At 55.8% G+C, this 139,411-nt stretch overlaps 5 protein-coding genes across 8 annotated transcripts in view; 3 read left to right on the top strand and 2 right to left on the bottom strand.

Annotated features, from left to right (window-relative positions):
- The first annotated feature begins 2,464 nt into the window (after positions 1-2,464).
- On the top strand, positions 2,465-46,183 carry SSU72 (SSU72 homolog, RNA polymerase II CTD phosphatase). 2 transcript variants are annotated; one of them, XM_029065624.2, is made up of 5 exons: positions 2,465-2,626; positions 16,817-16,960; positions 41,681-41,820; positions 44,726-44,844; positions 45,539-46,183. In XM_029065624.2, exons 1-5 carry the CDS (start codon positions 2,547-2,549, stop codon positions 45,638-45,640), a joined length of 585 nt encoding a protein of 194 aa, XP_028921457.1. In that variant the 5' UTR covers positions 2,465-2,546; the 3' UTR covers positions 45,641-46,183. The 2 variants fall into 2 exon arrangements, with proteins under 2 accessions (XP_028921457.1, XP_028921458.1); XM_029065625.1 differs by lacking the exon at positions 2,465-2,626 and adding an exon at positions 5,772-5,830.
- A 2,139-nt stretch (positions 46,184-48,322) lies between these two features.
- On the top strand, positions 48,323-54,850 carry TMEM240 (transmembrane protein 240). Of its 2 annotated transcripts, XR_003759947.2 has the most exons (5): positions 48,323-48,430; positions 49,277-49,383; positions 52,443-52,651; positions 53,376-53,537; positions 54,091-54,176. XR_003759947.2 is itself a non-coding variant. In XM_029066736.2 (4 exons), the coding sequence occupies exons 1-4, from the start codon at positions 48,374-48,376 to the stop codon at positions 54,249-54,251; spliced, it is 534 nt and encodes a 177-aa protein (XP_028922569.1). In that variant the 5' UTR covers positions 48,323-48,373; the 3' UTR covers positions 54,252-54,850. The 2 variants fall into 2 exon arrangements, 1 of the variants encoding a protein (XP_028922569.1); XM_029066736.2 differs by lacking the exon at positions 53,376-53,537 and having other exon boundaries at positions 54,091-54,850.
- A 3,363-nt stretch (positions 54,851-58,213) lies between these two features.
- ATAD3A (ATPase family AAA domain containing 3A) lies at positions 58,214-106,779 on the bottom strand. The gene is made up of 16 exons (XM_029065629.2): positions 106,516-106,779; positions 101,454-101,530; positions 100,993-101,094; positions 98,925-98,984; positions 96,372-96,441; positions 94,920-95,085; positions 93,914-93,983; positions 79,139-79,294; positions 78,949-79,005; positions 78,087-78,212; positions 76,388-76,512; positions 74,167-74,218; positions 73,198-73,268; positions 66,651-66,818; positions 65,908-66,016; positions 58,214-60,075 (listed from the first exon to the last, which is right to left on the bottom strand). The coding sequence occupies exons 1-16, from the start codon at positions 106,721-106,723 to the stop codon at positions 59,896-59,898; spliced, it is 1,797 nt and encodes a 598-aa protein (XP_028921462.1). The 5' UTR covers positions 106,724-106,779; the 3' UTR covers positions 58,214-59,895.
- Positions 106,780-107,073: 294 nt separating this feature from the next.
- Positions 107,074-119,642, top strand: LOC114812010 (collagen alpha-1(I) chain-like). 2 transcript variants are annotated; one of them, XM_039912041.1, is made up of 5 exons: positions 107,074-107,132; positions 110,351-110,487; positions 114,207-115,074; positions 117,269-117,445; positions 118,502-119,642. In XM_039912041.1, coding segments are annotated over exons 2-5 (1,050 nt in total). In that variant the 5' UTR covers positions 107,074-107,132; positions 110,351-110,483; the 3' UTR covers positions 118,503-119,642. The 2 variants fall into 2 exon arrangements, with proteins under 2 accessions (XP_039767975.1, XP_039767976.1); XM_039912042.1 differs by lacking the exon at positions 107,074-107,132 and adding an exon at positions 109,631-110,162.
- Positions 119,643-120,749: 1,107 nt separating this feature from the next.
- Positions 120,750-139,411, bottom strand: part of VWA1 (von Willebrand factor A domain containing 1) — an 18,892-nt gene continuing 230 nt past the window's right edge. Inside the window, exons 2-7 of the mRNA XM_029064509.2 lie at positions 138,543-138,781; positions 135,936-136,505; positions 126,389-126,667; positions 124,555-124,827; positions 124,002-124,271; positions 120,750-121,807 (exon numbers count right to left, since the gene is read on the bottom strand). Of these exons, the coding sequence (XP_028920342.1) occupies positions 121,776-121,807; positions 124,002-124,271; positions 124,555-124,827; positions 126,389-126,667; positions 135,936-136,505; positions 138,543-138,765 (1,647 nt within the window). The 5' untranslated portion in view covers positions 138,766-138,781 and the 3' untranslated portion in view covers positions 120,750-121,775. The remainder of the gene's footprint in view (positions 121,808-124,001; positions 124,272-124,554; positions 124,828-126,388; positions 126,668-135,935; positions 136,506-138,542; positions 138,782-139,411) is intronic.

The following is a 139,411-nucleotide window of genomic DNA, read 5'->3' as shown; positions in this document are numbered from 1 at the left end:
GAGGCCTTCCCAGACTGAGCTTCCCCTTTTCCTTCTGCTCCCTCTGCTGCTAAGTCCCCTTTTCCCCTGCTTTCCCTCTGCTCCTCCCCCTCCCTTCCCCTCCCCTCAGCACTGTGCTCGTCCGCTCATTTATATATATTTTCATTACCCTATTTATTTTGTTAATGAGATGTACATCCCCTTGATTCTATTTATTGCTATTGTTTTAATGAGATGTACATCCCCTTGATTCTATTTATTGCTATTGTTTTTGTCTCTCTGTCCCCCCGATTAGACTGTAAGCCTGTCAATGGGCAGGGATTGCCTCTATCTGTTGCCGAATTGTACATTCCAAGCGCTTAGTACAGTGCTCTGCACATAGTAAGTGCTCAATAAATACGAATGAATGAATGAATGAATGAATGAATGAATGAATGAATGAATGAATGAATGAATGAGGTCAGAAGGAGGCTGATGCAGTAATCCAGTAGGGATAAGATGAGTGACTGTACTAATGGGGCAATAATAATGGTATTTTGTTAAGTGCTTACTATGTGCCAAGCACTGTTCTAAGCACCAGGGTAGATATGAAGTAATCTGATTGTACCACAGTCTTAATCTCCATTTTACAGATGAGGTCACCAAGGCCCAGGGAAGTGAAATGACTTGCCCAAAGTCATAGAGCTGACAAGTGGCGGGGCCAGGACTAGAACCCACAACCTCTGACTCCCAAGCCCGGGCTCTTGTCACTAAACCTCATTCCCTTGAGAGCAGCAGTCAGCGCTTAGAACAGTGCTTCGCACATAGTAAGCGCTTAATAATAATAATAATGTTGGTATTTGTTAAGCACTTACTGTGTGCAGAGCACTGTTCTTAAGTGCTGGGGTAGATACAGGGTGATGAGGATGTCCCACGTGAGGCTCACAGTCTTCGTCCCCATTTTACAGATGAGGGAACTGAGGCACTGAGAAGTGAAGTGACTTGCCCAAAGTCACTTTGCATCACTTTGTGATGGTGGAGCTGGGATTAGAAGCAGCGTGGCTCAGTGGCTCAGGCTTGGGAGTCGGAGGTCATGGGCTCGAAACCCAGCTCTGCCACTTGTCAGCTGTGTGACTGTGGGCACTTCTCTGTGCCTCAGTTCCCTCATCTGTAAAATGGGGATTAATAATAATAATAATAATAATAATAATAATGTTGGTATTTGTTAAGCGCTTACTATGTGCAGAGCACTGTTCTAAGTGCTGGGGTAGACACAGGGTAATCAGGTTGTCCTATGTGAGGCTCACAGTTAATCCCCATTTTACAGATGAGGTAACTGAGGCACAGAGAAGTGAAGTGACTTGTCCACAGTCACACAGCTGCCAAATGGCAGAGCCGGCATTCGAGCTCATGGCCTCTGACTCCCAAGCACGGGCTCTTTCCATTGAGCCATGTTGCTTCGCTAGTCTTAATCTCTAGATTAAGACTGTGAACTTTATGAGGAACAACCTGATTCCCCTGTACCTTCCCCAGCGCTTAGAACAGTGCTCTGCACATAGTCAGCGCTTAACAAATACCAACACGATTATTATTAGAACCCATGACCCCTGACTCCTAAACCCGTGTTCTTTCCACTTAGCCACGGTGCTTAACCAAGGCCACCATCATGATGTCAACTCCATTACCCTATTTATTTTGTTAATGAAATGTACATCGCCTTGATTCTATTTAGTTGCCATTGTTTTTACGAGATGTTCTTCCTCTTGACTCTATTTATTGCCATTGTTCTCGTCTGTCCGTCTCCCCCGATTAGACCGTAAACCCGTCAAACAGCAGGGACCGTCTCTATCTGTTGCCGACTTGTTCATTCCAAGCGCTTAGTACAGTGCTCTGCACATAGTAAGCGCTCAATAAATACTATTGAATGAATGAATGAACTTTAGTGTACTTCCCAAACACAGCTGGGTGACTGTGGGCAAGTCACTTCTCTGGGCCTCAGTTCCCTCATCTGTAAAATGGGGATGAAGACTGGGAGCCTCACGGGGGACCACCTCATTCCCCTGTATCTCCCCCAGCGCTTAGAACAGTGCCCTGCACCTAGTGAGCACTTAACAAATACTAACATTATTATTAATCAAGGCAGTGCTCTCCTCAGAGCAGGCGCCCCGTAAATCCTGCCTGACTGTCCTACAGATGGCCCCTCCCCCCGCCCAATTGTGACCTCATCTCCCTGGGATTATCCCACGGGATTATCCCCGAGCCGTCGGCCATCGAGAAAGGGGGAAGAGGGATTCGAACTCGCCCCTCAGGAGGGGTTGGGGCGCGACCGGAAGTTGGCGACGGCCGCCAAGGGAGGGAAGGCCGAAGGCCCCGGATGGAGCCGGGCCGTGTCCCGTCGTCCTCCGGGCGCTGAGAGGCCAAGGGGGGAGGGGGCGTGCGTGGGCACGTAGGCGACGTCGCCGTGCGCGTCCCCGCCCCCTGGCGTCGGGTTGCGTCAGTCTGGTCCGGGGGGCCGCCGCCGCCGCCATTTTGGTGGCGCGGAGGGTCGGCCGCGGGACTGGACGTCCGGCCTCGGGGCCGCCGCCGCCATGCCCTCGTCGCCGCTGCGGGTGGCCGTCGTCTGCTCGAGCAACCAGAACCGGAGCATGGAGGCGCACAACATCCTCAGGTAGCGCGGGGGTGGGCGGGGGAGGGAGGGAGGGAGGGAGGGAGGGAGGGAGGGCCCGGCTGGGGCCCAGGACCGGCTCCACCATCGGGCCTCGCCGTCCTTCCTCCCGCTCGTCGGGGCCCGGTACCCACCGGGGCCGCCCACACGTCTGCGGAAAGCTCTGTGTGTGTGTGTGTGTGTGTGTGTGTGTGTGTGTGTGTGTGTGTGTGCGCGCGCGCGGGGGGCGGCCCTCGGCCTCCTCCTCCGGACCCAAACCTTCCCCACCCGAACATGGCCGCGCTGGACATTTCCAGCTGCTTCTGGGCACACACCCGGAAACGGAGATCGGGGACAACCCGGGCCTGCCCAACCCTCCCCATCCTACGGGGCCGGAGCAGCTTTTTCCCCCCCGCCACCGGCGCTGCAGCCCTGATCATCCCACGGCCTCGCCCCTCTCAATCCCCATTAATCGATCGATCGATCGCCTTGATTAAGGGCGTGCCGCCGGCCCGGCACTGTCCGAAGCGCTTGGGAGACGACAGTAAACCAGAAGCGGACACATCGCCTGCCCACCCCGAGCTTACGGTCTAGAAAAACACGCATTGGCATTTATGGAGCGCTTACTGTGTGCCGAGCACTGTACTAAGCGCTTCGGAGAGTGTACTAGAACAGTAAGCAGACATATTGCCCGCCCACGACGAGCTTACGGTCTAGAAAAACATTCATTGGCATTTAAAGGGCGCTTACTGTGTGCCGAGCACTGTACTGAGCGCTTCGGAGAGTGTAGTAGAACAGTAAGCGGACATATTGCCTGCCCACGACGAGTTTACGGTCTAGAAAAACATTCATTGGCATTTAAAGGGCGCTTACTGTGTGCCGAGCACTGTACTAAGCGCTTCGGAGACTGTAGTAGAACAGTAAGCGGACATATTGCCTGCCCACGACGAGCTTACGGTCCAGAAAAACACTCAGTGGCATTTAAAGAGCGCTTACTGTGTGCCGAGCACTGTACTAAGCGCTTCGGAGAGTGTAGTAGACTAATAATGTTGGTATTTGTTAAGCGCTCACTATGTGCAGAGCACTGTTCTAAGCGCGGGGGGAGATACAGGGTAATCAGGTTGTCCCACGTGAGGCTCACAGTCTTAATCCCCATTTTATAGATGAGGGAACTGAGGCACAGAGAAGTTAAGTGACTTGCCCACAGTCACACAGCTGACAAGTGGCAGAGTCGGGATTCGAACCCATGAACTCTGACTCCCAAGCCCGGACTCTTTCCACTGAGTCACGCTGCTAATAAGCAGGCACATTGCCCACAACGAGCTTACTGTCTAGAGGAAAAATAGTCATTGGCATTTGTGGAGCGCTTATTGTGTGTCGAGCACTGTACTAAGCGCTTGGGAGAGTGTAGTAGAACAATAAGCAGGCACATCGCCTGCCCATAACGAGCTTACGGTCTAGAAAAACAGCACTCCTTGGCATTTATGGAGCGCTTACTGTGTGCAGAGCACTGTACTAGGCGCTTTGGAGACTACAGTAGATCAATGAGTAGGCACATTGCCCGCCCACAACGAGCTTGCTGTCTAGAGGAAAAACAGCACTCATTGGCATTTATGGAGCGCTTACTGTGTGTCAAGCACTGTACTAAGCTCTCGGAAGAGGACAGAAGATAAACAGGCTTATTCCTTGTCCACAATGAGCTTACAGTCTAGGGGAAAAACAGCACTCATTGGCATTTATGGAGCACTTACTGTGTGCTGAACACTGTACTAAGCCCTTGGGAGTGTATAGAAGAACAATAAACAGGCACATTCCCTGTTCACCACGAGCGTACAGTCTAGGGGAAAAATAGCCTTCAATCAGTCCCAATTATGGAGCGCTTACTGTGTGCCGAGCACTGTACTAAGTGCTTGGGAGAGTACAGAAGAACAATAAACAGGCACATTCCCTGCTCACAACGAGCATACAGTCTAGGGGAAAAACAGCCCTCAACCAGTCGCATTTGTGGAGCGCTTACTGTGTGCTGAGCACTGTACTAAGCGCTTGGAAGAGTACATACTAGAACCCATTCTGTGCCTGCAGCGAACTTTCAGTCCGAAGCCAAAATAGAGAATTCGTGACATTTGTATTCTTAGGGTTTCCCCCTTCACCCCTTAGAAATTTACCAATACTTTGGGGATTAGCCTCAAGAAAGCATTTCTGTCCACCGACCATCCAAGTCAGGCCAGGCCCTCCCTTCCCGAGCCGTGTATCTCTAAAAACGCTCTGCCAGTTAAAAAAAAAAAACCTTTTCCCCATAGTTTTGTTGTTTTTCAGTAATTAAAAGTTTTTAGCAGCCCCTAATGATTGTTTTCAGTTTGAGGATGTAGATTACCCAGGCTGGGCATTCCCCGGATAAGGCTGGGGAGTCAGTGAGCCTCTGCGTAATTAGCAAACTCAGTAGGGGAAGGCTTGGGGATTAGACATCAAACACACCACAAGGTAAGGTAAGCTAAAGAAGGAAGGGCAGGCCGAGAGCCGCCACCTGGTATTTTGGGAGGAATTTTACAATCCTCAGCACACACAAATCGGAGCAGTGTTGCTTCAAAAACACCGTGGCCTACAAGTCTGGTGGGAGGGTGGGAGTTTGGACCCAAAAGTCCTGATAGATTAAGAAAGAAAATAATAGGGGGGTTAGCCATCCGTGTTAAGTGTATCCTCTTTGCTTTTTGGTGCAGTTGTGATGCACGGCCATTTAAGAGGAGGGGAAAACTTGTTTCCCTTTTGTGTTCCTGTCACATGTCACCTTTGGGCCTATTAGGTAACTAGGCCACCTGCCCTTCCGGAACTGGGGCATTTTAGCATATCATCTGAGTGTGCTTTGTGAAGTCAACAGAGACGATCCTCGGCCTCCCTCCCTCCCAACCCCCCTCCACTGCTAGTCCTCAGTGCCACGCGTTCCTTTTTAACAGTCTGTGTGGGGGAGGGGAGTAACTGAGGCCGCCCACATTTGCTAAGAACAAGGTTCGTCTTTATAACTGGGCCCATGCCTCCCTGGATTATTTCTCACAAGCATCCTGTAGAATGCATTTCCCTGAACTGTTTGCCTCGCTTCCATTTTTGCCTTCTGTTCTGGAAGACTTGGAATTTTACCAGGCCTGGAAGCGCATCTGATTTATGGAGTCAGACTTTTCCAAACATGTGAATGACGCTCGAATGCCGTGATGGGTCACAAGTCACAATTGACAGGTAGATGCCATTTTGGAGACTAAGGATTGCAGCCGAAAAGCAGCGTGGCTTAATGGAAAGAGCCCAGGCCTGGGAGTCAGAGGACCTGGGTTCTAATTCTGGCTCCGCCACTTGTCTGCCATGTGATCCTGGGCAAGTCGCTTAACTTTTTTGGGCCTCAGTTATCTCATTTGTAAAATGGGGATTAAGACTGTGGGAGGGGGACTGAGTCCAACCTGATTAACTTTATCTACCCTGGTGATTAGTATAGTGCTGGCACATAAGAAGTGATCTCTTGACTTGGTTTCTGAAAGCAGATCCATCCTTCGAGTGGATCTTGGTATCTGGGGCTTTGTAGAACCAAAAGGACGGAAGTGGAATTAATTCAGACAATCCTGCTTTCCAGAAGCCATCTATAAATATAGTGGCTCATTTGTGGCTAGTTTTAGAAGGTAATAGTTTCTGGTCCCAGCAACTAAAATGGAAAATATTGAGGCTCCAAATAACATTTTGAGACATAAGCTTACAACCCTTCTGCCTTGGTACACTGACTTTAAGCAGCTGCACATTTTACAAATGTTTTTAGATAAAGGGGTCCTCTTAGATCAAAGCTACCAATTCATTTTTGGGTAAAAGGGAACTTCTACTTCATAGGCAGTTTGTTGGGTTTTTTTTAATGGTGACATGTAATGCTTGCAATTAAAATTACATCCCATGCTGTTTATCTCTTGGGCCCTTTACAAGCCCGAAGACTAAAGCCTGGGTTTGAAAGGTTGTCATCGTGCTCCCGTCCCTAGGTAGTGGAGTGGAGGTAAATTGGGTTTAGAAAGCTGTACTCTGGCTGCATTTTATAGCGCAGAGACCTCTTGATGTCTTATTCTGCTCCATTAAAATTTAAGAGAAGAGCCTTGATAAGCAACAGTTCTTCCAATGATATTGACCACCTCCAGTGCACACCAGATGTGGTCAGGGCTGAAAGCTAATCTCATTGGTCTCTTGGCTGAAAAGTTTCCATTTCTACTCAATGGATTCTGACCACCAAGTTCAGATTCACTTCAGTTTCTGGAGGGGTAGATTCGGTGGGTGAGAAAGGAAGATGGTTCCTGAGATAGAACCTTGGGGGCCTTAGGGAATTGTGGCTCCCCCGAGAAGTCCGTTCATTATGTCCTGCCTCTCCCTGCCTTGAGAGCGGAGTGGAAGGAATGACTCTGTAATTTTAACGACCGGAACGGACTTCTCTCCGGGTGTCTCCGACAAACCATTTTAGTGCTTCTGCGGGTTTTCTTCCATTGGTGACTACGTGGCCGGCACTGCTACGAGACCAGATGAACCATGAGAGGGGCCGTGGAGGAGCTTCCCTTCGGCGGTGATGGTCGAGCCCGGGAGGGACCGGGAGCCGGGGGGAGGTTATTGATTCTAGTGACCATGGCTCGGGTGGCACCCCTTGCACTCTTGCCCCGTGACTTCTCTTCCCGGGCAGTGCCCGAGAAAGGGTTTTACTTGCAGGACTTGTTGGGCCGGGGTGACCAGGGCTGTATCCGGCCGGAGGCGGTCTTCACTGTCCACGTTAGCCGGCTGTTTTTCGGGACGGGGCCCGCAGAACGCCTCCAGGGGGGCGGTCCTTCGGCGGGAAACCTTAGCCACTGGAGGCACGGCCCCCAGTGGGCAGAACCACGACTAGAACCCAAGTCCCGGTTCCCCGCCCCGGGCTCCTCCCGTTGGACCAAGCCGCAGGACACAGACCAGACCGGAGGGCCTGCTGCCATTCCACGACCAGGGTGAGCCCTCACCCCGAATTTCCGCACCGGGTGGCTGGGGGCCCTTCCCTAGGAAGGACGGGCCAGATCCGGAGAAGGTTTGAGTAGGGAAACCCTGACGGTCGGGGGGAAGGGGGCAGCTTCTGTTGGAGGATGGACTGGGAAGGATGCTACAGGTGAAACAGGCGACGGAGGCCGGGACGGCCTGCAGACCGCAAGCCCCACTGCGCCTCTGTAGTGTAGAACAAGTGGGTGCCCAAAGTCCCTTGCCACAGCTCTGCTTATATCTACACTCTTCCCACCTGTCGTGTCCGTGAGGTTTCTCTTCCTGAACCTGGATGGGGTCCCCGTTGTCTGGTCCGTCCAGTCCCGGGTTACCATTGCCACACTTAAATGACTCCAAGCTCATTGTGGATGGGGACCGTGTCTCCCAGACTATGTTGCATTGTACTCTCCCCAGCCCTCATTACAGTGCTCTGCACAAAGTAAGCACTCAAATACTACCGAATGAGAAAACGTACCCTGTGTTTGCTCCCCAAGGGTCCGCTACTACTTCTGCTAGAAGTATGTATTCTTCTGGGACGGTCACATTTCCAGTTTGCCACCTTAGACTCCCCGCGAGGGCATTTTGGCAACTGAGGCAGCAAATGTAGAATTTGTCCGCATGGGTTGTTTTTCACTGAGTTTTATATTTTCCCCTCATCTGACCTACCTGGTGAGGGGGGACGAGTCTGGGACATCCCAGCCCTCTCTTGAAGCAGTGCTCAACTCAAGCCCGCCCCTCCGGGAAGGCCCAAGACACCCCAGAAGCACCTGTGTGATCACCACAGAGCTGTTCACATGGTTTAAACAGCAGAAAGTTATTTTCGATATTCCGATTTTGCCGCTTACCCAGACCGCTCGGCCCCAGTGGCTCCCCCGATGTCGATTCTTCGTAGCAGCCCTTGGCGTATGTAGTGAGGATGGCGTGAGGTGTCTCCCCAAAAGGAACCAAAACCCAGGAGATCCAGTTGAGAAGCAAGTCCCCCGGCCCCAGGATGGGAGTGGCAGGAATGAAACGTATGCTTTCCTCAACCATCGGAGCATCTTTTCCTTTTCTCATAATGGTATTTAAGCGCTTACTTTATGTCAAGCACTGTTTTAAGCGCTGGGGCAGATACAAGCCAATCAGGTTGCACACAGTCCATGTCCCACGTGGGGATCACACTCTTAATCCCTATTTTACAGATGAGATAGCTGAGGCCCAGGGAAGTGAAGCAACTTGCCCGAGGCCACACAGCAGACAGGTGGCAGAGCTGAGACTAGAACTCAGGACTTCCAGACTCCCAGGCCCATGCTGTATCTTCTAGGCCATGCTGTTTCTCCGCCCCCTTGTCTGGGTGGAGGTGGGCATCGCCTCCGAGATCCTGGCCCGGCCGCCATTGGCTGACGTCCTGGGGTCCGAGTTCTTTGCTTGAGGGAAAGCTTCATCCCTGACATTTTTGGGCCCCCAGGCAAATTATCGCCATGGTCTTCTAACTGGCATGGTGTCATTTCCCAGTGGCACTCGGTTGCCCTGGGCAAATCACAGCAGGGCAGGCGGCTCCACCTCCCGAGCTGATTTCAAACCCACCGCTGAAGAGCCGGCGTCTCCTTGACAAGCGCCCCGCTCCTGCTTGAGTTACCTTTAAGGACCTATTTTTTGGTAGGAGGAGAAATGGAGTAGTCGGGGCCTGGCAACGTGGGGCTGAGGGGCTGTGACCGGATGGACCCTTCTGGGTTCTGAAGGCGGGGAGCGTGAGCAGTGGGGGCTGGCAAGACATAGCCCAAAAGCTAAGTATAAGAGAATAATCACGTGGGTCTTTGTTTTCAAGGCCCTGCCTATTTTCGAAGGGTTTATGACAGGCCGAACTGCTTAACTCCCTGAACGGTGACAGGTGAATGACAGCGCTAGTGTCATCTCTTGTCACCTGACTTTGTCATCCACGTAAGAGAGGCCCGCTACTAACAATTGGCTTTTCTAAGTGGAGCTGGCCGGCGAAGCCCCATCGGTATCGGGGGTTGAAAGAACCTCCCCCTTAAATTGTGAAAGGAGGGAGGGGTTCATGATTCTGTCTTCTCCTGTGGCTTCTGGACAGGGTGACTGGTTTCATTGGGCTTGCCCAGAGCACCGCTCGGTTCGACGGGCAAATGCCACTCCTCCCAGGACAAGCCAGTGAAGACTGTACAGGGAATGGGGGTCGGTTCATGCTGCTGTTACAGCCCTGCAGTCGTGGAGGCTGGAGCCCCCCAAGGGGGCGGGGGAGGCTCTGGGTGTAGCTGGGGAACTAAAGGAGAAAAGGGGTGACCCGTCCCTGGTCAAGAAGCTCCCAACCCCCAGGGCTGCCCTTCTCCCCTTCCCCCCAGTGAGGGCCCAATCAAGCCCCCCTGGAGCAAGGCGAGACCTCGGTTGCCCCATGGCCCCCAGGCAGCTGGGTGGCGGTGCTTTTGCCCCGGAGGTGCCCGCGGCTGAATGCAGGCGGTGGCGGACCCTCCACTCCCGGCACCCTGACTGAATGCCGGGGCGGCTGTGGTCGGCACTGCAGCCGGATCGGTTGTCCAGCGGGCGCTCGGCTTTCCGGCCCGGGACAGAGAGACAGAGGGGAAGTGCCTAGAGACAGCCCCGGGGCACAGAACGCAGACATCCCGCCTGCTGGGATTTGGGGAGGGCATTGCACCGTCCCTCCCGGCAAAATGCTCATACCAGTGGCGTGGGGACACTGACCCTTGTTGTCCACACTAGTGGCAGGAGATGGTCCCTGGCATGGTATGGATCTGTGGGCACTCTGTGGCCCCAATCCACCAAGCTCCGAATACCAGCACTGATCACTCCGGTTAGGGCGGTGGCCACTTGGCAGCATGGCATCATTCCAGCTGCCCAAGAAGGCACCGGCAGGACAGAACCGGTCACCCAAGGTTTGGAGGAGCCTGGCGGATAGGGCCAGAGGGGGCGAGTCAGCCTGCTGGCAAAGTTGGCTGAGGCAGAGTCCCCATCCTGCCCATCGCAGAGAGGGTGGTTCTAATACCCAGCCATTCTGCCCTCTCCTCCCTTCCCTGGTTTCCAGGGTCCCATAGTGACCCCTGCCAGCCTCCCTGTGACTGGCTGCTGCTCAATGTCCCTTTCCGCCCAATGTCCCCGTGTGACCTCCCCGCAGGCCGGGTTGGACGAGCAGCTTTTTCTAAAAGCATTCAGAGGTGGGTGGGCTCGTGGACCCAGAGGCCAACAGCGCCAGGCACGGTGCCCCACGTGTAGCAGCCACTCGAAGGACATAGAGGACAGTTAAGTGGAGGGACTGGGTTCTGGGTTCTCCGGGGACCTCCTCCTTTCCCCTTTGGGCCTCGACCGAGCACAGGAGCTGGCACCCAGTCTGCTGGCGGCCTGCCTGGGCAGACCGGGTGGATGAGGCTGGAAATTGTGCCTCCACTCGGGGCCCCTTCCACCTGTGGGCCAAACCACATCTCTTCTCTGGCCCTCCCACCTTCCCAGCTGTGGAGGAGAGGCCTCTGTTCCCCTGCAGACGTCCCCACCAGACTTCAGAGCTGCCGGGCAGAGCTCAACGTTGGGAACTTGGCACCCACCTTGCCACTGTTAGGCTTCAGTCCTCTTCCCACCCCTAAAGATTGGCAGTTAGGCAACCTGAGGAGTCCAAGCAATCTGGTCTCGTTTCAGTCAAAGGGCAACGGCAAAGTAGCCCAGGGCCACAAGTGCCGGCACCAGCTCCCTTAGCCGGCAGGGCCGGCCACTTCTGGTTCACTCCCGGCATCGGCACCCTTGTCCTGGCCGCCGGTCCTAACGGTGATGATAATGACAGTTATTGGTAAGTACTTATTGTGTGCCAAGCACTGGAAAAGATGTAAGATAATCACATAAGGAGCCTATGCTATTTGGTATTCCGGATGAGGGAGTACAGATTCTTAATTCCCATTTTACAGATGAGGGAGCCGATGCACGGAGAAATTAAGCCGACAGCCCACGGGCACTCGGCGAACATCGACGACTGAGCCGGGGCCGGAGCCCTTCCAGTCCTGAGATCGGGGTTCGAATTCCCGTTGTGGTTCTGCAGGGCGGGCGAGGAGCCACTGACGGAGATGGGCAATCTGAGCGGACCGCTGCATCCCCTCCCAGGCGCCGGCTGGGAAGAGGAAGAGCAGTCCCGGGCAGCGGGGTGGTCAGGTGGACCCGCTGGTCGGGAGAGGACGTGCTCCCCCTGGGGAGAGCCGGCCCGGCAGCCTCTGTGGCTCTCGGATCCGATCGCTCAGTCAGTGGTATTTATTGAACGCTTTACTACTGTGTACAGTGCACTGTACTTAGTGTTTGGGAAAGTACAATTCAACAGTGTTGGTGGTCTTGGTCCCTGCTTACAATGAGCTTATAGTCTGGGGGGGATACAGATATAAGTACACGGAATGTACATAAGGGCTGTGTGGCTGAGAGAGGATGAATAAAAGGGTGAATTTAAGTGCAAGGGTGACACAGGAGTGGGAAATGAGGGAATGAAGGAAACCTCTTGGAGGAGATGTGCCTTCCATAAAGCTCCCAAGGTGGGAAGAGTGATCATCTGTTGGATATGAAGAGGGAGGGCGATCCAGGCCGGGAAGGGGAAGTTTCAACAGCACCTGGTTGATCTAGGACAGTGTCAGCTTCTTGCCTCGGCCAGTGAGCTAATATAGGGCACGTTTTCTCAATCGGTGGGCCTTACTGAGCGCTTACTGTGTGCAGAGCACTGGAGAACTCGGGAGAGTACAAGACGGCAGAGTTGGGAGACCCTGCCCTCAAATAGGTTGTGGTCAATTAAGTGTAGCAACAGTGGCCGGGATGGGACAGACTGAACAAGAGGGACCTGGTCTAGGTCATGGGTTTGAATCCAGGCTCCGCCACTTGTCTGCAGTGGGACTTGGACAAGTCCCTTCACTTCTCTGGGCCTCCGTGACCTCATCTGTAAAACGGAGTTTGAGACTGTGAGCCGCAAGTGGGACAAGGAGTGCGTCCAGCCCGATTTGCTTGTATCCACCCCAGCGCTCAGTACAATGCCCGGCACACAGTAAGCGCTTAACAGATCCCCCAATTATTATTATTAGGTCCAAGAAGAGAAATCTCACAGACCTGACAGGTAGGGAGGGTGTATATGGCCTGGCCAGAGACCCAGCACTCTTGCTCCTCTCCAGAGCTGGGAGGAATCAGCTGGACTGGGTGGGGAGAGCAATCAATCAGGCAGTCAGCGATCTTTATTGAATGCTTACCATGCACAAACCACTGTTCTGAGAGCCTGGGAAAGTAGAATACCGTGGTGTCAGTAGACCAGTTCCCTGCCCACCACGAACTTTACAGTCTAGCGGGGTCAGCAGATGGCACCCTCATAGGAAAAGAGGACATGGAGAGGGCCGGCCGGAGTGGCAAGGTCAAACCAAACCCAGGCCCCTCCCGTCAGTAATGTCAACCCTATTTATTGAGCGCTTACCACTGCCCCCGACAGACATTTCCTCCACCACCTTTTTCTCTCTCCCAAACCAGCAGCCGGTGGGGCAAAACAGGAGAGGCGGTGGGTTGCGGGCCGTGCCGGGAGGAGCCCCAAACCCCAGAGGAACTTCGACCGATATTCAGCCTCCCACAGCCAAGGGGTCAGGATGTCCAGGGGCGACTCACGGCCCCTCCTTTCCCGGGCCGTGGGCCTCTGGGGCTGTCTGCCAGCTGGGCTTTCCCCGGGAGGTGGAGCGGCGGTTTCCTCAGTGGGGCTCCGGTGGGGTGGTCGTAGGCCCCCGACCACTTAGTACAGTGCGTAATGCCCAGTGGGCGCTTGGTAAGTACCTCCAAAACTTCAAGGAAGTGGGAATGGTGGTTTTTAAGGAAGCAACGTGGCCTAGTGGAAAGATCCTGGGTCTGGGAGTCAGAGGATCTGGGTTCTAATCTCAGTTCTTTCTCTTGCTGTGTGACCTCGGGCAAGTCACTTGACTTCTCTGTGCCTCAGTTACCTCATCTGTAAAAATGGGGATTGACTGTGAGCCCCATATGGGACAGCCTGATTTCCTTGAGTCTACCCTAGCACTTAGAACAGTGCTTGGCATGTAGTAAGCGCTTAACAAATACCATTATTAGTATTATTCTCTGTGTCTGTTTCCTCATCTGTTCAGACGGGATTCAATACTTGTTATAAGCTGTGAGCCCCATGTGGGACCTGACTATATTATATCTACCTCAGCGCTTAGGTCAATGCTTGACACATAGTAAGTGCTTAACAAATGCCACAATTGTTATTTTAGGTCACCCCCTCCTCCAGGAGCTCAGCAGGGTGTTTGGAGAAGGCCTCACCATGCCGTGCCCTTGGCTTTCTGAGGCGGGAGATGTGAGTGGCCCCGGTTGATGCCACGACCCAGCTGTCTCCCGCTCATCCTTGCCTCTCACAGCCTCTGAAGGCGGGGCTCCCCTGGCTTTTCCAGCCAACCTTGGGGATCTGGGGCCCACAGAAGGCAGGATCCTCGGGGGTTTTCCACAGGCCTCATGGTCGGACCGGCGATCCGCTCAACCCAGGGCTCTGTCGTGGACCATGGCCCCGGGAGACCGGGAGGCAGAAGGTGCTGGTTGCTCTCTTGGACGCCCGCCCTCCTGATCGGGGCTCGACTAGTCGACTACTCCCCCACTTCAGGCCCGCCCTTCGGTTCCCTCACTTTATCCAAACCTGTCTGGCACTTCCTGGTATCTCTTTGGCTGGCACAACTTCCTCTTACTGGGGCAAAGCCCACAAGTCTGCATGCCTACCCACCTCCACCCTGCCGCTGGGTGCGGAAGTGTTTGCTTTGGCTTGCTTTGAATCTGCCTCCCTGGATCTTTGGTGGAGGGAAGACTCCCTGGTCCTAGCGTTTGCCCAGTGTGCCAGCGGCACTCTTCATCTTTCCAGAGCCAAGAGCCCAAACCTAAGCTCTTTGAGGGCAGGTGTCATGTCCTCGATCTCCACAGTCTGTTTCTCCCCCAACCTCCCACCCCCCTTCTCTTGTATCCAGCAGGCAGTTGTGAGTGGTGAGAAGCAGCCCAGTGTAATGGATAGAGTACAGGTCAGGGAGTCAGACGGTCACGGGTCCTAAGGTCCTAATCCCGGCTCTGCCACTTGTCTGCTGTGTGACCTTGGGCAAGTCACTTCACTTCTCTGGGCCTCAGTTCCCTCATCTGTAAAATGGGGATTGAGACGGTGAGCCCCACAAGGGACAGGGACTGTGTCCAACTCGATTTGCTTGTTTGCACCCCAGTGCTTAGTACAATGCCTGGCACATAGTAAGCGCTTAACAAATACCATGATTATTATTATTCTGATTTTTCAGCCCATCCTCAAATGGAAGCTGCTCTACGGCCCCTCCCTTCAGGGTTTCCACACTTGTACCTTCTCCAGTTCTGGTTCATTCTGTGGTAGCAGCTGTCAGCATCCCGTGCAGAATTTTGGGGTGAAGGCGCACCCTGGTTGTGGACTGGCGAGATGCCCTCTGTCCTAATCCCTGTGCCTTGCAGTTGGTTCAGTGGAAGGAGCCCGGAGTGGGGAACCGGAAGGCCCGGGTTCTAGTCCCGGTCCTGCTGACTGGGGCACCGTGGCCGAGGTTTCCCGCCAAAGAACCACCCCAGGCGTCGTGCCAGATGGACATTGAAGATAGCGGCGACTCCCGTGGCAGCCAGTGCCTGCCGGTTTGCAGTTCCCTGCCGCAGTCCTGGCATCGCCCTGCCTATACGTGGGGGTCGTTAACTGGGCGGCGTGGCCGGAAGCAGCATTAAATGGTTTCTCCAGGCAGCTGGGCCCAGGGTTGCACGAGGGAAAATGTTTTCCTTTCCCTCAGAGTTTTCCCGTGGCTCCAAGGCTTCGGTAATATTCTTGCTAGCCTCCAGTCAGCTTTGCCTGGAAGGCTTAGACCCTTTCTCCATGGAGGCAGAAGCTAGGTGGGGGTCCTGAGGTGGGGGTGTTGGGGGAGTGCATCCACCCTGTGCCCAGCTTCTGCTGCCACAACACAAACACAGGAGGCTCTAGTCAATCCAGTGGGGGGTGGAGGGCTGACCAGAAATCCCTAGGCTTGGCAGGGGCTGGTCTGCGGGAGTGCTCAGCTTCCGGTTCTGGGAGGGGTCTCCAACCACAGGCAGCAAAACACTGACCTCTTCACGCACTGAAAAAGGAAGCCCTTCTGCGTCACAGCAGTGTCGTCCACTTCCCCTTTCCCAGTGTGGCCACATCTGTAGCCCCCATCCTCCCGCCTGGCAGAACTCCCCTAGGTGCCATCCTCCCGAGCAGGGAGGACAAGCCTAGAGGGAGTGACCACCCCTCTCTTTTTTTTATTTTAATTTTTTGGGGTGGTGTTATGTGCCAGACACTGTACTAAGCCCTAGGATAGATACAAATTAGTCAGATAGGACACAGCGCGGGGTCCCCTGTGGGGATCCCAGTCTTAATCCCCAATTTGCAGATGAGGGAACTGAGGTCCAGAGAAGTGACTTGCCCTAGGATAGATACAAATTAGTCAGATAGGACACAGTGCGGGTCCCCTGTGGGGATCCCAGTCTTAATCCCCAATTTGCAGATGAGGGAACTGAGGTCCAGAGAAGTGACTTGCCCAGGGTCACATAGCAGACAAGTGGCGGAGCCAGGGTTAGAACCAAGGTCCCCCTCGGCCCCTGCTCCAGGACGGTTAATGGGAGAAGTCGTCTCCGGGCATCGGGAGTTCAGTCTATCAACAAGGCCAATGGCCGCCGTGGGCTTTGGAGCAGCGAGGGAGGGGTCGGACCCTGGAACATGAAGAGTTTGGGGGAGAAAGAGGGGATGTCTGTCCGTTTCCTGCTCTGGACCCCGTTCTCCAAGTTCCCTCGGCTTCGTCCAGTCAAGAACTGGCACCATTCTCCAGCACCGCCTTCTTCCTTCCGTCGCTGGGGGGTGATGGGGACGACGGGGTGGTCTGGTGTCCGGAGAGCGGGGGATCGACCTGAGTATGTCCGCTGGCTACCTCAAAGCGGAAGGAAAGCCCCCCACTTAACCCCTTACCTCGTCCTGATGGGATTGTGGGGCCGCACCTTCTTCTGTCACCCCTTCCCGGCGGTGCCCAGGTGGGAAGGGAAGAGGCACTTTCCTTTGACCGGGCGGGTTGGGCCGGGTGCTCGGACAGCCGGACGAGGAGGGTCCTGGGCCCCTGGCGTAGCCCCTGAGACGCGTGGCTTTGGAAATCTCTCCGCCGCAGCAATTAAGAGCTTCCTCCTCTTTGTGTCTTTCAGCAAACGAGGATTCAGCGTCCGATCCTTCGGCACGGGGACGCACGTGAAACTCCCGGGACCAGCGCCAGACAAGCCGAATGTTTACGATTTCAAAACCACATACGATCAGATGTACAATGATCTGCTTAGGAAAGACAAAGAACTGTATCCCAGGGGAATGTCCTGTAAACCCCCCTCTGGTCGTCTCTGGAAGGTGTAATTTGTTCCTTAGCATCTGGAACCTGCAGGAGCCCGGCCTTAGCCTTCCGGGCAGGCCGGACCCGTGCGGGCGGGGGGGCTGGGGGGGGGGCGGGGTCAGGGGGCGGGGGGAGCTGGTCTCACGCTCAGTCTGGAAATCGCTCCCAAGTCAGGGTGCATGTGGTCCAGCCCGCCCGCCCCTCTCTGAGATGAGCCTGTTTCCCTTCTCCAAGCTGGCCGTCCGTCACTGCGCATAAGCCGTGAGTGGTGACTGTCCCGGTGTGGGGGGTGGCTTTCGGGGGATTTTCCCGGGGTGTTGGGGGGATGAGGGAGGGCCTTTCCCCGGGAACAGATGTGCGAGGGATTACAGGCCCAAGGCCGTGGGAAGTCGTAATTGCCGTAGCCCGGCAGGCAGTGCCTGGGATACCGCTTGCCTTTCCGCCGGCCACCGCTCTGACAGAGCCCTCGGGGGAGTAGGACGGCGAGGGGGCTGGCCAGGGTGACTTTGGTGCCCACTCCGGGACGCTCCGGACGGCCAGCTGGAGAAGGCCAAGGCCACCTCCATGCTTGATTGGTCCGGAGCAGACGTGCCGGGGACGGCCTTGCCCTCCAGAGGAGCGGAGGCAGGTTGGGCTGGGCGTGGTGAGTGTGGGAAGTCGGGGGGTTTTTTTTACCCCCTTTCCTCTGCCCCCTCCCACCCCCAACAATTGAAGAGCAGGAAAACTGAGTATCAGTGTCGTACCGGGCCCGTGGTCCGGCTCGTGCCACCCGAGACTGTTGTCGTGCCTTCTGTGGTTTGGATGACTTATGTATGGTTGAAGGACAGCGTCCAGACATTTGGAAAAGTAACAGATTCTAGCTGAAAGCAATCCATTTGCACAAATATAAGGTTTTTCCTTTCTCGACGTCTATTTGCCGTCTTTAAGCGAATTTGAAACATTTTCCATTTTTGTGTCTCGATGCCTTAGGCTGCCGCAGGCCTGGCCCGGGAACACTAGCCCCCACAGGTTTTGCTCCGTCCCCTGGGTGAGGGCTCGGTCTTCCCCAAGCAGCGAGGGATGATCGGGGCCCGCTCGCCTCCGTCCCTGGGGCACCATCTCCGCCGCTGCCTGATCTCCGCCGTTCTAGGGTCTCTAGGACAGCACTCGTGGCTGCCCATCCGAGTCCTGTGACCCCACCCCCTATCTCTGGGGGCAGTTTATATGGTCAGCGGTGGCCTCACTATCGCCCTCGCCCACTGCCCTCAGCTCCGTGTTCTGGCGAAGCTAGAGAATCGTGTCCCACCTTCCCCGCTCATCTTCGGGGAGTCCTCCACCACATGCCCTTGGGTTCCCTTTCTCCACCGATCCCGGCCCCTCCTGCCAGATCCCCCGCCTTGCCAGTCTTTTCTTTTAAGCTCACACCGCAGGGAGTTGGACCTTATCCTGGGCCTCGCTCTTAGACGTGGAGAGAAACCATTGGAATTTCCTGCCTCGCCCCAGCAGCATATTCCTCGTGGTAAATGACCGGGGAGCCCCAGCCACTGTATTGGCTTGGGTCGGGTCAAGTGCTGGTCTTCCAACCTTTCAGTGGCCCAGTAACTCAAAACGACTTGTTGAATGAGTTCCTCTTAAAGTCGCGGGCACCTCCAGGGTGGGGAAGTCGAGCCTCCTACGTCAGAGAAGGGTCCAGGCGGGCTGCTTTTGGAGGATAAAGGGGAGGGTCATCCACTCGCACCCCCCCCCCCCATTCTGGACAGTGTCCCGAGAGGTTACATGGGGATGGAGTGTGGGTGCCTGCGGGGCATTGAGGGGTGGGAAGGCATTGGGTCGAGTCGGCAGGACTAGGCCATTGGCAACCCTGACCCTTCGGGACCGTGCTGACTGTGGGGGTGGAAAGAGTTCCCCCCCGACCCCTGCCCTCCCCAAGATTCAAACAGTAGCCCCGTCACCAGCTTGCGGGTTCACTGCTCCTCCCGGGCTTGGCCAGCGGAGTCTAGAGGTGGAAGGACCTGTGAGCAGTGGGAAGGGGTGGCAGAGCTGGGGGAGGATGGGGTGCCCAGACCGCTCTTGACGCGTAAATCTCTTTGGGGTCTGGGATGGCCTTACCCCCTCCCCCCCCAAAGTGCTCCCTGTGGCCGGCCGAGGGACCGACACCCACCCGCTCTTCTCCGCCAAGAACCCGTTGCCGATGCTGGTGGGGCGTGGCCGTGGCTCACGGGCTGCTGAGGTGGCGTGGGGGGGAGCAGCGCAGTGGAAGGGGAGCGGCGTAGGCGTGTTAAGGTGCGTGACAACCTTCTGACTCTCCGTTCCGGCGGGGCGGCGCTGGGGGGAGGCAGGGATCGGGGGTCTCTGCGGCTGCAGGACGGATCCCCCTCTCCGGGTTTCCATGCCCCCGCGGATCCCATTCGAGCCGGAGGTCCGCAGATGGTTTGGGTGGGACCACGGCGGGGGAGCCTTCAAAGGGGGTCAGGAGAGAGGAGCGACGGGTGGGTTCGGAGAAGGGGGAGAAAAGGGCCGCGATCTCTGTAACACCTGCCTAAGCGGTCGAGAGGGTTCACGGCGGGAAATGCAGCCGTGAACAACAGTCGGGCCTTACTGGCCGTTCCTGTTCACGGAGGAGATAGGGGCAGGGAATCCAGCAAGTTAGCTTTAAAACCCCCCCGGGCCGTAAGACACCGTGATTTTGCACTTTGCTGTCATTTGTTATTTTTTTCCTCATAACATCCCTTTCGTGGAATTGACAGGTATATCCATCCCCCATTTGGCAGAAGGGGAAACGGGCCTAAAGTGGTCATGTAACTTGTCCAGGCCACCCCGGCAGGCAAGTGGCAGAGCCAGGACTCCCAGACCGGTACCGTGGCCATTGAATCATGAGGGATTGATCTGTTGACTCCCAAACAGGACTTTGGCCACTGAGTCATGAGGGATTGGTCCGGCGACTCCCAGATGGGGACTGTGGCCGCCACATCACGACTGATAGATCTGGGGACTCCCAGATCAGGACTGTGGCCACTACGCCTTGAGCGATCGATCCAGTGACTCCTAGATCGGGACTGTGGCCACTGCTTCATGAGCGATTGATCCGGGGACTCCCAGGTCAGGACTGTGGTCGTTGTGTCAGGAGCGATGGAGTTGGGAAAGGAACGGCTGAGTCCTAATCCCGACTGGGGGAACGATAGTTCTAAATCAGCAGGAATTTACCCCTAAACCTAGGAAAGATCCCAATTGCATCCTTCATCTGCCCCGACCCCAAATGCTTTTGCGGGGGGAGAAAAAAACCTTAAAAATTGGATCTTTCTAGCAGCTCCAGAATTGAATAGGTCAGCGCTCTCCAAGTTTCTCACTTCAGGGAGCACCGACATGGGGCGCGGCTAGGGAGCCGGGAGGTCTGCCGGCTGGAGGAGAACACAGCTGAGGCAGTTCCAGCCCCCGCAGCCAAGAAGAACCACTGAAAGCAGGGAGGTGAGAACGACTCGTCAACGTCACCTTTCCAAATTGACGTTGGAGGACTGACCCTTGGGTGGCACATTTCTGACTGAGGTAGAAGATTAAGACTCCCGAAGGTTGAATGGAGAGCCCGGGCCCAGGCAGGTAGCCCACCATAAGAGAGTGGAGTGGATTTTCGATTCAAAATGGCCTCCCCCGGGGAGGGTGTCGGAGCTCAGCAGCACAGGGTGTTTGTTGCGCGGTCACGTGACTCCTTTGCCCCCAAACTAGCAAGTTGCACTGAGGACAGATGTCTCCCATTTACTGGGCTTAGCTATGGTGAGTCTCAAGATCCGTTCCCCTCACCTTGTCCCTGGGACCAGATCAGCCCCTTTGATGCTTTCCAGAGACAGAATTTCGCAAGGGAGAGCCTGACCCTAACACAGAGTTGTACTTAAGCAGGAAAGCTTGGGTTGCATGAATAGATCGGTGAGATTAAGGTGGTTGCCTGAACGCCGTCAGAGGCTCTGGGATCTGCTGTCTGTGACATGGCCTTCTGGCTGGTTCCCTCTGGCCCGGATGGCGCCCCGAGGGACCCTGTGGGGAAGGAAGAATGTCATTCATGGCTCAGGGTTGGCTTTATTGGAAACACCCGAGTGAAAATCCGCAAAGGGCAACAGGCTCTCGTGGGGTGGAGCCGCTTTGAGAGAAGGGCAGGCCCCCCAGGCCGGAAGACAGAGTGAGTGCCACAGTGGGGAGCCTGGGACCGAGGCTGTGGGGTCTATGGCTCTACACGAAGGGGCATCCTTACCCTGGGCCGGAGTGTGCCTGGGGGGCCGTCACCTCTGGGAAGCAAAGGAGAGCAGAGGTCAAGGCCCAGGTTCTCACCGCTGAATCCCGACGGATTTGTGGCCATGAGAAGCCAGTGTGCTCTTGACAAGGGTGGGCAGGTCAGTCAGGTGTCCTCCCTTCTCTGTGGGTGGTCCCTTAGAGCCACAGGTTTTCACTCAAATGGTAGACAGCGTGAACAGGGTCCATCTCAGTTGAGGGGATGCCAACCAAGCTAGGTCCTCTAATAAACCAATGCGGCTCTTCCGTTTTCAGACACCGTTCCTGGCTCTCATGCCGCCTGCTCAGCCTTACACCGACCTCCATCTGAAACAGGACTAAAGTCCCCTTCCTCTTCCCCTGACCACTCAAGGGGAAATCTAGCCTGGGACCCCTTAGCTCCTGCCCCAGGGGAAGGAAGGGCACAGTTTTGCTCAAGGGCATGCGAGTGATGTCCCTCTATTTCCTGTGATCACTCTATGGGCCAAGAGTGGCTTGTGGGGAGTAAGTGTCTCTCCACTCCTAAGGAGTGCGGGGTGCCCCTTCTGACCCCAGCCCCAGGCTGTGTAGGGTGAGGGAAAAACCAGACTATAAGCTCCTTGTGAACAACTCTGTTGTATTATTCTTTCCCATGTGCTCAGTACAGTGCTCAGCACACAGCCCTCAGTAGATCCCATTGATTGATTGCCTATGCTAGCAGATTCAGAGAAGGGGGGGCAAAGTGGGGAAATCCAATCTAGACCTTCCCAACCCAACCTCACAATCCACTGAAGCACATGGAAGGAGTTTACGGATAATCCCAACTGTCCCAAAACCATCAGAAAAGGTCACAGGTGAATTGAGGCCATCACTAGCGAGGGAGACATGTGGATACCCTTTCTGATGCAGTTGAGAGGATGGATTTCAGATGATGGGGTTTGAGTGCTTATTTTGTGCCGCACGCTGTACATACTGCTTGGGAGAGTAAAACGAATAGGGTTTGTAGACACTTCCTGCCTTCAGAGAGCTTGCAGGCTGGTGCGGGGGACAGGCGTGTTTTGTTTCCTTTGTTTCTCTTTGTTTGGTGTATTTGTTAAAGCACCTACTATGTGCTAGGCACTGTACTAAGATACAAGTTACTCAGGTTAGATACAAGTTACTCAGTTAATCCTTTCTCACGAGGTGCTCAGACTCTTAAACCCCATTTTACAGATGAGATAACTGAGGCCCAGAGAAGTTAAGTGACTTGACCACAGTCACCCTCACACAGCAGACAAATAAGGGATATGTACATAAGTCCTCTGGGACTGGGGTTGGAGGAGCTGGGGGATGTCAAAGTGTTTAAGGGTGATTTAGGACCATGGTGGAGAGAGAATCGAAGGGGTGCAGACCCAAAGTGATGCAGAAAGGGTGAAGAGGTGAGGAATCAATCAGTGGTGTTGATTGAGCACTTAACTGTGTGCAGAGCACTGTACTAAGCACGTGGGACAGTACTATATAATGTTGGTAGTTAGGTTCCTTGTCCACAAGGAGGGTCCGTGGCTGGAGGGGGAAATAGCGGGTCAGTCAGGGAAGACCTCCCAGAGGAGGTGTGATGTAAGTAAGGCTACCCTCGGAGTCACTTGGCTAGACCAGAAATTTGCCGTATGGCCATGGACTGTTTTGCTCATGTAAAAAACTTGAGAAATGGGGAAATTTCAACCACCCTTCTCTCAGACGGGGCCGTGCCCCCGGTCAGTCTCGCGACCTGTCGGTGATCACTGATCGATCGATTGGTCCCGTGTTGGGCCGGGTGGCCCGAGGCAGCAGATCCTAACCGGGGAGGAGCCGAGATGAGGTGCCTGGTGTTCGGCCTGCTGCCCTCTGACACCCCAAGTTCCGGCTCCGTGGGGCCCGGGGATGCTCGACCATTTCCACAGGAGTCTTAAAGCGGGTTTGGGGGACCCTGGATGGTGCTGGGGTGCAGGGCTCTTGCTCCTGCTCCTATAGCAGATGCTTCCCCCACTTTTGCTCATGGGCATTGCTCTCATCCTGTCTTTCCCGTGGCTTCTCACCCTCGCGCAGGAAGCGATTCCTTCCATTTCAGTTCCCGCTCTAGCCAGTCTGTGCCCCAGCACAGGTCATGTGACCATCCTTTTCCTGAGGTCATACAGTTTCTTCCTCTCTTTTTTTTCTTTTAATGATATTAATCACCTACTATGTACCAGGCACTGTACTGAGCGCTGGGGTAAGCGTAAGGTCATCAGGTTGGACGCATTCCACGTCCCAAAGGGGCTCCCAGTCTTAGTCCCCATTTTATAAATGAAGTAAGCGAGACCCAGAGAACTTAAGACTGTAAGCTCACCGTGGGCAGGGAATGTGTTTTCCAACTCTGTCGTGTTCTCACAAGTGCATAGAACAGTGCCCTGCACAGAGTAAGCACTCGATAAATTAGCGTCGATTGATTAAGTGACTTACCCAAGGTTGCACAGCAGAAAAGTGGTAGAAGCAGAAAAGTGGTAGAATTGGAATTAGAACAGTCTTCTGACTTCTAGGCCGGTGCTCCTTCACCAAGGCCACACCGCTTCTTTCTCAGGCACCGAGCGCAGAGGGTTTTGTGGGTAAGTCGGAGGTGAGAACTGGGAGCAGCCTGCACAGGAAGGCAGAGTCCAGGAAATCCAAGCCCCCTGTTGGATCTCCTGGCTTTGCTGTTGCCGTCTGCCCCCCATTCATTCATTCACTCAATAGTATTTATTGAGCGCTTACTATATGCAGAACACTGTACTAAGCGCTTGGAATGTGCAATTTGGCAACAGATTGAGACAATCCCTGCCCAATGACGGGTTCACAGTCTAATCGGGGGAGACAGACGGACAGAAACAAGACAACTTAATCACGATAAATAGAATCAAGGGGATGTACGCCTCATTAACAAAATAAATAGGGTAATAATCACCACCCCCAGACTGGGGAGCAGAGGGAGGAAAATGTTCCTTGAGATATCACTTCATTGGGAGAGCTGGGCACCAACGAGAAAATCAATCATTGGAATTTATTGAGTGCTGACTTTTGCCAAGCACTTGGGAGAGTGCAATCAATCGTATTTATTGAGCACTTAGTTTATTAGGCACTGTACTAAGCACCTGGGAGAGTATAACGTAACCCAGTTGGTAGACAGACGTGTTCCCTGCCCTGAAGGAGCTCTTGCTATCTAGAGGGGGAGATAGTACAATAAATTTGCCAGTAGGGGGAAGCAGCAGAGTAAGACTAACCTATCTCAAAAACCTCAAATGTCTAATCTGTATTTGGACCACAGTATTTTATGGCGTATAGACTTTGACCTTGAGCGACACAGAATTTTACAGACCGGAGTCTCCTAATTGGACCACCTAGCCAGGTAGGGGATGGTCTTTTTTCTACTCGATTCTCAGGTGGGAAAACCGAGGCACCGGCTCCTTTATAAATGGGAGTCTTTTTTTATTTTCGGGGGTCCACTGCCGGTAGATCGGCCTCCCTCCCCCAAGCCCTGTACCACGGGCACCTGAGATTTATTTAGGGTCCAAGCAATGTGAATCCGAAGAGCGGGTTTTGTCTCGGCCAGGCTCTGCTCGTCTCTCCTGAAAGTAGACGGTGAGACGCTTCGTTGAAATGCCTCTCCGGAGTGTCGGTGTGGACGGGACTCAAAGTTGCCAGCGTTCTGAGCGTAACCGCCACTCTAGAGCTTGCTAGTATGCGCTAGGGGACCCTTCGTCATCTCGGGGAGGGAGGCACTGTGGGGACGGGGGGCGGGACCCTGCATCATCTCTAGGGCTGTGGGGGTGAGGCGCCGTTTCCTCTATGGGGGTTGGGGGTGGAGCCCTGCATCGTCTTGGTGGCTTTTGTTGGGGCCGGGGGGGACACCCACATAGTGTCATGGAGGGAGGTGCTCTGGGGGTATCCTGTATTGTCTCGGAGAGGGTGGCATCATGGGAGTGGGACTCTATCTTGTCTCGGGGAGGGAGGTTCCCTGGGGGTGGGGTCCTGCATTGTCTTGGGGAGGGAGGCTTTCTGGGGGGGGGACCCTCATAATCTCTGGGGGTGGGGTCCTGCACTGTCTCAGGGAAGAGGGCGCTCTGGGTCTACCCTGTATTGTTGGGGAGTAGCGCCCTGCATCGTCTTGGAGGGAGGCACTCTGGGGGGACCCCGTCATCTCTGAGGGGGGAGCCCTGCATCATCGCAGGGAGGGAAGTGCTCTGGGGGTGCTCTGTATCTCTAGGGATGGGGGGTGAGGCCCTGCATTGTCTTAGGGAGGATGGCACTCGGGGGGGGGGCTCTGTATTTCTGGGGTGGGGGGGTAGGACCCTGCACCATCTCGGGGAGGGAAGCATTCTGGGGGGATCCACTTCATCTCAGTGCGGGGGAGAGGGGCCTGCAACATCTTGGGATGGGAGGCATTCTGGTCAGGAGGCCCACGTCGTCTTTGGGGGTAGGGGAATGGGGCCCTACATCATCTTGGGGAGGGAGACGCTCTTCGGGGGGGACCCGGTGTCATTTCTGGGGGTGGAGACCTGCATTGTCTGGGGGAGGGGCCCACATTGTCTCTGGGTTTAGGGGATGGGGGCCCTGCATCATCTTGGAGGGAGATGCTTGGTGGGTGATGCCCCATACCATCTCAGGAAGAGAGGAGCTGTAGGGTAAACAGTTTTACTCCTTTCGATTTCCAGTTGATTTCCAGCTTGGCTCCCGACTGACTTTTAAAATCTTCCGAAGGGGGGAAAAACGATCTTGTTTAGGGGGTTTCCCAGACTTTGTCAGAAGCAAGGGGCAGGCAGTGTAAAGCTGAAAGGTCCAGTAGCCAGCCACGGGGGGAGCCTGGAGGGAAAGCAGATTTTCCCGGGTATCTGACATGAAGGGGAAACCCGAACTTCCTTTCCGGGCAGCCCCAAGAGCAGGCCAGGGCGGAGTGACGGGTTGCCAGCCAGTCGCTTTCCGGTGGTCGGCAGAGCCGGACCGTGGCTGACTTGTTCGCCTCACCCACCATCCTAGGGCTTAGGGGTCTCTGCCGGCCCTTAGTCAACTGCCTGTTGTCTGTCGAGTTTCAGTGAGTGAATTTCCTCAGCCAACAGACTATTAAGGCTGTTGTAGAGTGCTCACCGGATGAAGGATATGGGTCTGGAGCTCATGCGTATTGTCAGCATTGGCTGTTTAAAATTCATGCTGCTGTTTTAAAAAGAAACGAGGGGGACGAGGCAGTAGATCGGTTTTCGCCCAAACGGTCTGCCAGACTGACGAATGGCCAGCCATTATTTTATCTTTTTTCTTTCCTTCCCCAAGGATAGCCCGGCCGACAGCTGAGGCAAATTCTGTATTCCTGTGAAACCGTGGCCTTTTGATAAGGTTTGCAGCGGGTGTAGATAAAAGGCAGCCCTGTTTTGGCAAGGAAGCCGGCCTGGGGAACGGACTGCCACAGTGCCAAGGGCCACCCGGGCTCTTGTGACCTTGACTATGACTCAGACCTTGAGCTGGGCCTAAAAAGGCCCAGAAACCTTAGGGTTTGGCCGAGAGATCCACCCTCACCCGCCTCTTTGGGGTTGGAGAGCTGAGGTTTGAGGCAGTAGTTTGAGCTGTTGAGACCAGCAGCTGGATGGGGCGAGGGTATTAAACTGGCCTATTTGGCGTCTGGGCAGAGTGAATGAGTTGAGCACTGAGTCCCCTGAGTCCCAACAAAACCAAGTGCTTCCTTGGGGCAAGTCGCTGGCCCCCCATTCCTCGTTCCCGGAACGGAGCTGTCCCTGGAATGCAGCGGCAGTCTCCTAGAACCTTGCCCCCCACCATTTTCACGGCCACTTTCCAGATCCCTGGATTTTTCTTCCTTTTTTTTGTAAACAGTAGAGAGAAAAGGATGTCCCGTGGCTGGCACCCACCTGGTCCTAGCGGGGCGAGAGGTCAGCTTACACTGCTGAGACCACAATTGGGTGGGAGAGCGGGGAGCTAGACAGGCTCGGCCCTCTGGGCTGGTGTTGCCCACTGTCCCTTCGGAGGCTCCCCGGGGTTGGAGCCTGCCCGTTTGAGTGCCCTCTGCCCTGTGGCCCTCCGTCCGGTGGGTCCACCTGGTCCCCAGGAGAAGAAGGTGCCTGATCCGAACAGTCTTCAATGCCAAAGCTTAGTGCGACCGGTGCCAGGGAGTTGCCACCATTGCAACCACCGCTCATCAAGGACTGGGGGCTGCTGCATCTGGGGTGGGCAGGGCCATGGCTAAGACGGGAGCTGTGCAGTTGGGCGTTGTGGTATTCGGAGCAGTTGGAAAGGGAGTGCAGCTACACTGGGCATGGGTCTCCGACTGCGGTACCATTAGCCGTGGAAGGGTCCCTGCCTGCAGCGGTGTTGAAATTCAGAAAGTCTTTTCCCCTGTCAATCCCAGCCCCCTCGCTGTGGGTGAACCAGCCGGAGGTTCTCAGCTGTCTTGCCGCTGCTTCGCCTCCAACTTACAGGGTTCGCCCAGTGCCCTTGGGCCTCAGCTTTGGGAATGACTGCCCTCTGCTGAGAATTGTTGGCCAGAGTTGCTCTCCTCAAGCTGGGCCTCCTCTCTCGTGGCGATCTGCTCTCTGGACTCTCCTCTAGAAAGGCAGAGGTCATTTCCGGACTCCTCCAGGGAGGCAACCTTAGTTTAGGGTCTACCTGCTTCACTCCCAGATATCCCTACCCCTGCAACAACCAGTCCACGGGGTTTCTCGAGGGTTTGCTGTGTGCAGAGCACTGTGCCAGGCACCACACCATCATCGTGGGCGGCCCACCGCCACCCTCGGCACCCACCGCGGTGCTGTTTAGGGGCTAGTGGACAGGCGGTCTTCCCTCTGGGAGGTCCTGTGGCGTGGATACCCCCTTAGTTAAGAGAAGCAGGCCATTATCTGACATCGATGACGGGCCAGGGATCCCAAGGATCTACCCCGTGTGGCAGTTTGGCATGGGTTTAAGCCGTGGGAGCTTGAAGTTGACTGGGGAGAGCTCAGAGCGGACAAGATGCTTCCAGAGTCAGTAGGATTTTGCAACCAGACCGGGAGCCCCCCTCTCCACCCAAGAGGGGAGGTCAGTAGAGTTGGACGTGCTGACTTTTGCAGGTTCTGCTGAGGGACGGGGACTTCATTCACTGTGTCTTCTCCCGGGTGGATTCGCCATCCAGAGCAGGAAGTTGAGGTCCGGATTAGCTGTGACGGCCGGGTTTCCAGAACAGGATGCGGTGCCAGCGGGTCTGGGCCCCGGAAACCAGATGTAGCCAAGGTAATGTCCCACCGGGTCTCTTCCCTCTGTGACTCGGAGGCCCGGGCCCAGCCGGAAGGCTTAGCCGTCCGGTGGCTTACGGCGTCCGGTGCTCCCGGAAACCTACTCCCACCTGGGCCCGGACCGTGACAGCAGAGAAATCAGTCAGTCGGTAGTATTTATTGAGCGTTAACTGTGTGCAGAGCACTGTACTAAGTGCTTGGGAGAGCACAGTGTAACATACACATTCCTGCCCATAACAAGCTTACGGTCTATAAGACTGTAGGGACCCCAGAACTCGGCCCCTCTCAGAGCAGGGACCGTGCAGCCCTGTTAGTGGTGCTTTATTAAGCAGATTCCCATCTTGGAATTCAGGCCTCTCGATGACACTCTTATCAAGCGGAGAGAGGTTTTCCTCAGTGTTGGGGGCCAGAGTCTTTGCGGAGTAGCTAGCTGATTGGGTTTTGGGTATCCAGCCACCTGTGGCCACTCTAAAGAGAACCAGGTGCCAAGGAAGGATGAAAGAGACTTAGGAAGCAACCTCCCTCCAGTGGTGGCCCCTTCGTCCCGCCCGAGACCGTCCAGGGCACACCCCGCAGCCGGGTGTAAAGAGCCGCCGGCGTCCGGCTACGATCACGTGAGAAACGAGAGGTGCATGGTAGCAGCCGCAGCGGGACTATCTGCCAGGGGAAGGGGCGGGGGGCAGGGCCTCCAGGAGGGGAACGGAGGGGACAGTGAAATGGGACTAACTCCTCTGGCCACTTTTAAGCAGTTCAATTCGCCCACATTCAAGTGAATCTGAAAAGGAGCCCAGGGGGCCTAGTCCTCAGAGAGCTAGGGCTCGGGAACCCCGTTCCCCTCCATCTGTGTGCCCCACGTCGGGGGCGGGGAGGGGGCCCTCTCTCACCTCGAAACCAGCAGCTCCTGCTGGCTTAGCCAGGGATTCCACCAGCAGCTGCTGTGAATGGTCCTGCCATGGGGCTACCTAGCCCAGTGCTTCTAGAGACCTCGGGTGGTCCGGGACTCTATCAGGCAAACCCGGGGGCTGGAACTCAAGGTCCGGCAGGGGGTCGGGAGGTCTGGGTTGGGGGAATCCAGGGGTGAGGGAAAATCTAGGGGCAGAGACTCCGGGTCCAACCCGGACTCCTCCAATGGGCCAGTATAGGGGGCAGCAGAGTCATCGGGTGCGAAGGAGATGGCCAAAAGCGGCAAGGGAGCCCATCCCGACTGCAGCTACAGCAGCCCCCGGGCCCGGGGTCGGTGGATGGGGATGCCTCCCGCGATACCCGAGGCTGCTGCCGCCACGTTCGGGCTCCGCCCTGGGTCGGGGAGCTGAGGAATTCCCATCCGCGATCGTCTGAGCCGGGGGGCCGGGACCGGGCCGGCGGCCCCCGCCCCTCGACGGGACACCCGCCCTCAGATCCCTCAGACGCCCGGGAGGTGAGTGCCACCTGGAGTTCCTTTCCTCTACCACCCCACGGATCACCCTGCATGGTGGCGTTGCCCGTCCCTCCGGCCGGGCAGCGGGCAGGAGCGTAGGGGGAGGGCGCCGGGCCTAGAGGAGGGGAGCCGGCTTTCCCACCCGTCCCCACGTGTGCCTCCCGGGCAGGCCTCGGATAAGTCGTCAACCTCTTGGGGGTCTCATTTTCTCCACCTGCCAAACGGAAGGTGATGAGCTGGAGTCCGGGCTTTATGTTCGGCCTCCGATCAGAACCACCCGAGTAGTAATAAGCAGTAGAAGTGTTGACTGTGTGCAGAGCACTGTACCAAGGCCTGGGAGAGAATACGTGGGGAGAAGTGGACCAGACGGGTAACAGGACTGTCCCACTCGGTTACCGTGACCAAAGGGACCACGTGCCGTGATCGTGGCTCACGATGGAGCTGCCTGACTAAAATGCCTTGCTCATTCCCTCTTGGGGTTTGCAACTGAAGCCTATCTGCGAGGGTCAGTTTGGGGTTGTTATCAGTCGATGAACGGTATTTATCGAGCACTTTACGTATGCAGAGTACTGTACTAAGCTCTTGGGAGTGTACAATATAGCAATAGGTGGACCTGTTCTCCACCCACACTGGGCTTACAGTCTGGAGGGTTGTACTGCCTGAAGATGGGGCTGGGATTCGGAGCTGGGCGGTTCCTTAGTCATTCTGCCTTTGCTCTGTCTGTAGCCCCGTCGTTCACCGGGGACTTTGACCCACTGCAGTGGTCACACCAGCGTGGGGAGGGGCAGTGGAATTTGGCGTCGGTCCCGGGGAGCAGGGTAGGAGCTGTTCACACCCCAACAGTTCCGGAGCCAGGTCAGACCATTTGAGGTCCCAGAACTCAAGCCCGCCTGGGCCACCCAGGGAGCTGGGGATGGGGAGAGGTGGTTATGTGGGCACGCAGGGAGGTGGACCCGTGCGCTGGGGGGATTCTTGGCTCCCTCCAGCCCCCCGACGGGTTTGCCTCGGAAGAATGCGGCCTGGGCCCCAGCGGGGCCCTCAGGCAGGCATTGACCCAGCAGCCAGGGTCTTCCTTTCTTACGGGGGACCTCTTAGGCTGCTGGGAACCCAGCTCCAACCCGCCTCCCCACTGCCCCCTTGGCCCACCCCCGACCAGCCTCAACTTGTTGCTGCAGATGCCGGCGGGGGAGGGTTGCTTTGGGGACTCACAGCCCAAGCCTGCTTGGGCCCCGGAGGAGGCCGGGGGGTGGGGTGGGGGGCAGAATCTTATAATCCACAGGCAGGAGCCCCAGCCTTCCTCCCCCAGGACCTTTAGTGCTCGGACTCTCCAATGGCCGTTCACGCGGCTGCTCCTCGGCTCACCCTCTCCGTCCCTCCCCTTGTCTCCCCAGCCCGACTCTCAGCTGTGGAAAGACTGGAGGATTGATCTGCGGGCCAGCGCTGCCACTGTAGCGGGCATCCAGTCAGTCATACTTATTGAGCGCTTACTGTGGGCAGGTCACTGTACTTAGTGCTTGGGAGAGTATGCTATAACAATATAACAGACATTCCAGGCTCCTGCTTGCCCAGAGTGCAGGAAGTGGAGCGAAGCAGGCTGGATGCCCCTTCGGTGAGGTCTCTGTGCCCTGGCCCGGGGACTGTGGGTCTGCAGGGCTGGCTCGGGGTTGGTCAGATGACCGGTCTGAGGCGTCCACAGTGCTCACCCCTGCTGACTCCGGGCCTTCTGATTCGGGAGGTCTTGGCGGGCTACCAGAGAACCAGTTGTGTAACAGGACTGTCCCACTAGGTTACCATGACCGAAGGGACCACGCGCTGTGATCGTGGCTCACGACGAAACTGCTTGACTAAAGCGCCCTGTTCATCCCTCATGGTGGAGTGCCCCAGCCCAACATCATCTGGTAGATGTATCCCTTTGCAGCAGTGGCTTGTGCATTTAGTAGCTAAAGAAATCCAGATTCCCAGATGTTACCCAAACTCCTCCAATTCATTCCCAATCCATCAAAGAATCCTGCCTGCGGAGCAGATTCCTCTTTTAGAGGATAATCAATCAGTTGTATTTATTGAGTGTTTACTGTGTGCAGAGCACTGTTCTAAGCGCTCGATAATATAATTTGCGGGAACAAGTGCTTTCTCCAAGGAAGTTGCTCTTGTGATGATGGAAACTGTACTGACTCCTCTGCCTTTGGTTATCATATGCAGGAATCTTTCGCTTGAGAGATCCTTGTGGTGATGCCGAAACGCATGGACCATCTCCTTGAGTAGTTACAGAGATGACCACATTGTCCACTCCGGACTGATGCGGGCTCAGTGCGGGAATCTTGCCATTGTTTTGCAGCTGGCAGTGTGCGCCCAGTGGTCCCCCGGGAAGCTCTCCGCCCTGCTGTGGAATCAGAGCTGCATGTGAAGCTGGGCGGACCCTGGGTGGCAGGAGGAGCCTGAAAGGACCCAAATCTGGACCTTCCTCACCTGTTAGTTCTTTGACACCTGCTGGCCTTTTAATGCATCCACTTCCTCTTACCTTTTCCCAACCAGCCATGCCAGGACTTGTTAGAGGCCCTGCAGGGCACGAGCTGTTGGAAAACTCAGGGCAGGCCCAGCAGTCTCCCATATTTCCCCTGAGCCAACCCCAAGCCCCAGGTAGGAACGTCTCGTTGGGGGTCTTTCCTTAAGGGTGGGAGTCCCCTTTAGGGAGTGTCCCCTGGGGCTATCACATACTCAAGATTGAGCCTGGGACAGCACGCCTCTCCGGGAGGGGCTCCCGGGCCCCACTCGGACGTCTACCCACGTCCAGGGGTTCCCATCGCATTCCAGTGGCTGGAGCGACACTTGCTCGATCCGAACCACATGGTGGGAGCATGCTGGGACTCTTGTCTGGGGTCGGGACAGGAGTCGCCGTTTTGTCCAGGCCTGAAGCCTCAGGCGATGCTGACCGTGTGCCCTCTCAGCACCCCCCATCTGGACGTCCTACAGCGACGCGCTTGTGAGTTCCTGGTGAGGTTCGGGGGATGAGATTCTGACCCGGTGCTTTTCCATTGGTCCTCGTTCCTGGTTGGCAGTTGTATCCAGGGGATGGAGAAAGGGGTAAGTTTCAGGCCCAGGGCCTCTCCAGATCTATGGGAAGGGGCCGGGGGGAGGGGAAGGAAGTCTGGGCAGCCTCAGGGCTACTGGGTGCCTCAAACCTCGAGCATGGCCAACCGCAGCAGGCTGGACTTCTTCTCCATTAGTGGTCACGGCCACCCTGTGCTCAGCAGGCCCTGGCCCCTGGGCTAGAGGGGGCAGTGGCAAGGGCCACACATTGCTAGTGAGAGTAGGACTCTAAGGTCACCTGTAGACCCGCCCCAGTGCTTTATAACGTAAATCCCCATGTAAAACCGGTGCAGGCCAGCTCATTGGCTAAAATCGGCTGTGGCTGGACATGAGGGTCGGAGGTTTTCGCTAGTGGATCCCATCCTTCTCTCCTAGCAGCTGCAGGGAGGGAGGGAGGGTTGGCTTAGTTCCCTAACCAGTAGGTAAGCGGCTGTCGCCGCCATCAGCTCCCCGGGATGGACAGTAATAGGTGGCCTGGCTTCTGGCCAGGTCAGCATTCGCTGACCAATAACGGCCGAGGCCTTGGAGGGAAGGTGGAGATCAGGGTTGGGCTACCACCATGGCCTGGCAGATTTCTTGTCACCTGCCTTCATTTCTCCCCACTTCCCTAGCCCCCGACTCACCCGTCCCCGTCTTACCATGACCTTGCCCTTCCTGTTCCACTTTTGCAGTTCTTTTGGTAGTCCTCACTCATGAAAGGGGGGCACGAGGAGGGCCATCGTCCCCATGGCTACTTGAGCTGGACGCCCAGGCTCACTCATCGCAGGACTCTGACAGTGTCGGGAGACTTTTCCAGCGGGGCCCCAAAAGACCCAAGATGGTGGCTTTCCAGCCCGTCTGTCAGCTCTTTGACATCTGTCCCTCCCCAGCCCTCCTGAAGCTCTGTCCCCACTTTTGCCCCTGCCTTCACCAAGGACAAGCCACATCCATATTGTTAGCCTGATCTCGGTGGTCAGAGGAGGGATTCCATCACATGGGACGGGGGCAGAGACCCTCTCTCCTGGCCCGTAGGCACACGTGATCCAGGCATGGGCAAGGGCTGGGTGGGACGGGGCAGGGCCCAGGGGGCATCTAGTAGGGTCCCAAAGCACGGTCCCTGCCCCAGGCTGGGACCTTCTCTTTCCTATCAACACAGCAAGAGGTTCTGTCCTTTCGGTGCTGGTGCTGGTTTGGGCCTGGGCCTCCTTCCTTTCAGTCTGTGACATTACAATTATGTATTGTAAATTATATGAACGCATACGCCTTCTAGACTTGAAGCTTGCTGTGGGCATGGATCGTGTCTGCCGACTCGTACGCTCCCAAGGGCTTAGAAATACAGTGCTCTGCACGCAGTCAGCACTGACTAAATAACCATTGATGATGCGGGCGCCATGCTGTCTCTGCCCCACTGGGTTCAGGCACCTGGGCCCTGAACCTTCCCGGGATCTGGCTGCTTCCTGGCTAGGCCTCTCTGCGGGTGCTCCCTGGGCAGCCCCCAGCAGGTCTGAGAAGCCCTGGTCTCCTGCTCATGTTCTTTCCCGCCGCAGTTCTGGGAGCAGGGAGACGGCCCTTCCCTTCTCTTCCACGGGAGTAGCCTTTTCCCGGCCGCCTGGCCGGGCCGCAGCTGCCCCGTTTTTAAACTGTCTCTGTGGTCCCGGCTGGTGGTTGTGTCCAGCGGCTACTTCCCCAACCTGCTGTTCTTCTTTCCAGCCTGCAGTGGCTCTGGGACGGCGGGATCCTGGGCCCTCTGCACACCCCCTCGCCGGCTGTGGGTGAAAAGCTCTCAGGAATGGCTGTGAGCTCCCACGGCTTTGGCCTGCAGCCCTTTCGGAATCGGCCAGGCCTCGTCAGGTCAGCTCTCTAAGACCTTCCGGCTTCAGGCTGGTGGGGGCAGATCCCGCTTGCCGCTTCAGACTGGCAGGTGGCGGGGGGCAGCTTTCTGCCACTCTAAATTTCAAACTCCTGCTGCTGATGCATTCGTTATCCTTAAAATAGATTTTGGACGCATCTCGCTGCATTAAGTTGCTTTCTTTTGCCAAGCAGAGGGATTTTTTAAGCACCCTCATGCAAATGGTATGTTGTTTTTTTTTTTCCCCATGTGGATCAGACCGTAACCACGGATTCCTCTCTCAGCCTCAACCCAGAAGAACGTGCTGGCAGCCAGGTGGAAGATTTCCTGCTCCTTAATTCTTCTGTGGCCTCTTTTTCCCCGGGCTGTTGTGACCAAAGGCGCGTGTCACAGCTAGGATAAAGCACGGGCCTGGCAGTCAGTGGTCGTGGGCTCTAATCCCGGCTCTGCCACTTGTCTGCTGGGCAAGTCACTTCACTTCTCCATGCCTCAGTTACCTCATCTGTAAAATGGGGATTGAGACTGGGAGTCCCACATGGGACAGGGACTGTGTCCAACCTGATTTGCATATATCCACCCCCAGTGCTCAGTACAGTGGCTGGCACATAAGCAGCGCTTAACGAATACCATAATCATTAATATTATCGTGATTATTATTATTAGATGACCCTGGCTGGTTTTCCCAATCTGTCCGGCCCGTTGTGGCAGGAGAGTAAAGTGAGGCCTCTGCTCGCTGCATCTGACCCAGGTCCTGGTCAGAGATCGCTCCAGTTTGAGCCCTGGCTCTCTTCATAAGCGGGGGCCGAGGGAGACTCAAGACCTCTCAGGGGCACCTTTCAATCAACAGGATTGATTGAGCGCCTACTATGTGAAGAGCACTGCATTTGGGGGAGTATGGTATATTTGGGCAATGCGGTCCCCGCCCTCAAGGAGCTTACAATCTAGCGGGGAGCGTACTCCAGCTGCCAGCACTCTGGTGGTCAGAATACCCTGGGCCCAGACTGTAGAAAGCACCCTGCACTTCCCCTGTGTTGGACATTACCCCTTGGTGCGTGATTTCCTGATTTTTAAGACGAGGTGTATATCCCAGGCAAGTTCTAGGAGGAAGTGGTTATGCCAACCTTGACCGAGTTACTGGAGGCCCGCAAGGAGAGCTGGGGAGAGGGCGCAACAGGGGATCGAGGCCTTCGTGGCTCTGGGTCCCGGGGACCAGGAGGAGAACACCCTAATGGGTTTTGCACAGAGCCACGCTCGCCTGCGTAACCAGCCAGGACTGGAGGAGGGGGAAGGTGGGCCCATCTGGCCCGGGCTCGGTGACCGGAAATTGGGTCACCTTAAGCAGGAGGTGAGGGATGGGGAGAGCAAGGGAAAGACTGAGGGTGTTGAAGAGGGTGACTGACCCTTTATCGGCTCCACTGCCGGCCACCCCTCTCCCCCCCTTCCAGCCCGGGGCTGGGAGGTCAAGCTAGACCAACCCCGACCACCCGGCTGAACCAAAAATGGCCCTTTGGGACCAAGGAGAGCTGCCACCACTGTTTTAAAAAAAAGCCCTCCTCCTCAGTGGCCGTCGCAGCCACTGTCCTCACTGTTGCGGCCAAGGGCCCCAGGGGAAAGGAGAACCCACGATGGGCTCCCACGTTAAGCCCTTTGAGGTGGCTGGCGCTTTACGACCGACCACCCATTGGAGAGTGGGCCGCTTTCCCCGGGCTGGGCCAGCGGGCTTCTGTAGGGTCTCCGGGAACTTGTGTTTTGGGGTTTCTCCTCCAGCATGGGGCTGCCCTGGGCGATGAGGCAAATCAGTAGCCTGTTAGGTCTTCTTGTGGTCCGGGACCGGGCGACCTATCTGCTGCCCTCAGAGTGGCCCTGAGGGTTTGGAAACCCACCTGAGAAAGTTCCCAGGGCCGGGCCTTGGGTCTTTTACTGAGCTGTGCGGCTGTCCAGGGCGGGGGCTGGGGGCTGGGAGTGGGGAGGAGGAGCCCTGTGGGGAGAGAGCACGTCTTCTGCACTGGCCTAGCGAATGTCCCAAGAGTCCCCTAATGCCTCTCTGAGAGATCAGTGCCTGAGGGTCAGAACATGGATTCTTCCTCGGGGAAGCCCCCCTCGTGGGCCATTTCAAGGAGGACAGAAGTGAACCCAGGAGGATGCCGCTCCATTTTCTCAGGGGACCGAACTGGGCGGTCCCTAGCCGGAGGGTGGAGAAAAGGCCACATTCCTGAACGACGAGCCAGCCAACCTCCCCCGGGGGGTTTGAGATGGGTTTGGCCTCAGCAGCTGGGGAGTCTCTGTGGCCGGTGGCTTCGACACCCCCTGCTGCCCACAGTCTGCCCCGTGCCGCTCATCACGCCCCTGACAAGGCCCAGGGACCGAGGACCAACGCAGGAGACACTCTTTGCCTCTCCCCGTTGGCACCTCTCTCCTCGGGTTTGCTGAGGGAAGCAGACACTGAGGGGTTTGTTTTCCCGTGACTTCATCCCTGACTCTCTTCTCGTGCCCAAAGGGCCCTGGGTTTACAATCCCAGATACAGGCAGCTATGGGGCCGCTGAGGGCATTTGGACGGATTTGAGCCATGAAGTATATTTTTTTCATGGTATCCGTTAAGCGCTTATTCTGGGCCAAGCACTGTTCTGAGTTCTGGGGTAGATGTTAGGTCAGAAGTAGTCCCTATCCCACCTGGGGCTCACAGTCTAAGTTGGTGGGGAGAACGAGTATTGAATCCCCATTTCGCAGTCGAGGAAACAGGCCAGAGAAGTCAGGTGATCCGCCCAGCGTCACATAGCAGACAAGTAGCGGAACCAGGATTAGAACCCAGGTCATCTGGCTCTCGGGTCGGTGCTTTATCCAGTAGGCCACAATGCTTCCCGCAACTGGGGCACCCCCGGGCACAACCGTCGAGCTTTGGTTCTGCAACTCATTGCAGTGGCCTCCAAGCTCTCACCTCAGCCTGCTGGGAATGTGTCTGTTATATTGTTGTACTCTCCCAAGTGCTTAGTACAGTGCTCTGCATACAGTAAGTGCTCAATAAATGAATGAATAAATGAGTGCTTATAGTGATTTTTTTATGGTATTTACACGCTCACTGTGTGTCAAGCACTGTTCTAAACTCTGGGATAAATGCAAGTTAGATCAGACACTGTTCCTGTCCCACATGGGGCTCTCGGCCTAAGGAGGAGGGGAGAACAGGTATTGAGCCCCCATTTTGCAGTTGAGGAAACTGAGGCACAGAGAAGCCAAGTGACTTGCCTAAGGTCACACAGCAAACACAAGCAGGGCGTCGTGGATGGAGCATGGGAGTGAGAGTGAGATGTGGTCGTGGGCTCTAATCCTGGCTCTGCCACTTGTCTGCCGTGTGACCTCGGGCAAGCTACTTCACTTCTCTGTGCCTCAGTTACCTCATCTGTAAAATGGGGATTGAGACTGTGAACTCCACATGGGACAGGCACCGTATCCAACTCGATTTGCTTGTGTCCATCCCAGTGCTTAATACAGTGCCTGGCACATAGCACTCGACGAATACCATCGTGATTATTATTATTATTTAGTGGCGGAGCTGGGATTAAAACCCAGGTCCTTCGGCTCCCAAGCCCCCGCTCTAACCACTAGTCCACGCTGCCTCTGGGGCACCCCTGGGCAAGACTGCTGGGCTTTGGTTCTCCAGGTTTCCACAGCTCCTCCCGGCCACCCCTGAACTCTCACCCCAGCCTGGTTACGATGGTGTGGCTCGGCTGAAAGGGGCTTGCTGGCGCAACATCTGGTTAGCGCCGGTGGTGTTTCTCCCAGGGTAAACCTGACCCACTTTGGCTCTGCCCAGGACTCACGGGAAGCGGCCAGCGTGCCGCCCCGCCAAACAGCCGCTCGGCCTGTAGGGAACGAGAAAGCCTCGTCACCGTAACCGTCATTCTGAAGTCGCTGCTGCCTGACGGGCTCCTCTGTGGGCTGGGTCTAGGAAACCTAGGCGTCCTCGGGCCCCTCACCGGATCTCGTTTTGATAATCTGTCTTCCCAAGCTCCTGGGAGTCTGAAGCAGCGTAGCCCAGGGATAAAGAACACAGTCCGGGAGTCAGGATACTCAAGATCTGATCGTGGCTCGGCCACTTGCCTGCTGGGTGTGACTTTGGGCAAGTCATTTAACCTCTCTGCACCTCAGTTTCCTCGTCTGGAAAATGGGGATGCAATACCCCTTCTCTTTTCCGATTAGACTACGAACCCCGTGGGGGGACAGGAACTGTGTGCGATCTGATTGTACCGTATCTACCCCAGCATGGTTACCCTTACTATATCCTCATTAGAACGCAAGCTCCCTCAGGGCAGGGACTACTACTCTTTCCTCGGCCCGGAAGCCCGGAGCGTCTGTCGGCGCTACCGACCGACCGAGTCAGTCCAGCCACTGGGGAGCTGAAGCGCATATCCATCTGGGACGGAGCGCTCATCCGGTAACGGTGGCCGAGGCCCGGCACCTCGACATCCCCGCCGCCCCCTCTCTCCAGCCCCATCCTAGCACTGCCCACTCTCTCTATTCCGGAGAGCTCTGTTAAACGGGGGAGGCAACCATCTGTCTTGGATGGTTCAACTGTTTTCCGCCCTAGACGCAGGACTGTGGACCGGGCTGCGTCTGACGGTAGTCCCTCCGGCCCAGGCTTCCGTCTTGGATCGGGGGCGCTGGGACCCTCGGAGGGGCCGAGGGACGGTGGCCCTTCTGCCTTCCACTCCTCGCCCCCTTTGTGGTTCAGATTTCACGGCCTCTCCCTGCCCTGGGACGGACCCAGCCGCACCCAGATGGAGTCTGTTCAATCCATGACATTTATTGAGCACTTACTGAGTGCTGGGGAGAGCGCAGCGGAAGCGGTAGACACATTCCCTGACTTCACAGAGCTTACAGCAGAGCTACACGGAGAGGCAGCGTGGCCTAGTGGATAGAGCACAGGCCCGGGAGTCAGAAGGACCTGGGTTCTAATCCCAACTCTGCCACGTATCTGCTCTGTGACCCTGGGCAAGTCACTTCACTGGGCTTCAGTTACCTCATCTGGAAAATGGGGCTTAAGGCCATGAGCCCGATGTGGGACAGGGACTGTATCCAACCCGATTAACGGGTATTTACTATGCCGTAGTAAGCCCTTAACAAATACGTTTATTATTGTTATAGCCTAGAGTCAGGGAAGATGTGAAGGTATATTTAGACTGGAAAATGGATATGTATGAGAGTGCTGTGGGGCTGAGGGGGGAGTGAATAACAAGTGTTTGGAGGGTACAAATCCAAGTGCAAGATGACAGACGGGAGAGAGGGTGGGGGAAGTGAGGCCTTAGTTGGGGGAACGCCTCTTGAAAGAGATGTGATTTTAATAAGACTTTGAAGGTGACTGTGGTGGTGTGAAGGGGGAGGGAGCTCCGGGCCGGATGAAAGGTGTGGGCGAGGGGTCATTGGCTATGTTCAGTGAGCAGGCTGGCATTAGAGGAGCGAAGGGTATAAGCTGCATCGTAGTAGGAAATCTGCGTGAGATGAGGCCGTGAGCTCATTATGGGGAGGATATGTGTCTGTTTATTGTTGTATTATCCTCTCCCAAGAGCTTAGTACGGTGTTCTGCACAGAGTAAGGGCTCAATACGATTGAATAAGGCAGGAGGGAGAAAGCTGACTGAGTTTGATCTGGCTCCCGGGGCTCTGGGCACTTCAGTGGCACCCCCAGCTCATTTCCCCACTTCTCTGCCTCAACCAAGATCTTGGCAGGAGCCATTGCTGCCGCCGCTGCCACCACCCCCTGAATTCTCCGTCCCATCCCTTTGCTCGGCAACACCTTTTTCAAATCCGCGCGGACACCCCCACCACCCCCGTAGTGGGTCCGACTTGGCCTCACCCTGAAGTTGGTTCTGTGGGATGTCGGCCGGATGCCGCCGCTCCAGGCAGGGCATGGGTTTGGGCCGCGGGTGGATCCCGGGTGATGGGGACGCCACCCGAGCACCCGGGCTCCAATTCCGGCCTTGCTCAGAAATTCTAGAGAAACCAGGTCCGCCGTTTACCGGTTGAGCGGTTGTGGAGATTTGGGGTGGCTCTGGGACAACTTACCATGAATTTTACCCGAGGGGTGCGCTGGGAAGAGCTGTGAAGGGAGATCCTCATCCTCCCAGGGCGTGGATACCCTAGGTCAGGCTCTCTCGGGGCGAGGAGGACCAAAAACCCTGGGCCCACAAGAATATCGACCTGGGCCGTGAATGGCACTGGCCACAGGCACTTCTGCAGTGTGGCTAGCCGGGCCATCTTGTGCTTGGCAAAGGGCACTGCCTCTCTGAGGTGCAATATTGGTCCAAACATCCCTTCTCACTGCCAGGCGCCCGGAGTCCTGGCACCAAGCAGACCCCGTTCCCACGTGGCCTGTCTGGGCCTTCACAGGCATGAGGTTGCGAGCCCGTTGTTGGGCAGGGATTGTCTCTATCTGTTGCCGAATTGTACATTTCAAGCGCTTAGTACAGTCCTCTGCACACAGTGAGCGCTCAATAAATACGATCGAATGAATGATATGGTACCAGATCATAGCTTTCATTTATGTATTATAAATCATCTATATTCATGTGTGTCCCCCACCCTCTGAACTGTCAGCTCACTGTGGGTAGGGAATGTTTCTTCCAACTCTGCTATACTGCACTCTCCCAAGCACTCAGTACGGTGGTCTGCACGCAGTTAAGCGCTCGATAACTACGACCGATTGATGGATTAAAGTGCCAGAAAGGTTGAGCAGTGGTGCCAGGGACTCGCCGGTTGGTGAGAAATTGGGGTCAGGCGGGGGAGTCGGAGGACCACCACCCTCATTCCCCTGGTTTCCTCCTTGGCCTAACAAGCCCGTCCACGTAAGGGCTTCCCTCCTACCGGAAACCCCCATTTTCCCTTCAGAGTTCCTTAACTCCAGGCGCTCAGCTACACACAGAACGGGATCCTGCACATGCTGGACCGAAATAAAAGAATCAAGCCCCGGCCAGAAAGGTTCCAGAACTGCAAGGACCTGTTCGATCTCATCCTCACGTGTGAAGAGCGAGTGTACGACCAGGTCGTCGAAGGTACGTACCGAGATCGGGGGGCGCCGCAGGCGACGGCAGGGGCCGGGAGCCGTGGGTGGAAACGGAAGAGGCAGGTTCTCTTTTCGGGAAGGAGGATCCTGTGCCTTCCCAGGCAGAGGGGAACGACCCCAGACGATCCTGACGGGATCATCCCGTTGGCTGCTTTGAGCAGAGAGTCAGGGTCTTGCATTCTCTGCCCAAGTCAGTCAGTCATATTGATTGAGCGCCTACTCGGTCATTCAGTCGTATTTATTGAGCGCTTACTCTGTGCTGAGCACTGTACTAAGTGCTTATGCAGAGCATTGCACTGAGCGCTTGGGAGAGTACAGTATTACAGGTACCTTCCCTGCCCACGTCAAGCCTAGACGGGGAGACGGACGCCAATATAAATAAAGAAATGACAGGTACATAAGTGCTATGGGGCTGGGACGGGGGATGAGTAAAGGCAGCAAGTTGGGATGATGCAGAAGGGAGTGGGAGAAGAGGAAAGGAGGGCTTAGGGAAGGCCTCGTGGAGGAGATGTGCCGAGGCCTTGTGGAGGAGATGTGCCTTCAATAAGGCTTTGAAAGAAAGGAGAGTAATTGTCTGCTGGATATAAGAAGGGAGGGTGTTTCAGGCCAGAGGCAGGATGTGGGCGAGAGATTGGCAGCGAGATAGATGAGATCGAGGTACAGTGAGAAGATTAGCGTTAGAGGAGCAAAGTGTGCGGGCTGGGTGGTAGTAGGAGAGTAGCGAGGTGAGGTATTAGGGGGCAAGGTGCTTTAAAAGTACTTTAAAGCCAGTGGTGAGGAGTTCCTGTTTGATGAGGAGGTGGATGGGCAAACACTGGAGGTTCTTGAGGAGTGGGGAAAGGTGACCTGAACGGTTTTGTAGAAAAATGATCGGGGCAACATTCTGCTTTGCTGGGGCCAACAGAGCTTAGCCACAGCTAGAAATGTTCACCCCTTCCCCAGGAGCTGGCACAGGGGCTCGGGGGGGTGCTTGGCGGCAGAGCGTCCCCACTCTCGGCTCCCACGGGAGGATTTCTCCATCACTGGGGCGCCGAGTCCACCAAGCGCTTAGTACAGTGCTCTGCACATAGTAAGCGCTCAATAAATACTATTGAAGGCATGAATGAATGAGTCGGTTGCCTGCCCGGCCTCCGTGCCCTGCTTGGGCGCTTGGGAGCAGGTGGAGAAACCAAAGGCACAGTCCCTGCCCTTGAGGAGTTATCGTCTAAGGGAGGGACCCGGGCAGGCACAGGTGGTGAATGTACAATAGAGACAAAAGGTAGAGCCTAGAGATAAATGATAAAAACAAAAACAGAAAAACGAGCTTTGGCACTGCAGACTTGGGCTCTGACAGAGCAACGAGGGATGGCCCTTTTTTGGGCCTGGTGGGCCCCGGGACTGAGAGTCCTGCATCGGCCTATTGGAGCCGCACGGGCACTCACAGGTGAACGTCACCGTCCGCTGGGTCGTCTTCAAATAAGGACAATCAATCCATCAGTTGTATTTATTGAGCTCTTACTATGTGAGAGCACGGTACTAAGTGCTTGGGAGAGTAAAATATAACAGATTTGGTAGACACGTTTCTTGCCCCAAATGAGCTTACAGCCAGAGGATAATTATGGTACCTGTTAAGTGCTTACTTATGTGCCGGGCACTGTTCTAAGTGCCCTCTATCAAAAACAAACACAGGTGATTAAATAACATTTGAAAATGCTGCCTGAAAACTAAGGGCGACTAGCAGAATGACCTGATTAGGGAGGTGGGGATCGATCGGCAAAGACCTCTTGGAAGAGGCGGCTTTTAAGGAGGCTTCGATGATGGGGAGGGTGGAAGACTTGGCAGATTTGAAATGGGAGCGAGCTCCAGGTCGGGGTAAGGGCAGGCGGTATGGGTCGGAGTCAGGAGAGCTGAGAGTAAGGTGCAGTAAGGTTGGATGGCTGAAGAGCGGAAAGAGGATGGTGAGGAGGAGGAGAAGGCAGCAGGTTGAGGGGCCTGAAGCCAATGGGCAAGAGTTAGGTTCCAGTGGAGAGGTATATGGAGAGTCCCTGGAGGTTTTGGAGATGTGCAGTGATACGTTCGAAGGAGGCGCTTATCCGATTAATCGGTCAATCAGTGGTATTTATGGAGCACCTACAGCGTGCGGAGGGCTTCGGAAAGTACAGTATAACAGAGTGGGTAGACATGTTCCTTGCCCACAACGAGCCTACAGCCTAGAGATTATTCTATCATCTTTCCCGGCGCTTAAGACAGTGCTTGACATATAGTAAGGGCTTCACAAGTACCACATTATTTTTCTGTGGTCAGCTGGATCAGCCAGTCAAATTTATTGAGGGCTAACTGTGTGCAGAGCACTATACCAAGCACTTGGGAGAGTATGTGACGGAGTGGCTGGAGCACAGGCCTGGGTGTCAGAAGGTCACGGGTCCTACTTGGCTCTGCCACATGTTTATGACGTGCCCTTGGGCAAGTCACTTCCCATCTCTGTGCCTCAGTTACCTCAGCTGTAAAATGGGAGTTGAGACCGTGAGCCCCACATGGGACAGGGACCGCGTCCAATCCGATTTGCTCGTAGTCACCCCAGCGCTGAGTACGGCACTCGGCACCTAGTAAAGCGCCAAGTATTATTATTATTACCATATCACAAAATGGGTAGACACGTTCCCTGCCCACAACGAGCTTTCAGCCTAGAGAACGCTGGCAACAGAGAGGCCGGCGGGGAGGGAGGTACCACCCGGTGTCTGCCTCCTGGAGAAGTGGGGAGCTTCACCGAGCCCCGCCCTACGGCCCCCCACCTCTCAGGGGGGTTGGATGGTCAGTCCCCAGCCCCGAGGACGTGCCTCCCAGAGGCACCCAGCCCACGCTCCCCGCAGGGTCTGACTCTCGGGCGCACCGCCCGGCCCCTGTCTCCCGTTCAGATCTGAACTCCAGAGAGCAGGAGACCTGCCAGCCGGTGCACGTGATCAACGTGGACATCCAGGACAACCACGAGGAGGCCACGCTGGGAGCGTTTCTCATCTGTGAACTCTGCCAGTGTGTGAGTATCCGGCTGGGGGCTCCCAGCTCCGGGCCTGCCGGGGGGGCCGTTAGCCAGGCAGATCCCCCCCGGGCGCCTGGTGGCCTTGGAGGCGGCGTTTGCTGCCCCGTTCCCCTCCTGGGAACCCGCAGAGCGGCTCTTGCCCCCGAGAAGCGGGGAGACGGTCCCGAGTCTGATGCCGAGGGCCGGGCGGGGCCAGTCTGCCCAGCTCCCTCTCCCCAAGGGAATCTCACGCTTGCCCCGGGGACCTAGGTGTCCCCGGCTCCCGCTGCCCGGCTGGTGGTCACCCTCCCGCCACCAGAGCTCCTGGGGACCGTCAGCCGGGAATGGCGCTTCCCACCACCAACCCTCCCTGCCCCGACCCCCCCTATCTGGCTGGGGTAAGTGGGGTCCCCGAGAGGGGGAGCAGAGCCGGTAAAGGTGTGGACACCTGGGTTCCCGGGCACCGCCGACCCCAGGTCACCTTGGTTCGCCCAACCGGCCCGCCGGGGGAGGTGCCCGCGCCCAAAACGTCCGGCGTCAGCTTGCCAACGGTGGGACTACGTCGTGCATCGTGCGGACTTGAGAATGACCTCGCGCGTACACCGTGTGCACACTGTGCAGCAAAGCTCTGCCTCTTCCCCTCCACCAGACCTCGGGGCCCTCTCTCCTCTCAGGGCCGGAGAGCTTGACTTGCTCATCTGTCTCCCTCCAGATACAGCACACCGAGGACATGGAAAACGAGATTGACGAGTTGCTACAAGAATTCGAAGAGAAAAGCGGCAGGACTTTTCTTCACACCGTTTGCTTTTACTGAGGCCCGCCACGGGCGCTCCGGGGCCCGGGCCCTTGCCCCCGCAAGAAGCATGTGTGTCAGGATTCCGGCACCTGGCCGCCCTTTCTCCCCGAAGACCAGCACCACGGCTTTCTTTTGTTCATATTTTCTTCCTTCCCGGAACCTGCTTTTCCTTTCAGGGATCCTGCCCGAGGAAGGCAGCCTCATCCCACAGAACTGTACATAGGAGAATGAGATGAAAAGGTCATATATTTAAGACAAAAATCAAGATTTTGGTTGCCCCACTTCTCCTAGTTGCAAGTGGGGTTTAACTATAGGAGGATCTCTCTTTTTTTTTCCCCCCTCCCCACCCGGAATGATTAAAGTGGTTTCTATTGTATTTTTTTTTTCCAGCTTATAAGTCTTTTTAGTTGTGCGGGGGTTTATTCGTTTGTTCGTTTTTTCCTGTAACCCTAGCGACCGGTTGGACTCTTCAGAGTTTGTGGAGGGAGCCGCGACTGGGGGGGTCTGTATATTATTAGGGATAAAATTGAGGTGTCCAATAAAAAAGAAAAATCAATTGATTCCCCGTCCTCTCTGTGTCTGATGTGGCAAGAGGAGGAGCAGAGTCCAGGACTTTGCTCCAGGATCCCTGGGTTGTGGCTGAGGAGGTAGTCTGGAGGGGGGAGAGGACTGAGGGGGCAATGTGCTGGTGACCTCTGGCCAAGAAGGCTACTGAAGGGTCACCTAGACGATTCTCCTGTCTCCCAGCAGGCAGGGGCAACCAGGTTCCTGGTCTTCCCCCAGGTTCCTGACCCAGGGGAGCCACAAGATTTTGGCTGGGAACTGATGGGAAAGGTCCCACCCAACCCGAGTGGGGTTTCTGACCCAAGGGGCTGGGGATTAAAGTCCAGTTAAATTCCCCCCCCCCCCCCCTTGTGTTCTAAATGCAGCCATGCACACATACCCATCCTGGAAGCCTGGGTGAGGAACCACTAGCGAGGAGGCCTAGTTTGGGCGGTCGGAGGCAAGCCTACTGGGATACGGCCTGTGACCAGGCGAAGCATCCCTCTCCCCACGGCCCTGCTCCCACCCCCTCTGAGTTGCGGCTGCCGGGCCCGGGTGCACGGTGCCCTGGCCACGAGCAAATCACCAGTCGGGCCCCTGCCCGGCAGGGGTGAACTCGGGACAGGTGCCCTCGGCCCGGCCTCTGGAGTCTCTCCGGAACCCCCGTCTGCACACCCGCCTGGCACGTACATCGGTGCCACACGCAAGCGCACAGGCATCCCCAGGCAGGGGGCAGGGGCCGGGGGGGAGCTGCAATATTGGGTGACGCCGGAGAGGTGAGCGGCTATCCGCTCAGCCGCCCACAATCAGGCGTCCAGACCCTGGCCCTTGCAAGATGCTCCCACTACAGGTGGTACCGGGCTGTACCCTGAGGGGTGCTGAGGCTGGAGCGGGAGCTCCGTCGCCCCTCGGCGCCGCACCCTGCCTGCCCCCACCCCACTGAGGCCATGAGTGGTGGTGGTCCCCAGGGAACTAGAGTGGGGGCGGGGGGAGGGAAAAGATGGGATTCCTGGACCTTTTCCGATGGGAATCGCAGCCCGTGGGCTCCTCTGTCGTCCCATCTGTTCCCCGGTGCCCCACCTGGGGGGCCGCCCAGAGAAGGGAGAGGGTTTCAGGGGGTGGGGATGTGGGAGGGGGTGAGTGTGAGGGTTCCAGGCCGGAGTGGGGTTTCGATGGGGGGCTGGCCTGGGCCTGGGTTACCGGGTGCATCGACCCAGGTAGGTGGCCCACGCCCACCTCTCCCTGGGCCTGCCCAAGATGGGGATGGGACCCCTCCCCCCGCACCTGCACTTTTCCTCAATGAGGCCGGTGCGGCCCCTCCCCCAGTCCTCCCGGCGTCTGAGGGAGAACCACCCCCGCCCCCATCACCTCTGTGAGGGCGGGCCCGGCGCTCTCCCCTCCCTCTCCACCCCGTCCCCACCGCCACCCCTACTCGGTCCCGGGGCAGGAGGGAGGAATGGAGGGAGCAATGGAGGGAGCACACCGTGGGCGGGGAATGCGTCTTTATTGTTATATGGTCATGTCGAAAACGATCACGCGGGCATCCGTTAAGCGCTTACTACGGGTCAAGCCCTGTTTTCGGCAGTGGGGTAGGGAGAGGGCGATGGGGGGGAAGGCGGGCCCCCGTCCCCCCCCGGCGTCCCCGTTTTCCAGACGAGGTCACCGAGGCCCCGAGAGGCGAAGCGACTTACCCAAGGTCACGGGCCAGGCCAGTGGCGGAGCTCGGGATCGGAAGGACCGGGGGGCGCGGGGGGTCGGGGTGACGGGGATGGGGGGCGGGGGGTGCAGGTGAGGAGGGGAAGCGGAGGGTGTCTGTCGGGGGGGGGGCGGGGCCGGAGGGGGGGGGCGGGGCGCGGAGGGGAGGGGAGCGCGCGCGCGCGGCGGCGGCGGGAGAGCGCGCGTCGAGCTCGGGCCGGGGGGGTGCGAGACCCTGCGGAGCGCGCGCGGCGCGGCCCCGCCGCCCCCCCTCCCCCCGGCCCCGGCCCCTCCCCCCCTCCGCTCCCCGGTCCTCGGCGGCGGCGGCGGCGGCGGCGGCGGCGGCGGGGGGGACTGCGGCGCGGCCCGGGAGGCCGAGCGGGACCGACCGACCGACCGACCGGCGGGGCTGACCTCTGCGGACGCAGCCGGCCGGCCCGGGGGTCGGGGGTCGGGGGTCGGGGGTCGGGGGTCGGGAGGAGGGGGCCGGGCCGCCCCGGGAGGCCCCGGCCGATGCCCATGAGCGCCAACACCATGATCTTCCTCATCCTGGGGGCGTCCGTGGTCATGGTGAGGGGCACGGCCACCGACCGGCCACGGAAGGACGGACGGACGGACGGACGGACGGACGGACGGACGCGGGGCGACGCTCCCCCTCCTCATCGGTGCTTCTCTGTCTGACTCTGGGTCTGCGTGGATGACAGAGAGGGATCGGGCCCGGGCATCCTCGACTCCGCCGGGCCTTGTGCCCTTGCCTGGATCCGTGTGTCCTTGCGTGTCTGTGTGTGTGTGTGTGTGTGTGTCTGTGTGTGCCTGCCCCCGGGAGGCCACTCCGTGGGTGAGTGTGTGGTGTGTGTGTGTGTGTGCGCGTCCCTGGGAGGGAGGCTGGGTTCGTGTCGCGTCCGTGTGTCGGGGTCCGTGTCTGTGTGAGCGTCGCTGCCATTCGATGGGTGTGAGGCGGGCCGCCCCCCCCCCCGGGACCGTCTCCCCTCGGTGTGCGCCTGCGGGGTGTGTGTGCCTGGGTGTGAGCGTCTGTGTGCGCGTGTGAGCGTGTCGGTAGTATGTGAGGGGGAGGCCCCCGGCAGGGCGGCTCCGGCTCCTCTCTCCGGTGCGGCTTCTCCGGGGTGTCGGGCGGCGGGCGGCCCTGGTCCTCCCTCCGGGGGTCGTCCCTCCCTCCCTCCCTCCCTCCGGGGGTCCTCCCTCCCTCCCTCCCTCCCTCCCTCCCTCCGGGGGTCCTCCCTCCCTTCCTCCCTCCCTCCCTCCCTCCGGGGGTCCTCCCTCCCTTCCTCCCTCCCTCCCTCCCTCCCGCCGGGGGTCCGCCGCCCCAGCCGCTGAGCGCTGGGCCCCGGGCGGTGGGCGGTGGGCTCGGGGCGGCGAGCGGAGCTGAGGGTCGGCCTGGGGTATGGGCTCTTCCAGGCCATCGCCTGCTTGATGGACATGAACGCGCTGCTGGACAGGTTTCACAACTACATCTTGCCGCACTTGAGGGGCGAGGACCGCGTCTGCCACTGCAACTGTGGAAGGTAAGGTAAGGGCCCGGACGGGACGGGACGGGACGGGACGGGACGGGACGGGACGGGACGGGACGGGACGGGATGGTCATCCCCTCCTCTCCTCTCCCCTCCGCCCCCCGGGGCCCCCCAGGGCGGGGAGGGAGGAGCCGGGGTCAGGCCTGGCCGGGGAGCATAGAGGGTCGGGGGACACGGACACACACAGAGACCACCCCCTCCCCCCCCCGGGCTCCGGCCGGCGGGGAGGGGTCGGAGGGCGGGGGTCGGAGGTCAAGGCTGAGGTCCCCCCCTCCTGCGGCAGGAGGAGACCTTTTCTTGAAAATGGGGAAGGGGGTGGCCGGGGAGAGCGGGGTGGAGCTGGGCCTGGGGGGGGCGGCGAGGGTTGACACCCCCTTTCCCTTCCCCCCTGCCCCTCTATGGGACATTTGTGCCCACGCTGCTTAGTCAAAGGGTCCCGTGGGGTCCGGTGGGGTCCGGTGGGGTCCGGTGGGGTCCGGGCCTCCGCCACCTTCTGCCCCCGCGCGGGAAGGGCTCGCAGGGGCCGGGGGCTGCTGCGGGGGGTGGGAGGCTGCTGGCCGGGGCCTTCGGACACTCCATCTGTCAGGGGGGAGGGAGGTGCCGAATGCAGGGTTCGTCTCCCGAGGAGCTGGGGGTCGGGGGTCAGGGGCCGGACGGGCATCCGACCCACCCCCACTTGGCAGACTCTGCCTGTCAGGTTGGGGGAGATCCCTCCCCCCTGCCCCCGGCTGACCATCAGGTCCCACTCAAGGTGGCCCGGGCAGTAGGAGAGAGAGAGAGGAGGGGCTGTGTGTGTGTCGGGGGGGGGGGGGGAGAGCGGCAGAGACCCCCCCATGGGGATGGAGTAGGGCCAGGTGTAAGGCTGGCGAGAGGTCTTGAGTGCTGGCGGATTCAATCAGGCTTCCTATGAGCCCTACCACCGGCGGGGAGGGCTGGCTGGAAAATAGAGTCCTTTCATTTTCTGGCCTGGTAAACTTAGCAGTCGGTCACTCGATCAGTGATATTTATTGACTGCTTATCGGGCATCGAGGTAGGATGTGGTGGTGGGCCCCTTTCCAGCCATCCCCTCCCCCCGTCCCTCACACCAATCGACCCAACACTTCCCCAGGCCCCGCACCCAAATGACTACTTTGAGGTCACGCGTGACTGGCTGAGCATCTGTCAGGGGCCGTTCTTCTGCAGATCGGGAGAAGGACTTGGTTCTTCCCCCATCACTGGACAGAAGTGGGGATTTGAGGTGGGGGCGGGGGGGGGGAGGGGCAGAGGTCCACTCTCCAGGCCAACCCAGGCTCAGCACGAGCCACTGGCGCCGTTCCCTGCCTCGGTTTTCCCTCCTGTCAGGTCACAGGAAAGTGTGGTAACAGGATTGGAGCAGGGGGGAAATCTTCCCATCCTCGTGGTGGGCCCTGCCTGGCCCAGACCATCACTGATGATTGTTAACTAGTTCCAAGGGGCCGGATGGGGGAGAAATACTTTGGCTGCCACCTCCAGGGGTGGAGGGGGCACGGGGACTGGCTGCTTGTGGGAAGATGCCGGGAACCCCTGCTCTGCAGGACCCCTCCCCAGTTGATGGCCCCTGGCCCCGGCTCTTCTCCCCACCCCCACCCCACCCCCATCCTCTTCACCTCTGCCCTGTCCAGGCCCCTTAGGCCCCTCTGGAGCTTTTCCGGGGAAGGTCCCAGGACTGTTTTTGCCCCAGGCAGGAGGCATGGGGGCTCTTATGCAACAGAAGAAAGTCGGGCGGCAGACTAAAGGAAATCTGGCAATAGGGTAATGGTTTAAAAAAGACAGCCGGCTACAGGAAGTCAGGCAGTGAGCCCAAGATATGGCTCAGCCTCAGCCTCCCCTTCCCGCGCTGCCGGGATATCCTGGGTCTGGGGGCTGCAGAGCTGAACAGCGTCAGGGCCCAGGGGCCCCCAGGCCCCCTCCGGCCTCCGACCAGGAGCTGAAGCTGGAGGAGTCTTGGAAAGGGACCGAAAGCAGCCTGGCCCAGTGGAAGGAGCCTGGGCCTGGGAATCCAGAGACTTGGCTCCTAATCCCAGCTCTGCCACTTGCCTGCTGGGTGACCTCAGTCAAGTCACTCCGCTTCTTTGTGCCTCTGTTTCCTCATCTGTCCAACGGAGATCAAATTCTGTTCTCCCTCTCCGTTAGACTGGGAGACCCATGTGGGACGGAGACTCCGTGCCATCTGCTTGTACTGTAGTTACCCCAACCCTCGGCGTGGGGCTTGGCCTAGAGAGTTTAACCAATAGAATCATTGTATTATTATGCCTGAGACCAATGCAGAGGACAGACATTGGTGGGACCCACCCTCCAGGACCCCGGGATCCTCTTCCACTCCCTACGATCTCCGGGAAGCTAAGTGGGGCACCCGGGGGGGGGCTCAAGGGGTGGGATCCTGACAGGAGTCGCTAGTGACCCTGGGGAAGGGGAGCTGGGGAAGGGGATGCTCACAGCCAGCTAGCTGCCTCCCCCCTCCCCTCCTGACCCTTTCCCCAGGCACACCGATTCCCTCCCTGCCTCACAGGCGTCAGTTTAGCTTGGAACCTGCTTCTCTCGGGGTGGGAGATGTTGGGCGAGGTCCTGGCCCAGGCCAGCAGGGCTCAGCATCAGTACTGCCCCTGCCCCTAAGTGACTCTGTGTATGTGGGGGGGGGGGGGGGGGGGAGTGTATGTGGGAACATGCCGGCCATAGTTCATTCAGTAGTATTTATTGAGCGCTTACTATGTGCAGAGCACTGTACTAAGAGCTTGGAATGTACAATTGTCCTCACTCCCTGAGGCTGACTCTGACCCGCTGCTGGTATCCGGATGCTTCTCGGGTTTAATTACCCTGGGGCAGATGGTTGGTCCTCCGCTGGAGTCGGGGAGGATTGGGTAGTGCCTGGAGAATGGGGATTGCGGTGGGGGGGTCCACATTCCCATGGCGGGGGTGGTCCACATTCCCGTCTGCCTGAGCCCTTCCCTGTCCCGAGCCCCGCAGGCCCCCAGGTAGGGTTGGCGGGTCCCCTCTCTGCCCCCTCCCTGGCCCTGGCCCATTGGCCCCTCCCCCAGGCACCACATCCACTACGTGATCCCGTACGACGGCGACCAGTCCGTGGTGGACGCGTCGGAGAACTACTTTGTCACGGACAATGTGACCAAGCAGGAGATAGACCTCATGCTGGGGCTGCTGCTGGGCTTCTGCATCAGCTGGTTCCTGGTTTGGGTGGACGGTCTGCTGCACTGCGCCGTGCGCGCCTGGAGGGCCAGCCGCCGCTACGGTGAGTCCGGGGACCACCCGCTCCTCCAGCCCCCGACAGTCCCCTCACCTCCCCGGCCCCGGCCCCTCTCGGGCCTCTGAGCTGCGGGGGGGACCGGAGCCAACTGCGCAGCCTCCCGCGGGGGTCCCGCCACCCAGCCGTGCAGAGCGGGATGCTGGGGAGGTGGGGAGTCGTCTGCCCTCAGGGACCCGTGAGGTTCCTCGGCTCCTTCACCGGGGGAGGGTGGGGGTGTCCTCTCCCCCCCGGCACCCTGGGACCCCGAGTCCCGGCAGGGTTGGGGAGAGACCGGGGTCAGTTCAAGGTCCGGGCATGACTGGGATACGTGGGATTGGCCGGGGTGACACTGCCCATGAAGGACTGTGTCTGCGTGTGACTTGGGATGGGTAGGAGAGTGTCTGGGGGTGACTTGGGCCATGTGACTGTGTGACACTGGTCACGGTGGCCGGCGTCAGTGTGTGACAGGGGAAGAGTGGGGGTGACGCGTCTGTGTGACACCGGTCACGGAGGCCCGCGTCAGTGTGTGACACGGGAAGAGCGTCTGGGCGGGTCGTGTGGCCGTGTCTGACACTGGTCATGTAGGCCTATGTCTGTATGTGACGCAGGGCCCAGGGAATGCGTGAATTTGCCGGACTGCCCAAAACACCTCACCCATCCGCCACCTCATTTCATCCTCACAACATCCCTACAGGGGAGGCAGAGCGGGATACCCACCCCCCTTTTACAGGTGGGAAAACCAAAGCACAGAGACCTCAAGTCAGCTGGCCGATGTCACGGTGTCCGTGTCAGGACCTGAACCCAGATCTTCCCCCTAAACCCTAGTCCCGCAATGGTCCGCTGCTGTTGCGTGTGGCGTGGAGACCGTGAGACTGGGAACGTGAGGCTGTAGGTTTGTCAGTCATTGGGTGTTGAGCTGTTGGGCAGGGGGCGGTGCTTCCTTCGGCCTACAGCTGACTTTCGTGGCCGGTGTGTGTGTTGTGGTCCCGCATGGCCGTGAGCCTTGTGTGCCGTCCGTGCCGTCCTCTCCTCCTCCCCTCCCCATTTATCAAGCACCCGCGCTGTCCAGCGAGATGCACCTGGGGCTGGGCTGAGAGTCCAGGAGAGATGGATATGAGGGGAAAAAAAAGAATCCAGCCCATTCTAAGCACGTGTGTGTGTGTGTGTGTATGTGTGTCCCTTCGTTCCTGGCCAAAAAGGGGGGAGGGTGTGTGTTGTGTGTGTGTTATGTGTGTGTGTTATGTGTATACGTCCCTCGGTTCCTGGCCAAGGGAGAGAGGTGGAGCGTGTGTGTATGTGAACGTACGTCTACGTGTCTCTGTGCCCCTCGGTTCCTGGCCAAGGGACAGGACCTCCACTGACCCCGCCCCCCCCCCGCCCCCCATTTTCCTCCCTCCCTATCTCCCTCCCTGTGTGCCCCTGCCCTCGGGCCCTCGGTCCGTCAGACCCCTCCTGGTCGTGGCTGCCCAAGTTCTGCCAGCTGAAGGAGTTCGGGAAGCGCCAGCAGTACGAGGAGGAGGCGGCGGCGGCGACCACCGCGGGAAACATGGTGCACATCAAACAGAAGCTCTATCATAACGGGCACCCCAGCCCACGACACCTCTGAGCCCTCCGCACCCCGACTCGGCCTGCCCACCGCCCCCGGAACTGGCCGCCGGGAGGGGCCTGCACTGTTGGACCGGGCCGGACCGGGCCGTCCCCGGACCCTGGACCCCAGACTCCAGGCCCCGGTCTCCGGACTCTGTACATATGTACACGGGATCTTTGCCTACCGTCCCCCAGGCCGGCCGGGCCCGGGGGCCCGGCCTGGGACTCGTCTTCGGACTCTTTGAGCTGCAGACCGGTGGGGGCGGGGGGGAGGGGGACAGGCTCCCCCAGCCCGACCCCCCTGCAGGACCCCGACGGGCCATCCCCGCCCGGCACTCCCTGGTCCCCGCTCTTCGGCCGCCGGGCTGATCGGCTCCACCCTCTCGCCTCTCGCTGGGGCTGCAGTCACAGGTGCTGAGGGGGCTTTCCACTTTTAAAACTGAAGGAGGGGATGGGGGTCGGGGTCGGGGTCGAGACGAGGTGTGTGGGGGGGCGGCGGGGACGGTTCAGGGAGGGGCAGGCGCCCTCGGGAATCGTTGAGAAGTTTATCTGTCCCGTCTGCCCACAGCGGGCCCGGGGACGGGGAAGAAAGGTGTGTTGGGGGGAAGTTGGGGTGGGTTGGGGGATTCGGGGGCAGAGGGACGCCTCCAGGGCGGGGGGGGGCAGGACCTTAGGGTTCAGCTCGAGACCCGGCGGCCCCAGGCGCCGCCGCCCAGCGTGGCCCCGGGACAAGCACTTTCTCACTCCTGGCCTCAGTTTCTCCATCTGGAAAGTGGACGGGCAGGGCAGGGGGCGGTTACCCTAATTTCCCAGGGGAAAAGACCCTCCCCGTCCTCGCCCCCCGCCAGACTTTTGGATGAGAAAAAAACCATTCCCCATCCAAAACGGCCGGAGCACTGACTTCGCCCCGCCCCCGCCCCCTCCTCTCCTTTCCACGTGGGGACCAAAGGCGTGGCTGGTGATGAGCAAATACAGCAATTTTCTTTCTCTGGTGCTTGGCGGTCGTGAGATGAAGGTGCTAGCAAGGATCGAGGAGAAGGGGTGGGGGAGAATCTGGGACCCCCTCCTCCCCCCCCGCCCAGTGCTAGGTATGGGGGGGGGGAGGGGGAGTCGGTGTTTGAGTGGGCAAGAAGGGGAAGGGGCTCCTGCGGGACGGCCCTGCTCTTTCTCCCCTCCCCACCCCTCACCCTCCCGTGGAAACTTTATCCACGGTCCTCACCCCCTGGGGCTCTGCCGGTCATGGCCTCCTGTGGTTTCCATGGTAATGTCTGTGTGAAGCCCCCCACCCCTCCCCCATCCCCCCCATGTCCGTTTGTTTCCTCTGTCAGGGATCACCTCTGTTCTTTACAAAATAACGAAACACAAAAAAGCCAAACCCCACCCTGCCGTGTCCGTGTGCTCCGTGTCCACTCTGTGTCCACTCCGTGTCCACTCCGTGTCCGCGCTGGCTTCTGTGCCCCGTCCCCACCTGGCTCCGCTGCATTGTCTGTGTTTCCGCCCCTGTGTCCGTGGCCTGACCGTTGTCCTGGGGCGGGGTGGAAGGGGGGAGGGTCTTCACGGCTGAAGAGAGGAATTGATTAGCCAGGGGAAGAAAAATGGGAGTAACACCTAGGCTCGGCCGGGCTGGGGCTAATAATTGCCTCCCAGGCCCCCGGTGAGCACCCAGCACAGAGGAGGAATTCGGGAGCTGGTGGGAGCGGGGGAAGGGAGTTCAAGTCTGGGCTCTGTGGAAGGGAAGGCTAGTGGGAACTTACTTCCAGGTGATTACCGTGAGGCATTTTAATTGCTCAGATTCCTCCACCCGGGCGAGCCTAGGTGTTACTTGGTAGCCCTGATCAAAGATGGGCCCAAGATGGCAGCCCAGGCAGGAGGCCCCAAATTCGGCCTTCTCTTGGCTGGGGTGCAGCTGAGCGGGCTGGAGGAGAAAGAGAGAGAGAGAGAGTGTGTGTGTGTGTGTGTGTGTGTGTGTAAAAGAATCGAGAGTCCCAAGAGGAAGATGGGTCCTGACCCTCGCCCCTCCTGCTCAACTACCGACTAGATGAGAAGGCCCACAGGTGACGGGAGGGTGAGCGGAGCCTGGGCTCCCAGGGACGGTCCAGGACTAGGGAAGGGGAGTGGAAGCCATCTTAAGGGACGGGATTCCGCTCATCTTCCCCCATCCTCTCCTTACCCCACTCGAGAAAGGATCGTGTCTCCCCCCTGAGCTGTGGGCCCAGGACGGCCAGCCGGTGGAGTAGCGGCTGGGGGAGGGCATGGGGATCGCTGCGGTCAGGATGCCACAGGCGGGAGGGGTGGGGGGAAGGGGCTCCTCCTCTGCCCGCTTCCCGTGCTTTGGCCCAGGCTGTTCCGAGCACCGTTTTGGGAAGGGATGCTGAGCCCGGGGCAGGCGGGAGCATGTGCATGAGCTGTCAGTCAGTCAGTGCATGAGCATGTGCGTGCCAGCGTGGGAAGCGGTGTCTCTGAACCCCAACGGGCTTTCCCCGTCAGCCTCTCGGCCTCGGCTCCCTGGGGATGCCCCGGTGCCAGTCGACTGACCAGTCTCCTCCCAGGAGCTCTTTGGGGCCGGGCCTGGCCTCGCCCAAATGCTTCTGTTTTTCCACCTAAAGGGGAGAGTTCTCGCCCTTCCCCTTTCCCTACGAATCATTGTGCTGACCCTCAGGGGGCTGGGCTCCTCTATTCATTGCAATAACATCCCAGACCCCCGGGCCCCTCCCCAGGCTCAAAGGGCAGGGGCAGAGGGGATCGACTGGCAGCAGAGACTTCCCAGCGGTTGTCAGTTTTGGGCCATTGCCCATCTTGCCCTGTGGGACCATTTTGAGTCCATCTGCCCCTCCCCTACAGCTGCCGCACTCCCCCCCCCCCCCAGCCATGCACTGCGCAGGCATTACACTGTGACCCCTCGGCATATCCCCCCCACCCTCACCAACAGCCAGCGGCTGGGCCTGGGCCCTCCCCTCCCGTCGTTGTCAGTAAAATTGTTTGGGGCGACTCTGACTCGGCCTCTTCTTATACCTCCTGTGGTAGCAGGGGGCTTCTCCGGCTGGCAGCCCGCTTCTCCCGGCCCCCTCCTCGGGGCTCCCACCCTGGGGGTGGGCTCTGAGAATCCGTGGGGGTCTCAGGCTCCTTCTCCAGCCTCAGCATGCTCTCAGGCTTGCTGCACCCCCCGTTTCCCCAGCACGGAAAGGACGCCCACCCACGTTCACAAAAGCACCCTCCGACCGGGTCCGCCGGATGGCACCTCCTTCCGAGAGCCCGCGCTGCACTGTCTTGTGGGGAGGAAGGCACAGCCCAGAGTCAGCCAAGGCAGATCACCCCCACCTCCCCTATCCCCACGCCCATACCCTCTCCGAATCTCTCCCACGGGCTACATTTGTTTCCCCAGGCTGGCTGCCTTTGAGCAAAGAGGGATCCAGGGGAGGGGGCCGCATCAGGTGGGGTGGATGGTCCGCTCTGGGTCACCGAGGAAGAGCCGGAGCCAGAGTAGGGAAAGTCAGAGGGGATGGGGTGAGATGAGCCATGCTGGGTCACTAAAGGGAGGGCTGGCGACGGAGAGGGGAAGAGCGAGGGACATGGGATGGTCCGGGCCGGGCCCCTGGGGGAGTCGGATGTGTCGGACGACCCGCTCTGGGTCACTGAGGGAGAGTCAGTAATGGAGAGGGGAGAGTCGGGGGTGGGGTGGTCCACGTCGGGTCAATGGGGGAGTCAGGGATGGAGGGGGGAGGGAAAGTCGGGGCTGTGGGATGGTCCCCGCTGGGCCTATTGAGGGCAAGTCGGAAGACACCAGCACACGATTCCTCCCGCTGCCTGCGTCACAGGCAGCCCCCCGGGTCGGACGATGACCCGAGGAGGCACCGATGACCACCTAGGGGACCAAAGGGCCGCACAGCTGCACCCGCGACCACAGCGGTGCACGGACACCGGAAGCGGGACTAGGACTTGCAGCCTCAACTCCCTGGTGCTCACCGAACGCAGAAGCAGGCAGCAGGTTGGTTCCTTTTATTTCATTAAAAAAAAATCACAAAAACCCTCCAGATAGGCCTCCTACCCCCACATCCCCTTCTCATCTCAATTTCGATCCAGTGATTACAGGTGAGTGAACAATGAAGGTCTCTGGGGCTAGCAGCACTGCCCGGCCTTTGGGCTGAGGTCCGGATGCTCCGGGTGCCAACCCAGAGAAAGGAGGAGGTGGAGAGGAACAGCTGGCGGGGGGGGGGGGGGGGGGGGGGGGGTCGGGGTCAGGTGGCTGCTGGCCCCCCACCCCTATCCCCAGGCTGGCCACACTCCAGCCACTTCTTCCTGGTTACTGCACAGAGGTAACTCATTGCCCCTCTCCCAGTGGAGATAAGCCTTGTCCCACTTTGCAGCTGACCACAGCCCAGCTAGGGGTGGGAGGGTCAGGGGGCAGGCCCCCTGGATCGTACCTCAGCGACAGTCCGGTCTACCTCATCTGGCTTCGACTGGTACCGCTACGACACCGGATGCTTTCACCCGGGCTCTCTAGCTGCTGCACCGGCCTCCCTCTGCTCCGGCCTCTGCCCCACAACCACTGAGTCTGTCGGGACCCGGAGCGAGGGAGGGGGTCAGGGCCTCGCCCAGCGACCCGTTCTGTGTCCTGCATTTCCTGGCTGGCAAAGAGGTGCCGGGTACCCGAGGGCAGATGTCCAGATCACGGCCCAGACCCCCGCCGGCAGCTTTGAGTTCCCTTCCTGCACCCTAAGGAGAGGGCACCATGGTCAAGACGCGGGATATGGTGATGGCGGCGGTGACGGGAAGGGCTGAGATGGGGGAGGACCAGCAGGGAACTGGACTGAGGGGAATGGACAGTTCTAGGGGTGAGTTCTGCATGAACAGAAAAGGCAAATGGCACGTGACTCCCAGGTATACTGGTTGTCCTGCTGGCTAGCAGGCAATGGGCAAGGCCCAGCCCTGAGCCATTCTCATTGTCCCTTTTCAGAGGCAGGAGGAACCCCCCAGCACCCCCCTGGCAGAAACCATTGGTGTGTGTTTGCTGGGCCACTGCTGTCCGCAAGGCCCAGCTCCACGGGGAGATGGTGGGGGGCGGCGGGGAGGCTGTGTGTGTCTGTACACACAAGGGCACCCTTACTGCCCCCACAGCTGGGGACTTGCTTCGGCCCCAACTGCCAGGGGGATGGGGTGTAGACCTTCATCTGTCTTTCCCTCTGCTTCGATCCCACATAAGGACTCCTTGCCCCAGGCCCAACTGGCTGAGGGAACCTAGGAGTTTGGGAGAGCCAGAGGGCAAGAGGAGCTGCCCCCTGCCATCTGGCAGCGGTGTGGGACATGGTGGGGGTAGGTGTTGGGGGGCAGGGGGTCGCAGAGCAGCTCCATCGGAGGCTCTGCCAGGATTCTTCTGTTCCGAGGGGGAGGGGCGAGAGAAGAGACCGATGGCAGTAGCCACAGTGGCAGAACCAGGGCCTCGGGGACGAGGCTGGCCGGGACCCACCGGAGGCCCCGCCGCCAGGCTCTCGTAATGCCACTCGGCCCCGACGGCCCAAGACCCACGCTGGTGGGCAAAGGGGGCGGAGGACAGGGAGGGCCCGGCCGGGGCATCTCGGCCAGCGCTGGCCACAGGCACCCCACCCCATGTTCCTAAAAACCTGCTGCGGCCAACTCTGGGCCCTCGCCCCCTGGGCACCGGGCCTTCACGCGGGCGTCCCTTGGAAGAACGGCAGGGCCTGGCTCTTGCCCCCATCCTTGTCCCGCTCGGTGCCCTGGGCTTGGATCCACTCCATCTTCTGCCGGTGCTGCTGCATTGCGTCCTTTACCCGAGCATCCACCATGGCCTCCGTGAGGACCCCGTCCTCAGATGCGTAGGCCAAGGCCTGTGAGGGACAAGGGGGAAAGGGAGAGGGTGAGTTGTGGGCCGCTGCTGCCCAGCCTGGCTGGAGATGCCAACGCTCAGGATGCAAGCCACCCAGGGGGCTCCTTCAACCCTGCTGTGGTCCAGCTTCCGGGTCCCTTCCCTCCCAGCCCAGCAAGAGCCCAGATCCGGAAAGGCACGTCGCGCTCCATTCCGTAAGGGGATCTGGGCTGCTGGCATTCAGGGCAGACCTCTCTGCCACTGCAAGCCGGACGGGCGGGCCTGGTGGGTGTCCGGATGGGCACGCGGGCCGACAACCAGTTCCCCCATTCCTGTGCCAGCGCCAGCTGTTGGCGAGGCTCCGGGCGCTTGCAGTCCAGTGAGAAAACAGCGGGTTCGGCTGGGCCCACTCTGCCATGGATCACACGGGCCCCCAGCGAGATGCCCACCACTGCCACCGAGGAGGAAAATCCGTCCGCCCATCCGCCCGATGCCACCCGAGACAGACTGCAATGGAGGAAGCGAGGGGGGAAAGAGCAGGTGCTCCCAGACTAACAGAAGAGGAAGAGAGCGAGTGGATGTGTGTGTTTGTGTGGGTGTGTGTGAGAGAGTACCTCAACTGGGGAGTATGGGCGCACGCGTGTGCGTGTGTGTGTGTGTTTGTTTTTATCCAACTGACTCCATTGCTCTTGGCAGAGAACCTTCTGCTCTGAGGGAAATCTGAGCTCTCCAGAGAAGAAATCCAGGCCAGGGCAAACATTCCCTTCTTTGTAGAGGGGCCAGCGAGGACCTCCAGGGAGTGGAGGGGTGGAGGAGATGCTCAGCCCCTACCCCATCTAGCTGTGCTCCCGTCTGGAAAAGGATTCTGTGTTGGCGGGTGAGGGGGAAGCCATGTCTGAGGGTCAGTCACCCTGTGGGCGACTGATGCTCACCAGACGGTCCGCCCGCAGAGCTCGCCGCTCTCAATCCCGGCCCCAGATGGGACACTCTCGGGGACGGGCTCCCCGGGGGCTGCAGAAATAGGAGAGCAAACGGCTGAGGAGGAGGGAGGGACTGGGGGAAGGGTGGGGAGCCCCGAGGCTGCCCCGTGGTTAGACTCCACTGGACAGAAGGACAGAGACAAAGACGGAGACAGCCTGCTCCAGCTCTGGGCACGGTCAGGAAAGATGGCAGCGGCAGCCTGGGCTGGCTGAGGTTTAGCAGCCCCAGCCCAGCTACTTGGACATATAGCTGAGCACACGCACACACCCGCCTCTCTCTGGGCCAGTTCGGCTTTCACTGTGTCACAAGCCACAGCCTCGCAGAGACACAACACACATGAGAACCCCCTCCTCCGTCGCCTAGCAACTGGATCTCCACCGTTCCCTCCCGTTCTCTGGCCGGTTCCTCCCCGCAGCCTGCCCGTCGGGGCTTCCGACATCACGATCCCCCTCCGCCGCATGGGAAGCAATGGAGCCGGCAGCGGGGCGACAGTCTTGGTGGGGGGACAAAACCGGGAGGGTGAAAGGCTGAGTAGAGAAATGGGCTCTCTTCTATCTCGCGATCAGGGAGGACTGGAGAAGCACATCATCACCAACATCATCACCACCATCACCACAACTACTCACTGGGTAGCCACTGGGTGCGAAGCACTGTGCGGGACCCAGGGTCTATCCTTTCCCAGCACTTACAGCAGCGCTCTCCACTCAGCAAGGGCTTAGTTAATAGAGAAGCAGTGTGGTCCAGTGGCTAAAGTCCAGGCCTGGGAGTCGGGAGGCCCTGGGTTCTAATCCCAGCTCTGCCACTTGTCTGCTGTGTGACCTTGGGCAAGTCAATTCACTGCTCTGGCCTCAGTTACCTCATCTGTAAAGTGGAGAGAGACTGTGAGTCCCACGCGGGACAGGGACTGTGCCCAGCCCAATCTGCTTTTATCCACTCCAGTGCTTACTACTCACAGTAAGCACTTAAAAAATGCCACATTTTTTTTTTAAATACACTTACCACTACCCAGCAGATCTGGGGCCACCTCTGACTTCACTGATTCCCTTGTGCCACCTACACACAATTTGAGTCTGCCTGACTCCTCCCCTCTGTGAGGGCACCACATCATTTCCATCTCTCCGAGATCACGGGAGTCGTGGTCACGTTTCTGAAGAATCTCGCCCTACTGGAAACTGCCATCTGAATACACGAGGCTTGGATCTCCCGCTAACTCCGCCCCACATTCGGCTGGTCACCCCGGACCCGTCATGTCTCTCCTCACGACATCTCCTCTCCATCCAAACGGGCACCGGCTCGAATACCGCAGCAGCTTCCTCGCACACCTTCCGAGCCTGCCTCCGGCCTCTCCCCTCTCCAGTCACTCTTCCCTCTGCTGCCGGGATCACACATCCCAAAATCTGTTCCGGGCACATTTTTCCATTCCTCAAAAACCTCCACGGGTTGCCCATCCATCTCTGCGAACTCCAGGTTATCGGCTTTATGGCGCTTCCCTTCCTATAAAACCTCGTTCCTCTCTCACTGTAATCCAGTCTGCCCGCCTCATGCCATTAACACTGACGTACTCGCTGTGCTTCACTCTCACATCTATTGCTCCCACCCCTCCCCTGGCCTGAAGCCCCTTCCTGATTCCCGCCCGGCAAACCACCGCTCTCCTGATCTTCAAGGCTTCTGTGAAATCACATCTCCTCCACAAGACCTTCCCCGATCAACCCCCTCCACCGTATACCCACCCCCACAACTGCAACTTCAGCACTTGTGCCTCCCTTAAGGCATCTGGGTACTCACACCTATGACTGCAGGCAAGCATCTAATGTTTCATCCCATCTCCAATTTGTTTTAGAGCCTCCCCTGATAGCTAATAATAATAATTATGGTGTTTGTTAAGTGCTTATTATGTGCCAAGCACTGTCCTAAACTCTGGGACACATACAAGATAGTCAAGTTGGACAAAGTGCCTGTCCCACATAGGGCTCACAGGCTTAACCCCCATTTTATAGACGGGGTAACTGAGGCACAGAGAAATGAAAATGACTTGCCCATCGTCACGCCGCAGACAAGTGACGGAGCCGGCATTAGAACCCAGGTCCTTCTGACACCCAGACCCGTGCTCTGTCCACAAGGCCACGTGGCTTCTCAACTGAGACTAGGCAAGTTGAGGGTGGGGATCGTGCCTAACTCTATTGTACCTTCACAGTGTTTAGTACAGTGCTCTGCACACAGGAGGCACTCTAAGAATGTTACTGACAGATTGCCTATGACTGACTACCTTTCCTTCCCAGCCCTGATCCTGTGGTAGCCAGACAGACACAACTTGTGGTAAGAATGTTCCCTGACTCCCTAAAAATGCTCTAAGCAAAACCCCCGGTGAAAGCGCTCTGGGTCACCTGTCATTTTCACCTTTCACGTTCCCAAGAGTTTATACGGCCTTGCCATTTGTGATCTCCCAAAGGCGTGGCCTGGAAGGGGCTGCCCGCTTCACTGCGCAGGGAGCGGATGACCCGATGACACCAGGCCCATCCGACATGGCGCGGCTAGGACCTGCTGGCAGTGAGAGAAGACCCGGAATTTCTCGAGGCCACCGTGACTTTCCAGGCTCAGAGGACCAGCCGGTCTCCCCCGAGAGCGCCCGGCCCTCCCATGGTCCCTTCACCTGCCCTCGTCCCATCACTCACAAGATATCCCCAGATAAGCCTCCCTAAGATGTGGCCAGGCTGCCCACCCCTCTGTGCAGCCGGGAGCAGGTGCTGGTGGGGCAGTGCCCAGCAAGATGAGAAATTCCGGCCAGCCCCTGGCATTTTACCCAATGAATTCACAGTCCTTCCCCACTAGTGCTACCATAGGAAGTTCCCACATCCCTCCCTTGGGTTTGGCCCCCCTCTCTCCCCCCACTGAAATGTCATTTGCTAATCCACCTACAGCACAATGGTGTGCACATGAGTGCATGCATACACACCCCCCCCCCAATTACCCTGCCCTCTCCTACCTCACCTTGTTACTCTCTTACTACAACCCAGCCCGCACACTTCACTCTTCTGACATTAACCTTCTCATTGTACTTCGATCTTATCTATCTCACCGCCAACCTCTCGCCCACATCCTGCCTCTGGCCTGGAACGCCCTCCCTCCTCATCCGACAACTACCCTCCCCCTCTTTAAAGCCTTACTGAAGGCTCATCTCCTCCAAGAGCCTTCCCTGATTAAGCCCTCCTTTCCCCTTCTGCCACTTCCTTCTGCGTCACCTTGACTCGCTCCTTTAGGGATCGCCCCCTCCCAGCCCCATGGCACTTTTGGACATATCTGTAATTTATTTATATTAACGTCTGTCTCCCCCTCTAGACTGTAAGCTCATTGTGAGCAGCGAATACGTATGTTATATTGCACTCTCCCAAGTGCTCAATACAGTGCTCTATACATAGAAAGGCTCAATGAACACGACTACGTACACACACACTTTCCCCTTGCCAAACACTGAAATTTCGAACAAAGTCCCTCCTTTCCCGGACCTACTTGCAAACAAAAGTGGCAAGAGGGCCGGGCAAAAGGAGAAGGATGGGGACCCCCAAGGTGGAGTTGGGAGCGCCTTAGAAGGACCCAGAAGACAAGAAGTCACTTCAAACTGCCTTGCGAATGGATGGAGAGGGGGTAGCTACAGGTGTTGGATAGTCCCGGCTGGTCAGTGTGGAGAAGAGTCAGGGCTGGAAATGTTGGACGGTCTTTCCCTGATCTTGACGGTGGGTGTCCAGGAGGACAACCAGCACACAGCTCCTCAGGGCGCTCCGGTCACAGGCAGAGAAATTGAGCCGGCCGGGGCTCACGTGAAGGTCAGAGTAACATTTTGGCTTTCGGCCTTCCCTTTTCTGAGTTTCTGAGAGGACATTTCACTTCTTCTCATTTCGCTCACGCTATCGATGACTCGCCAAGAGGGCCAGGTTCAGACCCTCAGAGAGCGAGGCAGTCACCTCCGGCCGCACCTTCTGGCAGAATGGCCGCATCCAAAATTTGGAGAGGAGTGCCGGTATAAGCATGGTCTGGAGGGGGTGGGGGTGGGGGCACGAGGGGGCAATGGCAGCTCTGGAGGAAGGGGGTCTCTGGAGCCACGTTTTATGTTCAGGGAGACCCGCAGAGACCTCATAAAGGGGTACAAATGATGTCACTGGTCTGCTGCAAGCCTGACCGGGAATGGGAATGGAAGTCGAGCTTGCCTGGAGGTGGCTCGGTGCATTAGGTCTTCCTTGGGAAGCTTCTGGGAGAGGTGGCCTCTACTACCCCCATTCCAGATATCACACGTGGAAATACGTTTCACTAGGCCACTTAAAGTGGACTGAGTCCAACCCCCCCCCGCCCCGCAACTTCCCCCCACATTCCCCGGTCAGAACTGGCTGACTCCCCCTTTCACCTCGCCGCATGCCCCTGCACCCAGATGGGGAGGCAGGGGGAGGAGAATGCCTCCGCCGCTGAGGAACAAAGAGCGGCTGTGACTCACCGGAACGCCGCAGCTGGAGGCTGGCAAGGCTGGGGGAGGGGAAGGGAGAGAAAAAGGGGAGCAGGGGAACGGTGCCGTACTGGGTCTGGCCCGGGCCCCGGGGGACTCAGCTGGGAATGAAGGACCAACCCCCGGAGGGCCGGCTCTGCTTCTGGCCGGAACTTTCAGAACCTCGAGGATCCTAAGACACCACAGATGAGTAAAGGGTCGGAAGTGGACGTTTCAGGGCCGAGCACGGCTCCCTACCGCTGTGGACAAGGGGATGCGGATGAGGGAACCCCCGGGGTCAAGCAGCCTCTGTCTCTTCACAGAGTCCAGTGGTCTGAGGGGTGTGGGGAGGGGGGTATTCTCCCGCCCTCGGTGCCTCGGGCCGTCACAGACCCCGCTCACCTGCCAGGCCACCGCCAGCTGGGAAATCTCCCGGCCGGACATGCCGTCGGTCAGCTGCGCGATCTCTGAGCACTTTTTCCCATAGTCGAACTGAGCCAGCTTCAGGCGCCTGGGGAGAGATGGAGGGTGAGTGTGTGGGGTCTTGAGCTGGGGGTGGGGAGAGGGAAGGGCCGGAATCTTGGCACCCCCCGACTGGTTTGGGAAAATCCCCCCCACTTTGGAGCCCCCGGCCCTGCATCTACCTTACAGAGTGGCCTCCACTTTCTAGCACTGAAAGGAAGGCGCCACTTCCTAGTTCTCTGCTGCCGCTGCCCCATACCACATCTCCCTGAATTTCAGACCCGACCCCCCAAACAAGGAGAGAGGGGGCTGTGGAGCAGGTGAACTTCCAACCCACAGGACGGAGACTTGTATGACTGAATGTGAGATCCCCGGCGATGCAGCCTCTAAGTGTCCGGTGTACAGGTCCAAGTTTCCCAATACACACCCCGGGTTGGCTTTCTGGGGCAGGTCTAGCCGCTCGAGAGGGGCCCGGTGTCCCCTTCGTCCCCCCGACCGATAGGAACCAATCCCCGTCTCCGGCTGCCAGCTCCACGGGGGTGACGGCACCCCTATCGGCACAGAGCTGGGCGATGCCCAGGCTTCAGGACCTAGGGCTTCGAGACTTCTGAACAGAACGCGGGGAGAAATGGAAGGTCCGAGGAAGGAGGCCTCCGTGGCGGCCCAAGGCAGGAGACACTTACTGCTTGCCCTCAGTGGCCGGCTTCAGGACGTACTTGTCGAAGTACATCCTGACCAGGCGCTCCCGCTCCTCAAGCTGCGGCAGGGCGAAGTTGACCATTTCGTCGATGCGGTCGTTGATGGCCCAGTCGAACTGCTCCGGCTGGTTACTGGCGAGCACCAGCATGAACCTGGAGGGCGACCGGGCAAACGTGAGGCCCGGGTACTTTCACCCCCAGCCCAACCCCACCCCTCGACTTTTGCGCACATACTCCCACTGGCCCACTGCAACCCTTACGGATTCATTCCCACCTGCTCCCCTGCCTCTCTACCGCCGCCCAGTACTCATAGATGCGTTCCTCCCGGCCCCCGCGCTCGCAGATACGCTCCTTCCTGTCCCCTTCTGCCCCCCAAACGCTCATGGATACGCTCCCTCCTGTCCTCTAATGCTCGCGTATACACTCCCTCCGGTGTCCTGCTGCCACCTCAATCGCTCGCCGCTCCTGGGAACAGGAGGAAGGGAAGCAAGCTCGTGCTCCCAAGGCTGCCTTGGGAACTCTTTGCTGCTTGGAAGTCTCTCTCAGGTGCTGCAAGAATCGCTCACTTTAACCCCTGGAGCTCAATCCTCAACTTCCCTCCACCTAAATTCCCCAACCCAGTTGAGGCCCCACCCCCGCCGGCTCTCTGTCTCTTGAGTCCAGGACCTCAGCCCGATTCTCGATCCCTCAAGCCCATCGCTAAATTCTGTCGGTGGTTCCTCCACAGCATTTCCAGAAGCTGCCCTTTCCTCTCCATCCAGGCAATCCCATCCTGGTCCGGGAGATCACCGGCTAGACTCCCGCATGGTCTCCCTGCCGCCTGCCTCTCTGGCCAGTATTTCTCTCTGCCCCTGACGATCAATCTTCTAAAACATTGTTCTGCACGTTTCCCAACTCCTAAAAATCTCCAAAGGTTTCCCATTTTGCACAGCAAAGACAGAAACTCCTGACCAATGGCTTTGTGGCCAAATGAGCTCTCCCCTCTTACCTCTCAGCTCTCTGCTCCTATTCCACCCCAACTTACACTCTCCGTTCCTCCCACATGCACCCTCTCACTAGGCTCTGGCCTCACCTCTCCTGTCCATGCTCTATGCCCTTCCTCCAGCCTGGGACTCCTTTCCCTTTCCAAGTTGTGTGACTGCAGTTCTCCTTTGGAAATTCCCACCTACTCCACGAGGCCTTCCATGATTTGTTCTTTTCCCACATCAAAAACTCCAACTACCACCTGAGCACTTTTGCACGAATCAATTTACGCTCTTTTTGAGCATACCTTCCTACTCATAGTACATTATTTAGCTCTAGTCTCGCAAGCGCAAACTAGTCTCCGTTTAAGCAGGGATTGAGTCTTCTTCTATCGAAGGGGTCCAGTAGAGTGCTCTGTACACAACAGGTGCTTCATAAATACAAGACCATTACTTGGTCGGTAACTTCTGAGTTGTGGCTCTCAGAATGTCTTGGGATTCTCCCTCCATCTTCCCGGCTACCAAGTGGCAAGCCCGAGTCCTTCCATTGTAAGGGTCACGTTCTCTGCGCCCACACAAAAGATGGAGGCATCCTCTCTCTGGCTCCCTGCAGGTGGAAGGGACCCCCTCGACCAGCATCTGTGGGGGTGCGAGGCATGCAGCCGCAGCCTCGACATAGAAGGGTTTTCAGCCCAGGGCTTTCGCCAGCGGGTCCGTGGCCTAATGGATAGAGCAGGGCCCGGGGAGTCAGAAGGCCAAGGGTTTTAATCCCGGCTCTACCGCTTGTCTGCTTTGTGACCTTGGGCAAGTGACTCACTTGTCTGGGCCTCAGTTACCTCATCTGGAAAATGGGGATTGAGACCGTGAGCCCTATGAGGGACATGGACTGTGTCCAACCCGATTACCCCGGTGCTTAGAAGAATGCCTGGCACACAGTAAGCACATAACAAATACTACTACTATTATTATTATTAATGGAGAAGGGGAACACAGGGAAGGAGGAAAGCTCTCCCGATAAAAACAATAACAACACTGATGGCATCTGTTGAGCGCTGTGTCGAGCACTGTACTAACTGTTGGGGAAGATACAAGATGAGTTGGACACGGTGCATGTACCCCCTGGGGCACAGATGCTCTGGGGGAGGCACTCTACCAGACAACTTCTGTCTACCAGGTTCTTTTTTCTCTTCTTAACTTTTTTGGTATTTGTGGAACACTTACTATGTTCCAGGTCCTGTACTAAGCTCTGGGGTAGGTAGAAGACAATCAGGTTGGACCCAGTCACTGTCCCGCATAGGGCTCACAGTCCTAATCCCCATTGTACAGATGAAGTAATAGAGGCCCAGAGAAGTGAAGTGACTTGCCCAAGGTCACACAGCAGACAAGTGGCGGAGCCGGGAATAGAACCCAGGTCCTCTGGCTCCCAGGCCTGGGCTCTATCAACAAGGCCATGCTGCTTGCCATGTAACGTGACAGTTTGGGAAGTCTTCCTCCTGCTCACACCAGATCTTGGAGGAGAGATTATTCACTATCGCCGGGCACTAGAGGCGTGAGAGGCTTGTGGGGTGGGAGGCGTTGTGGGGGTGGAAAAAAAGCAAGTGGAACTTGTGCCAACATAAGGACAGTCTACAAAGTGGCACAGTGGACAGAGCCCGAGCCTGGGAGCCAGAGGACCTGGGTTCTAATCCCGGCTCCGCCACTTGTCTGCTGTGTGACCTTGGGCAAGTCACTTCACTTCTCTGGGCCTCAATTACTTCAACTGTACAATGGGGATTAGGACTGTGAGCCCTATGCGGGACAGTGACTGGGTCCAACCTGATTGTCTTCTACCTAACTTGTATCTACCCCAGCGCTCAGAACAGTGCTTGGCACATAGTGATTAATAAGTACTATTATTATTATCTAGACTGTACGCTCACCGTGGGCAGGGAATGGGTCAGTTTATTGTTGTAGTTTACCCTCCCAAGCACTTAGTATAGTGCTCTGCATAGAGTAAGCACTCAATAAATACAACTGAATCAGTTTGAATCTCGGGAACCCACAGAGTAAGAACCAGCCGTTCGCTCCATGCCCGCCTCACCATAGGGGCACAGGAGCGGAGTGCCGTGACCGCTGGTGTCACTGCCAGTGTCCCCCGAAAAGGCGAGAGCCGTCACTGCCCCCCGAGGCAAAAGCCCACCGGGCGGTGGGGGCGGGAGCCTGGCCCTGGGGGATACGGGGCGGAGCGTAGAGAGCGCGTTCCCATCTGCTCCCACGTCTCCCAGAGAGTGCCAACCTGGTGCTTAATTTAGACGATGACGGTGGCTGCCTCGTTCCCGTGACGAAAGGGGCTCTGCAGTTCAGGGGAATACAGTGCCTCCTCCCTTTTCCATGTCACTCGTTAGGGCTGAGGAGAGACAAGAGGGAGCCCGTGGGGCAGAAGAGTCCTCCCCGCCTTCCGCCTCTGGGCTACAGTAACCATGGGCTACCATCTTGGGGTCCACCCCGTTCATTGGAGAGCCGAGCCGTTAGCGGGGGACTGATGTCAGGCCGGCCGGAACCGCCTCGGTCCCGGCCACGAGCGCGCCGGTCCCGCTGGCGACTGACTCATCGCGGGGACTCCAGAGGGGATGAGTCTTCCTTCCGGCAGGGCTGGTGCCATGCAAAGACTGTGACTTCACAAAAACGGGCAGATGGGCTTGTCACCCCGCTAGCTTGCCACTGGGAAGCAGCCTGGCCTAGTGGATAGAGCGCCCTGCCCTGGGAGTCTCGGCTCTGCACTCGTCTGCCGTGTGGGCCTGGGCAAGTCACTTCACTGGGCCTCAGTTTCCTCATCTGTAAAATGGGGATTAAGACTGTGAGCCCCATGTGGTACAGGTACCGTGTCCAACTTGATAAGCTGTGTCTACCCCAGCTCTTAGAACGGTGCCCGGCATCTAGTAAGCGTTTAACAAATACCAAAAAGAAAAAGGACAAAACAAACCGGCCTCCCGGCCCCACCAACAACCTTGGGCAGGGCTGAAAGCCGGAAGCCTGGCCATGGTTGCCGGTATTCTTCAAACCCTGGTGATTGGTCCCGCCTCTCTGCCTCCACCTAGAATATCTTGGAACTGGGCCTCTTCACTTGTCCTCTGGTGCTCACCTCTTTGAGTAGCACTTCTACTTTTAATTAGCGCATCACCTTGCCCCCTCCTATCTCACCTCACCACTCTCCTACTACAACCCAGCCCACATACTTCGCTCCCCTACTACCAACCCTCTCCCCATACCTCGATCTCATCTATCTCGCCGCTGCCATCTCGCCCACATCCCACCCCTGGCCTGGAACGCCCTCCCTCTTCATATCCGACAGACAATTACTCTTTCCCCCTTTCAAGGCCTTATTGAAGGCACGTCTTCCCCAAGTGGCCTTCCCTGACTACACCCTCCCTTCTCCCACTCCTTTCTGCATCATCCTGACTTGCTCTCTTTATTCATTCCCGCCCCCTGGCCCCACAGCACTTGTGTTCATATCTGTAATTTTATTTATTTATATCGTCTGTCTCTCCCTCTAGACAGTAAGGTTATTTTGTTACATTGAACTCTCCCAAGCACTTAGTACAGTGTTTGCACGTAGTATGCACTCAATAAATATGACCGACTGACTGCATTTTTGTCCAGACATCTCCTCGTCTTTCCCATGTGACAATCTTCCCACCCAAACCGGGTCCTCTCCCAATCAAATTAATCAATCGTAGGCTTTGAGAGCTTACTGTGCGCAGAGCTCTGTATTAAGCACTTGGGAGAGGACGATATAACGGAATTGATGGACACGTTCCCTGCCCACATTGAGCCTAGTCTAGAGCTTACAGACTAACCCATCACTGTAGACACCACCATCTTCCCCATCTCATTAGCCCGTATCCTTGGCATTATCCTCGAGTCATCTGTCTCATTCAACCCCCATCTGTCACCTAATTTTGTCAGTTCCTCCGACACAGCATCTCTAAAATCTGCCCTTTCCTCTCCATCCACTTATCCTACCCCACCTTGGCTACTGCATCAGCCTCCTTCCTTGCTGACCTCCCTGCCTCCTGCCTCTCCTGATTCCAGTCCATATTTCACTCTGCTACCTGGATCATTTTTCTTAAAAAACCTGTGTCTCCCCACTTCTCAAAAATTTCCGATGGTTGCCCATCCGTCCCTTCAACAGAAATTCCTTGCTAACAGCTTTAAAGCATTCAGTCGACTTTCCCCGCCTCCTACCCTACCGTGCTGATCTCCTTACCTAGTCCACACAACCCGCCCCTCTAACAGCAACCTACTCCCTATACCTTGGTCTCAACTATTTTGCCAGTGATCCCTTGGCAGAGTCCTCCTTCTGGCCTGGAACTCCCTCCCCCTTCATATCTGACAGCCAATCGGTGGTATTTATTGAGCGCTTACTATGTGCAGAGTACTGTACTAAGCTCTTGGGAGAGTAAAATGCCACAAAATTAGCAGACATGTTCCCAGCCCCAAAGGAGCTGTTCTCCCCAACTTCAAAGCCCTCTTAAAATCACATCCAAGAGGCCTTCCCCGACTAACCCCTCATTTCCCCATTCTATTTGCCCTCTCTTCTGCATTGCCTTTGCCTTGGGTCTACCTGCAATTTACTTTAATGTTTGCCTCCCCATCCTGACAGGACGGACAGGATTTGTGTTCACCCACTCTATGGTACTGTACTCTCCCAACCTCTTAATACAGTGCTCCGCACACAGTAGGAACTCAATAAATACCACTGGATGACTGATTGACGCTAAGGAGAAGATGAGCTTCCTTAGGGGCCACTTTTTGTTTCTTCATCGATCCAAACACAACTGGGGTGCGTGGGGCAACCATCGCACCCCACACTCCTCTCTGTTCACGCAGCGTCTTCCCAAGCACTGCTGGGAACAGTAGAAGCTTGAGGAATCTCAGCATAGACACCCCCCTCCCGCCGTCCATTCCAATTACCCTCAGCTGGGAAGAGAAGCAGCAAGGTGTAGTGGATACAGCATGGGCCTGGGAGTCAGAAGGTCAGGAGTTCTAATTCCTGTTCTGCCACTTGTTTTCTGTGTGACCTTAGGCAAGTCATTTCACTTCTCTGTGCCTCAGCTACCTCATCTGTCAAATGGGGATTAAGACCGTGAGTCCCAAGTGGAACGGGGATAGCGTCCAACCTGATTACCTTGTATCTATGTCAGAGCTTAGAACGGTGCTTGGCACTTAGTAATGCTATTATTATTATTATTATTATTATTAAAGAGATCCATTTCTCCCTGCCAGTGTTGCCTGTGTCCCCAACTCACTTGGGGAGAGGTGGGTCTGAAACACCTCCAGCCCATCCAGGAGGCGTGCTAAACTGAGGCAGGCCTGGCCTGTGCTCTGCCTTCTTGAGATACCACCCACTCCACGCGCCTCAGTCTCAGGCCCGGACTCTATGTGCCGCAGTCCAGAGCCGAGGCTGGTTAACTTTCCCGGAAAGGGAGAGACGGCCCTTTTCTGGTCTCTGGACACACTGTCCGAGATAGGCGCAGCCCAACAGCTTGGGTTTCTAAAGGCCGATGACCCCGGCTTGGTCCTCCTCTTACTTGTTGCTGTGCTGGCCGGTCCGGTGAAGGAACGCGTTTAACGTCGCCCTCAAGTCTTCGCTGATTTTCTCCTGAGAAGACAAACGTCAGGTGCCTCGTATGCTATTGCCAGCCTGGGGGCTGGAGGGAGGAGTGGCCACTCCCGCCAACACTGCCCACGGCCCAGGCCACCTGTCCCTCTGCCCTCTGAGGCCCCAGGTCAGTTCTGGGACAAAGTGCAGGCAGGACAGGGGAGAGGGAAGACCACTAAGGATGCTCAACACCAGGGACTGTTTTGCAACTCCCAGGCGTCGTAACCAGATCCCGACACAAATGGAGACGCGTGGGGATTTCCACTTCTAAACCGGGCCGAACCCAAGCTGATCAGTCAGTAAAGTTTCTTTCCCTTTGGGCTTGGGTAGAACAGAGCGACTGGGAGAGGGGGAAATGGAACGTTTTCATAAGTGTGTCTGGAAGAGTGGCCACTGCAGGGGCTAAAAGCAAAATCCAGTGGCAGCACGGAAATGAAAGTGCCGATAAAACAGCTCCTCCAGATGGGGGTTTGGTGTGGGTCAGTAGCCACAGGGAAGCAAGGAGCCAATCACTCAGACGAGGCAAGAAGTGGCCCAAATGGGAGCGACCTGCTGGGATGAGGCCTCATCTCTCCCGGGGTGGGCTTCGCCACCTGCCAAGCCTGCGGACAACCCCGTTCTCCCTCCTGAAGAGGGAAGGGGAGGAGGAAATAATCCTCAGAGCCGTTTTCAAATGGGGTTTATCCCAAACAACCCCAAGGAGTGACGTTCCCCTTCCTGAACCATCGCATCCTCCAACCCGGAGGCATCGGGCTGCCTGGGTCCTCCTGCCTGCAGGGTCCACCTGCCGAGAATGCCGACCCAGGGGAGCAGAGAAGAGGGGCCAAGCTGCTGACCCCGGAGCTCCGGCAGACAGGACTCCCTCCCCCTGACCCCGGGGACTCCCCGAAGGACGTACCGTGGCCCTCTTCCTCAGGAACGCATCCGCTTCATCCACAAAGAGCAAGAGGCTGAAAATGCAACAGCACAAACCCGTGAGTACTCCTGGGGGAGTGGGAAACACCTATGATCCCTGGGGACTCCGTGATCCACCCTAAGGGTCATTCATTCATTCAACAGTATTCATTGAGCGCTTACTATGTGCACAGCACGGTAGTAAACTCTTGGAATGGACAATTCGGCAACAGATAGAGACCATCCCTGCCCAATAAAGGGCTCACAGTCTAATCGGGGGAGACAGACAGCAAAGCAAAACAGAACAAAACAAGGGTCCACACGCAGCGTGGCTTAGTGGAAAGAGCACAGGACTGGGAGTCAGAGGTCATGGGTTCTAACCCCAGCTCTGCCACTTGTCAGCTGTGTGACCTTGGGCAAGCCACTTAACTTCTCTGGGCCTCAGTTACCTCATCTGTAAAATGGGGATTATGACTGTGAGCCCCATGTGGGACAACCTGATTACCTTGTATTTACCCCAGGGCTTAGAACAGTGCTTGGCACAGGGTAAGCGCTTAAACACCACAATTATTATTATTACATGGGGGTCTTCAAGGGCAGGAGAGCAGGGACTTCGTTGTGGGCAGGGAATGCGTCCGTCTGTTGTTGTATCATACTCTCCCCAACCCTTAGTACAGTACTTTGCACTCAGGAAGAGTACAATACTATTGAATGAAAGACCGTAGTATTAATGTGACATTCTGTAATTATTCATTTCAGTACTTGTTCAGCTTTCACCCTAGGCTCAACACTGCACTGAACAATGGAGTAGATAGAAATGGGTGAGTCCAACTGGAACTCTGCATGGCTCAGAATCTAAAGACTAGGGTGAGTGGTCATTTTAGCCCCATTTTACAGATAAGGGCACTGAAAAATGGGGATTAAGACTGAGCTCCATATGGGACAGGACCTGTGTCGAACCAGATTAGCTTGCATGTGCCCCAGTGCGTAGTACAGTACCTGGCACATAGTAAGCATTCAACAAATACCATGAAGAGAAAGAGAGAGAGAGAGAGAGAGAGAGAGAGAGAGAGGGAGAGAGAAAGAAAGAGAGAAAGAGAGAAAGACAGAGAGAGAGAGAGAGAGAGAGAGAGAGAGAGAGAAAGAGAGAAAGAGAGAAAGAGAGAAGGAAAGAAGGAAAGAAGGAAAGAAAGAAAGAAAGAAAGAAAGAAAGAAATATGATATGGAGATCAGGAGAGGGGCTAGGACATAGCTGGTGCCCAAAACCCATGCCCCTCCTCTTCCACCTGCCTTCTCTCCTCAACCCAGAGGGCTGAAATCGAAACACAAGGTCCTGCCAGTTGGCTCCTTTTCCGTCCCTCACGGGACAGACATACATCGGCTTCAAGCCGAGACAGATATGTGCTCTCATTAGGCCGGGATACGAGCTGAACATCAGAAAACAACATAAATGAGGTCAGCTGGTCTCCCAGCTTCGGCTCGGTCACCAGCAGACCAACCTGCTGTTCCCTTGACCTTTCACATCTTGACCCGTGACTTATGCTTCTGGAGATATTAACCCCTCAAGCCACTTTAACCCAGAGCTAAATACGGGGTGTGAGACCCACGGTGGGCGAGAAAGCTGTGCCCGTCCAGGCCACTTGCTGCTGCAGAGGACTGGGAACTCAACAGATCGCTTCTAGCAGCTGACCGCCAGCCTGGAGCTCAGTAAAATCGGGTGAGCTCAAGGTTAAGTGGCCGATCGCGGACCCTGGAGATGTGACCCCTCAAAATTAATCTTCATCCTCAGCCCCAGCCCTCCCCTTCTCACCGCAACATGGAACCCCAAGCCTGGGGGAAGCTTCTTCCCTCCAGCACCCTCCATTGTAAAGTCTGGAAATCTCCACAGTAGAGCACAAGTCCCAGGTGCAAACAGGCTCCGGTGGTGCCCGCAGAGCAGACGTGGTCCGGACCCCGAGAGGCCGGGCCTGGGCAGGACCAATCGGCCCCCCACAAGTCACCCTCAAGCTCTTTGGGCTGCCCATCGGGAAGTGCCCGCACTCCTCTAGCGGACTGTGCGGGTAAGGACCAGGGAGGGGGCTGGCCGCGCACAGGGATGGAGGAGGTCCTGGGGCCAGCTTAACGGGACGTGTCTTCCGCCTCAACGGCACTGAGGGGCCGCGTCGGAGACAGTGGGCAGGATCGGACCAAAATAGGCCAAGGGACCACGGGCGTCCTCCACTCACCCCCTCCGGCTGGTGTTGGCCCAGTCAAAGACCTTGTGCATGGCCGTGACTCCCTCTCGCCCCATAGGGGCGACATCCCCTCCGGTCATGATGGCGTAGTCCATGCCTGAGTGCATGGCGAGTTTCTGACAGACAGAGAGGAGGAGGAAAAGGAGAGTGGTGAGAACATTTTCTATGCCTCCCCCTTTGACCCGCCCACGCTCCTTCAGTAGCCTGTCCGTCAACATCATAAAGACCTTTAAGGCCAGGGGACCCGGAGTACATCGGGACCCAGGGGACAGGACTCCTTCAAGCCCCCCTGGAATCAATCCATTGTTTTTGCTGAGCTGGAAGTGGCAGAAAAGAGCCGGCAACTCATCGGCCTGCCTTAAGGATGGGTCGGGGTTGGGGTGCCACCTGACCAGCTATCGGGGCACCACAGTAACTGCCTCATGGGCCAAGTGGCCAACACCCCCACTGGGTGAAAGCTTCTCTACCCAGTGCGTGGTCAAAAGGTCTATAGGGAGAGTCTGGCAAGGAGATGGGATGGAGGGGTTAGAAGGTCCACCCCCGACCACGGGGACAACCAGTTTCTACAAGCATCTTGGTGCCCATGTCTGAGGATGGATAACTGGGCTGAATGAACCACGCATGGATTCCCAAAATGTGTCACCGGAGGGAATGTTCGCCCTTGGATCCAGGGAGAAAAGAGACAGAGACTGGAGTCACACTCAGAGTTGGCAGCTTCAGTCTCCAAGTTTTATGACCTTCACACTCCGCTCCAAGGCCTCCCTGACTCCTTCCTCCCACCAGGCAAAATTTAGATTTTTTTCAAAAACACCTTTCCAAAGCCAGAGGCGGATAAATACCAAAACAAGAGTGGTGAAGACTTTAAAGGATCCTGCTTAATCATGGTTGATGGAATTCCTCACCTCCACGAGATTCACATCACCAACTGAAAGAAGTGACCACCTCCTCATTCTGCTTCCGGCATACACACCGGTTGGGCCTCCCGAGAGAACTAGTTTTTAATGGACCGTCATTTCAAATGAGGACGGAATGCCGCAGTCAAATCCTCAGCGGCAGCCACTGAGGAAAGCACTGAAAATGACCTATTTCAGCTCCATTGCGAAAGCCTCCTTTCCTACCAGGATTCACACGTCTGACAAAGGCGATCCGTCCAACGGCAATCGAAACGAACACTTTGGGTCTGAAAGACACGTATTCCCTTGGGGCCCAAGTCGGCTCTGAGCTCAGCTGTGACCTGAAAAGCCGGGCCGGGCCAGGCCGCCCGGCTTCTCGCTGGAAAACGAAACTACTGATAAGACAACTTCACCACTCACCTCTGCACGTCTCTGGAAACAGCCCTGCCTGTGCCTGCTAAAAACTGAATTCAAATCCATTACACGAGAGAAACAAGGGCCTCCTGTCAGACCCTTGCAGGCTTCACGGAGCCAGAGAGAGTCTTCTCGCTCTCTGAATGATGCTAAATGAGAAGGGACAGGTCCTCTCTACTCGGTGCTTCGAGGTAAGACCAGCCGGAGACCGCCTCTGTCCCTTAGGCAGGCCCCGGTGTCCCAGTGCAAGATGAGCCAGAGCAAACGGCTCATTTCCGGTCTCCCTCCCTCCCCGGGGAGTCCGGCAAGAGGCCCAGGTGTGTCGTGCCCCGCCGCTCTCTGAAGAGCCAAAGCAGCCGGCAGGCCCGAGCCTTCTGTCATACCTTGGCGAACAGGGTTTTCCCGGTCCCGGGAGGCCCGTACATAAGGATATTCCTGTACAGGCTTTTGTTCTTTTTGGTGTTCCTTGTTGCTATGGCGATGTCCCTAACCCTCTCCTCCAGCTTGGGCTGCAAGAGAAAGAGAAGCCATTTATGGCGGACAAACCCCTCGCTTTGGAGAGCTTGAAGGATCTGGGCCCTTCAGGAGAGGCTGCCTGTCAACCTGGTGGCAGGAAGGGGGACGGAGTGAGGGTGGCACGGGGACCTCGCCTAGAATCTGAGTGTTTCAGAGGAAGGAAGACGGAAATAGCTTGGGGTGGGGCCTCCTGAGATTTGTCTGGAAGGGCTGAACCTCAGCCACAGGGGACAGGTGAGGTGGGGAGAAGGGACGGGGAGAGAGCCACGATCTGGCACTTAGTTCAGTGCACTAAATCCAGGGGGTGCTCAATAAATGCCACCACCCCTTGCCAATCAAAGCTGTCTGGAGCTGAGGACTCCTGCAGTGGGGGTGGATATCTCCTGTGTTCTTGCTCAGGCCCTGTAGTTGGGAAGACCTGTTTAGTCACGTGACTCTATCTTCCCAGCCAACCCCTTTTCCTCTACCGCACCAGAAAACCCACTTCCTCCAGGAAGCCTTCCCCGGCTGATTCCATCTGAATCGTCTCCCCAACTCCTCCAGCTCGCGGGCTATGGCTTTTCGAATCACCATACGGTCCCGAGACGAAACCATTTATAAGACCCGCCCTCTCAGGATGGAAACCCACTGGTTCCTCCTGCCGCCGGGGGTCCGCTGCTTGGGCTTTCCCCCCGCCTCTGGTGGGAAGGTGGATGGCGACACCTTTAGGAGGCCAAAGCTTCTACTTACGCTGAGCACCACGCCTTCGAGGGCATCCTGGGGCTTGCTGGTGAGCCGCTTGCCAACCTGAAGGGGGAGAAAGCCGGTCACGACCCGACCTCGCGCCGGGCGGGGCAGGCCGAGGCCAAGAGGTTTGGGGGAGAGGGTTGTGGCGGGCGACTGAGAGGACGCAAGTGGCATAGATCGGCCTGGGGCTTACCTGAATAGGGTGCTTGAGGGCCTCTAGCACAGTGATCCGGGATGTCTCTCTCACCAGCGAGGGCTTGCCTAACCGGGCTTCAATGTAGCGGCCCGCGACCCCCGTGGCGTTCTTGGCCGTATAGATCCCGGCGGCCAGCAAGGTCAGCCCAGCCACCTGAAGGGGAAAGAAGAGGCTCTAACCTGTGGGCTCAGTGTGGGAAGGGGACGTGTCTGTTCTACTGTTGGGTGGGACTCTCCCAAGCACGTGGTACAGTGCTCTGCCCATAATAAGTACTGAATAAATACCACTGATTGATTGAGGTGGTCAGAGCCCACACTCTCCAGCAGTTAGCCGTGGCTGCCTGCCAGGGATGACGGTGGCCCTCCAAGCCAACAGTCACTCTAGGACCACCAACGTGTAAATACTCTGGGGCTCAGGGGACGGGGAAAAAGGGCACCAGAACCAAGCAGGGGAGGGGAATCTATTTACATACAGGTTTGCCGCTTTCCTGTTCCACGGTTATGATCGGCTTTTTGCGTTTCGATCAATCGATCGTATTTATCGAGGGCTTACTTTGCACAGAGCACTGTGCTAAGCGCTTGAGAGAGTACAATGTAACAGAGTTGGTAGATGTGTTCCCTGCCCTTTCCGTCTCTTACTACTGGACAGCAAGGCTCACAGTCCTAACCCATATTGTGCAGATGAGGTAACTGAGGCACAGAAAAGTGAAGTGACTTGTCCAAGGTCACCCAGCAGACAAATGGTAGAGTTGGGATTAGAACCCAGGGCCTTCTGACTCCCAGGCCTTTCGCCATCAAAGTCCCCTAGAAACCTGGCCCACTCTTCTCACCAACGTGACCCTGAGGGGCAGAGAGCCTGGGACACCCACCCGCCCAGTGCCAGTTGGGATGTTCTGGGATCACAGCTGGGGCAGGCCCAGCCGTCCAAATTCTATCAGTGGCTGGGGATGGGGGGTGGGCACTACCGAAGCAGCTCAGATCCTCAGGGCCCGAGAGCACAGCAAGGAAGCGGCAGGCCTGTTTCTGGGAGTCACAATCTGGCCTGGTAGGGACAAGCCCCTCACCCTGGCTCAAACCCGTCCGGGCACCCGGGCCCTGCCCACCTGGCAGAGGCCAGGTGGGAAGCGGACAGATGGAGGTCTGGAGAAGGGATTGGGAACGGCTGCCAGTTGAGCCAGAAGAGCTCTTTCCCCGCTTCTTGACCCGCTGGATATCCTCCCAGAACCATCGTCGTATCTCTCTCCAAGCCACACGCACAAAGACACACACACAGACACACAAACGCACGCACGCGCAAAAACTTTATTTTTAGACATCAGAGAGCAAATCCACCAAAGAAATGTCAGCTCAAACTGTTCCTCCCTGAGTGCTTTCTCTCGTTTACGGATTACTCACTGCAGGCTGTCGCGGGCCTCACACCGACAGTGAGCTCATTTGCCCACCGCTACCCAGGATGCCCCCCTGCTGCCCCGAGTGGCCCTCGGCCACATCAGGAGAGGCTGGAGTCCAAATTGGGCACGGCAAGTTTGCTCAGATGGGGATGTGGAGGGGCGGATAAGTGGGCAGCAGAGGGCCCTTCGGCTTTCCGCTTCGGGGAACTTGGCGGAGGGCAGGCACAGAGACTGCTGTGGATGCCACTCTCTAGAAGGCCTCCTCGCAATCACACCGCCCGATGCTGTTGCAGCCCGGTAAGCCCTCAGTCCAGTTCCTCCATCTAGATAGGTATGATGGGGCTGAAGGATCCAAGAAAAATAGGTTTCCATGGAAAGATTTTTAGAGGGAGAGGCAGGGAGAATTCTTCACCCGACAGCACAGGCATGACTGCAGAGAGAGCTATAAATACCTCGCGGGAAGGAGGAACAAGACTCGACTGTCAGGTGCCATGAGGGGCGGGTTCTTGCACCTGCCCGTTTTGAGAAGGCCCCTTTCCTGCCCACTCCACGACTACCCCGTGGATCACCGACCCGGAAGGTGTTCGGCTCAAGCGGAGCCGCCTATAAGTTGAACTGGCCAGGCTCGGGTGCTGGGAAAAAAATTTCTCACCAGGGTTTGCACTGGGGAGGGTGGCCCGACAAGTCCGAAAGGCCGACGGCTGAGACAGTGGACTAGGAGAAAGAGCGTGGGCCAGGGAGTCGAGGCATCTGGGTTCTAATCCCGGCTCTGACACTTGCCTACTGAGCAACACTGTGCAAGTCACTTCATTTTTCTCTGCCTCAGTCTCATCTGAAAAAAATGGATTCAAAACCTGTTCTCCCTCAAAATAAGAATGTGAACTCTGTGGGGCGGGGACTGTGTCCGGCCTTAATACCTGTACCTCCCCCAACACTAATCAGCAAGTGCTCGGCCCACGGTAAGCCCTTAACAAATAACAAAATTGTTGTTATTGTTATTATTATTAGAAAAGTAGGATGATGGAGAGATCATGGGCCGGGGAAGGAAGGCAATCAGCAAATTCTCTGCAGATGAAGGAATCGGAGTTAAGATGGATTTGTCATGAGGCTTTCTCTCCTTAAAGGCACTGACTCCCTCCTTCCTGACTTCCCTGAACTTTCTCCTCCCCTCTGCTCTTCCAGGCCATAGAGTCCCACCTTCCCTCTCAGTAGCTCAGGAACCGGGGAATGCCAAAACTCCCAGGAGCCAACAGGACAGGGAGTGGGAGGGGGGGAAGCGCAGTCGCTAGGTAGTTCTCAAAGCTCCAGCCATCAACTGAGCTGAGAAACACAATCCCTGGAACCCAAGGATCGGACTCTGAGCTCATTTTGGGTCTGGAAACGTTTCTGCTCAATTCCGTTGTACTGTTCTCTCCCAGGTGCTTAACACAGTCCCCTGCACATAGTAAGCGCTCAATAAATAGGACTGTTGACTGAGCAGACCGCCAAGCTACCACTCCTGGAGAATATGTGCTCGGGACCCAAGACGGAGCACATTTGAGCCCAGTTTTCCTGAAGCGAAACTGCACTGTCACTCAACTGCGGCCTTGGGAGTCCTTTTTCGGTTTTAAGTGGTATTTGTTAGGTGCTTACTATGTGACAGGCACTTGTACTAAGTGCTGGGGTAGACACAGGCTAATTGGGTTGGACACAGTCCCCGTCCCCCCAGGGGGCTCACAATCTTAATCGCCATTTGACAGATGAGGGAGCGGAGGCACAGGAGTTACGTGACTTGCCTAAGGTCACACGGCTGACAAGTGGTGGAGCTGGGATTAGAACCCAGGTTCTTCCGACCCCCAGGTCTAGTGGATAGCCACGCTGCTTCTCAAATAATGGTAATAAAAAGAATATTGTTTTGTGGTGTTTGTTAAGCACTTACTATGTCTCAAGCACTATACTAAGCAGTGGTCGAAAATAATCGGATCAGATACAGTCCCTGTCTCACATGGGGCTCACAATCTAATCAATCGTTGGGATTTATTGAGTGCTTATTGGGTGCAGAGTGCTGTGCTAAGTACTAAGCGCTGTACTAAATAGCGGGGTAGATACAAACAAATCAGGACGGATGCGGGCCCTGCCCCACAAGGAGCTCTTGTCATCCCTGCTTCCCACGCTTTTGCTGAAGTTGTAGACTTGGGGACAAAAAGCCCCCGGCTGAGCTGGAGGAGTTGCTTTAGTGCAGAGTTCTGCAGACCGTTGCCACGGAGAGGCAGCTCACTTCTCTGTGCCTCAGTTACCTCATCAGAAAAATGGGGATGAAGACTGCGAGCCCCATGTGGGACACCGACTGTCCAACCTGATTAGCTTGAATCCACCCCAATGCTTGGTACTGTGTCTGGCAAGTGCTTGTAAAGACAATGTGGGCAGGGAACGTGTCTGCAAATTCCGTCATAATGTACTCTCCCGAACGTTTAGTACAGCGCTCCGGACATAGAAGGGCTCGATAAATACCAACCATTGATTAACAAATACCCTTTTACCAAGGAAGGGGTCTGTGGCCAACCTGACTTATCTGGAGAGCAGGTGGGTGAGGTGGAGGGATTCCAGGCAGCGGTCCAGACTGACCGCCAGGGAAGTATTACAGCCCGTGTTTCCGATTCTGCTCCTCGGTTTCACAATCTTCCCAGAGGTTCCGCTCAGAATCACGTCTCCCGACTGTATCTGGGGTTAGACCGCCTTGTTGGTCTGTGTGGTGCCTTGGGGGCAGGACTAGGTGCCAAGGAGCAGCTCTGGCAGCACGTAGGGTTTCCCTGGGGCAGACCGGGACCTAACTTGAGTCTTCTTCAAGCTTCTTGTCAGTGCACAGTGCCATGAAACAATCCCTGATCAGCTGCGTGCTTTCGTCTGTTTTCACAGCACTGTCATCTGCGTCTAGCGGCTCCTGGACCGCTGCCTCAACGACTTTTGATGGGGCTTCCGAGTCTGTTCAGTTGGAAGAGTTTCCTAGAGTTTCCTAGAGGATTGGCAGCCTGCTCTCCCTCTTCCTTAGACCAGGAGCCCTCATCCGCGTGGCGAAAGGGACCGTGTCTGACCTGGCTATCCCCTATCTGCCCCGGTGTGAGAAGGACCTGGGTCCTAATCCCACTCTGCCACTTGTCTGCCGTGTGACCTCGGACCAGTCACATCACTTCTCTGGGTCTCAGGTGCCTCATCTGTAAAATGGGGATTAAGACTGCGAGTCCCACGTGGGACGGGGACCGTGTCCCACCCAATTTGCCTGCAACCACCCTGTAGCTTAGCCCAGTGCCTGGCACATAAGTGCTTCGCGAATAACATGATATATTATAAGTCTCTGGATTTTTAAGACCTCCAACCCCTTGCTGCTGGACTGTTAGCTCTGTGAGAGCAGGGACGGGCTCTCCTCACTCCACTGTATTCTCCCAGGAGCTTAGCACAGCTCTGCACACAGTTGGCACTCTGGAAATACTGTAGGGGGATGCCTTCGACCGGCACTTGCACTTCTGTAAAGTCTCTGGAGACGCTGTCTGGCTCGGCAGCCTCTCGCTCTGAGATTCGCTCTGGGAGTCAAAGGCTTTGTAAGAAGGCCCCCTTCCCTAAAGCGTCTCTCACTCGCCACTGGTCCACCAGGCCCCGCCGACACCGGTCCCGTCATGCCACAACCCTAATAATAATAGGTGGGATATCTGTTAATCGCTATGTGTTGTAAGCACTGAGGTAGATATAAGGTAATCAGGTTGGACACAGTCCCTATCCTGCATGGAGCTCACAGTCTCAATCCCCATTTTACACAGAAGGTACCTGAGGCCCGGAGAAGTGAAGTGATTTGACCAAGGTCACACCGCAGACAAGTGGCAGGGTCGGCATTAGAACCCAGGTCCTCTGACTCCCGGGCCCGGTTTCTTTCTGCTGGGCCACACTAAACACTGCTTACCTTGAACAAGATGCGATCGGCCCAGAACAGAGCTTCTCAAGTTACAAATCGTCCAAGTCGATCACTCGCGCTTCACGGAGGACTCAGGGTCTAAACTAAGGTCATTTATTCAACTCACTACTTTCATCGTATTTATTGAGGACTTATGTGCAAAACACTGTACTAAATGCTTGGGAGAGTACGATATAACAATAAACAGACACGGTCCCTGCCCACAACGAGCTTACGGTCTAGATGAGGTTGCAGCCTGACTCCCTGGGCTAGTGGTGACTGGCCCTCGGGGTTACAGAGAGGAAAGAGAGAAGGGCAGAAGTGCTCCCGAAAGTGAGCGGAGGGCGGTACCCACATCTGCCTGGCGACTCTAACTCGGTTCCCGGCGCAGCTCAGCCACCTCTGTTCCGAGTCAACCGGCATCTCCCCTCACCAGCCACGTGAGGCCATCTAATCGGAGAACTCTCTCTTTTTGGAAACATGTTGCCCAAGGCCCCCAGATCTGGCTTTCAACCCCCAAGATGAAAAAGTCGTTGAAAGCACTGGCTGGCCAGCCCACGGGACACCCTAGGAAAGGACTCTGGGAAAGCCCCAGGGGCACCGGGGAAGTGCCTGCTCTCCCAATTGTTCCCCACCCCTCCTCCCTCACCACCAGCACTATCTTGGCCCTGGAACTGTCCGGAGAGAGAACGAGGGACCAGCTTCCCCAGCTTGTCTCTGATCAAGCCAAGGGCTCTCCTCTGGTGCTGGTAGCCATCTCTCACACTCTGGAGGCACCGAGCAGCTCCCCGACCCAACCAGGCGTCAAAGGGCACAGCTGAGGGCTCTCAGACCCAATCCCAGCCTTCTCAGGGGGAACGGTGGAGCAGAATGGGGACGATTTTCCCCCACTCCGCATCAGGGCTGCCGATGGTTCTCCCTCGGGAAGGTTTGGGGGGAAGGGGGAGACCTGGGTCTGGCCCGCATGCTGAGGAAGGGTCCTGCCGGCTCCGGTCCGATTTCCAGTGCAGGCTCCCAGTCAGAACATGAAGACTTAAAATGAAAGGCAGTGGCACTTTGCTGACATTTCAATTAGAATTCCTGCCTGGGGCAGCGGAGGGCGAGACTCTCAAGAAAGCGTTTTTGTACTAAACGGGTTCCTCTGGGGCTGCTATTTCCACCCCCTTATTTTAGTCCCTTCACTGATGACGGGGAGAAGGGCAATTCCTCCGCATTGTGCTCTGTCCGGGTCACCAAGACCAGAGTCCCATCATAGTCACTAATTAAGGGACAGCCTCCGGGCCCAACGCAATCAATCTATCCCATGTACCTAGCACTCACTATGTGCAGAGCACTGTAATAAGCACTTGGGAGAGTACAATATACCAGTCTCGGCTACGGGAGGGAGAGTCAAGCAGAGGCCTACTCATTCCATTCCTAGCTTGGGCAATGGCTAGCGAGTGGAAGGCAATCTGCTACAGGTCAAAACTCACCCGTGCTGGGCAGGAGCGGCATGGAAGAGTCATGGGCAGAGACTCAAGTTTACTGTGCGGAAGGCGGAAATGGTAAACCACTTCCGGATTTTTCCCAAGAAAACTCTATGGATCCACTACCAGAACGATTGCAGACGGACAGCGGGGCTTTCTGGGAGAGATGAGTCCGTGGTGTCGCTATGGGTCAGAAACGACTCGACGGCGCAAGACAAGAGTACGATATAACAAGAAACAGACACATCTCCTGCCCACAACGAGCTTGAAGGGCGAGGGCAGGTGGAGAGCTTGGCTTGCCAGCTCCTCACTTCTACAGCTCAATGCCTGGTCCCTTTTGGGCACCTCAGCTGGGGCGGCGTTGTACATGTTGCCACCTGCTTGAAAGCTCCTCGAGGGCAGGGATCGTGTCTGCCAACACTGTTGTACTCTACTCTCCCAGGCGCTTAGCACAGTGCTCTGCACGCAGTAACTGTGCAATGAACATCATGAATATTACCCCTTTGCCTGCCGTGTAACCTTGGGCAAGACACTTCACTTCTCTGTGCCTCAGTGACCTCATAATAATCGCACTTGTTAAGCGCTTACTATGTGCAAAGCACTGTTCTAAGCGCTGGGGAGGATACAAAGTGATCAGGTTGTCCCATGTGGGGCTCACAGTGGCTCACTGAGGCACAGAGAAGTGAAGTGACTTGCCCAAAGTCACACAGCTGACAAGTGGCTGAGCTGGGATATCTGACCTTATCTGTAATATGGGGATTAAGACTGTGAGCCCCATGTGGGATGGGGACTATGTCCAACCCGATTTGCTTGTATTTGCTTAGTATAGTGCCTGGCACACAGTAAGCACTTAACATATCACAATTATGATCATCATCATTAAGCCATCAATTGTCTGCCCTACAGTTGGAGTTCTGACTTGGAGGTGGGGGTGGCTGGTAGGGGATAAAGATGGGCAAGTGAATATGATGTTCTGTGCACAACGTGGGGACCCTGGGGTGCGACTCTTTGGGATAAAAGGGAAATAGCCCCTGGGTGTTGTCCACCCCCTTCAGACCCCACGGGTCCCTGTGTTCCGCCAGGCGTGAGGAGGCTATTTGGCATTTCCACCGCTGCCTCCCCGCCCTCGCGTCAAACAGAAGTGCTTTCACTAGGGAGAGGGGAAAGAGGAGGAGGAGGAGGAGGAGGAGGAGACGGGAGCATCAGTGTCGTCACAAACTAGGTCAGAGACTTAGAATTCCCTGAGGACTCGCTCCCTTTAGCACTTATTAGCCTGCCTAGGTCCCCATTCTCTGTCTTGCAGGTTATTACCGACATCCAGGAGGCCCCTGGCCTGATGGGGCTGAGGGGGAGGTGGGAGGACAACAAAGAAGTGAGGAAAACCAGGGAAAGAATGGAGACCCAAGCATCTAGAAAGGCGATCCACTTCCCAAACCGGAGCATGGCCTCGACGATAGAGCACGGGCCTGGGTTCTAATCCCTGGCTCTGCCATTTGTCTGCTATATGACCCTGAGCAAGTCACTTCACTTCTCTGTGCCTGTTACCTCATCGATAAAATGAGGATTAAGACTGTGAGCCCCATGTAGGACAGGGACTGCATCCAACCTGATTAGCGTGCATCTACCCTAGTGCTTAGAAGAGTGTTCGACACATAGTAAGCCCTTAACAAATAGCAATATTATTATTAACTGTATTTATTGAGGGCTTAGTATGTTGCAAAGCACTGTATTAAGTGCTTGGGAGAGTACAACATAACATCAGACACATTCCCTGCCCACAACAAGCTCACAGTCTAGAGGGGGAGACAGACATTAATATAAATAAATAAATTATATATACATATGTGCTGTGGGGAAGGGAGAGAGGATGAATGAAGGAGCAATTATGAACGGCACAGAAGGGCGTGGGAGAAGAGGAGAGGAGGGCTCAGCCAGGGAAGACTTCGAAGTGCGGTCGAGAGATTATCTGTCTAATAAGAGGAGGGAGGGGGTTCCAGGCCAGAGGTAGGATGTGGACAAAAGGTTGGTGGCAGGACAGACGAGATCGAGGTACAGTGAGAAGGTGAGCACAAGAGGAACGAAGTGTGTGGGCTGAGTTGTAGTAGGAGAACAGCAAGGTGAGGTAGGAGGGGGCAAGGTGGTTAAGTGCTTTGAAGCCAATGATGAGTTTTTGCTTGCTACAGAGGTGGAAGGGCAATAATATTGTTATTACATTATTATTATTTTTATACCCAGCATGGATCTGGCCCAGGCCCTATGGTGGCTGAGACCTGCCTGGAGAGGCAAGATGGCCACATGTGTCCGGTAAGAGACCGCCCCCCGTCCCTCAGCACAATGACGCCTGTGGAGGGCTTGGAGAGTCAGAGCGAGGCGCTGCTGCAGGGGGATGGTGGCGCCTCGGAGACATCTATTCTAAGCGCAACGTGTCGATTCCCTAGCGAGGCGCCGGACAGAGCCCCTCGCTACCGCTCCAGAACGGCACCAGCAGACAGCACGCTGCCAGCATCTTGAAATCTGGGAACGAGACCCTTTGGGACAGCCCCCAATGGACATCTGTATCCTCGGATTACACTTCCTCCTCTCCTACCTTCCCAGTTCACTTGGACCCCAGGAGGCCCATTCTAAACCCTCCCTCCATAGAGCCGCCAAGGACCCGTGCCCCCGCGCGATCCCACAATCCGCGGCACACGCAGGGCGGGGGTCTTTCAGCGACACTGCAGGTGGTGTTGAGGGGAGGGAGATGGAGGAGAGACGCATCGGGGCTGAGTGTGAGGCCCAACACTCCCCTTCTAAAGAAATCCATCCAAGACACTAAACCCAGATTTCTTAACTATGTTTTCCTAAAATGTGAAATCTAAAAAAACCCCCCAAAACCAAAAAAAAACCCCTCAGAGCCCTAAAGGTTGGGATCCTTCTGATGCCACCGTGTGGCGGCGAATGTCAGGGACCTGAGGTCCCGGAGACAAGACGGGGAGAGCAGCGGTAGCCGGTCTTTCTAGCAAAGCCCCGGCGAGCCATCTGCTTGGCCATTTTCTGGCCCTGTGAGGGGCCAGGAATCAGAGAGAACCCAGGACATCGTTATCTATCCTTTGTGAGGGGAAGGAAAGGAAATCCAAACGCGTGACAAATATTTCTCCATGTTTCTAATGGGAAAAAGAAATTTAAAAAGTGCCTGGCACTTCTTTTTGATGTATTTGTTACTCGCTATACCAATCACTGGGGTAGACACAGTTCTCGTCCCACACGGGGCTCACAGGGTTAACCCCCATTTTACAGATGAGGGCACTGAGGGCCTGAAAAATTAAGGGACTCGCCCAAGGTCACAGGATAGACAAGTGGCAGAACTGGGATTAGAACCCAGATAATAACAACAAGAGTAATAATAACTGTGGGATTTGTTAAGCACTTACCACTTACTATACGTACTAAACTCTACGCGCAGGGGTAGATATACGATAATTGGGCTGGATGCAGTCCCTGTTCCACATGGGGTTCACAGTCTTAATCCCCATTTTACAGACGAGGTAAATGAGGCCCAGAGAAGTGAAGTGAATTGCCCAGGGTCCCACAGCGGACAAGTGGGATAGACGGGATTAGAACCCATGATCCCTGACTCCCAGGCCGTGCTCCATCCATTAGGCCACTCTGCATTCAAAAACCCAAACAGGTTGCAACATTGCCCAATCGAGGCAGGAGAGAAAAAAAACAGTGACACTTGGGCTCTGCCTCCACCAAGCTGGGGCAGTATGATTTGGGAGTCAGCCCTGCCTTGCTTTGTGAGTTTCTGCTCTCAAAGTCTCTGCTCTCTTCCCCCTAGTGTCCCCCCTCTAAGCTGTGAGCTCATTCATTCATTCATTTATTCAATCGTATTTATTAAGTGCTTACTGTGTGCAGAGCACTGTACTGAGCGCTTGGGAGAGTACAATACAACAAACATCCACAAGGAGCTTAGGGTCTAGAGAAGGTTCGTTGTGGGCAGGGAATGTTGTTGTAGTGTATGCTCCCAAGTGCTTTGCCCACAGAAAATAATAATAATACGACTGAATTGATCACACATCATATCCTGACTGTATTACTGCATCAGCATCCTTTCTGATCTCCCAACCTCCTGTCCCTCCCCACTTCCGTCTATACTTTGCTCTGCTGCACAGATTATCTTTCGACAGAAATGTTCTGGCATGTCACTCCCCTCCTCAAAAAACCTCCAGTGGTTGCCCATCAACCTTCATATCAAGCAAAATCATATCATATCAATCTTCACTATTGGCTTTAGAGCTCTCTATCTCCTTGCCCCCTACTTCACCTCCTTTCTTTCCTTCTACAGCTCAGCCCACACACTCCGCTCCTCTGCCGCTCACCTCCTCACTGGGCTTCGTTCTCGCCTGACCCTCCGTCAACCCCTGGCCCACGTCCTACCTCTGGCCTGGAATGCCCTCCCTCCTCACATCTGCCAAACTAGCTCTTTTCCCCTCTTCAAAGCCCTCGTGAAAGCTTACCTCCTTTCCAGCCTTCCCAGACTGAGGCTTCCCCCTTTTTCTCTGCTCCTCCTCCCCTCCCCATCACCCTTACTCCCTCCCTCCGCTCTACCCCCTTCCCCTCCCCACAGCACCTGTGTATATTTGTACATATTTTTCTTTTTTATTAATGATGTGCATATATCTATAATTCTCTTTATTTTGATGATGTTGATGCCTGTCTACTTTGTTTTGTTGTCTGTGTCCCCCTTCTAGACTGTGAGTCTGTTGTTGGGCAGGGATTGTCTCTATCTGTTGCCGAAGTGTACTTTCCAAGGGCTTAGTACAGGGCTTTGCACACAGTAAACGCTTAATAAATACGATTGAATGAATTGCACATAATAGGCGCTCAATAAATACTATTGAATGAATGAATGGATCCCCCTGCTGCCTTTTGGGGGCTCTGCTGTCCACAGCGCCCCCTACTGTCTCGCAGCCACATTCCCGGGTGCACAGAATGCGGTCCCTGGGAACCAGTGTCTTAGCATAATAACAATAATTATAAAAATAACTGTGATATTTGCTAAGCGCTTCCTATATGCCAAGCGCTGTACTAAGCGCTGGGGTAGATCCATGGATATTCAGAACCCCCATAGGGCCCCCAGTCTAAACAGGAGGGAGAACAGGTATTGACTCCCCATTCTGCCAACAGGGGAACCGAGGCACAGAAGTGACTCTCAAGAGGTCACAGAGCAGACGAGCGGCAGAGCTTGGATTAGAAGGTCTTCCAAGTCCCAGGCCTGGGTTCGTTCCACGAGGCCACGCTGCTTCTCAGTTTCGGTTTCCCCTCCGGCCCTAGGTTGCCGAAAGGGTACCTTGGGTCGGAACTTCAGTCGATTCCAGAGCAGAGCGAGATGGCGGCCGGACACATTTAGACGTTCTAATGCCGCCGAGTTGATGCCCATGATCCTTTCTTTGAGGAGAACCACCCAACTGGAACAGGGCAATCTACCACACCTGACTGACTAAAGATGCCTACTCATTCAACGGTGCCAGCGCCACGAGAATGCCACAGTGGAGGCGGCTAAAGCAGAGCCGTTCTCTGGCAATTTGCCTCTTGCCTGCCATGTGCATCCTTCAAATGTGGCAGACAAACAGGGCTCATAGTCTCCTGTGTATTCTCACCTGTGTATTCTTTCCTAGCACTTGGTCCCGGGCTCTGCACACAGTAAGTGCTTAGTAAATACTCTTCTTACTAAATCCACTACTTGGATGGCACTTGAGAGCGGGGCAAGGACCCCTCTTTCTTTCATCCCAATCCTCCTTTATTCCTCGCCCCGGCAACCCATGGTCAGGAAATGAATTTGGATGCCGTAAGTGCCGTGGGGCGGGGAGAGGGGAGGAAGGGCAGAGGGAGTGAGTCGAGGTGAGGCGGAAGGGAGAGGGAGCTGAGGAAAAGGGGGGCTTAGTCTGGGAAGGCCCGATCTCCCTCCGTTTTAGACTATGAGCCCTTTGTGAGACCTGATTATCTTGGAACAGTAAAAAGGTTACAACTGTGAGTCTTACAAGGAACGGGGACTGTGTTCAACCCGATTAACTTGAATCTATGTATCTATCCCAGCACTTAGTACGGTGTCTGCGCTCTTCTAAGCGCTTCTGCTCCCTTTACCCCACAGAACTGGCTTGCTCAAAGGTGACCGATGATCCTCTTCCCAAATCCAATGGCCGCTACCCCATCCTAATTCTCCTCAACCACTCAGCTGCCATCAACACTTTCGACTGGCCCCTTCTCCTGGGAACATTATTTAACCGTGGCTTCAGTGACACTGTCGTCTCCTGGTTCTCCTATCTCTCTGGCGGCTCATTCTCAGTCTCTCTCACAGGTTCCTCCTCTGCCTCCCACCCTCTTCCTGTGGGGGTACCTCAAGGTTCAGTTCTGGGTCCCCTTCTATAGCCACTCCCTTGGAAGACTCACTCGCTCTCATGCTTTCAACTACCATCTCTACGCGGATGATTCCCAAATCTACAGCTCTAGACCTGATCTTTCTCCTCCTCTGCAATCTCGTATTTGCTCCTGCCTTCAGGACATCTCTACTTAGATGTCCCATCAATAACTCAAACTTAACATGTCCAAAATAGAACCCTGCCCTCTCCCTGACTTTCCCCTCCTGTAGAGAGCACCACCGTCCTCCGCGTCTCACAAGCCCCGTAACCGTGGCATTATCTTCGACATCTCTCATGCAACCCACGTATCCTGCCACCAAATCCCGTCAGTTCAACCTTTGTAACGTCGCTAAAATCGACCCTTTCCTCTCCGTCCAGATTGCTACAACGGAAATCCAATGGTGGATATCCCACCTCGACTACTATACAGGCCTCCTTGCCAACCTCCCCGCCTCCTGTGTCTCCCCACTCCAGCCCATGCTCCACTCTGTTGCCTGAATCTTGTTTCTAAAAAACAGTTCAGTCCACGTTTCCCCACTCCTCAAGAACTTCCACTGGTTGCCCATCCACCTGGGCAACAAGGAGAAACTCCTCACCATTGGCTTTAAAGCACCGTCCCTCCTACCCTACCTCCCCGATTTCCTACTACAACTCAGCCCACACACTTCTCTCGTCTAATGCCAACCCCCTCACTGAGCCTCAAACTTGTGTATCTCGCCTCCAACCTCTCGCTCACATCTTGCCTCGGCCCTAGAACGCCCTCCCTCTTCACATCCAACAGAAGAATGTCCTCCCCCACCTTCAAAGCCTTATTAAAAGCACATCTCCTCCAATAAGCCTTCCCTGATTAAGGCTTCATTTCCTCCTCTCCCACTCCCTTCCGCGGCACTCTTGCACTTAGATTTGAACCCTCTATTCACCCCTCCCTCACGCGCTTAGGCATACACATTCATAATTTATTTCTTCATATTAACGTTTATCTCCCCCTCTAGACTTTAAGCTCACTGTGGGCAAGACACAAGTTTACCAACTCCATTATACGGTCCTCTCCCAAGTGTTTAGTGCTTTGCCCACCGTAAGCACTCAGTCCGACTGACCGATCAAGTGACTGAGATCGGAAGCGGCGTTCTGTCCTGAACTACCTCGCCCCAGGTAAACTGGGGATTCCACGGGATAGAGACCAAGGTCCGGCACTGGCGCTCCATCCACAGCCACTGGACCCCCCCCCAAGTCAATTGGTCGCCGTGAGCCCGACCGCCTGTCAACCAGCCACTCGGTTCGGCTGCTTCAGAGTGCCCAGGGCCTGAGTAAAAGGGCGCTGACCCCACCGGTTCCCCCCAAAGTGGGCCCGAGGGGTCAGTCGATCATATTGAGCGCTTACGGTGTGCAGAGCACTGTACAAACAATACAGTAACAATATAATAGACGCACTCCCTGCCCACACGAGCATAGTCCAGAGGGCAGAGAGTGGTGCCAAGATTCCGGCGGCACAGAAGCTGGAAGCTCTCCTCGAAACCCGGCCCCTCTTCCGACCCCCAGCAGGGCCCGGGTCAGGGCCGCAGCACTGATGCTCCGCTGCTCGGGAGCCCCGCTTACCGTGGCTGTGACTTTGTCCCAGTCGGTCACGAAGGCCCGAAATCCTTCGCCGAACAGCGTGCCGGCTGTCCTGTGGAGGGGAAAAGGCGGCACCGTCACGGGGAGGAAAAAGTGCCCCCACACAAGGTGGGGAGCCCCAAACCAGATAAAGCCAGTGGGAGGGCAAAGGGGGTCTTCTACCTCGGCTGCCAAGCTAAGAGCCCCGTTATAGCTACAAGCTGATGCCATGGACACAAGATTCAAGTCTTCGACAGCTTAGGCGGGCTTTAGACGGGCCTAGGCTTCTCGATTTTCCCAGGGGTGCAGTGGGCAGTCACAGACCACTGAGAAGTAGCGTGGCCTACTGGAAAGGGCACGATCCTGGGAATCAGAGGACCTGGGTTCTAATCCTAGCTCCACCACTTCTCTGCTGTATGACCTCGGGCACCTCACAACTTCTCTGTGCTTTAGTTCCCTCGTCTGGAAAATGGGGATCAAGACTGTGACCTTCATGTGGGACAGGGACTGTTTCCAAGCTGACTAGCCTGTATCTTCCCCAGCGCTTAGTAGAGTGCTTAACACATAAAAAGCGCTGAACAAATACCATAAAAAAGCCACCCAGCCCAATCTAATAATAATAATACTGATGGTATTTGTTAAGCGCTTACTATGTGCTACGCTCCATACAAACCACTGGGGTGGATGCAAGCAAATCGGGCTGGACGCAGTCCCTGTCCCAGATGGGGCTCACAGTCTTCATCCCCATTTTACAGATGAGGTAACTGAGGCCCAAAGAAGTGAAGTGACTTGCTCAAGGTCACACAGCAGACAAGTTTGGCAGAGCTGGAATTGGAACCCGTGACCTTCTGACTCGCAGGCCTCTGCTCTATCCACGATGCCACGCTGCTTCTCTCTCTGGGCAATTGAAGTGGACTCTCCCAGATGGCGGGGCCGGGAGCATCGGAGGGGCGTGGGATGGGGCGACTGAGCTGGGGGCATAGCGGACGCTCGGCTGGTGACCACGTACTTCAGAGACTCCAAGATGGTCTGGCGGTGCTCTGCGGCCTTGAGGCGGATCTGCTCCCGGATGATGTCGGCGTTCTCCCTCTCGGCCTTGGCCCGGGCTCTGGTCTCCGCCTCGATGCGCAGCATCTCGTTTTTGTGCCGCAGCTCCATCTCCCGCTCCACCGTGGCTGGACGACCGGAGAGGAGACACAGGCGAGAACGGTTGACATCCCATCGGCGATCTGGCCCCTGACCCTTGGGGAGGGACGGTCGTGACCCCTGGGGACGCAGGGTCGTCAATGGCATCCGGTGCTCGGGGGGAGCACCTCCTAGACTCTTTCCCTCACCCACACTTCTCCAGCCTTCACACCAATGGGCTCTTCTCTAGACTGTAAGCTCATTGTGGGTAGGGAACTTGTTCACTAACTCTCTTGTATTATTCGCCCACTAATCGATCCGTGGTATTTATTGGGTGTCTACTGTGTGCAGAGCACTGTATTAAGTGCTCAGGAGAGTATAACACAATGGAGTGGGAAGACACGTTCCCTGCCCACGAGTTTACAGGCTAGAAGTTCTCCCATGAGCTTAGTAGAGCTCTGCACACAGTAAGTGCTAAGTACATACCCTTGACCGAATGACTCCCAGGGAGATTCAGAGCCAATATGCCCCTGACCCCCGTGTCAGAACTGCCCCAGAAGAAGCCAACTGAGTCAACAGGGACCATACGCTCAATAACAACCAATCATATTCACTGAGTGCTTACTGTGTGCAGAGCACTGTACTAAACACACTTGGGAAAGTACAGTGTAATGAGTTGGCAGACATGTTCCCTACCCACAAAACACTTACAATCCAGAAGTTCTCCCATGCACTTAGAACGGAATAAATGCCACTGAGCGATTGATTCCAGGGGAGATTCAGAGCTAACCTGATCCTGACCCCTCTATTAGAACTGCCCCAGAGGAAGCCATCAGAGTCATCAGGGACTATACGGCTAATAGTGATCATTGCCTTCGGCGGCTCAGAAATGCAGCAGTGAGGGCCTGCATGCAGCAGCGGCAGAAGTGAAAGGACACGTGGCCACCTAGGCTACAAGCTTCCAAGCCCCGGGCCGAGGCCCGCAGCATGCTGCAGAGTCAAAAAATCCCACAGGCAAGTCACGTGGCAACGAGCCTCCTGGTTCCGGGGCTTCAAGCTTGGTCCTGGGACCTTGCCAGGAGAATCCCGAACTCGGCCACACCTCAGCCGTGACCCGAAGGCCCGGCTCCCTTTAATCCCGTTCCAGACCAAGCTCCTTGTGGGTGGAAAGGGTGTCTCTCGGGCTTCGGCTGCGCTCTCCCGAGCTCGCGGCCAGCGAGCCTTCGGTTCAGCAGTGGGACATGGGGCAGGGGTGGGGGTGGGGGGGCAACTGCCTGGCCCCCACTCCTCTTTCCACCTAATCTGGGTCCCAGGGACGTCGCTGAAAGACTCTTACCTCGCCTTATTGCTTCCTGCTTCTGCACGGATTCCTCCTGCTTCCTCAAGTTCTCTTCATTGAGAAGTTGCTGAGAACGAGAGTTAGGTAGGGGGTTAGGCCAGGAGGAGGGCACTCAACGGACACTACTGACTGATTAGATTGTGACACTCTCTTAAATCCCAAACGTGGGAGAGGCTGACAGCCCCCAATACCCCTTCATCCTCCCCCACCCTGCCAGGAAACTTGAATCCAACCCCAGCAAAGAGCGACTCCCCCAGTCCCCATCCTGTCTCCCCACCGCTCTGACCGAGACCCCGACGGGGAGGCTTGAAGTAGGGAAGTCACACTGGCAAAAAATAAAGAGCCGGAGCCTCCTCGCAGTCCTTGTTACGGAAACCTCGGCAGACACTGAGTGAGGGCCGTAAGCTAGACTGTGAAATCGTCATGGGCTGGGAATGGTGCAGTGCTCTGCACACAGTAAGCGCTCGATAAATACAACTGAATGAACGAGGAAAAACTCCTGAGGGTGCCGGCATTTAGGGGGGTTTTGGGGACGCGAAGGGGGTGGGGGAGGAAGGGGCTACAATTAAACTCAGTCCGTTGCCCATGTGGGAAGCTGCAGTATCACTGATCCGGTCAGGTCGGGGACTTCCTGTCTGGACCTCACGGGAGAGAGACCCAAGTGCACTGGTCTCCCACTCAAGACTATCCCTCTGATTCGATCCTTCTTCCTTCAGGAGCCAAATGTGACGTGATCCAAGTGTGGTGTCGTTGTGTAGTGAACTGGTATCACAGAGGAGTCTGCCTGCGGCTCAGAGGGGCAAAACACGGGCGAGACATTCAAGGCAGCCCACGACTGGGACGCACTGGGGATGCTCGTCCCAGCTCTCGCAAGACGGAACAATTCAAGCTATTAAAATGCCTTCCTCTGGTAAGCTGGAAATGCTATTCCTGGGTGAGACCATCTCTGTTTCTTGGGTACCCTAAAGATAAGTCTATTTTCAGAGAAATGCTCATATTTTCAGGAAGGTTCAGACAGCGATCAAAGTTGGCAAGTGGCTGGACACAGTCCCGTTAAAGAGATGCGTTTTCCATTTTGGAAGACGGAGGCTAGTCAGACCCTGGCCATTAGCCAACTAAGACATCTAGGCAGTTCTCTGGAAAATGAGTTTGGAAAGGCTCCTTGCCCACTAGCACATGCAAACAAACACCTCAGAGGATTCTGGCCCAGCTCGTTGAAAGAGGCTCACATCATGCCTCACTGCCCCATTAGAGTGCAAGTTCCTTGTGGGCAAGGAACATTATCTTGGGTTCCTATTGTCTTCCAAGTGCTTAGTCCAGCACATTGCACCTAATGGGTGCTAAGTAAATACCATGCCTCTTTCTACGGTCATTTACTCTTTCAACTGTATTTACCGAGTGCTTACTGTGTGTAGAACACTGTACTAAGAGCTTGGGAGAGTACGATATAACGTACACATACCCTGCCCACAGTGAACTTACGGTCTAGAGGACAAGCTAGTCTCTAAGTAGTCATTCAATCAATAGTACTTATTGAGCGCTTACTATGTGCAGAGCACAGTACTAAGCGCTTGGAATGTACAATTCGGCAACAGATAGAGTCAATCCCTGCCCATCGGCGGGCTTACAGTCTAATCGGGGGAGACAGAAGGACAAAAACAAGACAACTTAATCACAATCAATAGAATCAAGGGGATGTACACCTCATTAACAAAATAAATAGGGTAATAAAAATATATACAAATAAGCACTGTGCTGAGGGAAAGGGAGAGGGGGAGGAGCAGTGGGAAAGCAGGGAAAGGGGGCTTAGCTGAGGGGAGGTGAAGGGGGGACAGAGAGGGAGCAGAGGGAACAGAGGGAAATGGGGAAGCTCAGTCTGGGAAGGCCTCTTGGAGGAGGTGAGCTCTTAGTAGGGCTTTGAAGAGGGGAAGAGAGTTAGTTTGGCAGAGGTGAGAGGGGAGGGCATTCCAGGACAGCGGAAGGACGTGGCCCAGGGGTCAACGGCGGGATAGGCGAGAATGGGGGACGGTGAGGAGGTGAGCAGCAGGGGAGCAGAGCGTGTGGGGTGGGTAGTAGAAAGAGAGAAGGGAGGAGAGGTAGGAGGGGGCAAGGTGATGGAGAGCCTTGAAGCCCAAAGTGAGAAGTTTTTGTTTCGTGCGGAGGTTGACAGGGGACCATCAACTCCATGGCTATTTGCGCCGAGCCTCTGACAAGACCTGAGTTTCTGGCTGGGGCTGACAAGACCCAAAATGGCGGCTCACTAAATCTACTGGCTCCTGGAAGCCTATCCCCACTGGGTCCTCATTCTCCCCCGACCTCAAATTCCTGTCCCCTTTTATCCCCCGTACTTTCAGTGAAATTCTCGCTGACTTCCACCAGCACCCGTACCTCCATCCTAACACATCCCCCAGTTACCAATCCTGGTTCTCGGCTTCCAGACCTGGACCCCAGAGTCCCCATCTCCCACGAGGGAGACCGATACAAGCCCCCGACCCGGAGCCAGGAGATGGGTGGGTTTGGGCAGCCGGAAGATCCGACGCTGCTGCTCACCTGCTGCCGGAGCTGGTCATCGTAGCGCTGCCGGGCCAGCTTGTCCTGGTACTGGGCTCTCTGTAGGAAATACACGTGGGATTTCAGAAGGGGCTCCCCCATCCACCACCCTCCTCCACCCTGCCCGCGTCATCCCAATGTTCACCCTTAGCATTTATATGTCGATCAGATTTACTGCTGATTTTCTTGGTTTATTCATTTAAACCAGACTGAGAGGCAGCATGGCCCTAGTAGACAGAGCACAGGCTTGAGAGTCAGAAGGTCATGGGTTCTAATTCCAGCTCCGCCACTTGTTTGCTGTGACCTTGGGCAAATCAATTCACTTCCCTAGGTCTCAGTTCCCTCATCTGTAAAATGGGGATTAAGAGTGTGAGCCCTCTGTGGGAAAAGAACTGTGTCCAACCCAACTATCTTTATGTCCCTCTAGACTGTAAGCTCACTGTGGGCAGGGAATTTGTCTGTTTATTGTTGTATTGTAATAATAATAATTATGGTATCTGTTAAGCGCTTACTATTTCTATACTGTGAGCCCGCTGTTGGGTAGGGATCGTCTCTATCTGTTGCCAAATTGTACTTTCCAGGTACTTAGTACAATGTTCTGCACACAGTAAGCGCTCAATAAATACGACTGAATGAATGTGCCAAGCACTCTTCTAAGCACTGAGAGGTTGATACAAGGTAATCAGCTTGTCCCATGTGGGGCTCACACTTTTAATCCCCTTTTTCCAGATGAGGTAACTGAGGCACAGAGAATTTTAAATGGCTTGCCCAAGGTCACACAGCTGGCAAGTGGCAGAGCAGGGATTAGAACCCACGTCCTGATTCCCAACATGTGCTCTTTCCACTAAGCCAGGCTCACAAGCACTTAGTACAGTGCTCTGCATACAGTAAGTGCTCAATAAATACGATTGAATGAATAAATGAATTTGACTTTCCCAGCCTCCTACCAGTCAGACCTACTTTCCCAACTGCTCCTCCCGTACATAAACAGTGTTTTGGTCTGTCTGTCCTCCCCGCTTAAACTGTGAGCTGTTTGGAGGGCAGGGAGGGTGTCTCTAAGCCAATTCTCCACACACAGTAGGCTCAACAAATGTTATCATATGAATGCATGAGTTAGGTCCGACCCAACCCCCTTTTTGTGAAGCCCCCTTGATGTTTTGGAGACGGTGTCTCATTTATACACAGGATGGGATTGTTATGCTGCTACTGAAAAGGCAGTATGGCCTAATGGAAAGAACACAGGCCTGGGAGTCAGAGGACCTGGGTTCTAATCCCAACTCCGCCACCTATCTGCTTTGTGACCTCGGGCAGGTCACCTGACGTCTCAGGGTCTCCGTTACCTCACCTAGCAAATGGGGATTAAATCTTCTTCCCTCCAACTTGGACTGAAAGCCCCATGTGGGACAGGGACTGTGTCCAACCTAATTAATCTGAACTCCACCCTAGAGTTTAGTACACTGTTTGACATATATTAAGCACTTAAACACCACAGTCATTATTACTATGATGACGATGATGACGATGACTACTACTCTTTCTGCAGATGCAGAGGACTGGAGGAAAAAGCCCCCAGAAGAGGGCTTCAGGTTGGCAGGAACCAGCCAGAGAAAGGGATAGAGATTTTCTCTATTCACCTCAGTCCACTGGCCAGCTGAAACAAACCAAGATTTCCATCTCTGACCTTTGAGCATTTTAAAATGGACTTCAAATCAGGCGACGCTGGTCCTACACCATAGATCCTCATTTCTTCCCAGTGGCTGACTTTCCGGATCATTTATTTTTTTAATGGGATTTGTTAAGTGCTTACTATGTGCCAGGCACGGTATTAAGTGCTGGGGTAGACACAAGTTAATTGGGTTGGACTCGGTCCACGTCCCACTTGGGTCCCGCAGTCTTAATCATGGGGGAGAAACTCCACCGCCGTGAGCCCCGGAGCATCCCAGCAGACACCGAGAAGCAGAGGGACCTCGAGGGTCCTTGGCCCAATCCCCCCCAAGTCACCTGGCTGAGAGGGCCAGCCGGCCCCCTTCCACCCTGTGACACTCCGGCCAACTCGGAGCCGCCTTACCGCCTGGTGCTGCCGCGTCTCCTCGTTCAGCGTCTTCCTCCTCTCTTCGGCCTGTACTCGGATCTGTTCGTTCTTTAGCTGTTCGACGGCAGCCTCGTACTCCTGAGGAGAAGCCAGAAGAACCCGTCACCCGTGGGAGCCAGGATGCCGCACAGCCAGTACAGCCAAAGCCCTCACTCTCCAAACCGACAAACAGACCTCCCCCTCCTCCCCGCTTGGGGCCACGAGAGGTGTGGCTCTCCACTGGCCTCCTGCCTCCGACTTTCCGGGATGGGAGCACGAGCCCACGGTGTGAAGGAGACCCTGGCAGACAGCAGGAGGGAACGTCGTGCACAAAAGGCATTTCCTCAGCCGGAACCGTTTACCCACCTCCCCCTTCCTCTTCCTTCGACCCCCTAACGAGGCTGAGAGAGGTATATTTTGGGAAGAGAAAATCTGAATGTGGGAGTTCCGTGACATACTTTAACTTTTGACTGCTGCTCAAGTTGCAGTGTCTGTTCCTGCATCTGGGCGAGGTGCAGGGCATCCTTAGCGTGGCCTGTTGGGGTGAAGAAAACAACGGCAGTTTAGCACACTACTGACCGCAGGTTTTGCAGTAGCATTTCGGGACTGAAACAATGGATTTCAGGGTCACTTTTTGCCCTTTTTTGAAAAATAGTATTTATTAAGTGTTTACCCGGAGTCAAGTACTGTTCTAAGAGCTGGGGAAGATACAAGTCAATCGGGTTGGACACAATCCCTGTCTGACACGGGGCTCATATTGTAAATAGGAGGGATGACAGGTACTGAACCCCCATTTTAGAGATGAGGAAACTGAGGCCCAGAGAAGTTAAGTGACTTGCCCAAGGTCACACAGCAGGCAAGTTGGTGGGGCTGGGATTAGAACCCAGGTCCTCTGACACCTAGCCCCTTGCTCTCTCCACTAGGCAACACTGCCTTTCCTTCACACTCTGCAATCTCCCTCTCTACGAAGGCCCAAGAACTTCCAAGTCCCTCTGGCCTTAAGCCTCCTTCAGAAGACCGGAGGACTGGCACGAGAGTTCTCGCTCTTCACATTTAAGTCCTCTCTTTTCAAGGCAGCCTGGGCCGCCCCAGCACTCTCGAGATGCGTGATCTTTATCAGGGAAAAGGCCATTTCGTGACCCTGAGCCGGAAAATTTCTCTTGAAAACAGGGCTCCTCGGCAGTCTGGTTCAGGTCACCTATGTTGGAGCAGGAAGACTCTCGGGACCACCTATCGACGTGGGCGGGAGCTCGCAGAGAAAGGTCGCATCGCCGACTCCGCGGGCGCCTCTCTTTATCTCAGCTAAGCGCCCTTCACCAGGCCGCCTCCACGGAACAATGCTCTCCCGTCCATCGGTTTCCTGCCGGCCCAGCCACGCGAGCACAGTTACGACACACTGGTGATGAAAAGCAGCGTGGCCTTGCTCTGGGGAGAGAGACTGAATTTCCAAGAGGCTCTCCAGGGTTAATGGGAAGCCCCATGCCAATCCTTGGGGAATTCGACAAACAGGAGCCTTCACATTACCTTCTCAGCCGGGCTCAAGTCAAAATTTGGAGGGAAATTAAGGGAGGGAAATTGGAGGTCAATGGGCAAAAGAGAGGGAATCAGGATGATTCCAGATACACTTAAGAAACTAGGGGCTCAGGAATTCATTGTCTTTGGCCAACCCCTCTAGACTGTACGCTCATTTTGAGCAGGGAATGTGTCTGTTTACTGTGGAATTGAACTCTCCCCAGCTCTTAGTAGAGTGTTTTACACACAATAAGCGCTTAATAAATATGACTGACTAACCCTGATTGGGCAGGTCACCTTGACTAAATGGTTATAGCTCATTAGGGCCAGCTCAGGAGGGCTTCGAAGATGGGAGAGTGGTGGTGTGTCAGACATGAAGGAAGAGGGAATTCCAGGCCAGAGGGAGGACACGGGCAAGGGGTCGGCAGTGAGACAGACAAGATGAAGGTACAGTGAATAGGTTGGTGTTGTGCAGGCCGGGGGGGCAGTAGATCGGTGAAGTAAGGCAGGAGGGAGAGAGCTGACCGAATGCCTTAAAGCTGATGGTAACGCGTTTCTGTTGGATAATAATTATGGTATTTAAGTGCTTACTATTTGCTAGGGACCATATTGAGTACTGGAAGCACTAAGCGCTGGATGAGCAACGATTGGAAGTTTTTGAGGAACGGGAGGAGGTGGGCTGAATGTTTTTTTAGAAAATGACTGGGGCAGCAGAATGAAACATGGACTGGAGAGGGGAGAGACTAGAGGTGAGGAGGTCAGTGAGGAAGCTGATTCGGCGGTCAAGGTGGGAGATGATGAATGCTTGGATCAGCGTGGTAGCAGCCAGGATGAAGACGGGGGGACGGATTCCAGACACATTCCAGAGATGCAATACGGCCTAATGGATAGAGTACAGGCCTGGAAGTCAGAAGAACCTGAGTTTGAATTTCAGCTCCACACTTGTCTGCTGTGTAACCTTGGACGGGAAGCAGCATGGTGGAGTGGATAGAGCACGGGCCTGGGACTCAGAAGGAGGTGGGTTCTAATCCCAGCTCCGCCACACATCTGCTGTGTGACCTCGGGCAAGTTACTTCAGTATAATGCAATACTTCAATTACAATACCACCACAATTATTATTTTTAGTAAAAGGGTGACCTCAGCCAGTCACGACACTGATGACCAGAAAATCCCGCAAGGGGCTTGGCATGCTTCAGAGCTGGAGAATTTGCTACAGGTGCTGCATCTCCCCAGAACACAGAAATCCATTACCAGGCAGACAACGCTTGGAGATTTAGTGGGGCCGGTGTGGGGAGGCTTGCATCGTGGCTGCTGGGGGGCTACGGTGCACGCATGGATGTTGCATACTTGCTAGGCTCAACCCCCCAGCCCCCAGGAAGAGGGGCTAAACCCACCCCTGGCTTGGCCTGTCTGGGTCATGGGGTCGTCCCAGAAGGCTGCTGGTAATCGCACATCAATAAGTCCTGGGCTCTAATCCCGGCTCGGCCACTTGTCTGCGACGTGACCTTGGGCAAATCGCTTAACTTCCCTGTACCTCGGTTCCCTCATCCGTAAAATGGGGATTACGACTGTGAGCCCCAAGTTGGAACAGGGACTCGGTCCAACCTAATTAGCTTGTATTTACCTTAACACTGAGTACAGCTCCTGGCACATAGTAAGGACTCAACAAATACCATTAATAAAACAAAAGTCCACTGGAGTGACCACGCAAACGTGGTCTTTCATTCACAGTCGTTTAGACTGTGAGTCCGTCACTGGGCAGGGAGTGTCTCTATCTGTTGCCTGAAATGTACACTCCAAGTGCTTAGTACAGTGCTCTGCAAAGAGCAAGCGCTCAATCAATACTATCGAATACTATGAACGGTACTATGACCGCCACAAAATCCTGATTCTTTCTCAGCCCCCCTCCCCAATACACACACCCATACAAAGCTCCCCAAAAAGGGAGGCGGCAGCTGAACTTGATCTAGCCCGACCAGGGTGGGTTTGGTCCCGACCCTATCGGCTCCCCTGACTTGGGAATCTTAGGGCGGACCGGGCCACGCGGGAGGCTAACGTGTCCTCAAGCAAGGTGCCGCGAGTGCAGCTGCCTTGATTTCTCCCTATTGCTATCTCTGAATGGGGCTTGGAAGTCTCCCTCTATCTTGTAAGCTTGTGGTGGACAGGAAATGTGTCTACCAACTCCATTATTATAATAACAACAATTACTATGGTACTTATTCAGCGCTTACTCGTGGGAAGCACTGTTCTAAGCATTGGGGTAGATACAAATCGATCAGGTTGGGTGCAGTCCCTGTCTCACTTGCGCTCACACTCTTAATCCCCATTTGACAGAAGGGGAAACTGAAACCCAGAAGTGAAGGGGCTTGCCCAAGGTCACACAGCAGATAAGTGGCGGAGCTGGGATCAGAACCCAGGTCCTTCTGGCTCCCAGGTGTGTGCTCTATGTACTCAGCCATGGGGCTTTCTAATTATATTATACAGTACTCTCCTAAGCGCTTAGTAGAGTGCTCTGCACACTGGAGGTGCTCAATAAATATGACTGATTGATTGATTAGGCACTGTCTTAGGGTCGGGAAGACATCCACCTGACTGCCGGGGCTGAGACAGCAGTCCCAGTGACCCTGCCTGAGTGTGACCTTGAGCAAGTCACTTTTCCTCTTTGTATCTCAGTTTCCCCACACATTCACTCACTCGTTCCCCGGCATGTACTGAGTGCTTACTGTGTGCAGAGCCCTTTACTACGCGCTTGGAAAGTTCAATTCAGCAATAGAGACCACTGCTGCCCCGAGATCAAGAGGGTCAGCTTGGGGCTGGGGAGGGAGGGGAAGTCCAGTGATGGAGGAGAGGGGTGTTCAGACCTGAGGAAGGGGCCAGCGGGGTTCTAGACCCGACCCTGGGCTCGAGACCCCACCCGCAAAGCATTCAGTGCTTAGCACATAGTCATTGCTTAACAAATGTCATTATTATTATTATCATCCCATGGTCTAGTGGCCAGAGCCGGGCCTGGCAACCGCAAGGACCTTGGTTCTAATCCCGGCTCCGCCACGAGTCTGTTGTGCAACCTTGGGCAAATCACTTCGCTGTGCCTCAGTTCCCTCATCAGTAAAATGGGGACTGAGTCCGTGAGCCCCACGTGGGACAGGGACTGTGCCCGACCAGATTTGCTTGTATCCACCCCAGCGTTTAGTCCAATGCCTGGCACAGAATAAGTGCTTAACAAATACCATCATTATTATTATTATCCCGTGGTCTAGTGGACAGAGCCCGGTCCTGGGAGTCACAAGGACCTGGATTCTAATGCCAGGCCCACCATGAGTCTGCTGTATGACCTTGGACAAGTCGTTTCACTGTGCCTCAGTCACCTCATCTATAAAATGGGGACTGAGACTGTGATCCCCACGTGGGACAGGGACTGTGTCCACCCCAATTTGCTTCTCTCCACCCCAGTGCTTAGTCCAATGCCTGGCACAGAATAAGCCCTAAACAAATACCATCATTACCATTAATTATTATTAATCCCCTGGTCTAGGGGACAGAGCCTGGGAGTCACAAGGACCTGGCTCCTGATCCCCGCTCCTCCCTGAGTCTGCTCTGTGACCTTGGACAAGTCATTTCGCTGCGCCTCAGTCACCTCACCTATAAAATGGGGACAAACTGTGATCCCCACGCGGGAGAGGGTCCCACCCCATTTGCTTCTCTGCAAAGCGCTTAAATACCATCACCCTTCATGCAATCGGGATTTACTGAGCGCTTAGTTCACTGAGTCGCATTTATTGGGCGCTTACACTGTGCGGAGCACTGCACTAAGCGCTTGCAACGGACAGCTCGGCCCCAGTGGGTGCTCAGTGGGTGCAGAGCGCTGTCCTGAGCGATAATAATAGGATTATCAGCATTATTATTATTAATAGTGTCCTCCCCACTTTCGGGGGGGGGGGGACCACGTGACCCTGAGGGGACTCCGCCCCCCCCACGCACGCACGTGCGCGCCCCCGCGGCGGACTCACGCGAGTGCTCGAGCTCGCGCGCCGCCTTGGCGGCGCGCTCCAAGCCCGTGGGGTCGAAGTTGCTCCATTTGTCCTTGGGCGCGTGGCGGTCTCCCCCGCCGCCGTCCCCGCCGCCGTCCCCCGCGCCGGGCAGCGCCGGAGGGAGGGGCAGCGCCGGCCCGCCGCCCTCCCCCTGCTGCCCCTTGTTGAGGCCGAAGAGCCAAGACATGATGGCGGCCGCGGCGGCGCCCCCTCACACCTCGCCGCTCCACGCGGCCGGACCTGTCAGCCGGGCGCAGGCGCGGGGGGGGGGGGGCCGCCCTTGAGCTAGAGTCACGTGACCGCCTCCCCGCCTCCTCATTGGTCCGAGCCCTCGGGTGGCTCCGCCCCCTGGTCGCGGGGGCGCGCGCATGCGCGCGCCTCCCCCCCTCCCCCGCCCCTCCAGTGGGCCGACGATTGGCCAGCGGGCGAAGGTGGGAGGGCGGGGACGTCGGCAACGGAAGCCGAGGAGGGACAGACAAGGGGGTGGGAGGGGGCGAGGTGCGGGTTGCTGACGTCACTTCCGCCTAGCAACGGCGCCGTGTCTGGCGTTGCTAGGGGACGCAGGACCGGCTCCGGACATGGCGGCGGAGGGGCAGGTGCAGAGAGGAGGGAGGGGGGAGGCGGCGGCGGCGGCTTCGCGCTGGACGGGGATGCCGCGGGGCCCCAGGCTGCAGGAGGAGGAAGAAGGAGCCAGCCATCGCTCCTTGGGGGGAGGGAGAGGAGGGAGGGTCCTGCTGGGGCACGAAGGACGAGGCCCCTCCTGCAAGGAGCCCCTTGTTGGGCAGGGACGGGCTCGATCTCTTGCCCAATTTATGTTCCTTCCTTCCTTCAATCGTACTGATTGAGCGCTTCCTAGGTGCAGAGCACTGGACTATAATAATCATGTTGGTATTTGCTAAGCGCTGACTATGGGCAGAGCACTGTTGCAAGCGCTGGGGGAGATACAGGGGAATCAGGTGGTCCCACGTGGGGCTCACAGTCTTCATCCCCATTTTACAGATGAGGGAACTGAGGCCCGGAGAAGTGACTTGCCCACAGTCTCCCAGCTGACAAGGGGCGGCGTCGGGATTCGAACCCACCACCTCTGACTCCCATGCCCGGGCTCAGCGTGGCTCGGTGGCAAGAGCCCGGGTTTGGGAGTCAGGGGTCGTGGGTTCGAATCCCGGCTCCGCCACTCGGCTGTGTGACCTTGGGCAAGTCACTTCAGTTCTCTGGGCCTCGGTGACCTCAGCTGCAAAATGGGGATGAAGACCGTGAGCCCCACGTGGGACAACCTGATGACCCTGTATCTCCCCCAGCGCTTAGAACAGTGCTCTGCACATAGTAAGCGCTTAAATACCCATATTATTATTATTATTATTATTGCTACTGAGCCACGCTGCTTCTCTACTAAGTGCTTGGAATGTCACAACAGAGAGAGAGCATCCCTGCCCAACAACGGGGGAGACAGACCGCAAAACAAGTTTTGGACTTGTCCATTCCAAGCGCTTGGTACAGTGCTCTGCACACGGTAAGCGCTCAGTCGATACGATTGAATGAATGAAAGGGAGGAGAGAATGTAGGTGGCAGATTCATTCAGTTGTATTGATTGAGCGCTTACCATGTGCTGAGCACTGTACGAAGCGCGTGGGAGAGTAGGCTCCAATGGTAAGCAGCCACATTCCCTGCCCACAATGAGTGACAGGTCCCTCAGAAAGGAATGAGGGCGTAAATCAGTCAGTCATATTGATTGAGCGCTTACCGTGTGCTCGGCACTGTGCTAAGCGCTTGGGAGAGTATGCTCCAACGGCAAGTAGGCACATTCCCTGCCCACAATGAGCGGTAGGTCCCTCAGAAGGGGACGAGGGCATAAATCAGTCAGTTAATCGTACTGATTGAGCGCTTACCGTGTGCTGAGCACTGTACGAAGCCCTTGGGAGAGTACGCTGTAACGGTAAGCAGGCACATTCCCTGCCTACAATAAGCGGCAGGTCCCTCAGAAGAGGACGAGGGTGTAAATCAGTCAGTTAATCGTATTGATTGAGCGCTTACCGTGTGCTGAGCACTGTACGAAGCACCTGCGAAGTACACTATAACAATAAGCAGACACATTCCCTGCCCACAGCGCACTTTCAGTCTAGAGGATTCACCCCGTTGTAAGTGGGTGGTCAACAAAGCACCACTCAGAGTTTTGTGGTGGCCTAGTGGATGGAGCACAGGCCTGGAAGTCAGGAGGACTTGGGTTCTAATTCTGCCTCACCACTTATCTGCTGTGTGACCTTGGGCAGGCCATTTAACTTCTCTGTGCCTCCGTTTCCTCATCTGCAAAATAGGGATTAAGACTGTGAGCCCCATCTGGGTCATGGACTGTATCCAACCTCATTAGTTTAATCTACCCCAGCACTTAGTACAAAGCCTGGCATATGATAAGCACTTAACAGATACCATTAAAAAAAAAAGGTTTCATGGGGGCAGGTGAAAGCAAGTACAGACAGGGCTGAATAAGACCAGGGTCCCCAGAAGAAGAAGTGGGCAGAATACCCAATCATTCAGTTCATTTATTGAGTACATACTGTGTGTAGAACACCCTACTAAGCACTTGGGAAAATACAATATAACAGAGTTGGAAGACACCCACAGGTTGAAGAATAATAATTATACTAAGCACTTATGGATGGGCTAAGCGCTGAGGTGGATACAAGGTAGTCAGATGGGACAGAGTCACTGTCCCAAAAGGGCTCTCACAGTTTAAGAAGAGGGAGAACGGATATTTAATCCCCATTTTACAGATGAGGAAATTGAAGCAAGGATGTGAAGGGACTTGTCCAAGGTCACACAGCAGGCCAGCTGAGGAACTAGGGTTAGAATTTAGGTCTCCTGATTTCCAGTCCTATGCTCTTTCCACTATGTTGTTTCCTCAGGATTCCTGGCCTTTTTTTTTAATGGTGTTTGTTGAGCACTTACTATGTGCCAGGCACTGTATTAAGCGCAGGGGAAGGTACAAGATAATCAGGTTGGACACAGTCCATGTCCCACCAAGGGCTCCCAATGTTAATGCCCATTTTACAGATGAGGGAACTAAGGCACAGAAAAATGAAGGGATTTGCCCAAGATCACACAGCAGACAAGTGGCAGAGCTGTGATAAGAACCCAGGTCCTCTGACTCCCAGGCCCAAATTCCATCCGCTAGACCACAGAGCCTACTCAGACCCTTCACATCCAAAGTGGGAAAGCGACCAACCTGGGATGGCAGTTGAATTCTTCCATAAGGCAGAGGGGCCACTCAGGGTGCTAGGCATTAGGAAAACTGGTTTAAATTGCACTGCATTCTGTGAAGTGGATCCCCCACATCTGCAGCAAAAATCTCCATCTCCTCTCCCCACCCCGAGGGCATCGTCTAAAACTAAATACCCAGGATAAGAGAGGGGCGAGGTTCAGTGGATTAGAATTTGGCATGGGACACCCAGACTTGGAAAGAGAGATGAAGACCTTGGGGCACTCCAGCTCCCCTGGAGTCAAACTCGTTCCGCATCTTGGCTCTTTGGTTTCTAAGGACTGCGGATTTGCGGATCTTCCTTCTCTGTCTCTCCTTAGAAACCCCCAAATTCCCTCATCATTCCCGACGGAGGCGGCCAAGCCTCTTCTAGGTAAATAGAACACACAGTCCATGAGATCAGAACAGTTCGAAACCCTTGAAAATCGAACTCTGAACGCAAAAGAAATGTAAATCCGAAAAAAGAAACACCGATCATCCGAGTTCTCATGCGGTAATTCTGATTTTTGGTTGTGTGTTTGTGTGTGTGTACGTTGGTGTGTGTGTGTGTTTTTCATGAAGAGAGAAGAGTAGTGAGTATGTGATTAACACTCAGAAAACCACCAGTAGCCATCATCTCAGCTTTCAGGAATTAGCCCCAAACCAGACCCCGTCTGTTGGCCAGGAAAAAGCTCCATTGTTCAAAGAAGAAAATATGGGTAAGTTGCGTTGTGACTTGCCGTCATTGACTCACACTGCCTTGAACTGGCCAGGCTGCCTCATCTCAGCCCTCAAGGACCCCAGCGACCTCTTTCCCTCTTTCCCTCTCAGTCCCCTGGGTGGGTGGGAACGGGCTCTGGAGACCCCCCGGAAGGGCTGCCTCTAAATGGGGTTTCACTGAACCTCAGGCTCTTTCAGCAAAACCTGGCCACTAAACTGATGAGACCAGCTGAACACGCAAGGTGGTGTAGTGGATAGAGTGTGGGCCTGAGAGTCAGAAGGTCATGGGTTCTAATCCTTATTCTGCTGCTTGTTTGCTGTGTGATATTGGACAAGTCACTTCACTTCTCGGGGCCTCAGTTACCTCATCTGGAAAATGAGGATTAAGACTGTGAGCCTCACGTGGGACAACCTGATTACCCTAATCTACCCCAGCGCTTAGAACAGTGCTTGGCACATAATAAGCACTTAACAAATACCAACATTATTATTACAGTGCCTAGCACATAGTAAGTGTTTAACAAATACCACAATTCTTATTGCTTTTCAAATAATTATGTCTTGTATTTTGTACTGCACTCTTTTCCATTCCCACATTATCTTCACTCCATGGGAAGCAGCATGGCCTAGTGGACAGAGCCTGGGCCTGGGAATCAGAAGACCTGGGTTCTAATCCTGGCTCTGCGAATTGCTTGCTGTTTGACGTTGGGCAAGCTACTTCATTTCTCTGTGCCTGAGTTCTCCTACATAGACTGAAAGCCCCATGCGAGACAGGGATTGTGTCCAGTCAGTCAATCCTATTTATTGAGCTCTTGTTGTGTGCTGGGGAGAGTACAATGCAAAGGTATAACAGACACATTCCGTATCTACCCCAGCACTCAGAATAATGTTTGGCACAGAGTAAGCACTAACAAATACCATTATAAAAAAAGAAAAGTATCTCATTTGATCTCCAGAGCCTCCTGGGAAGTAGGGAGAGGCAGATTTCATTATCCCCATTTCACAGATGAGGAACTGAGGTGCCAGGCTTGGCTGGGGTCACAAAGCTAACCAGGGACAGTTAACCTGGTTAGAGAAGCAGCATGGAGCAGTGGATAGAGCACGGGCGTTGGACTCAGGAGGTAATGGGTTCTAATCCCCAATCTGCCACTTGACTGCTGTGTGACCTTGGCAAACCACTTGATTTCTCGGTGCCTCAGTCCCCTCATCTGTAAAGTATGGATTGAGACTGTGAGCCCCACATGGGATGGGGACTGCGTCCAACCCGATTTGCTTGTATCCACCCCGGCGCTTAATAATACATTGTACATGGCACATAGTAAGCGAAGCAGCTTGGCTCAGTGGAAAGAGCTTGGGCTTTGGAGTCAGGGCTCATGAGTTCAAATCCCAGCTCTGCCACTTGTCGGCTGTGTGACTGTGGGCAAGTCACTTAACTTCTCTGTGCCTCAGTTCCCTCATCTGTAAAATGGGGATTAAGACTGTGAGCCCCACGTGGGACAACCTGATTCCCCTATGTCTACCCCAGCGCTTAGAACAGTGCTCGGCACATAGTAAGCGCTTAACAAATACCAACATTATTATTATTATTATTATTATTAATAAATTCCATTAAAAAAAAAAAATTCCCAGGCTCATGCACTTTCAGTAGACCATGCCGCCTCCCACTTCAGTAACCAGCTGGTTTGATGAGGCCTGGAGAAAACCTCACCAAAACAGTGGTTATTTGGTAATTTGTCATCAAGATGTTTCACTCTGTGCACTTCTAAAGGGAATCGGGGTGACTGTCTAGAAAGGAATGTGGCTAAGAATGAGATGACCATTCCCCAGCATGATTCTTCGCCACATAATATTTGTGGTATTTGGGTTTTTTTGTTGTTGTTTTTTGTCTGGTATTTGTTAATTACTTACTATGTGCCTGAGACTGAACTAAGGGCTGGGGTAGATCCAAGCTAATCAGGTTGGACACAGTCCGTGTCCCGCATGGGGCTGACTCTTTTAATCCCCATTTTACGGATGAGGTAACTGAGGCCCAGAGAAGTATAGTTCATTCATTCAATCGCATTTATTGAGCTCTAACTACGCGCAGAGCGCTGTACTAAGTGCTTGGGAAAGTTCAATATAACAATAAGCAGACACATTCTGTGCCCGCAGTGAGCTTACAGTGTTAAAGCAGCGTGGCTCAGTGGAAAGAGCACGGGCTTTGGAGTCAGGGCTCATGAGTTCGAATCCCAGCTCTGCCACTTGTCGGCTGTGTGACTGTGGGCAAGTCACTTAACTTCTCTGTGCCTCAGTTCCCTCATCTGTAAAATGGGGATTAAGACTGTGAGCCCCACGTGGGATAACCTGATTCCCCTGTGTACCCCAGCGCTTAGAACAGTGCTCGGCACATAGTAAGCGCTTAACAAATACCAACATTATTATTATTATTAGAAGGGGGGAGAGACATTAATGTAAATAAATTACAGCTGTGTACACAAGCGATTACAGCTATGTACACAAGTGCTGAAGGGCTGGGAGAGGGGATGAATAAAGGGAGCAAGTCAGGGCGATGCAGAAGAAGGAGGGCTTAATAAGAATTGTGGTATTTGCCAAGTGCTTACTATGTGCTAGGCACTGTACTAAGCGCTGGGGCGGATAACAGCAAATTGGGTTGGACACAATCCCTGTCCCACAAGGGGCTCTCATTCTCAATCCCCGTTTTACAGATGAGGGGACTGAGGCATAGACACGTGAAGTGGCTTGCCCGAGGTCACACAGCAGTCAAGAGGCGGGATGGTGATTAGAACCCACAACCTTCTGACTTCCAGGCCCATGTGCTCTCCATTACATAATGCTGCTTAGTAGTGAGCGCTCAGAAGTGACTGGCCCACAGTCACACAGCAGACAAGTGGTAGAGCTGGGATTAGAACCCAGTTCCTTCTGACCTCCAGACCCACTCTCTGTCCACTAGACCACATTGCCTGTTCACTGTGTGTTGAACACAGTGTGAAGCTCTGAGGTAGACACATGTCCATCAGGTCCGAACCAGTCCCCACCCACATGCAGCTACCAGTCAAGCTAGGAGGGAGGACAAGTATTTAATCCCCATTTTCCGGTTGAGGAAACTGAGGCGCGGAGCAGTGAAGGGATTTGCCCGAGATCACACTGCAGGCAAGTGTCAGGGCTGGGATTAGAAGCCAGGTCCTCTGACTGCCAGGCCCGGGCTCTTTCCACTAGTTCACTTCCCTCAAGAGTGGAGTTGAGTGATGGTCACTCACCCCTGGGCCTTATCTATAAGATCTTTGACTTATGAATGCATTCCCAGGGCCAGAATGGGTCCCGGGCACTGCAAGAACAGACAACATGGGACAGTCTAGTCCTTTCAGGACCACGGGGCAGGCTAATCCCGGCTCTGACACTTCTCTGCTCCGTGACCTCGAGCAGGCCGTTTAACTTCTCTGGACCTCAGTTCCCTCATCTGTAAAATGGGGATGAGGAGTGTGAGTCCCATGTGGGACACGTGGACTGTGTCCAACCCGACTGACTTGTAACTACCCCAGCGCTTAGAACAGTGCTTGGCACATAGTGAGGGCTTCACATGTACCATAATTAAGAGCGGAGGGAAGGGATGTTGTGAGGCAAAGCCTGAACAACAGATCAAGATGAGTGAGGTTTCCCAGACAGAGTTCGGTTCTGTACTGTGTGTCTTCTTTCTCCCCGCCTCACCACCCCCCGGCAGCCGGCCGTCCACCCTCTGCCCGGGGCAGCCCCAGCATCGATGACCTCGAAGAAAGTCTGCAGAACCTTAAGGTCCAAGCGGACGGCTCGGGCTCCGGCTGGAGTTTCGACGTGGACACGGGCGGCCCGCCAGACCTGGGCCCGGCCGCACCCTGGAGCCCCTCCGCCCCCAAGAAGTCAGGGGAGTGGGACACCCCGGGTCCGGGGAGAGGCCCGTCTCAGCCGCCGGGGCAAGTCCAGTGGTGTCGAGGCCCGAGGCTCCTGGACACACCAGCGGGGAACTGCTCAACCCCACGGGGCCCGGGCCCCTCAAGTCCCTCCCCGGCGTGGCAGGCGGCTGGGTTAGCCAGTCGGGAGGCCGCAGGCGATGGACCCCAGTCCCCCAGGGCCCCACCGGTTGATGCGGCCCGGGCCTCCCCCTTGCCCGACCGACCGGCCGGTCTTCATGCACCTGGCATGAGGTCACTGCTGCCCGTGAGAGTCGCCCTGAGGTCCCGCTCTCCAAAAGGGGCCGGTGCGTCTCCGGCCAGGGGGCGGTCGCTGTCTCTCTCCCGTCCGGGGGCCAACCGCTCCCGGTCCTTCTCTCCGGCCTCCAAGAGGACCCGGTGGTTCCGCTCCCGCTCCCAGTCGCCCAGGCCCCTTTGGCGGTGCCAGCCCCCGGCTCAGCCGGGCAGACCGAGGTCCAGCAGGAAGAAGACAGCCCTGACCAGACCATCTCGATCCAGAGCCTACAAACCAGGGCCCTTGGGGACCGGTACTGGCTCTCCTCCCGTCACCGGTGCTCATGGAGTGCCCGCCTTTTCCTGGAGTCCTCACAGCCTGCCCACCTTCACCACCGCCATTCCTGTGGCCCAAGACTTTGGAGAAAGGTAAAAACGAGAAGGCCGCCGGGTTCCTTTTGGATTGGCTTTAACTTTGTGTTTTGGGGCTAGGGCCGGCGCCCATCTGGACTAGAGCATCTGCAGGTTTGGCCACACCCCGCAAGGCTTTCTGAAGCCGTTGTGTGGTACTGTCCCAAGTGTTCAGTACAGTGCTCTGTATGTCATTTGCCCTAGCGGATAGAGCACAGGCTTGGGAGTCAGAGGAGCTGGGTTCTCATCCTGGCCCCTCAACTTGTCTGCCAGTTGACCTCAGGCAAGTCGCTTCACTTCCCCGGGCCTCAGTTACCTCATCTGTAAAGCAGGGATTAAGACTGAACCCCAGGTGGGACAGGGACTGTGTCCAACCCGATTAGCTTCTACCTACCCCAGCGCTTAGAATAATACTTGACCTATAGTAAGCACTTAACAAATACTATTATTATGTTATTATTATTATGAAGACCACTGATTGATTGACTTAGGAGGGCCTCTAGCTAAGAACCCAAGTGTCAATAATCCATAATATTTATTGAGTGTCTGCTGGGTGCTAAACACTGTACTAGACACCACTAGGCACAGAGCTATTATTAATTGTATTTATTGAGTGCTTACTGTGTGTGAAGCGCTTGGGAAAGTACAATATAACATCAAAAACATTCCTTGCCCACAACGAGCTCACACCTGGGACAGCACCATAAAAGTAGAAGACATATTTCATGCTATCAAGGAGCTACAGTCCAATGAGAGACAGGATGATATTCATCAATCAATTGCATTTATTGAGCGCTTACTATGTGAAAAGCACTTACTAAGCCCATGGGAGAGTAGAGTATAACAGAGTTGGAAGATATGTTCCCTGCCCACAATGACCTTTTATTAATTTATATTTACAGAAGCAGCGTTGTCTAGCAGAAAGAGCACAGACCTGGGAGTCAGAGGATCTGGGTTCTAATTCTGACTCTGCCACTTGACTGCTGTGTGACCCTGAGCAAATCTGTTAACTTCTCTGTGCCTCAGTTACCTCATCTATAACATGGGGATTAAGACTGTGGGACCTATATGGGTCAAGGACTGTGGGTCAAGGACTGTGTCCAATCTCATCAACTTCTATCTATCCCAGCACTTCGTACAGGGCCTGGTACATAGTAAGCACTTAACAAATCCCATTTAAAAAAAAGAACTGGAGGAAATCATTAGTCTTATTCTTATGTTACACTAGAATGAGGAAAGAAAAATGAGCAAGTGAATAAATAGGGTACATCAGTCTATTTGCCCAGAACCGTGGTGGTGGAGAGTGGTGGAGAGTCACGACCCAGGATGTAGAGAATCAGGCTAGGCCTCAGTCATCATCAGTGGTATTCGTTGAGCGCTTACTGTGTGCAGAGCACTGCACTAAGCACTTGGGAGAGTAAATACAACAGAGTTGGTTGACATGTTGGCTGCCCAGGCCTCCTGGATGAGGTAGGCTTTGAGGAAGACTCTGAAGGTCGGGAGAACTGTAATCTGGTGGTTTTGAATGGGGAGAGTGTTCTGGGCTGGGCACACGGTTTGAATGAGTAGGCAGAGGTGGAATTGGTGAGGGTGAAGTGCAGTGAGAAGGCGAACTGGGGAGGAAGAGGAAGTATGAGCTGGCCAACAGCCAGGGAGGGACACAGAGAGCTGGTTGACAGCCGAAAAGCCTGTGGCTACCAACTCGGCTTCCCCGCTGTCCCCCAGGCTGGCAGTGCCATGACCCAAGCTGAACTGGGCTCTTCCCCCCAGTTTGGCCCCAAGGCACCTGAGCCCTGGGTTTGAGTCATTCCAGATTCAGCTGCTCCTACCGGAAAGGGGTAGAAGGCTTGACCCCAGAACGATCCTTCGCCAGGGTCCTGGGCGGGTACCAAAGACTCATGCTGTGGCGGGCTTTTCCCTTAGCCCTTTGCTATCCCACACCTATTCAGGACCCTCCCTGTTTGACCCTGCTCGGCCCCACCTGCTAGCTTAACTTTAGTGGATTCCCTTCACACTCACAGGCAGTGACACCGGGAACTGTAGTTACCAAGGGCCTTGCATGCAGTACCGCGCTTGGCATCTCCCCTGGCAGGGTGGTAGTCCCCAGCCACTTTGGCTGGTGGCCCCGGAGATCTGATCTGGGAGTGGAAGGTGGGGAACGGGGCACCCGGAAACACCTAAATTGGATCCTAATGGACTCCACCCCTTCCAGGCTCTCCCCGGCACCTGCGGGCGGTGTCTTCGGGTGCTCGCTGGCAGAAATGTCTCCGAGCCACAGGAAGCTGACATGGCTCCACCTGAAAAGCCGATGCGGGGACCAGGGCTTGGGCGGGCAGCCGAACCGGCAGCTGGAACTAGAACCCACTCCTCAAGGCCCAAAGCCCAGATGGTAAGTCCCCCTCCCCCCCCCCGACCTGGCTCACCCGAACCTCCCCGGTCCCTACCCGGGGTTCATCCATCCACCTTGAGGCCAAGGGGGATGACAACACCGTGAAGTAGAGCCCCATCTCCCCTGTCCCCTAGACAAGAGGGTCTTGGTCAGGGTTGTTCCTGTTCCTGCCCGATTCCCGTCCACCTCCATCCCCATGCTCTCAAAACCCCAGGGCCCAGTTAACATCATCCCGAGTGATGGGAGGGCTGCGTGTGTTGTCCGACACCAGGTTCGTTCCTCTTGATGGGGAAGTTACCTCGTGTGGGGATGGGAGGGGAGTAATGTGGCTTTACAAGACCCTTCCTCCCTCCCTCCCTCCCCAGTGCCAGGTAGGCCCCATATAGCCTGCTAAACCCTGGGCTGCGATTTCCTCTCGGTGCCGGGGCTCCCCTCTGGCCTACCTCGGGGTGCTGGGGTGTTCTCCTGTCACACAGGAAAGGGGGCTCGTGGTCCATCCCGAATCCTACGAGGCTCCACTGTGTTTCCTGGCTCAGCTTGGCACCAGAGCCGGCGGGGAGTGGGGTCTCTGAATTGGGGGGATTTCCTGCAAGAAGGAGTCCCCTCCCTGAGGGGCTCCTGGCTCCCCATTGCGGGAGGCAAGACCCCGGCTGGATCTCCCCAACTTCCAGCTTCCACTACCCCCACCCCCCCACCCCAAGAAGCCACCCAGCTGTCCCCCATCCAGCCAGGAGGTCTCCCAGGCCCGACCCGAGGGGACGGTGGACCGAGTCCAAAACCCCGCCTTCATCTTTCGACCCCTGCGGCCTGTCGCCGTCTGCAGTTAACCCCCCAGTGCAGATTTGGGCAGAAAGGACGGAGAGGAGGTTCACAAGAGAGTCAGGGGTCCAGCCAGAGCCTGGGCTCCAAGTGAGAATGCCTTTTCTCCCCCGGGGAAAATGTCAGCCCCGTTCCCAGTACACGGTCGTTTCGCCACCCTCATCCCCCAGATGAGACACTGGGCCATCTGTTCCCGGAGAACAGTGTTTGACAGTGTTTGTTGCTCCGTTACCTCAGAAACAGCCATCGGGCCACCAGAGGGAGCCCAGGTTCAGCGGTGGGATCCTTGCCGGGCCGGGGCTCGGACCCCGGCCACCCCCTCCGGGTCACCGGCCTTTGGAAACCCAGAAGAGCCCGACACCGGCCAAGCCCACCCCGTGGCGGCACAGAGATTCGCCACCCCCTCGGACCCCTCGGCTCAACCAGACGCCTCTCCTCCCGGAAGCCTCAGCCCAGGAGGGATTCGGGGCTCGGAACTGCATCCCGGCCCACCTTCCAGCCCGTAGCCGACGGATGGGCTGAGTTCTCGTCAATTTGGCCAGACCCAGAGTCCCTACTCTCCCCCGGCAGCTCCCGGCTGGCGTCCAGCAGGGGAGGGGAGGAGAGGGTGTTCCCGCTCCCCTTGCCCGGTTCCCTTCTTCAACACCTGCCTGGGGGGCCTGGCTCTCCTGTAGATGGAACAGAGACGGGGGCCAGGAGTCCCGCACGTGCCCCATCTGCAGGGCCTCGAGGCCGGGCTGTATTTCGGCTGTACGGTGGGCCCAGTTTGGAGGGGCCGGCCCAGACGTTTCTGGCTTTCAGATTTGAGACGAGACCCTCCCGTCTCTGCCGCTAAGCTCCTCCAGAGTCGCCGGGGCAAGCCCGGAGCTGGGGCTGGTGGGCGATTCCAGGCGGGAGCCAAGCTTCCATTTCCCAGGCTGGGTTTCCCCAGCTCCCTGTCTGCACACCTGGATCTCCGTGATCAGTGACAGGGGACAGGGAGGTGAGGGGGCAAAGAAGTAGGCGTCCTGCGTAGAAGCATGCGGATGCCCAGGCAGGGTCTGGTGGGGGCAGTGGCAGGATCTCTAGCCTCCCCAGACTCATTGCCAAAGTCTGGAGCAACCAGAGGGAGCGTCCCTCCTTTTCACCTGCAGCAGCTCCGAGGGTGAGCTGAGGCTGGTGGGACAGTCGGCTCAATGCCAGGGTGGGAACCAGAGGCTCCTTGACCCCCTGGACTGCCCACCCAACCACCGGAGCCCCGCAAAATGGCCTCATGGGGTTGAGAAATGGTGGCCTAAAGCCCCCCAGCTCCGCCCGGTGGCAATGGGAACGAGGGGTCAGTCCACTGGACTGGGGCAATTTCAGTGGCCATGTTGGTCAATAAAGGATTGTGATCCAAGATGGGTGTGTGTGTGTGTGTAAGGAGTGGAAAGGGAGGGGATTGTTCCAGGCAGCAGTTGGTAATCCTGCCTTCTGGCTCAGGTTTAGGGGCAAGCACTAGGACTGGCTCCTTTGTTCCTCTGACAAAAGCCTTCAGAGACTGAATAACCTTCCTAATGGGGAATTTCCAAGACGACTGGTGTCCCCTGCCTGGGGCGCAGGGTGGGGGGGAACCGCAGTAGTCAGGGGAGCTTGAAGAACGTTGTGGAACACCTGGGGCTGCGGTCGCTTTGCAGTTCTGATTTCCTTCAAGACAATCTGCCGAACATAAGTGACAATCTGCCAAACATAAGAGGGTAGACTGGCAGCTGGCCCCAAAGCCCCCCGGGCCAGGGCTAGCATCAAAGCTGGAGGGGAAAGTCTGCTCTCCCAGCCCCGATCCCCCGCACCAGACAGACCTTCTGGACCACAGCCCCAACCCACATGAGTTCTCAGGGATGGAGGTGCTGTCATTGTAGGTGCCCTGACTGGGAGATGATGAGGGTGTGTCAGTTTCCGCGTTGGAAAACCTGCTGCACACTACTGATGAGGAGAGCAGTTGGAATGCCCGAGTTTGTTTCTGTCCACCCAGATCACAACCCACCCAGGTTCCGCTTGATTCCCCCGGCAGAATGCCACCTGTTCAGGCTGCAGAGTCCCCGCTAAGTCCTCCCAGAGGGCCCCGCAGCACAGAAAGGCACCCCCCGGCCTCAGCCAGGATCCAGCTCCACCCTGCCCTTCCTCGAGCGGAGGGTGCGCTCCCTCTTCCCTGCCACGGCCTTCCAGGGATGCCCGCAGGAACGTTGTCTAGCTTGGGGTCTCCCTCCCCTCCTGTTCTGTAACCTCCACCCAAACGAGGGGTAAGGGGTTCATCCCAGAAAAAGGGAGGTCTGGGCCCTCGAACTCTCTCCCGCTCTCCCCCTTGGCCCCGGAGTGGTGGCCCTGAGAAAGGACCAGCCACAGGGCCCAAGCGACCAGCCCAGCTCTGCCTCATTTCCTAAAGGCTTCAAGCACACCTCCGGGAGAATCAAAAAGAAATAGTTCTATGGGGAGGTGAGACTGCAGGAGAAAGGGCCCGTGACTCTCAGAGGTTTCATTCAGTGTAATTGGGAATCCGCTGATTGATGCATTATTTGGGAACAAAGCAACATTGAAGGACTTCATTAGTCCCGAGTTTCTTGTGAGAAAACCATGCAACGGACGGACTGCCCGTGTGGCCAGTCGGGTGCGTGCACGGGTGTGGAGGGGTGGGCTTTGCGGGCCTCCGGCAGCAGTGAGAACAGAAGACAGCGAGGGGTGGGCACTCGTTCCTCCTGCCGTCGGCCCTCCTGGTTCACCCCATGGGGCTGGGGGGCACCGCGGGGCTGAGGGGCACGGGGCAGGGCAAGTAGAGAAGGAAACGACCGTTCGGAGTTCTGAGAAGTGTTGACCCCCTTCACCCCTCACCCTGGTGTGTGCTGTGGATATGGGCTCCAGACAGATGACAGACAGACGGCCGGCCCGTGGCTCCCAACCTGGAAGGAGGAGTGGGGTCCAGGAACTTGCCCCTTGGCTAGGAGAAGGGCTTTTGGGCTCTGCATTTCACTACGGTCCTGCAGTCCGGTTCTCCCGTAACGTAGTCGCTTGGACATGGAGACAGTCCCGGCCCAGGAAACCCTGAGAGTCAGATCTTCGGGAGGAAAAGTAAACATGCCAGGGGTGATGCGGCCACACCAGGAGCCCCAGGAAAACCCACAAGGAACCTGCCCCGCGAGAGCAAGTCCAGGAAGGTCAAAGGGGTGGCACGGTCTCCAAGGCTCCAGTCCGGGGTGGCCAGCCGGCCCATCAACTGCCACACGTATTCCACACGGGCTCAGCCGGCAGAACTCACACCCGGGACCTCCCAAAGCAGAGGGCCAGCGGGGGCGGGCCGTTGAACAAGCCAAGTTTGGCGGGCGTCTTTCAGATGGTGGTGGGGAGGGATGCGGGGGGTGGGCCTGGCCCCGCCCATGACATGGGCATCCGGTTTCCTCCTCCTCCTCCTCCTCCTTGTCCTCCTCCTTGTCCTCCTTTTCCTTCTTCTTCTCTTCTTATCCACCACTTACGTCTCCTGCTCTCCTGTCCGGGGTGCGAGCTAGCCAGGGCGGTATCCGGGTGCCTCAGTAGCTGGGTAGGGAGGAAGGGAAGGGCATGGCCCAGGTCAGATGGTCAGTACTGACAGGCTTTAGCTGAGCACGTCTGTCAAGACCGGGAAGACTGAAGAGTCGGGAAATATATCTCTTTTCTTTTCTTTTTTTAAATGACATTTGTTAAGTGCATGCTATGTCAGTCAGTCATATTTACTGAGTGCTTGCCATGTGCAGAACACTGTACTAAGTGCTTGGGAGAGTACAGTGTGACAATAAAACAGACACATTCCCTGCCCAAAATGAGTTAACAGTCTAGAGGGGGAGGCCAGGCTTAATCCCCATTTTACAGGTGAGGTAACAGGCGCAGAAAGGGGAAGCCCAAAGTGCCCAAAGTCACACAGCAGACAAATGGTGGAGCAAAGATTAGAACCCAGGACCATCTGACTCCCAGGCCCGGGCTCTGTCCACTAGGCCATGCTGCTTCTCAAGGGGCCCTTTCTGGTTCCTTTTTCTGGAAAATTGTTCCCATTGAGCGGCTGAGCAAACCGAGTCAAGTGGAGTGGTCGTGAGGGTCAGCTGAGAGCCCCAACCCCTCCCCTGGTTCCCAATTGAGCTGCCCCAGCCGCCCCAGGAAGGGGAGGGGTTGACAGCTCCTATGTTTGACTCCAATATGTTTGAATTTCCTCAGACAAGAGGCGAGCTGAAATGGAAGTTTTAAGTGGGGCGGGGGCCCTCCATCTCCATCTCTATCTGCAGCTGGGATGAGCCTGCAGAAAGAGCAGCTCCACAGGGGTGGAGTGGAGTGAGGAAGTAGAGAAACAGCCTGGCCTAGTGGAAAGCACCTGGGCCTGGGAGTCGGAAGACCAGTTCCTAATCCTGGCTGGGCCACTTGTCTGCTGTGTGACCTTGGGCAAGCCACTTAACTTGAGAAGCAGCATGGCTTAGTGGGAAGACCACGGACGTGGGAATCAGAGGTCGTGGGTTCTAATCCTCTTGTCAGCTGGGTGACTTGGGGCAAGTCACTTAATTGCTCTGGTCCTCAGTTCCCTCATCTGTAAAATGGGGATTAAGACTGGAAGCCCCACGTGGGACAACCTCATTACCTTGTATCTACCCCAGCGCTTAGAACAGTGCGTGGTACATAATAAGTGCTTAGCAAATACCATTAATATTTTTTCTCTGTGCATCAGTTACCTTGTGTGTAAAATGGGGGTTAAGACGGTGAGGCCCCTGTGGGATAGGAGACTGTGTCCAATCTGATTATCTTGTTGCTAGACTGTAAACTCATTATGGACAGGGAACGTGTCTGCTAATTCTGTTGTACTCTCCTAGGTGCTTAGTAGAGTGCTCTGCACATAGTAAGCACTCAAGACATCCCCCCTAGACTGTAAGATCATTTTGGACAGGGAATATGTCTGTTTATTGTTATCCTGTACTCTCCCTACCACTCAGTTCGGTGTTCTGCACTCAGTAAGCGCTCAGTAAATACAACTGAATGAATGAATGAATACTATCGATTGATTGTTTGATCTGCCCCAGCTATTACCTCATTGCCTGGCACATAATAAGCTTTTTATAAATTCCATCCAAAAAAAGGGTGACTTCAAACACCCTGGCAGCAGCCCAAGCCGCTCCCTCTGTCTGCGGGAAAGGCCCCTGCGGGCCCAGGCCGCACCCTAGTCTGGGCTCTCCCCAGAAAGGTTGGAGTCAGGAGCGGGGAGAGGGAAGTGGCTCACTGGAAAGAGCACGGGCTTTGGAGTCAGAGGTCATGGGTTCGAACCCCGGCTCTACCACTTGTCAGCTGTGTGACTTTGGGCAAGTCACTTAACTTCTCGGTGCCTCAGTTACCTCATCTGTAAAATGGGGATTAAGACTGTGAGCCCCACGTGGGACAACCTGATTCCCCTGTGTCTACCCCAGCGCTTAGAACAGTGCTCGGCACATAGTAAGCGCTTAACAAATACCAACATTATTATTATTATTAAGTCAGGATGCGGGTGGATGCTGGTGGGAGTGGGTGGACGGGTGGACGGGGTGACCGCGACCAAACCGGGCCTTTACAACCTCTCCTGCTCGCTGACCAGCGAGGTCATGGAGGTCATGGAGGGTCAGTCCGTGACCCCTCCCATGCATTTCCAGAGCCAGGTGCTTGCGCCTGCCCTGCCGCCTTCCCTCGCCTAAAGGTCACCGGCGTCAAGGCAGCCTCCCTCCCGCCTCCGCGCCAGCCTCACCCAGCCACGTGCGGACGTTGCGACACCGGCCGCGGCCCTTCAGGCTCCCGTAGATGGGCGTCACGCACACTCTGCTGCCGGCGCCGAGGTTGGAGTCAGCCAGGAGCACGCTGCGCACCCACGGAGAAACGCTCAGCGACAGCCACGGGCCCGCCTGCCGCCGGCACCGCACCTGGTAGCCCCGGACGGCCCCGGACGCCGAGTCCCACGTCGCCTTCAGGCGGCCAAGCCCCATGCTCTCCAACCTCAGGTCCCGCACTGAGCTGCTCTCTGGCCCCGGGGGCGGGGAGAGAGGAGACGCGTGTTGATGGGCCGGAGGGACATGGATGAGACCCTACTCGGTGACACGGGGTCAGAACCCTGCCCTTCCACCACCCTAGCCCTGGCCAGACCAGCTCCCCGCTCCCTCTGCCTTCCCCATCTCCCTTCAGCTCTAAACCAACCCCCACTAGGGTGACTTCACCCCCACAGCCAGAACCCTGGGAAGCGTCAGTCCCCATCGCCCACCGTGCAGTGAAGTTGGGTCCTAAGCGCCCCCCTCCCCCAAGCTCACCTTCCTGGGTGCAGGCCTTGGCCGAGAGGGCCTTCTCCTTCCCCGATCTGTAGGTGGCCACCACAGTCACCAAGTAGGTGGTGTTGGGGGCCAGGTTCTCCAGCACGGTGCTGTTCTGGGTGCCGGGCACCTCCAGGACCTGGGCACCACTCCCGGGCAGGGGCCCGTACAGCAACTGGTACTTGAGCACCCCGGCCGGGGTGGGGGCCCAGCCGACGCGGAACCCCTGGGACGTGGAGTTGGAGATGTGGATCTGGGCCGGGCTGACTTCCTCTGCGAGAGAAGAGGAATCGGGTGAGCAGGTCTCCGGGAAGCAGGAAGGAACCCGGCCCCCGGCCGAGCCAGGAGGTGGGCACCCCGGGCAAAGGATCATCCTTCCCCTTCTTCATCCAGGGCTGGGGGTGGTGTTCCGGTTGGTTAATCGGCTGAACCAGACTCTACTTTCCTGGGAGCTGGGCCAACCAAACTTCCCCCCAACTCCTCCTCTTCCTCCTCCTCCTCCTTCCCCAGCCCCAGGGGGCAGGATGGGGGACCTCGAGCCCCAGAGACAAGAGGAAACCCACAAGCGGCTCCTCGGGAAACAGGGCAGAACCCGGCCGCCAGATGAGCCAGGAAGTCGACATCATGGGCAAAGGATTGTCCTTTCCCTTCTTCTTCCTGGGCTGGGAGCGGTGCACTGGTCAGTTGGCTGAACCAAATAATAATTGTGGTATTTGTTAAGCACTTACTATGTGCCAGGCACTGTACTAGGCACTGGGGTGGATGCAAGCAAATCGGATTAAACACAGACCCTGTCCCACATGGGGCTCACAGTCTTAATCCCCATTTCACAGTTGAGTAACTGAGGCACAGAAAAGTGAAGTAACTTGCCCAAGGTCACCCAGCAGACAAGTGGTAGAGCTGGGATTAGAACACAGGTCCTTCAGACTCCAGACTCCACTTCCCCACTCCACTGCTGGGAAGCAGCATGGCTCACTGGAAAGAATCTGGGCTTGGGAGTCAGAGGTCATGGGTTCGAATCCCAGCTCTGCCACTTGTCAGCTGTATGACTGTGGGCAAGTCACTTAACTTCTCTGTGCCTCAGTTACCTCATCTGGAAAAAGGGGGTTAAGACTGTGAGCCTCGTGTGGGACAACCTGATTACCCTGAGTCTACCCAAGCGCTTAACAAATACCAAAATTGTTATTATTATTATTCCCCACTTCTCTGGGAGCTAGGCTGACAACACTTCCCCCCAACTCCTTCTCCTCCTCCTTCCCCATCCCCCATTAACAGGGCCTTGGGGTGATCAGTTTCTGGGGTGGAGGGCTCTGCCTGATTCCGAGGCTGCAGGAGGAGGGATCTGGAGGCCCAGAGACTTTTTTTTAATGATATTTGTTAAGCACTTATTGTGTGCCAGGTACTGTTCTAAGCACCGGGGTAAATACACAGTAATCAGGTTGGACACAGTTCCCGTCCCACGTGGGGCCTCACAGTCTTAATCCCCATTTTACAGATGAAAGAATGAAGGCAAAGAGAAATCAAGTGACCTGCCCAAGGTAACCCAGCAGACCAGTTCTAATCTAATCTGGGATTAGAACCCAGCTCCTTCTGACTCCCAGGCCTGTGCTCTATCCACTAGACCACGCTGCATCTCTGACTCGGGTTTGAATCTCCAACTGGTTCCCCCACATCCCTCCCTTGGCAACTCTGCTACTGGGCCAGCAGGTGGTTCCAAGTTGGTAACCGGAACCCACAGCTTTCCGGAGCAGGAGGGTTCCAGCCCGGGGGCAGCGGGCGCAACCTCCGCCCCCTCCCGTTTCCTTCAGAAGACCCCAGCGACCCTCCCGCTCACCGTCCAGTGTGGTGACGAGGACCGTCTGCGGGGGCAGGTAGTGCAGGTTCGACTCGGGGACCAGGGTCACCTGGTAGGTGGTGGTGGGCTGGAGGCCATCCAGGAACCTCTCGGTGTCGTGGGCAGGCAGCTGCCAGCTCTGTCTGGCCGTGGTGTCGGTGTCGGGAGTCACCTCCAGCACGTAATAGTCGGAGGCGTCGGAGAGGAGGGGTGGCCACACCAGGCGGAAGCTGCTCGAGGTGATCTCTGTGGCATGGAGCTGCTGGGGCCGCATCGCCTCTGCCCGGCGGGGCCAGGGAGAAGGGAAACAGGTGAGGGACAGGGGCGGGCCTCGGAGACCTTACCCTGCACCCACCAATCCTAGCCAAACTGGTACTTCGTTCATTCAACCATATTTATTGAGCACTTGCTGGTCATTCATTCAATAGTATTTATTGAGCTCATACTGTGTGCAGAGCACTGTACTAAGCGCTTGGGAGAGTACAGTATAATAATACACAGACATATTTCCCTGCCCACAGGTGAGCTATGGACTGGGGAGATGGGAGGAGGCACTTCCCTCCCACCTGGACACGCTCTGTCTCTACCCCAAACCCCTATCTCTTTACCTCCTTGGTTAACCGGGGAACTGGGGTAGGTAACTCGGTGCCGCTGGCCATGGTGGTGACTTCTCCCCTGGTGGTCCCCTCACTGTGAACTGGCCCAGTTTGGCTTCAAGCTGCGGGGCCTGAAGGTCCTCCCTGGGCCCTGATTTTCCTCAGAAAATCCCCTGACACTCGCTCCCTCACCTTTATTTCATACTCACAAAATGGCTGCACTGGCCCTGATGAAGCCAGCAGGGGTGGGAAGGGGGAAGGCTCTTTTTCCCTCTCCTGCTCAGTCCTCCCTCCACCCAAATCAGGAGTGGGAGATGAACCAGGAAGCATCCTGCCTCACCCAGCTGCTCTCATTCCTCTTCCAAATTCCCGAAGCTGAGGATGCTGCTGCCTGTGCACATATATGTGTTCGCTGTCCTCCCTGGATGTATACAGTGCACATGCTCTTTCTTCTCTCACCCTCCGTGGACACTACCTTCCAATCGATCAATTGTATTTATTGAGTGCTTACTGTGTGCAGAGGACTCTACTCAGCACTTGGGAGAGTACTATACTACAGAGTAGGTTAAGACATTCTCTGCCCACAGTGAGTTAATTTCAACCTCTCGTTCTCTGATGACTCCTTCCCTTCAGCCTTCAAGCCTGCTCCAGTCTTCCCCTGCTCCTAAAAAGTTCTCTCTCCATCTCACAGCCGACTCCGGCTAGTGACCCGGCCTCCGGCTCCCAATCACAACCAAGTTCCTCTAATCGATCATAGACCCTCTGCTTTCATTTTCTCTTCCACCAATTCTCTTCTTGACCTGCTATTAAGTTTTCAATTTCCTCCCATCAAGACAGCACTCTGCAAGATGGCACCCTCATGACCACCTTATAGCCAGATCCAAAGGACTATCCTCCATCCTGATCGTCCCCAACCTCTCGGCTACCTCTGAGCCTGTGGACCACCTCCTTCTGGAAGCCCTATCAAAGCACAGCACAAGAGGTTCTTCTCTATTTTATTTGCTGACTCTTTTCCCCTTTTTAATGGTATTTGTTAAGTGTTTACTATGTGCCAGGCACTGTACTAAGGGCTGGGTAGATACAGGCTAATCAGGTTGGACAAAGTCCCTATCCCACATAGGGCTCATGGTTTTAATCCCCATTTTACAGATGAGGTAACTCAGGCAGAGAGAAGTTGACTGACTTGCCCAGGGTCATGTAGCAGAAAAGTGGCAGAGCCAGGATTAGAACCTTAATCTGTACTTTATCTTTATAAAAAAAATGGTATTTGTTACGAGCTAACTATGTGCCAGGAACTGTAGGTAGATTCAAGATAATCAGGTTGGACACAGTCCCTGTTTCTCACAGGGCTCAAAGTCTTAATCCCCATTATACAGATGAGGTAACTGAGGCAGAGAGAAGCTGAGTGACTTGCCTAAGGTCACACAACAGACAAGTCGCAGAGCCGGGACTTAGAACCCAGGTCCTTCGGACTCCCAGCCCCCAGCTCTATCCACTTCACCATGCTGCTTCCCTCTGGATCACCTGGATCCACCCCTCCCTTTCCATCCAAACAGCAACCACCCACACTCCCCCACTTCAAAGCCTTATTGAGTGCACATCTCCTCCAAGAGGCCTTCCCTGACTAAGCTCCCCTTTCCTCTGCTCCCACTCACTTCTGCATCGCCCTGACTTACTCCCTTTGCTCTTCCCCCCTCCCAACCCCACAGCACTTACGTATGTATCTGTAATTTATTTATTTACATTGTCTGTCTCCCCCTCTGGACTGTAAACTCACTGTGGGTAGGGAATTTGTTTATTGTTGTACTGTACTCTCCCAAGTGTTTAGTACAGTGCTCTGTACACTAAGCACTCAGTAAATACGATTGAGTGAATGAATGAATAAATCACAGATAGATTATTACTACAACCTCCTTGCCAGTCTTCCTGCCTCCAACCTTCTCCACACTGCCGCATAGCTCATCATCTTGAAGCATCTCTCTTCTCCTTCAAAACCCCTAATCGATTGCCATTTCCCTCCGCATCAAGCAAAACTTGCTCACAATCAACTCTCCCCATCTCACATATCCGCTCTCCTCACCCACTAACTCCCAGGTCATTCTTGCCTTCAGGTCTCCCACCACTGATCCAAAACTCACGCTGTTCCCCAGCCTGGAATTCCCTCCCTCCCTAAATCCAGGCAGACCACAGCTCTCCCCATGGTTAATATCCCCCCCAATGCCAAGAACCCTTCCCAACACCCCAAGATGGACAAACACATCAACTCTTTCTAGTACTTATATAGTCAGTTCTACCGCCCTCAGTTCTCTTTCATATTTGTCTCTTCGACTGAGTTTTCATCTGTTTATTTTGATGACTTATAAATATTTATTTCTCCACCCACCCCCACATCAGAATGGAAATTCCTGGTGGAAGGGAAATATGTCACTTTTTTGCATCATATTTTCCCAAGTGCTCAGTACAGTTCCTTGAACCCAGTGGCCAACACTTGCCCCCTTCCTTCTTCCCTCCCTAACAGCCATCTTCAGCTGTTCGCTCTCCAACGGCTTCTTCCCTACAGCTTTCAAACATGCCCAAGTCTTCCATATCCTAAAAAAAAACCCTCCCTGGAACCCAGAGCTTCCTCCAATTATGGCCCCATCTCCCTCCTACCATTCCTCTCTAAACTTCTTGAACCGGTTGTCTATACCCGCTGTCTCAAATTCCTCTCCCGCAAATCTCACCTTGATCCCCTCCAATCTGGCTTCCATCCCCTTACTCCACAGAAACCCCCTCTTAAAAGTCACTAATGCTCTTCTTGCCAAATCCAATGGCCTCTACTTCATCTCAATCCTCCTTGACTTCTCAGTTGCCTTTGGCATTATCAACCACCCCCTTCTCCTGGAAACATTATTCAACCGTGGCTTCACTGACACTGTACTCTCCTGGTTCTCCTATCTCTCTAGCTGCTCCTGCTCGGTCTCTTTCATGGGTTTCTCCTCTTCATCCCACCCCCTAACTGTGGAGGGTCCCTCAAAGTTCAGTTCTGGATCCCCTTCTATTCTCCATCTCCACCCACTCCCTTGGAGAATTCATTCGCTCCCATGGCTCCAACTACCACCTCTAAAGAGATGACCCCCAAATCTACATTTGCAGTTCTGATCGCTCTCCCTCTCTGCAGTCTCGCATTTCCTCCTGCCTTCCAGACATCTCTACCTGGGTGTCTTCCCATCATCTAAAACTTAACATGTGCAAAACAGAACTTCTCACCTTCCCTCCCAAACCCTAACCTCCCCTTGACTTTCTCATCACTGTAGATGCACCACCATCCTTCCTGTCTCACAAGCCCAGAACCTTGGTGTTATCCTCTACTCCTCTCTCGTTCAACCCACGTATCCAATCTCTCACCAAATCCTGTTGGTTCCACCTTCACAACATCATTAAAATCTGCCCTTTCCTCTCCATCCAAACTGCTACCACGTTAATATAATCACTTATCCTCTCGCGCCTTGATTACTGCATCAGCCTCCTTGCTGACCTCCCAGTCTCCTGTCTCTCCCCACTCCAATTCATACTTCACTCTGCTGCCCAGATCATTTTTCTATAAATGGGCGTGTTTCCCCACTCCTCGAGGACTCCACTGGTTGCCCATCCACCTCCTTATCAAACAGAAACTCCTCACTATTGGTTTTAAAGCACTCAATCACCTTGCCCACTCCTCCCTCACCTCGTTACTACAACCCAGGCCACAGACATCGCTTCTCAAATGCTTACCTTCTCACTGTACCTCAGTCTCTTCTATCTCCCCGCCGACCCCTCGTCCAAGTCCTGCCCCCCGGCCTGAAATGTCCTCTCTCCTCAGATCTGACAGATAATGACTCTCCCCCTCTTCAAAGCCTTATGGAAGAGACATCTCCTCCAAGAGGCCTTCCCTGACTAACCACCCTTTTATTACCCTATTTATTTTGTTAATGAGGTGTACAACCACTTGATTCTATTTATTGTGATTGCTGTCTTGTTTTGATGTTAATGAGGTGTACAACCACTTGATTCTATTTATTATGATTGCTGTCTTGTTTTGGTCCGTCTGTCTCCTCCAAGTAGACTGTAAGCCCGTCAATGGGCATGGATTGTCTCTATCTGTTGCTGAATTGTACATTCCAAGTCTTAGTATAGTGCTCTGCACATTGTAAACGCTCAATAAATACTAGTGAATGAATGAATTCTTCCACTCCCTTCTGCATTACTCTGACTTGCTTCCTTATTCATCCCCCCTCCCGGCCCCACAGCACTTGTGTACATATCTGTAATTATTTATATTAATATCCGCCTCCCCCTCTAGACTGCAAGCTTGTTGCAGGCAGGGAATGTGTCTGTTTATTGTTATAGTGCACTCTCCCAAGCCTTTAGAACAGTGGTCTGCACACAGTAAGCACCCAATAAATACAATTGAATGAATACTAACAATCAAATAATGAGAAGCAGCGTGGTCTAGTGGAAAGAGCAGGGGCCTGGGAGTCAAGCAGACCTGGGTTCTAACCCCTGCTCTGCCATCTGTCCGCTGTGTGACCTTAACTTCTCAGGGCCTCAGTTACCTCATCTGTAAAATGAGGATTAAGACTGGAAGCCTCAGGGGGGAGGTAGACTGCGTTCAACCTGATTAGCTTGTATCTATCTACCCCAGGGCTTAGTACTATGTCTGGCACATAGTACATGCTTAAGAAATACCAAAGAAAATACTATTACTATTACCACTACTATTAGCCTCTTTTTTCTGTGTACCCAATATATACACTATCCTCCCCTGTAGGAACACTTCCCTCCTTCCAGCTCTCTAGCAGCTGCTGGTGGAATCTGCCATGAGGCTGGTAAGGGACCAGGGGGTGGAGGTGGCAGGTGTGGGGGGAAGGGAGATGTCTCACAGCCCGCTGGCCCGCTGCCACAACAGACCAGGATTTATTGGGCACTCAGCCCAGAGGGGGAACTGTGCCAGCCTCTCCTCCAATCCATACCCCCTCCCCACTTCCTGCGGGGAGGAGCCGGTCTGCCAGGCATCAGGGCGTGCAGGTTCCTGTACCCAGGCAGAGACACCCAGGTGTGAGTCTTCATTCATTCAATCATACTTATTGAGCCATCACTGTGTGCAGAGCGCTGTCCTAAGCTCTTGGAAAGTACAATTCAGTAACTGATAGAGACAATCCCTACCCAGCAGTGGGCTCTCAGTCTAGACAGACAACAAAGTAGATAGCTCTGAGGGGGCTGAGGAGGCTGGGCCGGCTGCTTATCCTCCCACCCCCAACCCCCTAGGATGAACCCCCTCTCCCTGAAGTTTTCCTTAGAAGCTGGGGCCAGAAGAGACAGTATGGGGGTGAGGTGAGAGAGAGGTGGGGCTTAGGGTTCTGATCCGGAGACGGGTCAGCCTTGCTGGGCCCATCTCTCCCTGAAAGCCCATCCTGAGTAGAACACGGGCCTGGGAGTCAGAAGGTCATGGGTTCTAATCCTGCCTTTCCCACTTGTCTTCTGTGTGACTCTGGGCAAGTCGCTTCACTTCTCTGTGCCTCCTTTACCTCATCTGGAAAATGGGGACTGAGACTGTGAGCACCACATAGGACAGGGACTGTGTCCAACCTGATTTGCTTGTATCCACCCTAGCGCTTATTACAGTGTCTGGCACATAAGAAGCGCTTAACAAATACCTTTTTTTTATTTTTGGAGGGTTTTGGTGGGTGTTCTGGTCAGGGGCTGGAGAGAGGGGCTCTATACAAAGTCAGTGCTCAATAAATATGAATGATTGATCAATGGTTTGGACAAGAGATGGGGACATGAGAAAGATTACCAATCCCTCAACCCCATAGCATTTATGTATCTTCAATTATACATTACAAATGATTGCTTATATTAATGTCTGTCTCCCCCTCTAGACTGTAAGCTCACTATTGCCAAGAAACTTGTCTGCCAACTCTGTTGTACTCTTCCAAGCACTCAGTACAGAGCTCTGCACATAGTAAGCACTCAATAAGCGCTATTGCTTGATTAATAATATTACTGTTATTATAGTAAGTGCTCAGTAAATGCCACAGATTGATTGATAGATTGACTAGTGGGAAGCTAGTATATATATATCTGTAATTTAGGTATGTATATAAATGTCTGCCATCCCCCTCTAGTCTGTGAACTCATTGTGGGCAGGGAGTGTGTCAGTTTGTTGTCATTTTGTAGTCTCCCAAAAGCTTAGTACAGTGTTTTGCATACAGTAAGCACCCAATAAATGCGACTGAATGAAGGAAGGAAGAAATGAAGCTGATCCCAATTCCCCTCCTCCCCAAAAGAGAGTGCACTGCGGCTGAGGGAGCCGTTCTTGGGAGGTAAGGGGGATGAAGACGGGACGAGTTGGGAGCCGGGCCTGCCCGGGGCCCGCCCAGTGGAAAGATTTCGTCGTGGCCGGGAAGCTGCCCCTGCCCGGCTTGGCTTCGGAGTGCCACCGCCCGTTGCTGGGGTGGGCCGAGGAGGGAGGGGAAGAGCTGGGCAGGCCCCAAACCCCGGCCTGGATCCACCCAGAGGATGGAGCTTGCTCCCAGCCCTGCTGCCCGGCCCTGACCCCTGGCCATGACCCCCAACCCTGACCCCTGACCCTGCCCGCCGCATCTTCCACCCTTTCCCGTTCCCCATCTCCCAGCTCAGGAGCTCAGCTTCCGCCTGTGGCTGCCACCGCTCAGAGACCGTGGGGAGGCAGGCCATGACCCATTTATTCAAGCCCCTCTGCCTGATTTCCTTTTACTTCATCCATTCAATCAGTTGTATTTATCCTCTAGACTGTGAACTCGCTGTGGGCAGGTGTATGTCAGTTTGTTGTTATTTTGTACTCTCCCAAGTACTTAGTACAGAGCTCTGCACACAGAGAGCGCTCAATAAATAGAACTGAATTGAATGAATGAATGCAGAGCAATGTGCTGAGCACTGGGGAGAGGACAATAACCAATAGATGTATTCCTTGCCCACAATGAAATTATAGTCTAGGGGGAGGCAGAGATGAATATAAACAAGGTAATTACAGATCTTTACCCAAGTGCTGTGAGGCTGGGGTGGGTAGGGGGTGTTGAATGAAGATACCATGTCAGGGTGATACGGAAGGGAGAGGGAGAAGAGGAAAGGAGGGTTTAGTCAGGGAAGCCCTCTTGGAAGAGATGTGCCTTCAATAAGGCTTCGGATTTGGGGACAGTAATTGGTTCGAGGCCAAAGGTTGGACTTGGGCAAGAAGTCAGCGGCAAGATGGAAGTAGAGTGAGAAGGTTAGCATTAGAGGAGCGAAGTGTGTGGGCTGGGTTGTAGTAGAAGAGCAGCGAGGTGAGGTAGGAGGGGGCAAGGTGATTTTAAGTCCTTGCTGCTCTAAGGCTTAGCCTGGTCTTCCCTCCCACACTTATGTCTTGTTGCTGGACGCAGAACTAGACCCCGGGAGGCCCCAGATTCGTCACTTTGGCTCAGAAGGCACCCTCCTCTCCCCTCCCCAAGGCCACGATCCCCTTCCTCGGCCTCCTGCCTGGATAATTATTAACCTGCAGAGCAGGGAAGAGGTGATGCCCCTGTTTCTGGCATTTTTCTGCAGCCTTAGGGGAAAGGATCACTGCCTTCTGATTAGAACTGCCTTCGGTGGGGCCGGACCAGTCCCCGGCTGGGCTGGTTCAGACACTGTTGGAGTTGGGCGAGACACTGTGGCCAACCTACTCACTGAACCTCCATCTCATCTATCTTGCCACCACAGACCTCTTTCCCGCATCCTGCCTCTGGTCTGGGACGTTCTCCCTCTTCGTATCTGACAGACGACGACTCTCCCCCACTTCGAAGCCATATTTTGAAGGCACATCTCCTCTAAGAGGCCTTTCCTGACTAAGCCCTCCTTTCCTCTCCTCCCACTGCCTTCTGTGTCGCCCTGACTTGCTCCCTTTATTCATGCCCCCCTCCCAGTTCCACAGCACCTATGTATACAGTCTGTAATTGTATTTATTTCTATTAACGTCCAGCTCCCCCACTAGCCTGTAATCTTGATGTGTGCAGGGAATGCGTCTTTTATATCATTATATGGTACTCACCCAAGTGCTTAATAATAATAATTATGGTATTTGTTAAGTGCCTACTATGAGCCAGGTACTATACTGAGCGCTGGGCACTGGGCACTGTACTAAGTTCACTGTACCGTAGTAAGTGCTGGGATGGATACAAGCAAATCAGATACAAACAAATCGTGTCCCACATGGGGCTCACAGTCTTGATCCCCATTTTACAGATGAGGTAACTGAGGTCTGGAGAAGGGAAGTGACTTACACAGTGGACTGCACACAAGAAGCGCTCAATAAATACGATCGACTGACTCCGCCCAGCAAGTGCTCAATAAAAGCCATTATTTGATGATAGTCCCTTGTTCTTTCCACTAATCTAAGTTGCCCCTAGTTCCCTTTAAGGGCATAGAAACCGTGTATTCTTCCAAGCTCTTACTACAGAGTTTCGCCTTTGGCGGATGCCCCGTAAATACCATCGATTGGCTGTTGACTGAAAGGGGGCAGGGCCGGGCACCTCGGAGCTGGGCCATTTCAATCGTGAAAGTAAGAGTGATTGAGAGGTGAGGTGTTGGGTGCAACAGTAGCCAGCATTCAGTACAATGCCTTGCACATAGTAAGTGCTTAGCAAATACCAAAATAATAATTAATGATAATAATAATAACCCACTCCGACCGTTTCATCCTTGGGAACTGAAAGATTAGTCATGCGGATCTGCTGGAATGTGAGTAGTTTCTCAGCCCAACTTTGTTCTTCTCCAAGGCCCCGCCCACCTGGGATGACGTCATCTCTCGTCCGGCTATAGGGATGACATCATACCTGCCCCCTACCCAAAGCTCCGCCCACCCGGGATGACGTCATCCCGGCCCCACCTTCACACCCCACCCCGCCCTCTCGCCCCGGCCCCTTTCCCCCTCCTACCGAGGATGTCGGCCCTCAGTTGTCGGGTGATGCTGGGCAGGTCGTCGACGTCCACGAAGTGCAGGTGCCGGGCTGGGGGCGGGCTGGCGGCGGCGGCCAGCTCCAGGTAGTTCCCACGGCCCGTGCTGACGATGAAGACGGCAACCCCTTGGTCCTTGAGCTCCTGCATGGGCTGGGCCACGGGGTCGGTGGAGCCTCCGTCGGTGAGCCAGAGGAGCACCTTGGGCACGTGGGGTCGGGCCCCGCCGGCCGCCCCGTCGAACAGCTGGTCCCGGGCGAAGGCCAGGGCCTGGCCGGCGTTGGTGTCGCCCATGCGCTGGCGGGCGGCGCCGATGGCCCGCTGCGCCGCCGCCCCCGACCGGTGCCTGTCCAAAGGGAACTCGGCGGCTGGCTGGGTGGCGATGTGCACCAGGCCGGCCTGCACTGCCGCCGGGCCCAGCGGCAGCGGCCGCACCAGCTCCCCCACGAACTCCTTCATGCGGGAGAACTCGTAGTACGACACGCTGGACGAGCTGTCCAGCAGGAGCAGGAGGTCCCCCTGCGGGCCCGGGGACGGCGGCCTGGGGGGCTCTGCGGGAAGGGGACTGGCGTGAGAACCGGCCCGGGGTAGGCCCCGGGCACCACACTGACCACCCGGGCAGGTACAAGCAAATCGGGCCTGACGCAGTCCCCGTCCCTCCTGAGGCTCACACCCTTAATCCCCACTTTGACAGATGGGGTGACCGAGGCCCAGAGGTGTGAAGTGACTCACCCAGGGGTAAGGGCCCTCCAGGCCGACCCAGCCTCAGGAGAGGAGGGCGCCGGGGAGAGGGAGCTGGAGAAGGCCAGGGACCCAGGCTGGCAGGGGAGAGGTGATGCCCTTCTCTGCTGCGTGACCCTGGGTGAGTCACTTCATTTCTCTGTGCCACAGTTGCCTCACCGGTAAAATGAGGATTAATAATGATGGCATTTGTTCAGCGTACGCCAAGCGCTGTACGAAGCTCTGGGGTGGATGCAAGCAAATAGGCTTGGACACAGTCCCCGTCCCTCTTGAGGCTCACAGTCTTAATCCCCACTTTAAAGATGGGGTAACTGAGGCCCAGAGAAGTGAAGTGACTTGCGCAAGGCCACACAACAGACAAGTGATGGAACCAGGATTAGAGCTCATGACCATCTGACTCCCAAGCCCGTTCTCTAACCACTACGCTATGCGGGTTAAGACTGGGAGCCCCTTGAGGGACAGGGACTGTGTCCAACGGGGTTTGCTTGTATTCACCCCAGTGCTTAGTGCAGTGCCTGGCACATAGTAAGCGCTTAACAGATATCATAGCAATAATAATAATAATGGCTTGGGGACTCCAGGTTTTTGGGGAACCAGAGCCAGCACCCTCCTGCCGTCCCGTCCATGATGAGGTTCTCGGGTGTAGTGTCATCCGGACCGGGAGCCCTTTCCTCAGTCCGCTTCCCAGCCCCAGTCTCAGCCAGGAGAAGACGTGGGGGCTGAGCCCAGCTGCACCATGCACAGGCCTCCTGGCCCCCTGCCCTTTGGCTCAGGTCCCCTCCCACCCCCCACCGAGCTGGGTTGGGCTGGGGACACAGGAGGCGGGACTCTCCCTTGCCTAACTTGGGCTTCCAGCTTTTCAGGGTTCTGCCGGGGGGTGGGGGTATGTTGGGGGGGACCTCCCGCAGAGAGGGAGTGGAATTTTTCCTCCTCCTCCTATCCGCACCCCCGTCCCCCAATCCTGCCCAGTCCTGTCAGCTGCAGTCTTCCTGCCCCACAGCTGCCGAATGCGGACACCAAGGCCGAGTCGGGCGGAGATGGGGGGGTGGAATTCCAACCCCCTCCTTGGCCCGCCCAGGTGCTGGTGACTTTAGTCATTTCACCTCTCTGGGCCTTCCGCTACTGTGGAGGAGCTGGTGCCAGGGCAGAATAACCAGACATGAAGAGATGACAGACCACGGGGCAAAGGGGAAAGAAGGAGGGTGCAGGGGGGAGTGGAGGAGAATCCCACAGCCTCCTCCGCTGCCTAACTCCTCCAGCCTCTGCGAGGTCAGGCGATCCCCACGGTCCGAGCCGTCCGGCCGCCTCCCGCACCACGACTTCCTGGTATTGCCCGAGGGGAGACTCACTGCCTCCCCACCATCTGGGCCCCACCTGGCCGCCCTTCCGCCCCCTGCCCTCCCTACTGCTGGTCAGGGCTGCAGCTGGCCGGCCCCAGGGGAGACCCACGTCTCGTAAACAGGCCGGATCCTGCCGAGCGGAGCGGAGACTCAGCCCTGTCTGCTCCGGCCACCGCCACCTCCCTCACGGCCTCCATCCTGCCCCTCTGCGGGCCCCGGCAGGTGGCCGGGAGGGTCAGTGGAGGGAGGGCCGAGGGATCAGGAGGGGAAGAGGGCAGTTCCCTCTCCGGCCTGGTCCTCCTCATGGGGCTGCAGCCGCTCCGCCCGGGCTCCCCCCTCCCTCTCTCCACCCTGCCCCAGGCCCTCCCAAATGTCACCATGTCCAGCCTCCGGGCACCCTGTCCCTCCCTCCCACTTTTCTGGCGGAGATCGAGGCCCAGGGAGAAGGAGGGAGGTGCCGGGTGGGCTGTCCCACCCTCCTGCTGGGCCCTGGCCACTGTCACTCACCTGTCACTACCAGCGGCACAATGTCACCCAGGCCCAGTCTGGGCACCAGGCAGAGCAGGAGGGCGAACGAGAGGTGCCGGGCTGAGCGTGGGGGGCAAGGAGGCCCACTGTGGTCTGGACTGGGGGGCCGGATGGGGCAGCACGGGTGGGGTGGGGAGGAGGCCACAGACTGGTGCCCGGGATCCCGCACGCGGCTCTGGCCTGGGTCTTCTCTCATGGTCATCGCTGTGGCTGCCACTCTGTGAGGGGTAGCAGGGTCAGGAGCGGTTCAGGCCCCTTCACCCTCCCCCAACATCCCCACACCCCCACATACACACACCTGCACCAACATCTCCCAAATTTTATCCATTGCACCTAAAGTTATAGACACCCCCCACAGTCTCCAACACACTTGCACACATAAACCAACTCACACAGTTACAGACCCCCGACTCACAGTCTCGCGCACACACACACACACACAGTACCCATAACACCCACCCTGTACCACTTAGCAAGGTAGGGCTCAAGAGTAGGTCTAGCCCACCCCATACACAGTGTCACACTCTCATACACTGTCCCATACACAGTCCCACCCATGTTGTCTCACACACCCACACTTATACACACAATTTCCCTCACTCATACACTCCACAATTCACACACACACACACACACACACACACACACACACACACACACACACACCCTTTCCCAGTGTCAGTCTCCTTCACTGTCCCACACAGGCTGTCACTCACACCCCACACACAGTCACATTCATGCTTAGCCCCACACGTGCTGTCACATATATACCCACAGATCACCCACAGTCAGCCATACACACCCACATAGTTTCAATCACACACACCCCCGCCCCCACACATATACAA

This window comes from Ornithorhynchus anatinus, chromosome 5, assembly GCF_004115215.2.
Source record: "Ornithorhynchus anatinus isolate Pmale09 chromosome 5, mOrnAna1.pri.v4, whole genome shotgun sequence".
NCBI lineage: Eukaryota > Metazoa > Chordata > Mammalia > Monotremata > Ornithorhynchidae > Ornithorhynchus > Ornithorhynchus anatinus.
Note: the sequence above shows the minus strand (reverse complement) of the source record. Positions and strands in the feature narration are given on the sequence as shown.

Excerpts from the sequence above, each read along its gene's own strand:
- SSU72 (XM_029065624.2), top strand. The coding sequence starts at position 2,547 with ATGCCCTCGTCGCCGCTGCGGGTGGCCGTCGTCTGCTCGAGCAACCAG. Across the intron at positions 16,961-41,680 it reads CTTAGGAAAGACAAAGAACT|CTACACACAGAACGGGATCC; the intron begins GTATCCCAGGGG and ends CCAGGCGCTCAG. Across the intron at positions 44,845-45,538 it reads TCTGTGAACTCTGCCAGTGT|ATACAGCACACCGAGGACAT; the intron begins GTGAGTATCCGG and ends GTCTCCCTCCAG.
- TMEM240 (XM_029066736.2), top strand. The coding sequence starts at position 48,374 with ATGCCCATGAGCGCCAACACCATGATCTTCCTCATCCTGGGGGCGTCC. Across the intron at positions 48,431-49,276 it reads TGGGGGCGTCCGTGGTCATG|GCCATCGCCTGCTTGATGGA; the intron begins GTGAGGGGCACG and ends GGGCTCTTCCAG. Across the intron at positions 52,652-54,090 it reads GAGGGCCAGCCGCCGCTACG|ACCCCTCCTGGTCGTGGCTG; the intron begins GTGAGTCCGGGG and ends TCGGTCCGTCAG.
- ATAD3A (XM_029065629.2), bottom strand. The coding sequence starts at position 106,723 with ATGTCTTGGCTCTTCGGCCTCAACAAGGGGCAGCAGGGGGAGGGCGGC. Across the intron at positions 66,017-66,650 it reads CCGGCCACTGAGGGCAAGCA|GCGCCTGAAGCTGGCTCAGT; the intron begins GTAAGTGTCTCC and ends ATCTCTCCCCAG. Across the intron at positions 60,076-65,907 it reads AGCTGGCGGTGGCCTGGCAG|GCCTTGGCCTACGCATCTGA; the intron begins GTGAGCGGGGTC and ends TGTCCCTCACAG.
- LOC114812010 (XM_039912041.1), top strand. Across the intron at positions 115,075-117,268 it reads GCCCAAGACTTTGGAGAAAG|GCTCTCCCCGGCACCTGCGG; the intron begins GTAAAAACGAGA and ends CACCCCTTCCAG.